This window comes from Eulemur rufifrons, chromosome 27 (assembly GCF_041146395.1).
Source record: "Eulemur rufifrons isolate Redbay chromosome 27, OSU_ERuf_1, whole genome shotgun sequence".
NCBI lineage: Eukaryota > Metazoa > Chordata > Mammalia > Primates > Lemuridae > Eulemur > Eulemur rufifrons.
In genome coordinates, this window is record NC_091009.1 from 12012245 (window position 1) to 12156423 (window position 144179).

The following is a 144179-nucleotide window of genomic DNA, read 5'->3' on the forward strand; positions in this document are numbered from 1 at the left end:
CAGATATTCAGAGCTTTATGTGGCAGTGAATAACAGACAATTTTTCAGCAACAGAAAAGCCTAAGTATATACACAATATTTAAGTGATCCTGAAAATATCAATCACATAATTTCATTGGTCAAATTCTAGGTTAATGTACCCATATTCGTGGGTAAATATCTTTTCTTATTTTTTTTCCTTCTTCCTTTCTTTTTCCTCTCTCCCCACCCCACCCCCTTTTTTGGGGGGAACATCTTAAAAGTAACTGATGGTTTGCCTTCTGACCATTTGCCTCCTCAAGGATATCTACAGTTCACATCTATTAATAATTTTATATAACATTGATGGTGAGTACATATGGAGCTTGTTTTTCCATTCTTGTGATACTTCACTTAGTAGAATGGGCTTCAGCTCTATCCAGGTGCTAGACCCCCATTGTTTTTCGTGGCTGAGTAGTACTCCATGGTATACATATACCACATTTCACTAATCCACTCATGTATTGATGAGCACTTGGATTGTTTCCACATCTTTGCAATTGTGAATTGTGCTGCTATAAACATTCTAGTGCAGATGTCTTTTTTATAGAATGTCTTTTTTTCTTTTGGGTAGATACCCACTAATGGGATTGCTGGATCAAATGGTAGTTCCACTTTTAGCTCTTTGAGGTATCTCCATATTGCTTTCCATAGAGGTTATACTAGTTTGCAGTCCCACCAGCAGTGTATGAGTGTTCCTATCTCTCCGCAGCCACATCAACATTTGCTGTTTGCGGACTTTTTGATAAAAGCCATTTTCACTGGAGTTAAGTGATATCTCATTGTGGTTTTGATTTGCATTTTCCTGATGATTAGAGATGTTGAGCATTTTTTCATATGTTTATCAGTCGTTAGTCTGTCTTCTTTTGAAAAGTTTCTGTTCATGTCTTTTGCCCACTTTTTAATGGGCTTGTTTGATTTTTTTCTTGCTGATTTTCCTGAGTTCTATATAGATTCTAGTTATCAGTCTTTTATCAGATGGGTAACATGAGAATATTTTCTTCCATTCTGTAGGTTGTCTGTTTGCTCTCGTGATAGTTTCCTTCAGTGTGCAGAAGCTTTTTAATTTGATCAGGTCCCATTTGTTTATTTTTATTGTTGCTGGTATTAACTGAGCAACACTTATGTGCACATATAATAGTAACTTCCATCGGGTGTGGGGCAGGTGGAGGGGGAGGAGAGGATGGGTATATTCACCCCTAACTGGTGCAGTTCATACCTTTGGGGGATGGACATGCTTGTAGCTCTGACTTGGGCGGGACAAAGGCAATATATGTAACCAAAACATTTGTACCCTGTAATATTCTAAAATTAAAAAAAAATATGTAACATTGAACTAAACTCTTTTCATGCAGTGAGTCTAATAAAATACTTGAATTTTTTTTTTCAGCTGTGATTCCATACTGATTAGTATCCTGACCAGAACTTGTTCATAGTTTTAGGGCCATCTCTCCAAGCAGTTGGTGGTCCCTGAGATCACTTCATAAGAAACAGTATAACTGATGTTTATTAATGAACTTGTCAACGTTTACTAAGGAGAATGCTTCATGTATATAGATGTTTCTCCAACTTCCTCCATAACACAGAGGATCATAAAGTTATGAGTTTGCTCAGAAAATGTCCACATTACAGCACTGCAAAATCTACTAAGACATTCAGATGTGGCCATCAGTCCCCTTATCATTATTCCAAAATGAAGCCCCTTACCAAAAACTTGGTATTTTTGAATGGGCCTATTAATTTTGACTTTACACCAATATACTTCCTCAGTCATAAGTTTCTCCTTTTTCCAGAAAAAGTTGATCACTGACTGTCATGAAAAGTATATCTTGAGAAATTTGTTAATCTCAAAATTTATTAGAACCACTATAACACGTTTCTCACACATATGTAGAAATATCTATCAAATATATAATCTTAAACCTGAAGATTTTGTGAAGCATGATACTTCTTCCCATTCCAGTACAAAAATATTATGAAACAGAACAAAAGACTTGTGCTATAATAAAAGTATGCATTTTAAAATTTATTCTTATTAGACTATAAAAACACTGGAAAAGATTTTTATTCTTAATTTTTAATATTATGGGCATGGAAGAGCCAAAAGTAATCAGAATGCCTGCTGCATTTTCACAAAGACAAATCTTGGCTGTTTTCAACCTGTTAACTGCTCTGTTAGAATTCACATACTCTCCAAAGCATTTTTTTTTCCCTAGTATAAGCCGGTTTCCTGACTTGCCCTGACCTATATTTCACTGGTTTGAATTTTGTTTTTAAAATCTCAAGAGAAGCTGCTTCTGCAATCGCCTTATTATTAGATGCAGACTCTGCTGCTGAGTTCACATTATGTTATAAAGAAAAATGTGTTTTCTAAAATCCTTGAACATCTAGCATTACTAATGATAAAGGTCAGTTCTGTGGGCATGATACGGTTCTTCGACACCTATTACTTCACAGAAATATTTATATAGGCTTCTTTTCCTCCCAAATCACACTTCCTTGCAGTGTGATATATGTTTTATACATATCTTAACTTGTTTACCACCTTTCAACTTATACTAAATTTGTATTGATCACTTGCTAAGCAATTTCGTTTATTGGCCGGAAGAATCAGTGAAAGTATTTTATTAATTGCTTTTCTTGTTTATGCTTGTAGTAGAAGATAACTTTGCTTTTATAATATATTTTAGCCACAGGTAATTTTGATATTCTGCTATTTATTTTTTACAGCCTCATTTGGTCATGACTAGTATTATTTTATTTTATTTTTTAATGTTATCAAAACATCCACATCCCATAATTAAAATGCTTGAGGTCACCTTATTACCCTCAGATTTTTGTCATATCCCAAAGAGGGCATTTTACTAAGTGAAATCAGCCAGTCATAAAAGGACAAATACTGTGTGATTCCACTTACGTGAGGTACTTATAGTCAAACTCATAAAAACAGAAGTAAAATGGTGGTTTCCAGGAATCAGGGCAAGAGGCAATGAGAGTTGTTGTTCGATGGGTACAGAATTTCAGTTGTGCAAGACAAAAAGAGGCAGATGGATGGTGGTAAATGGTGGCACAGAAATGTGAATATACTTAATGCCACTAAGTTGTATAGTTAAAAATGGTTAGGATGGTAAAGTTTGTGTTATTACAATTAAAAACAAAAGAAATAAATTATAAAGCCATGAAAAAAAGGATGAATTTTAAATGCATATTGGTACGTGAAAGAAGCCAGTTAGATATTCTGTGACTCTAACTATAGGACATTCTAGAAAATATAAAGTATGGAGATGGTGAAAAGATCTGTGGTTGCCAGGAGATTGGGGGAGGGGAAGATAGTTAAAATAATTGAAGTACAGGAGATATTTTAGGGCAGGGAAATTATTTTGTATTATTTTTAATATACCATAGGAATTTCTGTCCACTGGGAAGATGTCCCTTCACCGCTATTTTTAGGGCTTCCCCTCAGTGGGGCTGTAATGATGTGACTGTCCCCTTCTAGCTAATGCCAGCTTCCTATGAATATGCATTCATAAATCAGGTCTGAGTTTTTTTTCTTCTTTAATTAGTCATAAGAAACTCCCCCTGTGCCCAAAGGGATGGGCTGAGGAAGAACCAGCAAAGCAGAGGGAACCCATCCAACAGGAGTCTGAGCCACCTAAGAGTGCTGTTTACTCCTTTCTTCTCATACTCCTCAGTCCAGTCTTTTACATACCATTTCCATTTTACAGCAGAATGCTGCTATGCACATTCAATTTTATGGTTGGGCAGACCAGAAAATACTCTGTTCATAATGGGCAATTGGGGGTGCATAGTCACTTTGTGTTCCAGTAGCAAACCAAGAGCTGCTTTTCCACGAGCAAAATTTATGGTCAGAATAGAATTTGGCCTCCCTGCAAATCTCTAGGAGTCTGGGTTATTATCCTAATATTGAAGTTGCTACATAGCATCTACCTCAGATGCTTGGAATTTCCAGGCGATACTGCCCAAATACAAGAGTAGCATATATTGCAGCCTATATCTCACTCAGACCCATTTGTTGCTCTGTGACATATAAAAGTCAGCAGCCTTATAGAATATCCAGAAAATAGGATAGAGTCATAAGACAAAGTGGCCCTATGGAATATCTAGAAAACAGGCTAGAGTCATATGGCAAAGCAGCCTGTCAAATATTGTACCTCTTTGTGTGTGTGTGTGTCTGTGTGAGAGAGAGAGAGAGAGAGAGAGAGATTAATAATCAAATGACATCAAATTATCTACCATTTTTGGAAGGACATTTCAACATGCTGAAGATCACTGGACCCTTAGAAACTTCACAATTGTGCCACGGTCCTGGATTTTCATAGAGATTATATCTCAGTTTCTTGCATACAAATCTTACTAAAGCATCCAGAATGTTTGCTCTTTCCCATTCATCACTCACAATTGAAATAATAACATAAATGTAATGAACCAACATGATGTTCTGTTGAATACAGAGATGAGCAAGACAGCACTTAACTGTATTAAGAAAGTGAGCCAAAAACTGACATAACATGAGGGCAAGACAATAAAGAAGACTTGTATCTGCTTGCTTAAGGTAAAACGCTTCTGCTTTTTTTTTTTTTTTGTAATAGATATGGAGTAAAGTCAAAGCAGTTTAAGATGCATATATCAGGCATCAAGGCCAATGTTGACTGGCTCTAGAAAAGATATCACATTTAGAATCACAAATATTGACATTACCACCTGATTAGGCCGTTTTAACATAAAATTATTCTCCATGACTTTATGCATAGGCCAAACAGGTAAAATAATGGCTACATAATTGGAAAAACCAGCCCTGCATAATTTTATCAATCCCTTCCCAGACGTATTTATTTTGGCAATAGCAGAGACAGCTCAAGGAACACCCACTTAACAATCTGTGTTTTAATAGTTCCTCACTTAATAAATAAGGGAAAGAATGTGAATATTTTTGCTAAGTTCATCTTTTGCTAAGTATACTAAGTACATCTTTTCCCAATGAACATTCTGGACCTGGAGAACAGATAGAGACTTGGAACTTAGACTTAGAACAATTAAGCCTCCAGTTATACTGACAGACCATATTTGTATTTTTCGTCTTCAGGTATCAGCAACAATTCAGAGCCAGTGTCTAATAATACCTAGAAGTTCTGCGTATTCTTTCTCCTAGTGCACAACTGCCCTGGTAAATGGCTTCAAATCATCACAAGGAATGTTTGTGGGGCAATTCCTGGTTTATGTCTGTAGCCACATTCCAGAAGACCTCAACCTCCCTTTCTCTTTCCCCCTTCTGACAAAATAAGCAACATCCATACAATGTGACTAAACAGAAAATGAGAATTATAGTATCTTGACCAATAAAAATATAAAGAACCAACATAAGGCAATGAAAATTTATAACATGTCATCCCAATTTAAATAATTATCTTAACAAGCATTTGTAGATATGAATTAAAAACATTTCCAATTAGAAATTCAAAATTTCAAAACAGATATGAATTTTAAAAATTATATATGAAATAAGAGCTGACGCAAATGAAAAAAATGAAGAAAAAAATTCAAAATTATCATAGAAATGAAGTCTTCATTACCACATGCCCACAAAAAAAATAGATTTGTGTAAAAGTATAAAGTGAGGCTTAAATACATAAATGAAAACAGTCAAGAGAACAAAAATGAAAAAAAGAAATACATTTAAAAATGATTAATGAAGCACTATTCACAATAGCAAAGATATAGAATCAACCTAAGTGTCAATCAGTAAGTGGATAAAGAAAATGTGGTCTATAAACCATGGACTACTATTCAGCCATACGAAAAAAATAAAATCCTGTCATTTGCAGCAACGTGGATGGAACTGGAGATCATTATGTTAAGTGTAATAAGCCAGACACAGAAACACAAATATCACATTTTCTCTCTCATATGCGGGGAGTGAAAAAAATTGATCTCATGGAGGGAGAGAGCAGAATGGTGGTTACCAGAGTCTGGGAAGGTGTGTGGGGGAGGGGGGCGTGTGGAATGGAGAGAGGTAGGTCAGTGGATGCAAATATATAGTTATAATAGATAGAATAAGTTCTAGTGTTTGATAGCACAGTAGGGTTATTGTAGTTAACGAATATATATTTTATATTTCAAAACAGCTAGGAGAGAATACTTGAAATACTCCCAACACACACACAAAAATGATATTAATAAATGTTCAAGGTGATGAAAATTCTAAATACTCTGACATTTCACATTCTATGCATGTATCAAAATATCACATGTGCTCCGTAAATATGCACAAATATTATGCATGAATTTTAAACATTATCAATGAGAAAATGATCAATAAAGAAGCTAAGTAAAGAAATCCAATATAGATATCACTGGAGTCCCCAAATAAGAAAAACAAAGCAATAGATATCGTCTTATTTTACAATGCAATCCCAGATAGCTTTCTGGAAATAAAAGGAAGCCTGATCTATTAAAAGTTTTTAATATTTTAAAACTTTCAAATCATGTGTATGTTTTACATTTTTAAAAATAAACCTACATAAAAAGAATTTTAAAAATGATAAAATTGAATACAAACAAAAAATAAAAACTAATTGTACACCAAAATAAGAAAATAAGAGCACAGAAAGAGCTTAAATCAAGTAGGTTATGAACAAATATTTTGAAGCATTCTAAGGACAAACAGAACTGCAGAAAAAAATGTCTTGAAATTTGTAGGTTTGGTGGTGGTTGTAGCTCTATAACAATTTTTAAATCATTTTGTGGGTATAGTAGGAAAAAGCAAATAAACATATATGTTGTTTTAAAGCAGCTTTCTCACTGTTAAGAAAAAGACACAAATATGGAGTAGGGTAGGTGAGGAAGAAAGCTATATTATTGAATTTGAATTGAAGATATCAGTATAAAATCATATTCAATAGTAGTAATAACAGTAATTATCAAAATAATAATAATTTGTTAGACTTATTCATGAAAAGGACACAGAAGCAATGCTACCTAAGCAGCAATGAGCATACAGAGGACTCAGAACTTGATTTCTAAAGACCATTAGCAACTAAGTGGAAGTCAGACTCCTTGTAAAACTGACTGGGCCACTGTCCACAAAGTTACCTGAAAGTAGTATTAATATTTATTTTATCATTAAGGATGGACAGTGATATTGAATTCACTGGATCATCAGATTTGGGCATAAATAGCGTGTTGGATATTTTCAACTGGTGATCAGAATTCATTTCTATGTATATTTATTCTCCCTTTGTATTGCAAGCACTGGAACCATGAGTAATCCATTTTGAATTCCCGTTGTGATAAGGTTTTTCATGTGTGTGGTCTGGACTGAGTTTTGAAAAGCAGAAGAGAGGCCGGGACCATTTTTTTCTCTTGTGGCAGTTGAAGCACAGGCTTTAGCAAAGGTAAACTTGCCAGGAGACTGCTGGGCTCTGCATCCTGTGACTCTTCACTTGATTGAAGACTCTAGAGTAGCTGCCATGTTGGGTACCACTGACAACTTCCGGAGCTCTGACTGCAGCTTCAGTACGACGTGAACACCTGATTGTGCCTACACGCCCTCACCCCAGTCTTTTTCCAAAATTTATAAATACCACTTGCCTTTATTAAATCCCTTTCTGCTTAAAAAAACTAGAGCGATTTATCCTAGTGTATCCAGTGTATCCTACACTGAACCCTAACTGATATAATTTACTATTATTTTTATTCTTTGCAGAATACAACAAAACATGCAGCTCTTAATAGAATTTGGACTTCTGAAAACTCTTCTCTGACCTATTCTCTCAAGTCAGGATGAGTTATTATGAGTTTATGTCCTCTAAAGAAAGAATCATAGCTTATATTCATATAAACATTAGTTATCACAATAAAAAATACCCACTAAAATCTTTCAAAGATCATGCTCATATGAGAAGGTAGTTTTAAAAATATTTAATGGTCTGGAAACACTAAATTCTACATAACTTCTCTTGCAAACAGCACCGCTGTCTTCACATGACTCCATTTTCCTCCAGCTGCTACAACAGAACCACTTCTACTGAGCTACTACTACAACCTCTGCTGCTGCCCCCAGATACCTTGCCCTCTAATGTTACTGAACTTCTGCAGTGTCTTGAATGCACCCTCTTCTTTTAGATCCATACTCACAAGTGCCTTACATATGTTTACTTACTGATCTTTGAGCAATCAGGTCCTCTTCACCTTTGTAAACCTAGCATGCAAGACAGTGCATACAAGAATAATTCTGTAGATGTTTGACTCTTTAATTAGTTAATGATTTAATGTTTCCTGGAATGCCCTTTAGTTTGTTTTTTTTTTTTTTTTTTTTTTTCTGTTGGCCAACTCCTATTTGTTCTCCAAGACTCAGTCTAGATAGCATGTTTTTAGGATTCTTCCTCAGCATTTGCCAGCTATAGATTGTCTGTTTCCATATTCTCTGTCTTTACTTCTGTGAAACCAGTTAACACTTGTTTTCCTGTGTAACTCTCGATGTCCTTAAGTTATCAATATGGTCATGATAGCGGTCAAAGAATACTATTTATTTCTCCTAATTCACTGTGGAGAAAATCTCATTTTGTTAAAAAGTGGTCATGAATTGACCATTTGGGTGATGGCTACTCTTGGTTTGGGCTCCAGTGACAGAATACTAAAGACTGGGTGGCTTAACCAACATTTATTTCTCACAGTTATGGAGGCTGGCAAGTCCAAGATCAAGCTGCTATAGATCTGGTATCTAGTGAGGACATTCTTCCTGGTTTGTAGATGGCCATTTTTCATTATGTCCTCACCTGGCAGAGAAAGGAAAAGCTCTGGTGCCTTCATCCTTATGAGGACACAAATCCTATCATGGGGGCTCTACTCTCATGATCTAATCTAACCCAAATTACCTCCCAAAGGCCTCAAGTACCATCACACTGGAGATTAGAATTTCAACCTATAAATTTTGGGAAAACACAAACATTCAGTACATGGCAGGTAGGTATGGGTCCATTTCTCTGTTTTCATTTGTTGAAATTTTCCATAATAAAATTATTAGAATTCACCACTAATAATTCCAGGAGTCCTTAGGTGGTATTCTGTAGTCTAGCCCCCTGTGCTACTATTGTATTTGCTGTTTGTTCTCCAAATTGCCTCTTATTTCAGCTCATGTTCTAAATGCAACTAAGTTACTCATGCTTGTCTAAGGGAAGGCCATTGTTGACTCATGTGGATATGCATCCTAAGGCTGTTGATTTTTGGTGTCCTAGTGTTGGAGGTGATTATGACTGATCTGAGGACTAGGGGCCATCCTCTAAAGGATCCTTGTACAACCTCCTGCTCTAAAGTCATTGGCACTAGTAATTGATTCCTAATGCAATATATGTCCAATTGACATTTTAGCCAAATAGCTTTCCTTTGAGTTTTACTTATGCTCATATTGTAGTCACCTCCCAAAGGACACCTCAGGTCTCCCCTATAGAACACATGACATGATGGAGCCTAATGTATGGGATTATCTGAGAGAGAAGTGCCAACCATATTGAGAATAATGCCATTTTCTCCTCTTTGACATTAACCTACTTCCTTTAAATCAAATCTTGTGCTATTCTGACTTGTTCTCCTCCTATAACGTCAGTCCTCTTATTGGAAAATCATTTCTTTTAATTTCCACTTCTTCATTGACTAAAATTACACTTAACACCATTCCAAACACTATTTATGTTATTTAAAAACTCTGTTATATAATATTTAAAGATAAGTAACATGTTTATGTTCATAGTGCATCATAATGTAAAAGACCATTATTCTGGCTAGTACATGTATAAACAGTATTTAGTTAGACTTTATTACAAATCATCTGGAAAAGCCTATAGGGAAGGACTTGGATAATTACCATAAATTACATTTCCTAAGCTAGGCTTTTGCTAGGTTTAAACTAATCACTCATTGATAGCTTGTACCTTTGGAAGGATCACTAACTTATTCAAACCACAAAGGCACTATTTACTGTTTTTATTACTCCCTAAAGCTAAACAAGCAATAAAAAATCAACAAACAAAGGCTCTATTTTCTACTCATCTGGTATAAATGATATTACTTTTCATTCTTTGCTGTTACCTCAGGCAAATATAGAATCCAAACATCATAATACTTAGTTTGTTTTTTATTTTTGAATTTTTGAAATACATTTTTAATTTTGTCTTGTTCAAACTGTCCAATGTAACTCAACATTTGTGCCCAAGTTTAGAGAACTTTGGAAAGGGATTTTTTTTTAAATAAATGAAAAAAATTTAAGCTTTATTGAGGTATAATAGATATACAAAATATTGCACATATTTAATGTCTACATTTTGATGAGTTTGGACATATTCATATACCTGTAATATCATCATCACAACTAACGTGTTGAATATATCCATCTTCTTCAAAAATAAGCACACTGTCTAGAGGATGGACATGCTTGAAACTCTGACTCAGGTGGAGCAAAGGCAATATATGTAACCTAAACATTTGTACCCCTGTAAAATGCTGAAATAAAAAATACATATAATGGTAAATAAAAATAAAAATAAAAAACAAAATATACTGCAAAGCTATAGTGACCACATCAGCATGGTACTGGCATAAAGATAGACAGACCAATATAATACAATAAAGAGCCCAGAAATAAATCACATATTTACAGTCAACTGATTTTTGACAAAGGCAACAGCAACATATATTGCAGAAAGGATATCCTCTTTATCTTCAGTAAATGGTGCTCAAGAAACTGGATACGCATGTGCATAAGAATGAAACTAGACCCCTGTCACCACATACAAAAGTCAACTACAAATGAATTAAAAACATAAACATAAAACCAAAAATATAAAAATACTAGAAGAAAACATGCAAAACTTTTCAGGATGTTAGTCTAGGAAAAAATTTTATGGCTAAGACCTCAAAAGCACAGACAACAAAAACAAAGATAAATGAATAGGATTATATTAAACTGAAGTTTCTGAACAGCAAAGGAAACAATCAACAGAATGAAAAGACAACTTTCATGAAGGTTGAGAATGGGAGAAAATATTTCCAAATTATTAATCAGACAAGGGATATTTGTATATATTCAGAATATACAAAGAACTCAACATCAAGAAAACCCCAAATAATCCATTTAAAAAGTGGGCAAAGGAACTGAATAGACATTTCTGAAAAGAAGACATAAAAATGGTTAATAGGTATATTAAAAAATGTTGAACATTACTAATCATCAGTGAAATTAAAACCACAATGAGATACCACTCCAGTTAAAATGGTTAGTGTCAAAAAGAAAAAAAAATAACAAATGATGGCAAAGACATAGACAAAAAGGAACTCTCATATGCTGTTCCTTTGAATGTAAATTAGTACAGCCATTATGGGAAACAATATGAAAGTTTCTCAGAAAACTGAAACTAGAACTACCATATGATCCATCAATTCCACTACTATTTATCCAAAGGAAAGGAAATCAGTATATCAATACAAGGGCTACCTTCACCCTTGTATTTATTGCAACACTGTTTAAAATAGCTAAGATATGAAATTAACCTAAGTGCCTATCAACAGATTAATACATAAAGAAAATGTGGTATAAATACACACTGGAATACTGTTCAGCCATAAAGCATAATAAAATTCTGACATTTGCAGCAATATCGATGAGCCTGAAGGACATTATGTCAAGTGAAGTAAGTCAGGGACATTAAGATAAATACTTCATCTTCTCACTTATGTGTGGGAGCTAAAAAAAAAAAAAAAAAGGGTTTGAGCTCATGGAAGTAAAGAGTAGAATTGTGGGTAGCAGAGCCTGGGAAGATGGGGAGAGGTTGGTTAACAGTACAAAATTACAGCTAGATAGCAAGACTGAGTTCTGTGTTCAAAAGCTCTGTAGAGTGATTATGGTTAACTAAAACTGAAAATTTAATGTATATTTTCAAGAACCTAAAAGAGAGAATTTTGAAGGTTCACAACACAAAGGAATGATAAATGGTTGGGGTGAGGAATATACTAATTACCTTAATTTGATCATTATACATTGTATATACTTATCAATATATCACTCTATATTACATAAATATGTCCAATCATTACATGTCAACTAAAAATGAAAGAAAAAAATGAAAAAATACATGAATATACTGTTTCTTGTTTGTAGAAATAATCGGCAGACCATGTAATATAACAAGACAGCCACAGAAGAATTAATTAGGGTAAAATTGATTAAGAAGAAGAGGATAGGCCGGGCGCGGTGGCTCACGCCTGTAATCCTAGCACTCTGGGAGGCCGAGGTGGGCGGATCGTTTGAGCTCAGGAGTTCGAGACCAGCCTGAGCAAGAGCAAGACCCCACCTGTACCAAAAATAGAAAGAAATTATATGGACAGCTAAAAATATATATAGAAAAAATTAGCCAGGCATGGTGGTGCATGCCTGTAGTCCCAGCTACTCGGGAGACTGAGGCAGTAGGATCGCTTGAGCCCAGGAGTTTGAGGTTGCTGTGAGCTAGGCTGACGCCACAGCACTCACTCTAGCCTGGGCAACAGAGTGAGACTCTGTCTCAAAAAAAAAAAAAAAAAAAAAAAAAAAAAAAAAAAAAAGGAAGAAGAGGATAAAAGTCTATTTGTGATGATTCAGGTTTCAATTAAACTCAAGGGAAAAAAAGAAGGAAAAAATACATTCTTTGGATCCATTATTGTCTTAACATAATTATATAGACTTGTCTACTGAATGCTCAGCAAATTAGAGCAGTGTTGTTGTTTAGTTGGTTTTTTTGGTGTGTGTACTTGTTCTTTTTTCTTCTTTAATAATAGAACAGTAAATCCTAACTATTAACATGACCTTGGGGGTTTGCTGACTTCAGGCAACAACCTTTCGTGAAAGATGTCCTCACCGTAACTGTCATGAAATGCTACTGTTAGTATCTCCTATCCAAGCCAGCTGTTGACACAATACTGAGTTTTCAGGTATATTAAATATGTAAAACACACCTGAGATCCAAGGGAAAATGATATTGCAAAGGTAATTGTGCTGTACAAATTGTACCACTATGTCAAGTGTATATATTTATTTTATAGCTGTTGGCATGTTTCTTAGACCTTTTAAATTTGATAGCTATTTACACACTGGAACAGTTTAGGGATATTGAGTGTTTTTATATTTAAAAGTCCCCAAACATTTGCATCATAAACATTGTGCAATACTATGGTTATAACCGTAAAATTAATTTGATAATTAAATAGTCAAGTTTAGTATAGTAATGTCAAGCACAAATTATAAATGTTCTCATTAGCCTTCTAAATTGGTACTTCATTAAGTGGCATGAAAAATCTTGGCAAACTAACATTGCAATGTAAAGCCAAGAGGAACTTCTGACCTTTCCCTCTAAACAGTTCTGATGTGTCTATGTCAACATCCCCCTTTTAAACATACAAGTGTTTCAAAGGAAAAAGGATGTTAAGAAAATTTGGGAGAAATAATTAGAGAACTACTGAAGTAGAGCAATTAGGTTTGCAGCTGCCGAGCATTTACAACCAGATTTTATTTTTCTCAGTAACTGTGTTTCTCAGATTGAAAAAAAGAATATTTGTCAGAAGAATATGTTTGAATTTATATAGCCAATGTTTGGCACTTGACGTTTTAAGTGTGAGTCTATTTTCCTTTTCATTGTTAAATATCTTGAACATGCCAGAGATGCTTGCTGCCTTTTACTATATCACCCTCGACTAGAGACTCCTTTCCCATCTCCCAGAAATAAAAGCAAAAATTCAAAGCAGAAGAAAAGAGAGAGGTAGAATACTCCAAGGAGTTCTAGAAAGACAGAAAAGAAAAAAATCAAGGTAGGACTTTATCAGAGAAAAAATTTATTAAACTTTTATAGAACTGAAAAACAGTTGCCAAATTGAATACCTAGCATGCTAAATGGAAATAGATCTATATATTGTAAATTTTCTGAACAATAGGTGTAAAGAGGAGAGTCCACAAGTTTATGGAGAGAGATTAAATAAAAACACTGAGGATGTGTTCCACCTGAATTAGAACACAAACCAAGAAAGAGCATATGGACTAGAGAAAGAGGAGAGCCATAAAAAGGATATCACAGTGGATTTCCCAGGAAGAAGGAAAAAGTGGGGTCCAACACTGACAGATGCATATCAGTGATACACAGGGTAATGGACCTGGGTTACACTGCTGTGACTCAAGAAACAGATCTGATGAGGACTATTCTCACCAGGGTCCGAATTGTCATTGTATGTCCCAGCTTTTTAACCTGAGAACAAAATGCCATAGGAAGCTTGGCTTGAATTCATATCTTCACTTGGCTTATCTAGACCTCATGTTAATGAAGTTCCTCCTCTCTTCTTCATATCCTGTTGCTTGGGTCAGGTGATGATTCTCAATTCTCCCACACAGAAGTCTGCTTTGACTTATATTTAAGAGCAAGGGTAGGCCATTGGAGCTAAGAAGCAGAAACTCCATGTTACTTCTGGGATGTAGGTACCTGGCCCATATTGTAGGCCTGTCAGATGTCCCAATTTCGCTGAGCCTTGTTTGTCAGGACCTTTTCATGCCCTTACTCACTGACTCCTGCAGAAGGCGTTCTCTTGCACTCTCAAAGGAGATGAAGTCAGACTATCATTCAGAGGCTCTGTTCAGCTTACCTTCTCTTGGACCCTTCTTTTAATGGTTGTGATATTATTATTCCTTTCTTCACCTAGGGTTATCTTTGCTATGCATTTTTCAAAATTAGCCATTGTATTATTAAGGATAGGTACATAGTTAGAAACAATACAAAGAAAAGAAGGAGAGAGATGGGGATATGATTAGACAAGCATGCACAGGAGCTCCTGAGACACAGGCAATGATCTGTGTCTTACACTGAGTAGGTGCGATGCTAAGAGGATTACTACTTTTGCTGCTACTATTAATTTGTATACTGCACAGTGACAGTGTGATACATTGCAAAAACAACACCAGCAACAGCAATAAATATGAAAGAAAAATGAAAGAAAAAGAAGGCAAGGAAGGAAATAATAGCAGCATGGACATTATTGTTCACTCCTTTTCTTTAGATAAAATATGCATTCACTCTGTATTATTTACAAATAGTATCTTGATTGTACTCTGCCGCTTCTTTTCTCTATAAATCTTAATATTTCATTGACCTAACATCCTTCCAGCCTTTTGGAAATTTTGCCCTGCTATATTTTAGCTCTGTTATTGAAATTTATATCAACCTGACTGAATGTAGAGTAAAGGCATCTTTTAACATTTCAGTGGAGAACATACTGTATAATTTGGCTTACAGTTTTATGTTTTCAAGGATGTAAATATATGAAGGAGGGTTTACTAAACTAGAGTCTCCATATACATGAATTTAAAATACCTACACGTTTAATTTTAAAATATGTTTAATAGAGTCTTTTACACTTGTTTCTGAGACATGAAGAGAGAGAAACCTAGGCAGAGTCAGACGTACCACTATCTATAATGAATGTCTAGAACTTATCTGTTTTATATAATTTATTTATATTAAAAGTAGTTAAAACCTATATGGTATAACTTAAGTTTTGTCTGTAACATTAAACCATTCCTCTTAAATGTTCTTAAAAATATATCAGTGACTTAATCAGATTAAATATTTTTAATTTTTAAGTGCAAATGTCCATTGAAATAAATCATTAGCAATTCAGTATGAATTTGTACAGTTTATGTTCCTTCTAACATGAGATTAGCAATATTGTGGCTAATCTCACTATCATTATTGTCTAATATTAACTGACACCCAAAATATGCCACATATTGTGCCTAGCTTTTGATCCATATTCTAATTAATCCCACAATAAACTTAAAAAGGTAGAAATTTTTATTTTGTCTTTCAGAGAAAACATGGAGTCACAGAGACATTGTGTTACCTGCTCAAATCTTAAGAACAAGCCAGTAGCAGAACAAGGATTTCTAATTAGATCTGGTTGATTTTAAAGCCAACACTCCTACCAGGGGAAGCAGAGGAAGCAGGAAGAAACGATTTTGTGCATGGCATGGTCAAAATAATGAGCCATAATGAGGAGTTCAGATAGCATCAGAGTTCTGTGCCTGGAAAAATTGGCATACACACACAAAAATTCTTGAGAAGTAGAGAAGATAGAAAAGCAATTTCAAAAAATTGTGCAAGTAGACTTTTGATTTCTGGTTCTACACGTAAGGAGCTTAGATATTGCCACTCTGCCCTAACAACAAGTAGAAGATGAAGAGACTAACACATTGACAAATCTTCTTGGATTCATAAGAGAGACCAGAACACAGGGCAATCCTCTGCCCTCAAGATTGGAGAGATGGACAGATGAGTAGAGGGAGTCATGGCTTCTGAAAACAAAGACTTACAAGCAGAAACTCTCATAGAAACTAGTTCTAAGATAGGAAAACATGAACCGTAATAGACAACTTTCTGGAGGCTCAGAGTGAACAAGTCTGAGGGTTTCAAACTGCAGGGGAACCAAGTTATGGGGGGAAGGAACTTTTATGAGTTTTACCTCCAGGAATTCAAAGAGGTTTTCAAACTAAGCAGAATAAAAGAAATAATAAAAATTAGAGCAAAAATCAATAAAATTAAAAATAGGAAATCAATTGAGGACATAATAAAAGATAGTTCCTTGAAAAGATCAATCAAATCAATAAGTCTCTTGTTAGGCTAACTAAGAAAGAAAGAGAAAGGACTTAAATTAGCAATTTAAGAGAGCATCACTACATGACTAATAAGAGAAATGAAAGAGAGAATATCATTATAGATCCCATGGACATTAAAAGGTAATATAGGAATGCTACGAACAGCTTTGGGCCCACAGATTTGATAAGCTAGATAAAATAGACCAATTTCTTCAAAGATAAACTCTGCTAAAACTTACTCAAGAAGAAATAGACAATCTGAGTAGGCCTATATCTATTAAATAAATTGAATCAATAATTTATAACATTATAAAATAGACAGCACCAGTTACAGATGGGTTTACTGGTAAATTCTACCAAACATTTAAAAAATAAATTACACCGATTCTCTACAATCACTTTCAAAAGATAGAAGCATAGGGAATACTTCCTAACCTATTCTATGAGGCCAGCATTACCCTAGTAACAGAGCAAAGACACTACAGAAATTGAAACTATAGAACAATACCTGTCATGAACATATGTGCAAAAATCGTCAAAAACATATTAGTAAATCAAACCCAATAATGTATTAAAATAATTACGTACCACAACAAAGTTCATACAAGTACAGAAATACATCATTTTCCCCAGGTATGCAAGTCTGGTTCAATATCCAATAATCAGTTAATGTAATCCATCACATGTACAGCTTAAAAGGGAAAATCACATGATCATATCAATAGATATAGAAATAGCATTTGAAAAAATCCAACATCGGGCCGGGAGCAGTGGCTCACGCCTGTAATCCTAGCACTCTGGGAGGCCGAGGTGGGCGGATCGTTTGAGCTCAGGAGTTCGAGACCAGCCTGAGCAAGAGCGAGACCCCACCTCTACTAAAAATAGAAAGAAATTATATGGACAGCTAAAAATATATATAGAAAAAATTAGCCGGGCATGGTGGTGCATGCCTGTAGTCCCAGCTACTTGGGAGGCTGAGACAGGAGGATCCCTTGAGCTCAGGAGTTTGAGGTTGCTGTGAGCTAGGCTGACGCCACGGCACTCACTCTAGCCTGGGCAACAGAGTGAGACTCTGTCTCAAAAAAAAAAAAAAAAAAAAAAAAAAAAAGAAAAAATCCAACATCGATTTATGATAAAAACTCTCAGAAAACTAGGAATAAAGGACAGCTTCTTCTTCTTCTTTTGATACAGAATATCTACCAATAAAAGCCTGTACCTACCAATACACTCGATGGTAACAAAGTGGAAACTGTCTCATTAAGATTGGGAATAAGGCAAGGATATCCCCGTCACCACTCCTTTTCAACATTGTACTACAAGTTCTAGATAATTAAATAAGATAAAAAAGGAAATAAAAAGTATTCAAACTATGAATTAAGAAATAAAACTGTCTTTGTTCATGGATGACATAATCATCAATGCAGAAAACCTGAAATAATTAATAAAAACTAAGTGATTACAGCAAGGTTGCGGGATGCAAGGTTAATATGCAAAAGTCAATCACTTACCTACAGGCTAGCAATGAATGACTGGAATTTGGAATTAAAAACACAGTACCATTTTTACATTGGCATTCCTCCAAACTGAAATATTTAGATATAAATCTAACAAAATATGTATACTATCTATATAAGGAAAATGACAAAACTCTGATGAAAGAAATCAAAGAACTAAATAAATGGAGAGAGAATCCATGCTCATGGATAAGAAGATTCAATATTTTCAATGTATCAATTCTTCCTTATTTGATCTATAGGTTCAATGCAATCTCCAATCAGAATCCCAGAAAGTCATTTTGTGCATATCAACAAACTGATTCTAAAGTTTATTTGGAGAGTCAAAAGATCCAGAGTAGCCAAAATAACAGTGAAAAAGAAGAAAAAAGTTGAGGATAGACACTACCTTATTTTAAGACTTACCATAAAGCTGCAGTAATCAAAACAGTGCTGTACTAGCAAAAGATAGACAAATAGATCACCAGGACAGAATACAGAGCCCAGAAATACACCCACATAGATGTAGTCCCTGATCTTTGACAAAGTAATAAAGGTAATACAATGAAGAAAAGATAATCTTGTAAACAAATGGTGCTAGAATAACTGGACATCCACATGCAAAGAAGAAAAAGAAAGAATCTAGATACCGACCTTACATCCTTCACAGAAGTTAACTCCAAATTGATCATAGACTTAAATTGAAAACACAAATCATTAAAATTCCTAGAAGATAACATAGGAAAAAGTCTAGATGATCTTGGGTATCAGGGTGACTTTTTAGGTACAACATAAAACTCATAATCTGTGAAAGAAATAATTAGTAAACTAGACTTCATTAAAATCAAAACTTCTTCCCTGTGAAAGACAACAGGGTGAGGAAACAAGCCACAGAGTGGGAGAAATATTTGCAGAAGACACATGTGATAAAGGACTGTTATCCAAAATATACAACAAATTCTTAAAACTTAACAATAAGAAAATGATTAAAAATGGGACAAAGACCTTAATATACCACACCAAGAAGTTATATAGATGGCACATAAGCATATGAAAAGATGTTCCTCATCTTATGTCATCAGGAAAATGCAAATTAAAACAACGATGAGATACCACTACACACCTATTAAAATGGCCAAAATCCAGAACACTGACAACACCAAATGCTCGCGAGGGTACAGAGCAGCAGGAACTCTCATTCATTGCTGGTGGGAATATAAAATGGTACCGAAGCTTTGGATGACAGTTTGGCAATTTCTTACAAAACTGAACATACTCTGATCATATGATCCAGTAAGTACACTCTTGGTATTTAATCAAAGAAGTTGAAAACTTACATCTACACAAAAACCTGCACACAAATGTTTATGGCAGATTTATTCATAACTGCCAAAACTTAGAAGCAACCAAGATATCCATCAGTAGGTGGGTGGATAAATAAACTGTGGTACATCCAGAAGATGCATTATTATTTAGTGCTAAAAAGAAGTGAGCTATCAAGCCATGAAAAGACATGGAGGAACTTAAATACATATTACTAAGTGAAAGAAGCCAATCTGAAAAGGCTACAAACTGTGTGATTCCAACTCCATGACATTCTTAAAAAGGCAAAACTATGCAGACAGTGAAAAGATCAGGGGTTGCCAGGGGTTTGGTAGGGGGGAGAGAAGAATAGGAAGAGCATAGAGGATTTTCAGGGCTGTGAAAATACTTTGTATGATATTCTAATGGTGGATACATGCAATTATGCATTTGCCCCACCCCATAGAACGTACGATACCAAGAGTGAACCCTAATGTAAATTACGGACTTTGGGTGATAATGTGTCACAGTAGGTTCATCAATTGTAACTAATGTACCACTCTGGTGGGGGCTGATGATCATGGGGGAAGCTATGCATGTGTGGGGAAAGGGAGAATGTGGGAAATCTCTGTACTTTCAAATTTATCATGAACCTAAAACTGCTGTAAAAATACAAAGTCTTTAATAATATACAACTTTGCATACAATCATCTGTAGTTATGAAAATTACAAGGTGTTTTAATAATATTTTCCCAAATACTAATTAATTTTGAGCAATCGTCCTTTAAACCCAGACTCTTCCTGGCATAGCTCTGTTTTGATAATGTAGACTTCACACCTCTCATTTTATAACCGCAGATATGCTTTCAACTGTTCTGCCCACCCACCCTCATCTAAGCTCAAATAAAATGGAATATATCTAATCACTTAAATAAGGTAAATATTTGATGTAAACCACAGTCTCTATTGGTTGCCCAATTCTGTGCCCATTCAAGGATGTGTGTCCTATCAAATGCCCTATTATGATCAAACTTTAGTCACTCTATTTTTTCCTCTCACTGACAATTGAATTACATAGTTTTGATCTCAGATTTGACTCTGTTTGCTTTGTGTCACCATTTACCTTTCAACTTTGCTGTTTTCCACTGCTTCTTCTTTGTATTTCTAGCTGCAGTTGGTTCAAATCTCTACAGGGATTTCAGTTGAGTCATTTGGGGTTTATACTTCCACACCTTTCTCAGCAAGTTCAGTGCTGCTAGATCTCTTGAAAGCTTTTCTAAGCCTTGTTTTTAGTTCAGTAACATTTCTGCCCATTGACTAGTCCCTATGTCAGTGACAGATGTGCGGAGCACATTAGCTCTAGGCCTATCTCTGTATGATAAAATACCTCCTTTTTTTGGACAGGGCAACACAATGTCTAGAAAGAAAAAATAAGTCTGAAAGCAAAAGTTGACATGTGCTTTCATGTTGAACTATCCTTAAGTTCCTTAAAACAGTTCTCTATAATAACACAAAATTCCCTCTATCCGGGGTGAAACAGACTACAAAGGAGGGTTATGCAGTCACTTTTCACAAAAGGCTTTGTTTGTGAAAAAGTGTGATCTTTCAGCTTAGTCTCTTCTTCATGAATATCCAGGAAATTTGAGTCATAGCACCACACATTTGTGATCCTGGGATAAATGCATATGAGTCTAAAATAATCAGTTGCAAAATATAGAGCCCTCTAATATAAATTATTGGAGCAACTTCTTTAACAACTCTCTAACTCTGGGAGTCATCATGATAAAATGGTGATAGTAACAGATCTGAATTCAGAGTGTTGCTGTAGCAAATAATTGAGATAATTTATGTAAAGCAGTTACCACACTGCCTGCAATTTTGTAAGTTTTCTGTAAGTTACATCATTAACTTTTAATATTATGTTCACATGTGCAAATACTTATCTGAGTTAGTTTAAATAACAAAAAAATGATATGTTCACATGTGCAAATACTTATCTGAATTAGTTTAAATAGCAAAAAAAAAATGTACATTTTTATGTGTTCAAAGAGTGATGACAATGGGGACTAACCTAGGAAAATATTTTTTAAGTGATAGGTTTGAGGCAATACTGCAAAGAATCAAAAAATTATATGTATGTTGTCTTTGCTGGGAGGTTAAGTGGGATGGAATAATGGTGGGCTTCCTTCGTCAAGCAGATTCAAATCTTGGTTTTGCCGCTTCTTAACCTTGTGAATTTGGATGATACGTTTAATCTCCTCGAGGCTCACATTGCTATTTTGTGACATTCTTTCCACCAAGGATTTTATTGAAGATTAAATCAGAATGTACATACAAGGAATTTAACAAATACAAGATACCAATATATGTTATTTCCCCACTTTTGTCCTTGACCCTTTCTAATTCATTCCTTTTTTTCTCTTTAACTGTTTTAATAGTTAGAGCTAAGCTAGATGCCTCTTTTTAGGTAACTTACAATTTCTAACCTGCCTGGTTTTATTCATTTTTTTTTTAATCCAAAATGATCTTTTGGGGCCTAAGTTTTAGGAGAAGAGGAATGATTTCTAAATGAGTAAAATAAAAAATATGCATGTTTAGTCAGATGGGTTACTCTTTGTTATATATTTAATTTTTTTTTTAATTAACACATTGTAGTTGTACATATGAATGGGATACAGATCAAATCAGGGTAGTTAGTGAATCCATCATCTTATGCGTTTATCATTTCCTTATGGTGAGAACATTCAACAGTGTCTCTTGTAGCTACTTTGTAATATATTAATACAATAACTTTTAACCATAGGCACGCAATTGTGCAATGGAACAGCAGATCTTATTTCTCCTGTATATTTGTAAGTTTGTAACTCTTAACCAACCTCTTGCCATTATCCCTCCACTCACCCCTCCCCAGTATCTGGTAACCACCATTCTACTCTCTGCTTCTATGGGATCAACAGGTTTTTCTCTTCTCTTCTCTTCCCTTCCCTTCCCTTCCCTTCCCTTCCCTTCCCTTCTCTTCTCTTCTCTCTCTTCTTCTCTTCTCTTCTCTTCTCCTCTCTTCTCCTCTCCTCTTCTTTCCTTTTCTTTTCTTTTCTTTTTTGATTCCACATATGAGTGAGATCATGTAGTGTTTGTCTTTCTGTACCTGACTTATTTCACTTAACATCATGTCCTCCAGGTTCAATCATGTTGTCACAAATTACAGAATTTCATTCTTTTTTATATCTGAATAGTCCCCATGTGTATATACACATGACATTTTATGCATCCATTCATCTGTTGTTGGACACTTAGGTTGATTCCATATTTGGGCTATCGTGCATAGTGCTGTAATAAACATGGGGGTGCCAATATCTCTTCAACATGCTGACTTCAGTTTCTTTAGATATATACCCAATAGTGTGATCACTAGATCAGACAGTATTTCTATTTTTAAATTTTTAAGGAAGTGCCATATTGTTTTCCATATGTACTAGTTTATAATCCTAACAACAGTGTGTAAGTGTTCCCTTTTCACCATATCCACACCAACACTTGTTTCCTTTTATTATTTTGATAGTAACCATTCTAACTGGAATGAAGTGATATCTCATTACGGTTTTGATTTGCATTTTCTTCATGATTAGTAATGTTGAACTTTTTTCACATGTATGGGGGGTTTTTGCGTGTTTTCTTATAAGAAATGTCAATTTAGATCTTTTGATCATTTTAAATCAGATTATTTGGGGTTTTGCTGTTGAGTTGTTTGAGTTTCTTATACTGATATATTCTAGATATTACCCCTGGTCATATGTATAGTTTGCCAATATTTTCTCCCATTCTGTATGTTATCTCTTTACTCTGTTGATTATTTTATTTTCTGTGCAGAATTTTTTAGCTCCGTGTAATCTCATTTGTCTATTTCTGTTTTTGTTGCCTATGCTTTTGAAATCTTATTTTAAAAATCCTTGCCAAGTCTAATGTTGCAAAGCATTCCCCCTAGGTTTTCTGTCAGTAGTTTCACAGTTTGGGTTTTACATTTAAATCTTTACTATATAATATATTGAGGTGATTTTTGTATATGGTGAGAGATAAGAGTCTAGCCTCATTCTTCTTCACAAGGATATTAAATTTTTCTAGCACCATTTGTTGACACAACCATCTTTTTCTCAGTGTGTGTTCTTGGTACCTTTGTCAAGAATCAGTTGGCTATAGGTGCATGAATTTATTTCTGGGCTTTCTATTTAGTTCCATATGTCCATATGTCTGTTTTTATGCCAGCAACATGCTTTTTTGGTTATTATAACTTTACAGTATATTTTGAAATAAGAAAATGTGATGCTTCTCACTTTGTTCATTTTGCCCAGGATTGCTTTGGCTACTCAGAATCTTTTGTAGTTCCATATGAATTTTAAGGTTGTTATTTCTATTTCTGTGAAGAATGCCATTGGCATTTTGAAAGGGATTGCATTAAATTTATAGATCACTTTGTCATTTTAACAATGTGAATTCTTCCTGTTCATGAACACAGGATATCTTTCTATTTATTACGTCCTCTTCAATTTCTTTTATCAATGTTTTATTGTTTTCAGTATAGAGATCTATTTCTTTTCTGATGTAAGCATTTATTGAAATGAATTTCCTTCTTAGAATTTCTTTTGCCGTGGCCCATAGGTTTTGGTATTATATGATTCTATTATCATTTGTCTCAGGGAATTTTTTAATTTCCCTTTTAATTTATTCATCAATTCAATTCATCATCCAGAAGCATGTTGTTTAATTTCCATGTATTTGTAGAGTTTCTTAAGTTTTTCTTGTTGTTGATTTCTAGTTTTATACTATTATGGTCAGAAAATCCATTTGATATGATTTCTATCTTCTTTAATTTGTTAAAACTTGTTTTGTAGCCTAAAATATCATGCAGTGTTTCATGTGAATTTTAGAAGAATATGTATTCTGTATCTGTTGGATGGAATATTCTGTAAATGTGTCTTAGGGCCATTTGATCTACAGTGCAGTTTAAATCCAATGTCTCCCTCTTATTTTCTGTCTAGATAAACTGTCCATTGATGAAAATGGGGTGTTGTGGTCCCCTACTATTATTTTATTGCACTATCTCTCCTTGTAGAACTAATAATATTTATTTTATATGTCTGGGTGCTGCAGTGTTGAATGCATAGATATTTACAATTGTTATATCCTCTTGTTGAATTGATTCCTTCTTTGTCACATTTACAGTTGTTTTTTTTTTTTTTGTTTGTTTTTTACTTAAAGTCTATTTTATCTAACTACTCCTACTCACTTTCGTCTCTATCTGCATAAAATGTTTCCATCCCTTCAATTCAGCCTATGTTTTTCAATAGCAATTAAATGAGTTTCTTTTAGGCAGTGTATAGTTGGTTCTCATTCTTTTAAAATCTATGTACCTACTCTGTATCATTTAATTTAACCAATTGATATTCAAAGTGATTATTGACAGGTAAGAACTTACTCCTTCTCATTTTGTTAATTGTTTTGTGTGTGTTTATAGATCCTTTGTTCCTTTCTTTATCTCTTATTGTTTACTTCTGTGGATTGGTGCTTTTCTGTGGTAGTAAGCTTTGTTTACTCTCTCTTTCTCATTTGTGTATTTGCTCTAATTTCTTCCTCTGTGGTTACTATGTAGATAACATAATGAGTCTTGCAATTATCATAGACTATCTTAAGCTAATAACAACTTAACTTTGGTCACATAAAAATGCTCTAGACCTTTTCCTTCCTCCACATTTATATTTTGTCACCTTAATTTACATCTTTATATATTGTGTGTTATTTAGCTACTAATTATAGCTGTTTTGGGTTTTGAACATTTTGACTTTAAATTTCCATACTGCAGGACTGAAGGGCTTTATAGCACCATTACATCACTTGAGTATTCTAAGTTTGATTATGAATTTACCTCTACTGGTGAGTTTTATACTTTTACATATTATCATGATGGTAATCACTGTCCTTTTCTTTGCAGTTGTAGTACTTCTTTATGCATTTCTTGTAAAGCCAGTGTAGTGGTGACGAATTCCCTCAGCTTTTGCTTGTCTGGCAAGGTCTTTATTTCTCCTTCATTTCTGGAGGATAACTCTGTTGGATATAGTATTATTGGATGGCAGCCTTCTTTTTTATTCCCTAGAACTTTGGATATGTTATCCCATTCTTTCCTGATCTGTAAGGTTTCTGATGAGAAATTTGCTGATAGTCTAACGGAGATTGCCTTATATATAACTTGACACTATTCTCTAGCAGCTTTTAAAATTCTCTCTTTATCTTTCACTTGTCAATAGGTCTGCCTGTTCCCCAGTGGAGTGGGATGCCAGATAGATTTGGGCACCAGAATCTTGCTTATTACATCAGGCCTAGGCTCCAGGCAGCTGAAGTAGTGATTCTGCAGGGACCCATGTTAACACTGTGTATTGATGGAAGGGCCTCAGTGATACAGAGGTCCAGAGAGTACTGGCCCCAAGGGCAAGACACACTTTAGCCAGTGGGTCTGGTTTTAAGATGATGCTGTGCTTTAGCAGCTTAGGTCATAGAGGTGGGGGTGCAAAGGAGGTTCCTAGTTTGAGGCCATGCATCTGTGTGAAATTCTGGAAACTCTTCAAATTTGATTTTGGTCTTGTAAGAACCAGGGACACTTCTGTAGTAAGGCATCTGTAGCAACAATGGGGACTGTTGTGGGTCTGTAGCTTACTATTTTCCTATAAGAAGAGGATGTCCCTGACTCCAAGCTTATTCCAGCAGGGGAGACCATGGCAAAGGCAAAATGCCTCCCTCCCCTCTCTATGGCATCACTCCTTTTGTGCTCTCTGGTATAATTCCTGTCACTGTAGTTGAAATATTGTTGTATATTCATTATTTTGGCCCTTTTTGGGGGAGAACCAAGTGCCCATCAACTCTAGTTGGCCATCTTGCTTATGTCTCTCCTAGATGGATTACTCTTAATTTCTAGAAAGATAATGACCAAATAATATATCAAATGTCTATTCTACTCAAATGTGAGAATCTAAGAATAAATTGACAACACCTTTATTGATGTTTCATTATCAAAACTATTCTTAGCAAACCTGGAGGCAAATTTTCTATGTTTGAATCGTGGTTTTAGCTGTTAACAGAAGTGTAACTTTGGGCAAATTACTTAACTGCTCTGTGTTTATTTTCCTCATCTGTAAAATGGGGGTAAAAATAAAATCTACCTATCTACCTGTTTTGGTTTTGTAAAGATCAAAAAAAGTTAAATTTGCAGTGTGTTTCAAATAGTGCATGGCACAGCCTTACAAAAATACTATGTAAGTTTTGGCAGAATTATTAAAAAATGACTTCTTCACAATTATCTCATTGAAAAAATATGCTATAGTATTCTGTAACCATTGAAATATCAAAACTGTGTTTATATAAATAATAATAGAGACATTCTGAGGATATCGTGATACTATATTGAGCTAAATTACCAGTCTTATGCTGGTACATAACAGAGTAATCAGAATGACTAGTTTTCCCCATCTCTGCATAAACCTTTATTATATGGCTATTGGAATTAGTAGGAGTCAGAAAAGTTCTCAGAACCACATTGACACTTTATATGGACGTAGGCTGAAACATAAACCTTAAATCTGAAATCAGTGCAGTCAAATCTATGAAAATAAATCAAGTAAGTATGATGGTCTACATTTGCTGTGTGGCTAATTGGCATCCAGTTTGATTCCTCATACTTTCTCAGTTGGTTGACTTGGCATTTTGTAGTGGCTTTAGTATAAACACTTAAGAAGTGAATATAATACTTATCTACCTCACTATTCAGACTGATGACTGTGGTTTGACAACCTAAGATGAAATATCTATTCCGAGTGGAAATAGTTATTACTATCAGATGTGTTTTCAAAGATGAAAACAATGTAAAATTTTAGGGCCATAAACTACTTTCAATCACTACTGTTTTCATGTGTATGTTTATGTTTCAAAGGTCTCTTGATCACAAATAAGATTTTTTTGAAAATATCAAGGCCATTTGTGTTCTCTTTATTTGGACTACTTCTGAAGCTTTAGATGCAGTGTTTATCAAAATTGTTTTTCTCATAAAGGTGAGGAGGACATTTCTAGACTACTAGCTACATATTTGGAAATGGTCTGTCAGATAGTCAAGCATATAAATAAGAACGGGAAGCAGCTGGAACAGAATTGAATTCCTCCGGATAATTGGCTAATGTGTCACCCAGGAGAAGCAAGCACCTGTCTAAAATAATGTTGACTGATGAGATAGGGTCTGTCTTCCCATATATACCACATATTTTCACAGGAAAAAAAAATTCAGTGTCCAGAGACATTTTAAATTTCATGACTATGTACTTTAAAATCAAATGGGACAGTTTCTTGAAACCTTAGTAAAAGGAGTCAAGATGTCAAACTATTTTTGTAATCAATCTCAAACTCATGATTTGGAAACTGCATGTTCCAGTAAGTACAACGGAATATAAATAAACAGTTCAGTAGAAAGGTCTCAATTAAATATATTTATGAAATTTATGCCTTTCAGCTAATTACATAGCACTGTTCAGGTTAAGCAGCAGGAAAACATCCCACTGGTTTATGTAGGATGTCTCTTTACATAAAGGGAAATAATGAATATATTAAGAAAGTGATTTGGAAAGTGATAAAAAAAAATTTAAATTAGAATTATCTATACAATGGCCTTATTTGACATTTGTAATTATAAAACCAAACACAAAGTTAAATATAATCATGGAATCAATTTTTTATTCTGGTATATTGGTAAAAATACTCATTTGCTCTCTCTCAGATATCAAGATATATAGTACATTTTAGATACTTCATGTAAGTAGAATCATGCAGTATTTGTCCATTTGTGAATGACTTATTTCACTTAGCATAATGTTCTCCAAGTACACCCATGTTGCCACAAATGTCAGAATTTCCTTTTTTTTAAGGCTGAATAATATTCCATTATATAAATATAACACACTGTCTCTGTCCACTCAATTGTTGATAGACATTTGAGATTTTTTATATATCAAATTTATTGTGAATAATGTTACAAGAAATATGGGAGTTCAGGTATCTCTTTCAGATCCTGATTTCAATTCCTTTGCCTGTATACACAGAAGTGGGATTGTTGGATTCTATGGTAGTTCTATTTTTGATTTTTTGAGGAATCTCCATATTCTTTTCCATAATGGCGTCACCATTTTATATTCCTACCAACAGTGTGCAAGGATTCCAATTTTTCCACATCCTCATCAACACTTGTTATCTATTATTATATTTTAAAGCGAATTTTTAATTTATTTTATTTTTGTATATGAAATATCTCAAACATACCAAAAATAACAGAAAACAGTTTAACAAACACTCTTGTCATTACCACTCAGCATTTAAATAGATTTTTGAAGGGTAATCAAGAATTTTAATCAGTTTTTATAGCATTGCTATTTATAGGGAAATATGTATATATTTTTCATATTTTTATTTTGTTTTTTAACATTTGACGTATTTAATATAATTTCCTCCATAATGCAGAACAATGAGATACATCAGTAGGGGAAAATAACATACAAAAAAAGAAAAAAAAAAACACCATGTAGCACATTTGGCTCCCCAGAAATCACCCACACTTCTCAAATTGGAAATATATGTTTAGGGCATTTTTGCCAGAAATAATTTATCTTTTTCCATGTTCACATGTTCAAAGAAATCTTTCTCTTTTTTTCCCTCTACTTTAGAGACCAACTCCTACTTATGACATCTACTGCTGGTTTAGCCTGTGTTCTTTTCTTTTTTTAGTAAATTCATCCACATTTATTTTTTTAATTTCAAAATATTACAGGGGTGCAAATGTTTTTGGTTACATGGACCACTTTTGTAATGCTTGAGTGAGGGTTATAAGTGTGCCCATGTACTACAATATTGTATTGTACCCTCAAAAATTTATCAAGAAGATAGATGATCTTATATATGCTTATTATAAATTAAGCAAAAAGCCACAAGGAGACTTTAAGAAGTGATGAATATGTCTATTAACTTAATAATGGTTAGTTAACTAACCATTAACTTAGTAATGGTTTCACAAGTGTATGTATGTGTCCAAATTCATCAAATTTTATACAAGAAATATGTGCAGTTTCTTGGTATACAAATTATACTTCAATAAAGCCATTTAAAAAAAATAAATGTAGTACAGGAAAAGACAAATTATTACCTAATTAATAATCCCTAGTTGAAGGAACTTATCGCAGTTGAGAAAATCTATTACAATATTTAAAAAGTATTCATTTCTACTTGCCCTTAGAATAACACATAACTAAAACTAAACTTAGTATTAATTTCTGTTAGTCTTAGATGCTAATTTATAAGCCACACTGATTATGAAATTTAAAGGAAGAAGAAAAATAACTAGAGCTATTACATGGTACTAAGAAAAATATACTAAGAACAAAAAGTTTTGGATATAAGTCCAAAATTATGATATATGAGCAAGAAATGCTGCTTTAACAAATTTTTATGACTTCTGAAGATATGGGATATTGGTCATAATAGTAAATCAGAAACTTTCATTTATTTATTCAGTAATAATTATTGAGAACCTAAATTATTCATTGTAATTAAATCTTAACCGGATGAAGAAGTAAGCACACAAATAATGAAATAGAATTCTGGAGTGTGCCAAGCATTATAATAGTCACTATATATTTTGTCTAACCATTTAAAAATGCTTCCAGGTAAGGGTTAGAACTCCAATTCACTTATTAAAAAAAATGTTTTTCTAAATCTGTAAAAAATGATGTTAGTACTTTGATGGGGATTGCATTAATTCTGTAGATCACGTTAGATAGTATGGACATTTTAACAATGTTGATTCTACCTATCCATGAGCAAGGTAGACTTTTTCATCTGTTTGCATCTTAAACAATTTCTTTCCTTAATGTTTTGTAGTTCTCTCTGTATGTGTCTCTCACCTCTTTCATTAAATATATACCTAGATATTTGATTTTCTTTGAGGCTATTGTAAAAGGTACTGCATTTTTCATTTGAGTTTTGGCTTGACTGTTATTGGTGTATAAGAACACTACTGTTTTGTGTGTATTAATTTTGTATACTGAGACTTTACTGAATTCATTTATCAATTCCAGGAGTCTCATGGTTGAATCCTTGGGGTTTTCTAGATATAATATCATATCAGCAAAGAGTGAGAGTTTGATCTCTTCTGCCCCCATTTGGGCACACTTAATTCTCCTCTGTTGTCTAATTGCTCTCGCAAGTGTGGGGAGCGGTCTAGGCCTCCTAGTGTATCCGCCCAGGACATGCATAGTCAGGCCCTCCACCTATCCCTGTGGGACACGCTTGTGGGACACACCTATCCGGGGCTATAAAAGCAGCTTGCATTTCCTGTTCGAGGTCTCTCGCCATGTAACTGTTGTAGATGCCTCATTAAACTACTGTTGGAAGAACTCCAACTGGCCGTGTCGTACTTGCTGGCAACTGCGGCGCGACAGCAAGGACTTCCAGCACTATGTTGAAAAGAAGTGGGGATAGTGGGCATCATTGTCTGGTTCCAGATCTAAATGGGAATGGTTTCAATTTTTCCCCATTCAGAATGATATTAGCTGTGGGTTTATCATATATGGCTTTGATAATTTGAAGGTATGTCCCCTCTTTGCCTATTTTGCTAAGAGTTTTTATCAAAAATTGTGCTGGACTTTATTAAATGTTTTTTTGCATCAATTGAGAGAATCATATGGTCTTTGTTCTTGCTTTTATTCATGAGGTGAATTGTGTTTATAGATATGTGTATGTTGAACCAGCCTTACATTTCTGGTATAAAGTCTACCTGGTCATGGTGAATTATTTTTTGATATGCTGTTAGATTCGATTTGCTAAAAATTTTTTGAGGATTTTTGCATCAATATTCATGAAGGATATTGGTCTGCAGTTTTCTTTTTTTCTTGTGTCCTTTCCTGGTTTTGGTATCAAGGTGATGTTGGATTTGTAGAATGAGTTAGGGAGGATACCATCTTCCTCAATGTTGTGGAATAATTTCTGTAGTATAGGTATGAGTTCTCTTTGAATGTTTGGTAGAACTCGGAAGTGTAGCCATTTGGTCTGGGACTTTTCCTTCTATGCTTTGTATGGAATCAGAGAAGACCTTGTATAGCCAAAGCAATCTTAAGAAAAATAACAAACTGGGAAGTATCAGTCTACCAGATTTCAAGCTGTACTACAAGGCTATAGTAACTAAAACAGCATGGTACTGGTACAAGAATAGAGACATAGACCTTTGGAACAGGACTGAGAATCCAGAGGTGAAACCATCTGCATATTTTCATCTAATCTTTGACAAAGCAGACAAAAATATACACTGAGGAAAAGAATCCCTTTTCAATAAATGGTGCTGGGAACACTGGATAGCTACATGCAGAAGATTGAAACTGGATCCCCACCTCTCACCTCTTACAAAAATCAATTCTAGATGGATTACAGACTTAAACCTAAGGCATGAAACCTTAAGAATCCTAGAAGAAAATGTAGGGAAGACTCTTTCAGACATTGGCCTAGGCAAAGAATTTATGAACAAGATCCCCAAAGCAATCACAGAAGCAACAAAAATAAATAAATGAGACCTGATCAAATTAAAAAGCTTTTGTACAGCCAAGGAAACTGTCATTAGAGCAAATAGACAACCTACAAAATGGGAGAAAATATTTGCTCTCTACACATCGGATAAAGGGCTAATAATAAGAATCTATCTAGAACTCTAAAAAATCAAACAACCCCATCAATAAATGGGCAAAGGAAAAGAACAGAAACTTTTCAAAAGAAGGCAGAATAATGGCCAGCAAACATATAAAAAAAAATGCTCAACATCTCTAATCATTATGTAAATGCAAATCAAAACCACAATGAGATATCTCCTAATTCCAATAAGATGGGCTTGTATCAAAAAATCCCAAAGGAACAAATGCTGGTGAGGACGTGGAGAAATAGGAACACTCTTACACAGCTGGTGGGACTGCAAATTAGTGCAACCTCTGTGGAAATGAATTTGGAGATACCTCAAAGAGCTACAAGTAGAATTATCATTTGATCCAGCAATACCACTATTAGGCATCTAACCAAAGTAACAAAAGTCATTCTATAATAAAGACATCTGCACTCAAATGTTTATGGCAGCTCAATTCACTATAGCAAGGATGTGGAAACAAATTAAGTGCCCATCAATCCATGAGTGGATTAATAAAATAGGGTATATGTATATAATGGAACACTACTCAATTATAAGAAATGATGATGATCTAGCACCTCTTATGTTTTCCTGGATAGAGCTTGAGCTTATCTTCTGAAGTGAGGTGTCACAAGAATGGAAGAATAGGCACCGCATGTATTCACCATTAAACTGGCACTGACTGATCAACACTAAGTTGCTCACACAGTAGTAATATTCTTTGGAGGTAGGGGAGTTGGGGGTGGGTAAACTCACAACTAATGGACGTGGTGAGCATTGTAGGGGGGAAAGGGCACATCTCAAATAATGGTGGGGATGTGCCAAAGTCATAACATGTAACCAAAATGTTTGTACCCCCATAATTTCCTGAAATAAAAAAAAAATTAAGAGAAAGAAAAAACTTAAGATCAGAAAGACTCCTTAACTTGTTTAATACTTTAAATTCAAACCAAAATCAGTGTTGTTGCTAAGCTTGTTTTAGGAATAATAATGGAATATAGTTATAATTCAAGGGAAAATATTTTATCTAAGTTAAGTTTAACAAACCTATTTTCAGAATTGAGAGGTAAGAGAAATCATTTTTGTAGTTATCTATCCCTCTCTTCTGCGTTAATCATCATTTGAAAATACAGCTGTTCAGGATAGATCATCAGCCAAGATTTAACTATTAGCAATTAATTCCATGGGTCAAATTAAATGAATCTATCTTAGAATTCTTCTGAATTTAGAGAAATAGCTATAAGAGTTGTTGTTGCATTTTTGTACAGATTATTGTCACTTGTAAAATACCATGTTTCCTACAAATTCAATTTTTACTACTCATTAGCTATGGTTTATAGGCTCTATGTGGACTGGTCAATAAAGATTTTAATTTATGCAGGTTAGAATTATAGCCAAAGGGGTAGTTGGAGTTGGCACCATGCAGAACAGCTAAAACTCTGTGTCTTAGTCCATTTTTGTGTGTTTCTGCAACAGAATACCACAGACTGGGTAATTTTTAATGAAAAAAAAAATGTATTGGCTCACAGTTCAGGAGTCTGGGAAGTCTATGATTGAGGGGCTGGCATCTGGTGAGGTTCTTCTTGCTGAGTCATAATATGGTGGAATGCATCACATAGCAGAGAGATGAGAGAGAGCATGGGAGAGCACACCCACTCCCATAATTACAGCACTAGCCCATTCATAAAGGCTCTGCCCTCATGACATAAACACCTGTTAAAGGCCTCACCTCCAAATACCATTTCAATGGCAAATAAATGTCAACATGAGTTTTGGAGGGAACAAACATTCAAACCATAACACTCTGATAGCAAATCCTCAGTCTTTCTGGCCTCAAGAACCAGAGGACAGAGTGCATGCTAACCACAGCCACTGGAAAGTCTGAGGGGAGTCCCAGGAAAGAGAAGCCATGAGGGGAGAGCCCCAAATTTATGCATATAAAATTTGTGAAAATATTTGGTTGACCATAAAACCATGCATACATAATATAAATTCAAAGTAGGTGAGTTGAAGATAAAATATCTGATATTTGATTTGAACTGCCATCCAAGAGACAGGGTTTGATGTTTAAATCTAACCACATAACTGCTCACTAAACAAAAATCAAGACCGTTCAGGGGAATATAACAGAATTCTGGGCCTCCACAATAACACAGTAACCATGTTCCGGATATAATCCAGGAAAATATCACCCATTTTCAAGAAAAAAATACAATAAATGGAGACCATTTATTGAGATGAACTAGATGTTGTAATTAGCAATCGAGAATTTAAAACAGTTTTTTATAACTAAACTCAATGGAAATTATAATCATAATGAATAAAAAGATGGGGAATCTAAGCAAAAAGATAGAAAATATAAAAAGGAGTCAGGTGAAATTACTAGAACTGAAAATTGCAATCTCTGAAATAAAAATTTCATTGATTGTGTTTAACAGTAGAGTGGAGGTGATAGGGAAAAGAGTAAGTAAATTTCTAGCTAGATCAATAGATATAGTCTAGTAAAGAGATTATTTCTTTTCTTTTTTTTTTTTTTCAGGTCAATTCTTGCAGCATAACAATTTCACTAGCTTGGATCCTTTTTGAGATAATAATATTAGGTTGATCATTCTCTCCACTAGTATGGTCCTTAATGTTACATTAGGACAAGAGGTTTAAAACTGTGTTAAACAAATTAAAAACAACAGCAACAAATTTATCCACCCTCTATACTTTGGTAAGTATGATTAGTTACACATGCTAACATTTTAACAACCTTAGTATCTATCAATTTTATTACAAAGCAAATCTTTGGTTCCAAATTAGATGATAATGTTGATGTTAAATGTTATTTTGATGGTCTTTTTCAGATTATAGTACGGTCATTATTGATCCAAGTTCCTATTTGTCTATTATGCTTGGAGCTTAGGTGACTCAGTTTCTGTTTCTCATCAAATTCCTCAAAGACTTACTTATAAAGCAAAAATGACAACTTTTAAAATTTGTAATGAAATATACTAAACTTAGATGGATGGTAATTTATTTTATGCTATTTTGTTGTCTAGTATGAAGATATCTTAAGAAAATAAATGAAAATCAGAAGTTTTATGAGCAGAATCAGGGTAAAAATGTGGTCTTAGATTTTCATGAAGCAAGCATAGCCTAATAAAATTCCTGTCTTCAAAAGAATATCACAATATTACTTTTTGAAATAAATTTATCATATATTGGCCTTTGCTTCTTTACCACAGTAATCTGTCCAATTTATTTAATATTTACATTGGACGACTGATATAAAAGTTATCTGAAGGCTTCCATTTTTCTTTGTACTTTCAAGTGCAAATAGAGATTCAAAAGAATATCAAATTGAGTATAAAAGAATCAGGATCAATACTTTAGGATCACCACATTCTCTCCCCCATAAAGCACAGAAATCCTAACAGGTAAATTCCTGCCCTCAATTCTTTGTCTTCTGGATTCAGTAACAGTCAGTGACATCTGATTTACAAGCTGCACTTGATTTCTAAAATCTCTTTTTTTTTTTCAATCCTTCAAAAGCCTCGGTTAATTTTGTGGCAGTGTAGCCGCTTGTAATAAGTATGTATGCTTTCATCTGTGTTGTTTCCCTTATTTCACCTGTTCTCTGAATCGCTTTATAATAATAAAAGATCCTATCATCCTTTTAATGTTCAACTTAAAGACTCAGGCTTGTAATGGCTATTCCTGGAGTCCTACAGAATTAAAAATACTTTTATCTCTACAGCTTTAAAAGAACATTTTCTTCTGATAGAACCAAGAGAGCAGCAAAACCTAAAAACACTTTTATCTTGCTTAATTTTTGTAGAGCTTTATTCTACAAGACAGGCTAATTATCTGCTTCCCTTTATTTTTGACCAAATGAAAACAAAGAATAGAGATTACCCATTTGAAGAGCAGTAATTTCACATCACATTTTAGCTCAGAGTAACCCTAATGAATTCTTGTTATTGAATTGATTGATGATCAATTTTTTGAGTCAGAGAAGCAGTTCAAAAAGAGTTCTTCTACTTTCAATTACTTCCCTAAATCTCCATAGTGATCATTTAGGCTTTCTTTTTTTCCCCTTTCTCCTAGGAAGAAATTTAGTCTTTTTACACAAAAATAATGGCCTGCTTTATCCTAATAAAAGACACTTGCATTTTGGAGGCATGGGTATGATAATGATGGGGACTGAATTAAATATGCACTACCCGTGTAAATAGCCAACATTTCTGCTATATTCTCCTAATACTAGAAGATGGGAATTCACAAAGTCTAGATTTTTCATGGGTCTGACAAAGTGAACTTCAGCAGTAGGATACTAGAAAAGCTCTAACCGTGGTGGAGCTTCATACGTCATGAGTATTTTAAAATTAATAACGTAGTTTTATCTCAGTGTGAGGCCAGTGTTAATAACTAGTCCTATTCAAGGGAAGCTTCAAGAATGCTATAATTGAAAGTTGCCCAATTGTGCATGAACTAACCTAACTTTCCAGTAGCACAATTCATCTTAGTATTTCACTTAAATAACAAACTCTCAGTAAAGCAGCAAGCATCTTTACTTTATGTATTATCAACTCTGATGCCCTGAATGTGTTTCTGCTTTTGGAAATGATGGTACATGCAAATAGCATTCTGACAGATACTGATTACAAAATCAGGTAGGCAGAAAAATTCATTTATGGTTAAAACAACAGCAAATGTTACAATTCTCGATCTTCAGCAAAACAATAATCATTTTATCTACAGCTAAGTTACCCATTGTTACGGCTTCCTTTATTACAAGGTAATTTTTTATGGTTCTTTTGATTGATTTTTTTTTTTTACCAGAGCAATGTTTTTTCAGCTATCCTCATTTATGTCTATTTTCTGATTATTGAGATCTTATCTGTTAAACTAGTTATATCAGAACAGCAAGTTCACTTAAAAATGAGAAATACAACTTCCATAATTACACATTGTATATGAATGATACTCAAACCCCTGGCTGTGATCCATAGGGGTCTGTATTACAAAAATTTCTTTTGACTTTTGAGTGATAACCCAGAGGAAAAAACAATAAAACTGAGATTTTTTTCCATTGTTTCTCACAGTGGGATATAGCCTTGTATCTGCCTCTCTTCCATCTACTTGGCAGAACTTAAATCTAGACCCTAGCATCATTTAGGCACAACTTGCAAATTTCCATTAAGTGGAAGTTAACAAATGTCTACATTAATAACATCCTTTAATGTCTCTCCTTAAATTATTTTAGATTATCCTGGACCTATTATTTGTCTGACAAATTTAGATTTATTATATGTGCATGTCCAGATTTTATAATTTAACATATTTTTTAACTCCATGGGGCTAGGTCAACTCAAGCATACAGGCTATTGTTCAACATTGTCACATGGATGTTCTTGAGCAGTAATTTCTTATTAGCTATTCAAATGAAATGTGCAGGCTGGAGTCTTGGCATGACTGTGCTGGTGCCCATCTGTCATAATTATTTTGCCCATTTGCATTGTGATATGCCAAGACGAACTAGAGACAGAAGCCAGCCAAGGTCTGAATGAGGGATCTAGCCTTCAGGCCATACAACTAAACTAATTTTCCCCTGGAAAATGTTTCTTACAATGAACAAACCAGTGAGAGCTTATTTTTTAAGGATTTTCCTAATACTTGTCTTTTGTAAGTAAAAATTGTAAGTAATAAAATTTTGCTTGGATTTTTACTTCGGTGAGGTTCATAGCACATACCCAGACTTACTACTTGTGTTTTTAAGTCCTAGATTGTAATGTACAAGAATTTTTTTGTAACGTCTGATACATTAGAAATTGTTACAGCTTAGTAGGTTAGTACTTAGAGATATCCAGTTTAATAAGAGAATGAGTCAAGTCTTAAAGAACTATTAATTCTGGGAGTCCATATAAAAAAGATAAAGGATCCATACTAAGGTGAGAAGGTGATGGGAAGAGTAAAAGCATTAAAGTTCAGGGGTAGAACCAAATTAGGGGCCAAAAGGTGAATTCAGGCGCCTCATTTCAGAGCAGGGGGATAACAAGCTAAGAATAATCTAGGTGAATTTTTTCACTATGTATTCTCATTTTGGGATCTTCAAGGCATAAGGTTAAATAGTTTTACACTAGTACTCCCATCAGGGTAAGTAGTTATCAATCAAATTGATTCAAACTTTATAAAATTCCAGAAACAATGTTGTTTCAGGTACTGATGATTAAACTAATTTAACAACTGAATAATCTGGAGAACAATCCTCCTCCTTTCAGCATTTTGTCCCATTAACTTGATACAATCTACATAGTAAACTAATTGCTGAAGATGTATAGAGTAAAAAAGATGAAACATCCACTACTTTTCCCCAGTTTTAGTACTTAATTCATGTGGCTTTAAACTGTGAAAAAAGCTTCCAGAAAGTGAATACAGATTAACAAAAATTTAGCAGGCAACATGTTTTGCCTTTAGGATTCACAATAATCATTTCACAAAGAAAAACTATGTCCTTACTGATATTGCCACCATTTCCCATCCCTAAGTATGTGTTGAAACACTAAAAACTCTCCCTGAATTTACACAAAACTAATACCAGGATTGGTTATTCTCAGTTAGGAATATAAACCTAGAGATAGAATAAAGGCTTTTTCTCTAGTGACTTCTTCCCCTTAAATGCAGTGGCAGGCTCTAATTTCTTCTGCATATAGTGCTAAAGCAAGTGATTTCAATACAGGGTCCCAAAGGCTCTGTGGGCAGAACTGAATCTCAATAAGTTTGATTTCCTCTGTAGTCATGTATTGCATCCTATACATTTAAAAACATTATTATTAAAAAGGGTGCATAGCGTTTATGAGACTGACAAAAAGGTCTAAGACACATAAAAGGTTAAGAAGACACATTCTGGAATCCCCAGGCTTAAATCCCACCAAATGGCATTTAAGAAATGTACTTGATGCTGAAGCAATATGAATACCAAACAAAACAAACAGCGAAGTAGCAATTGATTATATTCTTCAGTCTGTTTTGTTGGCATCAACAGATACAGATCATTAATAACCGCCATAGACTAAGTGCTTCTTTGTTAAATCCGGGGCCCGTAATTGAATTCATTTCACAACACACTGAAAGCAAAGCAAGAAAGTGCCATCTAGTCTTCAGGGTCACCATTAGGACCATGTCACAAATAATCTCACTGAATATCTGAATTGCTTGTGGAAAAGACCCTAAAATAAATTAATTGATCATTTTTAGGTACTTGTCACAGCCAAGTTTGAGTAGGGAAAATTAATGATTCATGTCGTAGAGACAAATTGTAAGAAAGTTTCATTGCATAATTTATGTGAATGGTGTTCACAATTCTGTGCCCTGTGCTTTATAGTTTCAAGATCTTTCATCTTTTATTTTATTGCTACTTAAAATTCCATTCCAAGAAACATTAGGCCACCATTTTAGGAAATATAGACTCTGTTTATGATTTGGTTTCTCGACTGCAATGCATACTTTCACACCTTTAAAACTATACCATTCAACTTCGCTTCCTGAAGGTTTGAATTTATGTTTATCTTCCATTAAAGGCAATGGCTTCAATTTATAAGAAATCTAATGGAGATTCCTTTTTGCTTTTTATAACAAAAAAGATTCAGCTTTACTGTGTAAGTTTTGAATCCCTACAAGCCTTCACCAAGGCCCACAACCTTACATAAAAGTGATATGTGTAGTCTTTTCTGTGTTAACACAAATCTAAATAAGCTTCACTATAATCATCAGGGATGAAGTAGTTTTATTACCAAAAGCTCTATAGTGCATTAGTCAATTAGTTATCTTTCTGATGGTTAGTACCTCTTCAGTGTGCCATTTGTCATGGCATTTATCCAATATGGTACTTTATATGGATAATAACGAAAGGAAATAAAACTACACTTCTAAACTCTCCTTGGAGGTAATTACATTGTCAAATTTATAGGTAATGAGAAAATTTTCTAAGCTTTTAAAACATTGTGACAGGGATTATGGAGTTTGTTTGTTTATTTGTGTTTCTGTTGGCTAGCTGTCTCAACAAACATTATTTTTACAAGTGAGGTTTCACACAATCAACAAATCACAAAGACAATCCTGAGGATGTGTTTGGAAGCATAAAAATTTTTAAAAGCCAGTGTAAAATGATTGATTGCTGAACTTGGAAAAATAAAATATTCTGCCGACTAGGCTTAAAATAAATATATGTCTAATATTACAGGACATAATATGCAACTGAAGTTAGTAGTCAGTAAAGCTTCCTATTATATGAAGTCAGAAACCTGTGAAAATTTCTTTATTTCCATAAATTAACCTCAAAAATATATGACTACTTTGTAAGTACTTGGAGTCTATACTGGTATGACTATCCTTCCCTCAAGAATTTGGAAGTAAGGAAAAATGTGTTGTACACCAAACGTTACAATATGGAAACAGAACAAAATGAATCAGATTATGATAAATCACTTTATGGGGCACAGTTGCATATAGGGTTCACATGACTATAAAAAAATGTCCATTTTTTCCAGTTTCCCAGGCCAACGAGCTTGCAGTCATCACTTCTTTCTTGCCTATATTTGATTTGTGTTTTATCTCCAATCCTACAGCAAACCCTACAGCCCTACCAAGAAAATCCATAACCACCTCTACTGCCTCCATTCTTTTCCAAAAGAATGAATTTCTCCTGCTAGAATTATAGCAATAACCTCTGACTGGTCTTCCTGCCTCTGCCTAGAGTCTTTTCAGTCTATTATCAAAACAATAGCCAAAGTGATGCTGTTAAAATGTTTGTTAGATCACATTGTTTTTCTCACCCTCAGCCTCTAAAGTCTTCCAAGTCACTCAGAAAAAAGGCCAACGTCTTTAGAATGACTGAAATGGCCCAGCAAGACCTCCCGCCCTCCACACCCCGCTTATGCCCCATCTCATCAGTCTTCCTCTCATCTTCTGCTACTGGTCTCCTTGCTCACTCTACTCCGGTCCCACTGGTCATTTTGCTCTTCATGAAATTCAAAAGGCCAAGTTCTGTCTCAGAATGTTGTAATTGCCATTCCCTTGGCTTCGAGCATTTTGCTCCTTGTAGATTCTTGCCATGCCAAATGCCTCCTTCTGAGCAGGGGCTTCCCTGACGACCCCGTTCTAAATGGTATCACGAGGTCAAGTACCCCTCTTGACCTCTTTTTCCCAACACTCCACTCATGTTCTTCATTTATTTGCCTCTATAACACTTCCCTTCTACCCTCTCCTGTATTTTACCTATTTGATTATCTGTTTATCCTTGTTAGAAAGGTCTTTTAGAATATAAATAAATATTAATTTTTTTTGTTCACTGCAGTATTCCAGCACCCAGACAGTGTCTGGCATGGGGTGGAAGTTCAAAAATTATTTGCTGAATGAATAATTAGATAAAAGAATAAATGGATCATTAGAGGGAGATCCATAAAGGAACAGATATACAAATCCCTTGAAGATACAATACAACTTCCATACCAAGACAAGCCAAAATTTGGCAAATTCACATATATTAAGAGAGAATATATGAGGGAGAAGATAGATAGGAAACAGCAACATGAAGGCATGAGGAATCTCTGACAAAATTTTCCAGTGTCCTCTGCCTTAGGAGAGAAGCCTTTGCCAAGGACTTCAAGGATTCCTTCAGGTGGGATGGTGAACTACTCATGTCAGGCTACCTTAGCTTAATCTTAATGCCATTAACATTAAATTCTTCTAATGACCCTCGTTCTGTTCCCATTTTCACCAATCCACCTGCATAGGGTCTGCTCACATGGTGACAATGATCACATGAACAGCACTTATGATTCAGATGTCACTTTCTATGTAATAAATACTATGAGAGAACACACTTATCATAGGGCTTCTGAAGAATAAATTTATGAAATTAATAGGCACAATTCTTCTTTTTATTTGTTTTTCATCCAGCAAAAATTATGTTGTGAGGTGACCAACCATCCCAGTTTGCCCAAGACTGGGGAAGATCTCCAGATGAGGACCTTCCATGCTAAAACTAGGAAAATATCAGGAAGACCAGGACGAGCTTGTCACACCAGCTACTACATGGCAGACACTGTGAAAAGTGCTAGGAATTTAAAAATATACATGTATTACATATCCCCTCCTTTGGATATTTGATAAATCTGTTACTCTTCTGCACTTACTAATAAGACATTAATTTTTATTTCCCACCAATGAAGTTTAATGAATGTTTACATGTAATATTTACTCTAAGTAAGCATTTTGGAGCAAGTAATTTTGCTCCAAATGAAAAACAAAAAATGAGAGACTAATTGGGGATATAAGCATATTAAAAGATGTGGTAAGTTTAATTTGATATGACAAGAATTTATTGAGCATATATTATTTGTTGGACTTGACTTGGGGCACTAGAAAGACATATGATGTATTTTAAAACATGGGCAGAGCTTAGGGGTCTCCAAATGACTTTTTAGCTACAGTTTAATTTTTGTCCTTTTACCAGGACATCTCCCATCAAAACAGATTATCAAGGAAGGAAAATGCTTTACCCATTGAATATGTAACTCTTACCTTTCATGCCTTTTGGGAGCTAGATGAAATCAGCCATTATGTTTTTCTTATACCCGATTAAAGGTCTAATTCTTCTAATTTTAGATGCAATAGCAAACCTCTAATTGACTGTATCCATTTATTTTAGAAAGAAAGAGAGAACTATATTTTTATTATAAGATTGAAGAGTTAAGTGACCTACAGAGAGACAATCTAACACTATGGAAACCAACTCACACTCTGCAGTCCCAGCCAAACTTCAGAAACTCAGGATCTTTGCCTGTGTGTAGGTTACTTTAGTCTCTGCTGCAGGCAATTTAAGAAGCTCTATTACTACCATGGGCTCTGACTAGCCTTTGATAAAAATCATCTTTGTTCAGCTGCATTAGTTTTCCATTATCTTTTGGTGAGGCATGAGAGCCAAAATCTAAACAAAAAAGAAAGACAGTCACACATCTTTATGTATCCCAGCATTTAAAAACTTGAAAATACCTTCCTCAGCAACAAACCTATAACAGCAGGCTTCAGGTAGAAATTGCAGTTTTTCTTTAGATCTAGAGAGAAAGATGCTTAGGCATACTTCTGTTAGAAATTCTGCATGCTACACATCATCAGAGACAACATGGTGAGAAGCATCTTCAAAGCTAATCCACTAGTAGCTATTTTACAATTATTACCTTAAGTTATTCTTCAGTTCTTTCCCCAAATGCTGTATGCTCGACTGCAACCATCAATGTTTCTCAAGCTTCCATGGAGAAAGTTTCAGTCAGCAAATTTAGGGGCTAGTCACAACAGTAATGACAGTGTGTTAAACAGCTTAATTTGAATCCCCGGTTGAAAATGGGGCAGAGAGATAGGAAGATAGAAAGCACTTTCAGAAGGACTAAGGAATTTAAATAACTTGCTCAGACAAGTCCCCTCAAACAAACAAACAGACAAACACAAAACTGTCCGGAGTGGAACTTTCGTCATTGCTCCACTGATCAGTTTTAAACTGGAAGTCTTCTAGACATCCTAAAGTTCCTTAAGCTTTAGACATCCTAAAGTTCCTTTAACTTTAGACATCCTAAAGTTCCTTAAGCTTAATATATCAAAAACAGAACGCATTCATCCCTCAATAATCTTTTTTCTTTTTCCTATATTCCCCCTTTATTCTAATTAATGGAGCTACAAGTCATTTATACCAGGAATCAGTTACTACCAATTCTTCTGTCTTCCTCTGTATAATAACTTAGCAGGCAGCTTGGCTAGTCAGTCCATAAAGATTGGGGAGACTGTCCATTAAGAGCAAGTTTAAGTTTGCTTTTATTTCACTTTATCTACTAAACAAACAATAAACAGTATAAATGTTATATACAAGTTTAAGGACTCAAGTAAGTAGACTCAACTGCACGATGGCCTTCTTAATTCCTCCCAGATTTGTGCCAAAAAGTAATGGTCAATGTAGGCTCCACAGAGTTAAAAAAAAAAAAAAAAGGAAAAGAAAAGAAAGAAATTCATGGATTAGAAAATCCCATATTTGAAAGTTTTCTGTATTCCATAGCATTTGGCTAGTGGAGGAACCATGAGGGCACTCAAGGGTTTACCACATTACCCTATAAATAAGTGTGCTGCATCCCAGTTACATACTTCTGGGATATTTTTCCAACTGCATCATCAGATCTACTGAGGTTTCAACCCCACAGATGGGTCTAGAACACACTCACCACACCAGTGCTTTTGGGTCTACTTTTTAAAGAGCTATGACATCATTGCGTCTGACCCATTTTCACTGCCACTGCTTTAGTACAACCTCTGATCATCTCTTCTTTTCCAGCTTCATCCCACTCCATCCATCATCTGCAGTTCTGCTACTTATCTTTCTAAAATGTCAACATTCGTGTCACTTTCTGCTTCAAAACACTTTATGATTCCTTGCTGAAAAAGTCCAGCCTCCTAACTGTGGTTCTGAAGGCCTTTCACATCCTGGCTTCTAATTTATTTCTCTGACATTATGTCTATCACTGTCCTACTCATAATCTCCTTTCCAGAAAATGCCCACTACTGCTGTTCTGTGGCTGTGCCAGGCTGCTTCACTCCTTCTTTCCTTTGTACGTGTCATCCTTACCACATGCCTTAGTTATTCAGCAATCATGTCCGTGAAGCCTACTTTATGGGGAGTGCTGGGCTAGGCGCTAAGGATCCAAAGTCGATAAGATGTGGTCTCGTTTGAGAAAAGTTTACAACTTGGAGGAAATTCAAACACATACAACAACAGTTATTCTACAATGTGAAAAATTTTAATTTTTAATAAGGCCATATATAAATTGCTATCAGAGCCCACAAGAATATCCACTAACGAAAACAGAGGTGAAAAACACTGAAGACCTCCTGATAGTTTTAAGTTTTATAGAACTAGAGATCATTCTCCTAAGTGAAGTATCACAAGAATGGAAAAACAAACACCACATGTACTCACTATTAAAATGGAACTAACCAGTCAGCACTAGATGGAAGTAAAACTCAATGGAAGTCAAACAGGTGGGGTGGGGGAGGAGAGAATGGGTAAAATCACACCTATGGGTACAACGTACACTATCTGAGTGATGGGCACACTATACTTTGATTCAAGCTGTACAAAAGCAATCATGTAACCACAATGTTTGTACCCCTGTAATATTCTGAACTTAAAAAAAGTTTGTCCCCCAAAAATAAGTAAATAAAACAATTTTTAAAAATTTAGAAAAGAATAACTAGAAGCCATTTATTAAATGGAGCTCTGATTTTCTATGCTCTTAGCTGAGGAGAAATTTTGAATTGGTTCAAATACAAATGGTGGGTGGTTTCCCATTTAGACGGTTGCCCATACTTCTAGGTTGATGGAAACTTCATTTTCCAGTTTCATGGGGGTTAGTGGGTGGACTGAACCTCTTAAATGAGGATTTTTCAGTTGAGATTTAGCAAAGCCTCAAATACAAGGGAAAAAAAATTCTGAAAAATGGATATTACAGGACAAACTTTTATGATGGCAAAATAGTCATTAAAGTTTCTCAGCTCTCATGACTGACAATCTGCAAGTACTGATTTGGTTACCATGTGGGGGACAATGATATGGATTCTAATGAAAGCCGGCAGTCTGTACTAAGTGCACACCTCTCCACTTGTCACCTCCAGGCATTGGACCATCACCTCTGGCATGTTCCAGCCTTTTCCAGCAATGTACCTTGTCAGATTTTTCTCCCAATTCCCCATCTGAGCAAAACCAAGAGAATCTACCTGAGTGTGATAATTTTTCTTTCGAAGTCAGCACACAATGATGAATGAATGGATGGAAGGGTGGATGGATGGATTGATGGATGTATGGATGGATGGACAGGTGACTGAATGGATTGGGGCATGCATAAACTACCATTTACAGGATAATGTCTGCTCTACTTTCTGCTATGATAGCCCTAATTTTCCCTGGGGTGATGGATAATTGACTCAATTCAGAAAGGAAATCAATGAAGAAAATTTATATAAACGTTTATTAAAACCTCCATGTTTTATACTCCTTTCTTTCCTGGTTTACTAGTAATAATAATTCCTATTACTCCTTTCAAGACTAATTTTAATAATCCCTTTTGTGTAAAGTCCTCCCTACCCCCAACTGATTTGATCATTTTATTCTCTATGTTAAAACCATATTTTGTATGTAGTCATCGTGGCAGTTATGGTACCATTATTTTTCACATGTCCTACTGCACTATGGGCACTTGGAGGGCTGTTGCTTGTATAACTATAGTTTCCCACGCTTTGATCATAATAGCACAGGACCATTTCAATAGCTTCACTGTTAGGAGATAAGAGCAGATCCTTGATACCTGAAAAAATCAGAAGCATGCTTTTATTGCTAAATGATTACCACCCTATCTTCTTAATCAGAGCATAGTGATCTTAATCTTGCCCGTCTGTTTGACTCATGGTCATTATTTAGAAATGTTGTTGCTGAGATGTTTTGAGGTCTACTGAAGTGTGGGGTTATGCTTTCTTGAATATTTTTACAATTATCCTGACACTTATTTCTCTTCTGTATTTGTCGTGAGTTATGGCTTTCTCTTCTTATTGTCAGTCTACCTGTTCTTAGGACATCTCCCATCCCAAAGTTCCTTCAAACTTGCTGCTTCCAAAGAATCCAGGCATCTAAAGTCATCAGAAGTAAGCCTACATGAATAGATTTTAGAGTAAAGCTAAGGGCACTTTCTGACAAGCAATTTACATGACATCAAGAGTTGCATTTTTGCTTCTCTAAGAATTGAAAATACTAAATATTCTTCAACCTCAAGTCTCCAAGTCTATTCTGAATGAGAAAAGTCCTTCAAATAAGTGAAGCCTGTAAGTGGATATTATGGACCTGAATGCTATAGAAATGCTATAAAAATAAAATGAATAAAAATAAAATAAAATAAAATAAAATCTTTAAAAAAAGAAAAATCAATAAGCACTAAAAATTAGCCCAAAAAGTTCCCACTGAAAAATCCTACTTAGAAAAATCATTAATTTTTGGAACTTGAAGCAACAGATATAATCCTTTCAAAGCCTTGAATCTTTTGACCCGAATTTAATTTGGATCTATAACAGTAACCTTGGCAGGGGAGAGAGAAAGAGAGAGAGGGAATGCACATGTTCTCAAGTGGCAAGTACACAGGTACACTCAGGCAAACCTGCTGCTTTGTTGAGATAGGAGTTAGTGAAAGGGAATAGTTATAGGAAAGGCTGAAGGCAAGTAGCGAGCAAGCCTAAAAATTTACCAGCATCCTTGCTGGAGCAAATAGTATAATTTTTCTTCAATTCATTAAATATTATTGGAAATTATCTTTTTATATCAGAGGAGACATTTGCTTCATGATCTGTTGAACAATTTCTATGAGACATTTAAGCTTATTAAGTTTTCTTAATTCCTATGAAATTAATTCAAACTTTAAGCAGCAAAATACTCAGATGTTTTTCCATAGATGGTTTCCAAAACAAAATGAAATGCCACTTTATTGTCTTGCAAACATTTCTAATTTTCGCCACTGCATATTACACATAAAAACCACAACATAGCATAATAAAAACTAGTTGTTGCTTGCAAAGTACTTTAAAAACATTAACAAATAATTTTTGTGCCTTATTTTGAATATATTGAATTTTCTTAATGGGAACTAATCTATAAGGAAATTTTGCTTCAGAAATAAAAAATAAATCCTGCTTTGTAAACTTCAGATATCACCATTTCTCATTACTACAATTAAGAACCAATGTGCATCTGGTAGTTTAACTGTAAATGATTCAAAATTTAAGCAGATATCAGATTTTTCAGGATTTAATGTCTCATCATTATAATTTTACAATTACTGTTCGTAATGAAGTAGAATTCCTGCAACAACCAAACGTATATATTGTCAACGATTATATTAGCAAATAAGAAAGTTGTCTAAATTTTGCTCTAACATCTAAAGAAATTAAAACAATCACCAATGAATGAAATTACCTTGCAATCACCAGTCACAATGAGAAAAAGCAGTTTTTTTATGTTATGATTATTATTTGAATATAATATTATACCAGTAAATGTTATTGAAAACTTTACAATGTTGTTTACTTGCCAATTCATGTTTTTACTGTTTCTTTACTCTGTGCTAATATAGATAAAATTTGTAATCTATTTGCTTCGCTTCTATATTCCATAAGGCATTTTTAAAATCTACAGCCTTGCTTTTCAAAGCATGATTCATAAATTAGAAGGATCAGCATAATCTGGAAGATTCTTAAGGATGCAGAATCTCAGGCCCACTGAATCAGAATCTGTTCTCTGACAAGATCTCCAGGTGATTCACAGGTACACTGAAGAAGCACCATCCTAGCATATAACTCCCCTTAGCTCTAGCATATAACTTCACGTGCATATTATTGGACTTTGTAATGTAAACATTCAATACTGAGCCTGAGAACTTTTACAACTAAATTTTTAAATTGAAAGAAAAATTATATTAAAATTAGTGTGTTAAGTTAAAAAGCTATGTTGATATTGGCAAATTTATAGGTCTATAAGTTTTTTTACAATAAATAATACATAAGTGACCAAGACAATTTTAAGGACAATGGGAAGCTTCTTATTCCAAATGCCATTTACAGCATTTGGCAAAGTCTTCATTTCTTCAACAGCGCCAGGGGCTGTGACTGTGGTCAAACACTAGTAAAACAAAGGCGTCCAAGATATAGTCACTGCCTTCAGGTACATTATGTTCTAGGGGGAGGTATGGATCAATAGCAGGTGCTTATAATAAATAAAAGTTATAATTACAACCTGCTAGAGTGTATGCAGTGAGAGTGATTACTCTGAAAAGAAATCATTTCTCCAATATTTCCGTCTACACTGTCAGGGAGAATTTAGATTATTATGTCAAGATTACAAAGAGAAAGAAACAATAGAAAGAAGGTTATTGTAATTGTAATTGTTATTGTAATTGTTGTTTCTTGTTTTGTCTTCTAACTAAACTGCAGAGAATAAAAACTGAAAAGTGGAGAGGGGAGCAGATCAGACGGTGCCACCATAATAGACTGAAGAGAGAACGGAGAGGGAAGTGGCCCCCATCTGCCTTTCAGCCTCCAGATGGGAAAGAGAGAGATGGGTGTGATGTGTAATCTCAGGGACACAGAGAAGAGGTCCAGATAGAGAGACAATAAAGAAAGGGGGGGCTAAGAGGCCGGGCGTGGTGTCTCACACCTGTAATCCTAAAACTCTGAGAGGCGGAGGCCAGAGGATCCATCGCTCGAGGTCAGGAATTTGAGACCAACCTGAGCAAGAGTGAGACCCTGTCTCTACTAAAAATAGAAAGAAATTAGCCAGGTAACTAAAAATAGAAAAAATTGACCAGGCATGGTGGTGCAGGCCTGTAGTCCCAGCTACTCGAAAGGCTGAGGCAGGAGGATGGCTTGAGCCCAGGAGTTTGAGGTTGCTGTGAGCTAGGCTTACGCCACGGCACTCTAGCCAGGGCAACAGAGCGAGACTCTGTCTCAAAAATAAATAACTAAATAAAATAAAGGAGGGTGGTCAGCAGAAGACACATGGAATGCCATTCACATGGGACACTTGGCAGCTGAGGGGAAACCCAGTCAAAACATGCACGACAGCTGAGAGGCTGATCTTCCAGGAGCCATTGGGAGGGACCGTTTTGTTAATCGTTACCTGCAAATGACCCTAATATGGCTGAACAGCATGTTGGTATTTTCCTTTTTAATGGCCCAATACCATCTTGCCACCACAAAACAGACAAATGCGCAAAGTGAAGAGGATGGATCACTTACCCAGAGAGGTAGACCACCAAAGTGGTGTGGAAAAGCCCCGGAACCTGGATTTTAGGTGGGATTGAACAATGTGTGTGTTTACTGTGGTAAGTGTACAGTAACTGGATTTTGTCCTCACTACAGCCGTGTAACATAGTCATTGTTATAATATTATTAGCCTCGTTTATTATAGAAATGAAGAAACCGATGCTGAGAAGGACGAAGTTGCTTGGTTGCTCAAGAATACATAGAATTCAAATACAGTAACTGGCAAACCCAAGATCTATCTGATTCTGTGACTGTGCTTTTAACTTCTATGGTATCGAAGTGAATCCTAAGGGACAGATACACATTATTATTGGGAAGTTATCATGCAGGTTTACCTCATTCTGTCCTAGGAAGAAAGAAAAAGCATCTTAGAAGAGGTGAATCTGTGCTAAGTCCTCAGAGTAAGGGGAGGGGCCACTAAGGCAAAGACAGGCATTCAGACAAAGGGACCAGCACACAGACATGCTCCGAGGTAAGAAGTAACCTGGACCACGGACTGGGAAGGCCCCTAGATGAGCATTCAGGGTTGCTGGAGCTCAGAACAGGTGGTGGTTGTGGGGGGTGTAGAGTAATCAATTGGGCTAGAGACATGAGAGGTAGGGACCTATATTCCCGCATGTTAAATAACATAAACTTTAAACGTTTCTGAATAGATCTGAACTGAAATTCTTTGATTCTATCTTTTGTGTAGTTATCTGTTCCTTTTTTTATATGTACAATATATTTGTTTATTTTTAAAATTCATTATAGACTTCAGAGTGTTTCCTTTCAGCATTATTTCTGTGAATATCAGATTCCTATATTTCTCTTTGTTTTAGTCTCTTTCGTTCACATTAAAGATTTCTTCTGATGTTGAGTGATGATGAAAGAAGTGCCAAAAGTAAAGTCCAGCTCTGTGTAAGCACAAGGTTTGTTCACTGACGGGCCCCACTCCCGGGCTGCTGGGTGCTTTAAAAGATACGTATGAATCAATCCCATCCCCAGACATTTTGACTCAATTGATTTGAAGGAAGACTCAAGCATCAGGATACTTAAAAATCCCCGCCTAGGAGATTCCAAAATGCAGGCAAGATTGAAAATGCCTGCTCTAAGGTGATTTTGGGGAGACCTTTGATATTATCTTGGGCTGGTTTTTATTCAATGAAGAAATCTTTAAAATATGCTTGGATTGGGTAGTGAGGAGAGGCAGGGGACAAGGGTACCAATAAGATAAACTGTCCACATCTGAGAAGGTGGGGGAAGGAGGAGGATGAGGGAGGACGGGGTTTTATCTTTATGTGAGTAAATTTTTATTGAGTCTCCTGCTTTTAATAGCAAGTCGCATTCCCACCCTCTAGTGGGCCAAGGGCCCCAAGTGCAGAAATCTTGCAAAGTTACTTCTCCAGAAGGTAAAATTCCAGGTTTCTGCCAGTAGGAAAGACAGAATCACTTGATTGTAGACTTTGGGGGGAGATCTGAAAAATTTAAAAACATATTGCGCGTCCCAATTTCAAGCTCAATGTGTACCCTTGCTTGCTCAGGTAACTGGTCATCCAAATTTCAGAGGCTTTTTGAAGTTTTTTACTTCACTAGAGGAAATTTGCTTATTTCTAAGTTCCCCCTGACCCGGACAACATAAAGTTAGATTTCTCATATCTGTTGAATCAGTCAACCGGCATCACCTGCTTGTCAGTTTCTAGAAGGTTGACTTCTTTTGTTAGCTCGTCATTCTGTTTCATTCTTTTGTCTCAGTGTGTTTGTGCCCTTTTGTTTCTTTATTTTGAATGTGTATAAGAGGAAATCTAGATGAATGCTTAATCATAAATCCCACTCCTAGTGGTTCTAAACTCAACCAGGGATGATTGATGAAGAATGTGAACCTAGAACTCATAAGATTGCATCAAAAACACCGAAGAAGACAGCAAATACTCTTGAGCAACATGGTTGATAGTTCATCTGTATTTAAGCCCAAGGAAAAGATGTTGAGGAGCTGCAGTTCCAGGGCTGTCAGGACGTGGAGTCATGTCCATGGTGCCGTGGCTATAGACAGAACTTCCAGTCTGACTAACAGTATTCTGTTTTAGAAATTGCTTATTGAAGATATTCTTTCATATGTCTTCCCCAGTTATTGGGGCTTGATATGTGTTAACCACTATGCCACGCACTTTACAGATATTCTCTTTTAAATTGCTTAATAATACTAATAGGCAGGAGAGATCATGCCCAACTTTAAGCTGAGAAAACTGAAATTCTGAGAGGACACATGAGGCGCCCAAGCTCACAGAGTTGAACTGGGTTTGGATGACACTGCTGTTTCCTGTGACCCCCAGGCCAGTGCTGTGGCACAACGCGAGCCCATCTCATGAGTCAGGAATGAAACTCGCAATTCAGTGTATTAATAGCTGTCTTTACCTCATCTGCAGCGTCACCCAGGACATGCAGAATGTTCTCATGGCATGGAAATCAGCTTGTGGAAATCAGGATTAGTATTATTTGCAGGTCCATTTGGCATACTGACCAGATCTACTGAAATATGACAGCCCTATAGAAACAGACTGCATCTAACCCAGATTCCTACAATTTCAACTTGTTTCTTTTTCTTTTATGCTCAGGAGAGAAGGAAAATATCTGCTAATCTTCTTTCTTTTAATAAAACTGCCACACTTTGGAAAAATTATAATTTATAGTGCCTCTTGCACAGTAGCAAAAAAAAAAAAAAAAATCTCACTATTCTCAGCATTGACCAGCCTTTTATTATTTATGTATTCATCCTTTATTGGATTTATACAGTACCTTTCCCCTGAAGAGCTCAAGGTTCTGTGAGAGAACTTTTAAGCAGAAAACATTATTTCAACATAATGAGCCTGACTCTGTCTCCTACAGAAAAAGCAGAATATCATAAACGTCGCCTGAAGAGGATCAGTAAACCTAAATAAGCCAACCCCAATTTATGAATGCAAAGTGCCCGGAGAGGGGTCTCATCACCACTGGGAATAGCAGCAGGACAAGGAGCCGAGTGAGAGGAGACAGTTTTCACTGACAGGTATCAAAGAGGAGCATCATCTTTTCTTATCCACGAAGCTCGTCTGTTGCAAAGTGTACTGGACAGCGTGCGGATGGGGAAGAAGACGAGGGAAGAAACAGGAGTGCACAGGAGAGTGAAGACTGCAGAAACAATGACTAAAGAAGGGAAGTTCTTTCTAAAGACAATTAACAGGCAAAAGAGGTAAGGGTGAAAGGTGAGTGACGTCCGTGACCTTTGATGGCCAACCAGGAAGCAGGGTATCATGGTAGATCCTGGCCTTGAAGCTAATCCTACCATTTTCCATGGTTTAAATGCAATCATCAATGAGCAGTGAAAGAAATTATCTTCTCTAGAATATATGTCTTCACACAAGCCTTTTGTCAAACACACTGTGGTTGTAAATAAATTATCTGGATCACATGGTTAGGCTACAGTCTCATAACTTGAAGAAAAACCCCTACTTGTGAAGAATTTCATTATTAACGTGTGTATGATCTGACTAGGAATTTGGGCAACTCCGACAGAAAAACATGAATTTTTCTTCATGTATCCTTTTAATGCTCAAGAGCATTGGAATCTATCTCATGGGATTCATATGCCCTAAGGAAACAGAAGACTTTATCAAAGTCAAGATCTTAGGCCCTTTGTTCCTGCCCCTCTGTTGCACCTGGTACAACTCAACACCGGTTCCCGCAGCATCTGGGTTAAGGGGAAGCACACCCAGATAAATTGCCCACATCAGCGGATACTGATAAAAATCAAAGAATTATATTGAGCCGATATAATTTCCCAACAAAAAAGTCTTGTTTAATAATCTCAGGGAAAATTCTAAAAATTTTGGAAGAAATATTTTATAAAGCTGGAATGGGGTTCTGGGATGAGACCACCAAGGAAACTCTTGAGTAATAACAAATAGTCACAAAATATCCTTCTGGGGAGAGTGGGTTTTTGTCCTGGAAGGACAAAGCTTTTGTTTTGTTGAGTATTGTTTCTAAAAATGATGTTAAAAAAGCAGAGAATTTCCTTTCCTACTCTTATTCTAACAGCATTTGACCTGCCCCTCTCCCCAAATAAATGTTAAACTAGCATCTTTAAAATGTCAGTTTGACAAAATGTCAAATTATTAACATTTCTCAGAACACCCGATTATTTGTATGACTGGGGCCACTAAATCTCTCGATCTGGCCTTGTTCCTAATTGACCATATGGGGATAAGAAATCAAAATGCAGAGTCATGATGACCTGGTTTTGCTTCAGGTCTTGCTACTTTGTCATGTTATGACTTTAGAAAGTTACCCAAATTCTTTAAGCCTCAGACTTAACATTAGGAAAATGGGACTAGTACTAGTATCTGCTTTGTAAAATTTTTTGTGGTGATTAAATGAAATAATGCATATACAGTGGTTGACATAATGTTTGATCACCTAGGAAGCTCTCAATGAACATTAGGTTTTGTCAGCAACATTATGTTATTAAAGATTCAGACTATTAACTCCCAGCCAATAAAGAGAAGAAATAACCACCCTTGACTTCTTATTTATCATTGCATGCCCTGTGCCTAAACTTTCTTTTAATTTTTAAGAGCTTTATTTTTCTTCTCAGCAGTTAATATTTTATTTTTCATGATTATAGCTCATTTATTATCTGACTCATATCCTAGAACATAAGCACCACGTGGACAGGTCTGTATTGTTCATCCCTATATTACTGGTATGAGCCAAGGAACATTGCAGATACCAATAAAAATCTGATGAAAAAGTGAACTATACTTGGCATATAGTGCATGTTAATAAATCTTTAAGTTGATATACAAGAATATAAACGAATATGTGGATCCAAAGAGTAATTGGGTACAAATCCATTTGTATGTGTGAGTGCTCGTTCTTCCATTGGGCCATTTCCTATACAGCAGGGAACATAGTGAGTGACAGCTGCTTTATTATTGATTGAAAACTGGTTAATGAGTTATGACTACTTAGCATAACAGAGAGGTGAATAAATTTGAAGAGGGCCAGGTTCATCAGCAGAGTGGTTTAACTGCTAGACAGCAGGATTTAGAATGAGAGGCTAAGGGAATTTGGGTTACTTAGCCTAGAGAAAAGTATGGGAGGATGTTATTATATTGCAGGCAAAGGCCAGCTGTTCTCCATTTTTAAAGACTAATCCATGTAATAAAATGCAGGAGGTGATGTGTTAAAGTGAATTCACGACGGGACTGAGGATTTTTTAAACATACATTTGTGTTATAGCATTGGGGAACTTTCAAATTTAAATTATATTAGAGAATTATGGTGTAAAAAAATCTCAATGGAAATAGCTATAATTAGGTATTTGGAAATACATATATGGGTTTAAATTAAATCTAACATTAGTGAAAATGCAAAATATATACACAAAGCTGAACACCTTCATTGTATGTGTAGCCCTCTCTTAACAACTGTACTATGCACTCATCACTTCCAAGATAATTGTTTAAATTCAGTAAAATTTTGTTTCAGAAATGATTTATCATAGGCTTTTCCCCAGGATATAAACTAATCTAGAACTTTATGAGTAAAAGAAATATACAGAATAATTAGTGCCATAAAGTTTGACATAATCTTGATTTGTTAATGAAAGCACTAACATTTGATGATTTGGAATAATCATTTTAACTTTCATCCCACTTTATGTAATCACTTTACAAAACATGTCAATTGTATCACATTATGAATACATTAAGACAAATTGCAACTTCAAAATTTATCATTTTATGAATCTCTTAATAAAGAATTATTTTGCAACTTAAAAATCACCTTTATATGGATAATTCTGAAGCCATATACTTAATGAATTTTTTAGAGTTGAATATACCTACACAGAAATATATATTCTTATTTTATTCAAAGGATTGAATGTTTGCTTTAGTGATTTTCTGCATAGGACTTTGTTTTCTCACTGGTGACTTAGAGTTTGCCTGTAGAATAGAATCATATTTTGATTGATCTTTTTTTAAAATAATTATTCCAATATACTTAGTGCTTTCTGGATATAAGCACTATATGTGTATTATTTCTATTTCTCACCACAGTCCTTAAAGTAAGCACTATTGACTACTTTCTAAGCACTATTATTTTTTAGATAAAGAAACTTGTCCAAGATAACACCACTAGTAGGCGGCATTACTGGCATTCTGTTCAGAGACATAGAACTCTAGAGGCCGGCGCGGTGGCTCACGCCTGTAATCCTAGCACTCTGGGAGGCCGAGGTGGGCGGATCCTTTGAGCTCAGGAGTTCGAGACCAGCCTGAGCAAGAGCGAGACCCCATCTCTACTAAAAATAGAAAGAAATTATATGGACAGCTAAAAATATATATAGAAAAAATTAGCCGGGCATGGTGGTGCATGCCTGTAGTCCCAGCTACTCGGGAGGCTGAGACAGGAGGATCGCTTGAGCTCAGGAGTGGAGTTTGAGGTTGCTGTGAGCTAGGCTGACGCCACGGCACTCACTCTAGCCTGGGCAACAGAGTGAGACTCTGTCTCAAAAAAAAAAAAAAAAAAAAAAAAAGAACTCTAGAATATATGCTACCGTTTTCAACTGTGTTTATGAAAAGCAGTTAACTACATTTAAGAATAACAATAATATGGGAAAATTTAAATAATATGTTCTATAAACCTAGCATTCAAATTTTGAACAAAATATTTACAGAACTTACATAGCATTGTGGTTAAGACCATGAGCTTTAGAATTAGATGGCTTAGGTTCAGTTATTGGCTCCAAGGTTTTGCAGTCTCTAAACTAGCTTCACTTTTCTCCTCTCTGAGATGGATTTGATAAGAGTAATCACTACTTCCTAAAGGTGTTAAAGTAAAATCCTGAATGTAAAATACCTACCACACTGCTAGTTATACAGTCGATGCTCAACAATTATTAGTGAATATGCTAAATTGCATGTCTTTTGCAAACATAGAAAGCCCAGTATTCATGATTATATAGCAAAGCAATGAAATTCTGAGTTTCAAACTAGCATGTAAAATATGCCTTTGTTGTATTATTTTACTATTTCCTTTTTTTTTTTTTTTTTTCATTCTCATACTTTCATTCCAGCTTTGTTTTTGGAATGGAAGATAGTAAAATTATTGTAGAATTCTGCATTTCTTTTACAAGTGTTTTAATGTGGTATGCTAAGTCTCTTGTGAGAGGTTGTGGTTTCATAATACATTTTCAGGAACCTATCTTTTAAATTAAGTTGTTTACATTTCAAATGCAATGTAGTAAAATGCAAGTATATTGCATGATTCCAAAACCTTGAGTTTCGTACCTTCAGATTCATTGAAAGAATGTGGTTTTTCTTCTTCTTATCTGCTGAGACTTAACAGATACATGAGCACCATCTTTTGGCAAAAATAAATCATGAATTTAAATTTTTAAATAGTTATCTCTCAGCTATCATCTTATATGTGGTCGTCCTAAAATGGACTCAAATGCAGATACAATTGAAACAGGTACATTGTCAATTTTTTCCAAGTGACTTTACCCTTGAATGAATTATCTGAGCAATTTACCTAATTTTTCCACCATAATTCTAAAAATAAATAGCAGATATATAGTTTAATAATATATTGTGTGGTTCCCGAGCCCTCTTACCTTTCTGTTCATGATGGGTGCCTATCCAAAAATGCCAGACTCGTGGAAGAGCAGTAAGTCCCTAAGAGCTGTGGCAGGTGTGCTCAGACCTTATTGCAAAATGACCCAGGATCCCTACAGTGTCGCCACATGATGCTCCACTAACCGCTGATGCTCCTTCACCCAGAACCATGCGGTTCTAAGGCTGGATCCGGGTCTCCGCCTTTCTCCACAAGTGCGGCCACTGCTACGCTGTCTGTCAGCCCTTGTTCTACTGTGGCTAACACCGTGAAGGCCATTACTGTTACTCTACTCCTGATGATTTAATCTTTTAAAAAATCAAAGCACCAAAATTTTAAAATCCTGAACTTATATTTAGTTAACTTCTAAGAAGACTGAGTTGAACAAAATTTAGTGAGGTCCCTGTTTCATGTCTCTGGAGAGGCAATAAAATGAGAAAAATATCTATTATACTCATGTATGCATGTGTTCACAGCAAATGAAATATGGTTGAAGACAATTTGTTCACTCCAAACAATTAAGAACTTTACAGTTATTATTTTTAAATGCTAAAAATGTATAGATACTAAATGTGTAAACCATAATTTCTAGTACTATAAAAATTTTCCATATCTTGAAATGTATGTTAATTTGTATTGGGAAGTGGAGATGTGTCAGATGCTAAATGTAACTTCTTTCTTTTGTTTGTTTGTGTTATCTTAATAATATGAAAAAAATTTGGAAAATTTATTTTTTTAGAGACAAGGTCTTGCTTGTCACCCATGCTGGAATATAGTGGCATGATCATACATCACTGTAACCCTAAACCCCTGAGCTCAAGCAATCCTCCCACCTCAGTCTCCCAAGTAGTTAGGACTATAGCCCAGCATTACCATGCTCAGCTAAGATTTTTTTTATTTTTTGTAGAGATGAGGTCTTGATATGTTTCCCAGGCTGGTCTCGAACTCTTGACTTCAAGTGATTCTCCCACATTAGTCTCCCCAAGCACTGGGATTACAGGTGTGAGCCACCACACCTGTCCTAAATTTTGGAAAATTTGTTGGGAAAATAAGACATAGTTTAACTTGTTCCTAAGAGCTTGTACTTAATATAGTAAAATGACTTATTAACAGAGCAGTACAGATTCAGATAAATAACAATCCATAATGGTTCAGCAGCATGCATTCATAAGTAAAATAACACGTGATTAAAGATATTTCCTATGATCTTGTGTTAGGTAAAGTACTCTGGCACAGCCCCGAGATGGAGATTTGTGGACAGCAAGTTTACTGGAGCACAGTCTTGGTACCAAAATCTGTGACTAAACAGAGGAAGCAAGATGAGGCAGAGGAAGAAACTGAATAGTGATGCAGATCACCAGAGGGCTAAGCCAGACCCCTGGGGAGCTCTGGAGCAGCAATGGCTCCTCGGAGAGGTCTCAGATTTAGACAAGAAACCTGGGCCTTTTTACGCCACATTGAGTAGTCATCAGATGTGGGCTGCCTCCAGGGAGAGGATGTAACTTTGTGCAAAACAGCTCATTTTGACCAAGTGCAATTCCCACGATCTATCAGTAGTCAATACTCCCAGCATCTGATGAATGAATGTTTCTAACTTAAAAGGTCAATCTGGGTGATGCATTCAACATTCACTGCAATGCTATAGTTAGATAAGGAAGCATTTCCCTTTGTATATGTTTTTAGTCTTAATTTTAGCCTTCCTCACTAATTTGACATCTACAGTCCATCCTTTAACCTGAAAAATCATCTAGTGCAGAAATTCTTAGACTTATAGTGAAGTCTACAATAAGAATGATAGACTCACAGACTCTTAGCTCACAGTAATTTACCAATTGCCTTGTCTTGAACAGAATGATCAGTTTTTAATAAAAGAATAAATTTCTAATGAAATAATAAACTCTGATGGCACTATTTTCAATGCCATTCTTTCAGTATCATCGTGCCCAAACACTGCGCCAAGGCACTCCAGGGCATAACAACAAACTCACTGGAGAATCATTTTCAATTGCTGGGAAAACAGAGCAAATGTCAGGCAGCAAATGAACTACTACCTCAATATAGTCCACAGTTTTAACATTAGAGCACAGTGTATTCCTTTTGATGCTACAGTGTCTTTGCAGAGCTGAGTTTTCCGTGGCTTCTGGATAAAAAGCTACTACCATAGAAAAAGTCAATGTGAGGTGAGAAATGAGCATGGCAAGATGCAATCCAATGCTAACATTCGACAAGTGTGTAATATCCAACAGAAGAACACATCCCATTAATAAGTAATTGTTATTTAAGAAATATATTTTTTTCATTGTAAGTGTAATTATTTTTTAAATGGCTACTGAGTTGTTAGTATATAAATATTTATTAACATCTATGGGTGCTGCGAAAAATTACTGAGTCACTAAAGGTGCCATGAGCCAAGAAAGTTTGGAAACCTGTTTCAGCATTTGATCACAGTTGGGAGGCACCATTCCAAATGGAAGAAGCTGAATGTGCAACAGCTCTGCAGTGAGAGAGTGTGACATATTTAAAAATCGGTGTCTCTCCAGTACAAAAGAACAGTAGTAATAGCCCTAGTGGACCAGAATTGTCTAGTACTAGACTAGTATCCGTGTAGTGGATCAGCACAAGGTGATGTAGCAGAGGTAGAGCAGGTCACCTCTGAAGCACATTACAGACCTAGCTACTGATTTGATATTACACCCTGAAGGCACTAACAGGGATTTTAATACAGGAAGGCACATGATCAGAGTTGTGTTCCAAAAAGGGAACTCTGGAAGTTACTATCCACAAATATATTTTATATAGAAATATACTTTATAAATATTGGAGACAATTTAATGATCCAGGAGAGACATAGTGAGGAGCTAAACCAATACAAGTTTAGAGTAAAAAAAGTCAGATATTATGTATGTTAGAAAGATTGACCATTATATGGAGATATAAAGAAAAGATATTCAAGAACCAAAAATGATATTCCAGAACACCTAACCCTTATATTGTTCAAGGGTCAACTGTACACAATAAAATTTATTTTAAAAAATCTACGCCCATATTTCATTTCCTTCATATACTGTTGGCTTGATGTTGGTCAGATGTAAGGTGACCAATTCATCCAGGTTTGGCTGGGATTTTTGTAGTTTTATTATTGAAAGTCTCCTGTCCCAGAAAATTGCTGTTTCAGACAAATTGGGATGGTTGGTCACCTTAGTCACATGACCACAGCAAACTACAAGAGAGGCTGGAACAGGTAGGTTTTAAGCTGCTAGACAATGAACCCAGATAAAAATAGAGGTTCTGTTACTAGGGAGGAAGGGAAAAACAGATACGCAATAGCATACAGGAATGCAATCGATATAGGTAAGCAACTAGCAATGTCTTGTGTCATGGCCAGTGATCAGGACTTGGGCACACCAATATGTAAGAGGTGAGTGGAGGAAGAGAAGGTTATTAAGGAGATTGAAAAAAGAATCATTTAAAACAGAGAAGAACAACACTAAGTGAGAGCAAATTTCAAGACGATGTCTTGGAACACATAATCTAATGCTTCAGATAAACCTGAAAAGTATCCCCTGTTAAGTTGTAGCTAAAAAGCAATACAGCCCCCGGTTTGGGGCAGATACCAAAATGAAGTTACCAAACTGCAAAGAGCACAGTAGAGGAGTTTCAGCGCCAATGGAAACAAACCTCATTTCCAGAAGTTCTGTTTGATTTTTCTTTAATATTTCCAATACATGAATGGATTAATAAAATGTGATGGATGTGTACCATGGAGTTCTACTCAGCAACAAAAAACGATGATGATCTGGCACCTCCTGTGTTATCCTGTATAGAGCTGAAGCCCATTCTACTAAATAAAGTATTACCAGAATGGAAAAAGAAGCGCCACATGTACTCACCATCAAATTAGTATTAACTGATTGACACTTACGTGTACATATAGCAGTAACATTCATTGGGTGTCGGGCAGGTGGGAGGGGGAGGTGGGGATGGGTATATTCACACCTAATGGGTGCAGTGCACACCATCTGGGGGATGGACACGCTTGAAGCTCTGACTCGGGTGGGGCAAAGGCAATATATGTAACCTAGACATTTATGCCCCCATAATGTGCTGAAATAAAAAAACAAAGAAACAAACCTCACTTACATAGAAACTTTACCACCATCAACGATGAACTTCATGACAATGCCGAGAACAGATGTGTTTCATAGTTTTCCAACACTAGTGTTTTAATACTCTCTGAGAACACACATTTTCTTTGCCTTGAAAACTTGCTTTCCTTTAACAGAGAGCTTCCTGTAATTATAATTTAGGCACTCTGTCTTGGCTGCAGTTTTCTTCCTGGCATCCTCACAAAGTAGTTTATCTGTCCCTGCGGTAGGCACTGCCCACTGTCAACATCTGTTCAGTGAAAAAGAAAGATTCAAGGGCTTAAATCTCAAGTTCTTATGTTTATGATCAGAGATGCCTGGCATGATGCAAAGAGCCAGAAATTACAGTTTTTGATGTCAAATGAAACATAACTTCATTGTAAAACCAGGAATCTCACCTCCTACTTTTTCTAGCTTGCTCACTCAATGACTTTACCAAACAAGTGTTTGTCTTGTCAGGACTTTGAGTCCATAGACCATCCCTCTGCGTGTTCCTTATATACCAGCTTCCACTGCCTTCGTTTCTCTTCCTGTCCAGCCTAGATTTCATGGCCCACCACAACTACACTTGTTTTCAGGATGCTATTTCCCGTAACCTCCTTCTCCTGGAAAATCAGCAGAACGAACCAGAGCCCTGCTAAAGAAACTCACATCAAACTCCTTGTCCATTCTCTTGCCTGTCCTGTGCAAAAACCTACTCTATTCTCAAAATTCAGACCACTTCCTTCAGTCCCCTTTGTTTTAATCTCAGCGGGTGATCTCACCTTCAACCTCACAGATCAAAGAGAAGCCACCAGATAGAAACCACTCAACCCTGCACTGCTACAAGCCCTCCTGTTATTAGGGAAGGACACGGCTCTCCTACCTCCCAGATGTGCGTGCGACCTTATCTTAATTGGCCTTCTTTCTCGTGATATTGCCCACTGCCCTTTCTTGAACCCCCTATTATTTTTTCCTTTTTTAATTGGCATTTTCCCTGCACATGAGAGGACAAAAATAGCTCTAATTTTTTTAAAATCCATTCTTGATTAACTTTTTCTTACCTTTTCTTTACAATCAAATAACTTTATGCTTTTTATGCGCTCTAGCTCTGTTTTTACTGCTCCCAATCGTTTTGCATCTTGTTCCAGTCTGGATTCTGCTGCTATCAGCCATCACTTTGCTGTAGCCAATCTTTTTCATTAATCTTTTAGTATTTGATTTTACCTGTAAATTGGAAATGATCAAAGAAATTACCTAATAGAGTTGTTTTGATGGGTAAATTGGAGAAAAGATACTTAGTAGAGTGTATGACACAAAATATGTTTACAAAATATTGGTTTGTGGTGTGATTATTTTACCCCTCCCCTTGATGGAAGACAATTCTCCAGGGATTCCTCACGTTTTTGCACATTATGAGAGCTGACACTAATAGCTTTTGGTTTTGGAATATCTTTTCAAGGAATTTGTACAAGGAATATAGAGACATCTTCAAGAGGGAGGGCTATGATTAATATTTACTGTCCATATAATGAACATAATGTCTCCCTTCCGGGAAAATTTGGGCAACTTTGCTTGCAGGCAATTTTAAAAGATTCGCGTCTCCTAGACTAGAGATTCAGAGCTTTAATGCAAACTCACTGCGTGTGCAGCACTCAACTAGTCCATTCTCTTCTGCTCCGGTACAGCTTGAGCCTGCTCAGCCACAAATGATACAGTCCTTTGGCTCTCACTCTATAGTCTCATGTCTTCCGTCAGCATCCTGGAACTTAGAGGACTAACTTGTTAACGTGAATAGATAAAATCTCAGACTCTTCACAGTTTTTGACACACTCCAGCTTTGGAAACTTGAGACAGCATCTTCCTGAGACCCTCTACTCTCAGCCTTCATCATGCTGCTATCTTGATACCTACTTATTTTGCTTCTTACCCCTAAAGTAATCGCGCCTGCAATGTGGGTGTTTCTCAGAGCTTTGTCTCTCTTTATCTTTCCACCTTAATTTGCCTACACTGCTCTGAAACACTCTTGTTTCCCTCCATTGCTTAAGGTAACGTCTCTATGTTGATTTCTCTAAATCTATATCCATAGCCCAGATCTTTCTCCCAGCCACCAAAATATATATGTAAGTGATTGCTAGACTCAATCACTTGCAAATCTCAGAGGTGCCTAAAACCCAGCGTATTGAAAACGGAGTTCACCATCGTCTCTTGAAAACTTACTCCTGATTTAGTGTCTTATGTTTCAGTCATGGAGCTACATCCCCATCCCCTGTTGCCCAGGCCACAGTATGGGTGCCACCCCTTTCATGCACCCCACTGTCATTTATGCCTCCTAAGTAGGTTCTGAGTAGAATCATTTTTTACTATCTGTACCGATGTTACCATAAACCAAACTATTGTTATAGCTTCTAAATTGTCTCCTTTTATACCTTCCTCTTATAATCCATTCATCACATAGAAACACAGCAATCATTTTAAAAATTAAATCTTGTTTAAAATATTTTCAATGGCCCCTCACTGGCTTGATGTCAAAGTCCAATCTCTTCAAATCGGCTTACGAATCCCAGAACTCTGCTCATTGCTTCTGCATGTTCTTTCAACATTCTACTCCTCAGTCCTATTGAACCTCTCTAAGCTCTATAAATGTACAAAGCTCTCTCTTCCCCCAGGCCATTGTTCATGCTGTCTTTTCCTAGTATTGTCAGGTGCCCAGTATTTAACTGGACAATCTATTTTTACATCATCCTACTCAATAAAATAAAATAATTTGAAAATGGCTATATAATGTTTGGTCCTTATTACTAAACAACAACTTTAATGTGCAACTATCTACACTGATAATGAACCTAAATAGATACACTTTATGACTACTACGTAAACATTAGTCAAAGTTGGCTGCCATAATACTTCCCCAAATGAGTTTCCTCAGTCTAAGGGGAAGAGCAGGAGCTAGTCTTCAGGGCAGACGATTATGTTCTGGAAACATTCAGTGCGATGAGCTCTGTTGGTCAAACAGATATATTTAATGTTTGGACTCAAAGTACTTTAGGGGTCCAATGGCAAATATATGGGTACTAAGTAGGTTAGATAAAAGATACAGAGGGGTCTTTGCTTCTCAGTATGATAAAGTAGCTGCTACCAGACTAATTTAAAACAAAACAAAAGACCAAAAGACGTGTTTGAAGACATCAGAGAATAGCAAAAGGCAGCCAAAATTTCAGAGAAAAGGGAAATTTATAGCGGTGAATGAGAACTTCACAGATTTTATCTTCAAAAGCATTTGGTACTTTGAAATATTAGTCATAGTGACATACCAGAAAAACACTTGCCTACAATTTGGAAGCATCTCACTGGCCTGAGGGAAAAAAAATAAGGACTGTAATGTGGACAGATTTTGAGAATTCAAGATACCAGAGAAAAAGAGAACCATAAATAAGTGAAATCAACAATCTGTGTGAAAGTGCCCCTAGCAACCTGTGCCAATTCCTAAATTTCACACATGTAAAGACAATTGCTAAGAAATCAAGCAGAAAACAACTTTAAGAGGCTACAGAAATATCAGCAATTTCCCAATACTGGATATAAAGTTCAAGATCCTCTAATGAAGAGGGGCCATGGCAGACACCCTAGATTTTCAGTTAAGAGCCTTGCAGGGCTAAGCCTTAAGAATAAGGCAAACTCAAAAGGGACTTGACTTGACTAAAAGTGATCTGACTGCTTTCTATTTGCCTGACAAAAAATCAAATTCTCTCCAGAGAAGGAAAGTGTTACCTGGTCATTCTAAAATTGTCAACACACCATGTCCATTAGTCAATGGAAAACTTAACCCAGGCCGGGCGTGGTGGCTCACGCCTGTAATCCTAGCACTCTGGGAGGCCAAGGCGGGTGGATCGCTCAAGGTCAGGAGTTCGCGACCAGCCTGAGCAAGAGCGAGACCCCGTCTCTACTAAAAAAATAGAAAAAAATTATATGGACAACTAAAAATATATATATAGAAAAATTAGCCGGGCATAGTGGCGCATGCTTGTAGTCCCAGCTACTCGGGAGGCTGAGGCAGGAGGATCGCTTGAGCCCAGGAGTTTGAGGTTGCTGTGAGCTAGGCTGACGCCACGGCACTCACTCTAGCCTGGGCAACAAAGTGAGACTCTGTCTCAAAAAAAAAAAAAAAGAAAACTTAACCAAGCATACCAAGAAGCAGGCTAAATGACCACAAATTATTAACCAAAAAATAAACAGAAAACACACATAGACCCACAGGTAATCTAGATATTAAAGTTACAAATAAACTTTAAAATAACTATGTAATATATTTAAATAAACAGACCTTAAGATAACTATTTAATATGTTCAGGAAAATATGGAAAAATTGGAGCAGTTCACTATGGAACTAGAATCCATAAGAAAAATGATCAAATGAGAAAAGCACACAGCTGAAAAAAACAATAAATAAAATAGCAGAAAGGATACAAGACCAATAAATTGAATTAAAAAATTTAGTAGAAATAGATCAAAGTGCAGGGACAAGAAAGTAGAAAGATATAGGAAAGAGTTTAAGAGAATACAGGATGGGGTGAATAGGTCCAACATAGATATAATGGGAGTTCCATAAAAACAGAAGAGAATTAATTGGGCAGAAGCAATATTCAAAGAGACCTTGTCTGAAAAAAATTTATAAAACTGATAAAACACATCTAGCTTCAGTTTTAAGAAGTTACATGTACCTCATATAGGATGATAACAAGGAAACCACACTTTTCAAAAAAAGGAGGCAAAAAGTTTGAACCAACTCTTTAAAAGAAGGGTACCCAATTGCCAGTAAGTACTTCAACATGGCCAAAAAGGGCCAGCATGGTTTGCCCAAGTCTACCTCTCAGATCTTATTTCCTACCACTCTCTACTTCAACCATGAGCCTACTTTCCATTCTTGAGATAAATCAGAGCCCGTTCCCACCCTAAGCTCTGTTGACATGCTTCTCCCCTTATTTGGATGATACTGTACCCTCATCTTCATGTGTCCGATTTCTTCACATACAGAGGCAGCTCCTGACTCCCCAGACTAATTAGCTTCCTTCCCCAGTCTCTCTGCATCACACCACACTATTTAATTTCTTCATAATTCTTTCACTGTTTAATACCAGCCACTTTGTTTACCTGTTTATGTCTTTACTGAGTGGCTCTCCCCAGAGCATCAAAACCCTTTTGAGCACATAATATCTGTCTTGTTCACCATTATGTCTTAGGGTCTAAAGATCTGTAGCCTGGCAGGTAGTACATGCTCAATGTTTGATGGTTAAACAAATGAAAAAAATGAATGGATATGTATGTCATACTAATCACTGAATTCATGAGCTAAGACACATAATTGCCTTTAGATATTTATTGTTAGAGGGACATCCTTAGAATGTTCTCCTCCTCTCTTCTATTTACCTGTACCTTTCAAAGTCAGGCTGTATTTTTATATCTATATAATGACTTTTGACTAATTCCACCATCGCTCATTTTTGTATTAATATTTTCTGAATTCAAACAGCTTTAGAGCTTCATCATATAATGTATCACTTTGTATTATATTCTAAATGTACTCAAAATTAGAAGTTCAATTATTTGCTTCTACATGAAGCTAAAAGCTCCTTGAAAGTAATTATTTTTATATCTGCTCTACAACGTAGCATTTTACTGAACTCTATTCAATGTCTTACAGATTAGCTGGTGATGAATTCAACATAATAGACTAAAAGTAAAAACATGGCAACAATTTATAAATTAAGAAGAATGGTGGTAACAGAAGAAAGCTTGGGGCTCTCTAACCATTTGGGACATATCACTGCCCAGTACTTGGCATTTTCTAATCTTTTTAAATATTCCAAAACCTATCAATCCTTTAAGGTTTTTTCAAATTCTTAATCCTTCTAAAATCTTCTGTGGCTGATCTAGTCCAGACTGATCGTCCCCCAACACTTTTTGTGTATCCATCTTAGTTCTTGATGTATTGAAAGTAAATAACTTTTCTGCAAATATGCATTGAATAAATGATTTTTTAAAAACTCACCAATGCAATTTAGTACTTAGGAGTAAGAAAATAATATACTCAGAATCTATTAGAAGACAAATATATTTCAAGCATTTCAAAGCGTAAAACATAAAATCCATAAATAATAGAGGAAAACAAAGGATGACATCTCCACGAAACTAAAATTGAAGCAAAATAAAAGAATATGGGATACAAAAAGGGCAGACAGACCATCACTTTGAAAACTGAATATAAAAACGAGTATTCGCTGTGGTTTAAAAGGAAAAGTGAATCATTTGTCAAAAGCAAAGATCATTTAACTTTTCCTCAACAACACTTGAAGGATTACAGAACAACATAACGCTCCTCAGATACAAAGGTGACAAAAGGCACTGAATAAAAAGAAAATGAAATGTGAAATACGAGAGAGTTCATAATATAGGGAAAAAGGTAAGCTAAAGAGAAAAAAAAAACAAGAAACTAAAGGCAAAAACAAATCATTTACTGAAGGGTGAGATAAAATATAAGGACAACTATATAAAGAAGAAAAAATATCCACATCTCTCAAGGGTGTAAAACATAAAAGCAAACTTACCTGAGGAAGAACAAAAACACAACTGTTTTCAATCTGGTGAGGAACTTAGGACAAAGGAACAAGATTCTTGAGATACACAGGGTAGATATGAGGAAGAAGTGAAGTATCTGAGATACCCAAAGAAGATGGCTACCCCAATTACCCTGATTTGATTAATTCACATTATATGCCTCTTTCAAAACACCATATGTACCTTATAAATATATACAACTAATGTGTACCCATAATGGTTAAAAATAAAGACTTGAAAATAGGTGATACACATAGGGAATAAATTATCTACTGACAAAAATACAGCACTTGTACTGCTCAAAATGAGAATGTAGTTACTATGAAGCACATAGCAAAGAAATATAATTCATAGAAAGTCCGGAAAGAGACCATAAGAGAAGTATCATGGACAAGGGAGGGACTTAAAGCTGCATTAAGAGTCCCAGAGAGGCTATAGGATGCACTGGATTGAAAGAATGTGCAGGTGACAGAGACAAGAACAGGTGGCCAAGGTAAAAACAAAACAAAACAATCATCTGAGAGCCAGAAGAAGCCAGAATAATGCTTCAGGGTTACAAGGAAAATGAGAAAGTGATGTAGCTGAAACAAAACGAATTTAAGAAAACCCATCTTGTGACATTTGGAGGGAATGGGAAGAGCTTAAGGATATGTTGAAATAACAAAGTCATACAGAATGCAAGTCCTTATTAGGTTACCATGGTGAAAAATCAAAATATCTTCAAAATTCAAACAGGAATGATGCCCCTCTGAAACTTAAAGATAAAATGACAAAGGGTGGACAGGAGGACAGGAAAAGGAAGGTTTTCCCAGTACAAATACCAAAAGCATAATGTGTTTAAATCTTGGATAGGGAAAAATAAACCCAGTCAAGAATCAAATGAAGAAAGTTGAATTAAATTAAATAAGCAAAAAATTTAAAAAGGGGGCAGGAGTAGTAAAGCTATGTCAACTTGAAAGTATTTTGTACATGTAAGTACTCTACAAAATAAACTTCAAATCTATAAAGAATAATAGATTATAGAAAAATGTAATTTGGACCATCTCAAGAAAAACAAAACTTTTCCTATTTCACATTATATATCCAATACACTGCTAAGTATTATAAATATTTAAATACAAAAAGTAAAATTAAAAGAAAATATAATGAATGTTTATCTGGTCTCAGGTACAGAACATTTTTTCTGGGCCCATATATAATAATAAATCCACAAACTGACTAAATAAAATAACTTGCACACCAAAAATCATCATGAAGAAATAGAAGAGGCAAATTTACAACAAACTAGGAAAACTGTTTACAACCTATACGGAAAAGGGTAACCAATTTTAATATAGAGGCATCTCTCCAAAATAAATTAAATAAAAATACTCTAATCAATGAGAACAGAAAATTTACAAAAGAATAAACACAAATAGCCTAGAATCCTTTAAAAAAGTTTAACTCCAATGTTATTTTGGGAAATATAAAGTTACAAAATGATATGATTGCCTATTATGCCATTAAGGAAAAGCTAAAAATAAAAACAAGAAAAATTCTGTAATATCAAGATCTCTTGTAAATGGGCACTTACATATACACCTGCGGGACATGTAAGTGGATGTATTGATATCTGGAAGACAATTTGGCAACACATATCATAGCCCAGCAATTCAATTCAAGATAGGAAGTTATCCTCAGTAAAAAACAACGAATGAGAAACAAAGGTTTTCTTCAATGAACCTAATTGCAGAATTGTAAAAGAAAAACACTAGAAAGTAATATTTAATAATCAAAGTTGATAAAACAAGTTACTCAAACACAAAGGAAAAAATATTGTCCAGATGTTAAAAATGAAGTGGGAAATATGTAATGACATATCATATAGTTTGCAATATGTCCCATGCTTGAAAATATAAACAGTGATCCTGCTAGGTAGTTGGTTATAAACAATTTTTATTTTATCTTATTTATATAGTTTTAAAATATTTAATCCAATAAATAAACAGTATTTTGGTGATATGACAATGTAAGAAAAAAATGCTACAGTAGAATATGATTTAATGTCATGGAAAAATAGGTTAGAAAATAGTATGTATAATATATATGAATGAAAAGAAACAAACTAGACACATACACACATACACGCATACACACTGCAGTTAACTCTAGGAAATTGTATTGCATGTCAGGCTATTTTAATGGGTGATTTTACCGAACTGTTCACAAGAAATAGATATCACTTTTGTATGGGATATTAAAATGTTATTGAACAAGAATCATTTTTTATTATTAAGGTTGAACAATTATGAAATTGATGTTTGCAGAAAATCAAGGCCCGTGAGCTGCAAAAGCTACATTTGTCCGTGTAGGATGGTGTGGATGAGGAAAGTTAAGCCAGTGACTGGAAAAATCATGAATAAACAAGCTGGTTGAATTTAGTTATGAAGAGAAACAACTGCCTAGGGAATGATTCAAGAAAAGTAAATACATAGAAAATGAAATGAGATCAAATTTGATTTCCCTGGGTCAGTGGTGATGAATATTCATCCCCAAAAAAAGAAAGAGAAGGGAGCCCATGCAGAACTGGACATGAAGATGGAACGTCAAGGGTCCCAGTGGGGGTGAATAAGCGTAAACAGAAGGATTTAAAGTTGAGCAAAATGAAGAAGTTATGTGAACATTTTCAAAATGTGCTATTGAGCACTTACCTTTAGAAAAGCATTGCCTTAAGTGTTACAGGTACACAAGAAAGAGATAGATAAACTCTGTCCCTAGGAACTAATAATCTAGAAGAAACAAGAAATTATAAATATAAATAAAATGTTTGCATACATATTAGACAATATTGGTTTAATATCAAGTAAGTAGCATTGACCATGAGACATAAAGCAGTTCAGAGCAGGGCAAAGAGTGAAGGCCTGGGGTTATCCACAGAGCTTTTACAGAGAAAGTGGGTCTTTTTAATATATTTTGGATAGTAGGAAATGAGAACGGTCACGTGACAATGCACTTAGGATGAGTTTACAATGACATCACTGTCCCTCTTCCCTCGAGGAATAAATGCCAGCTAACGTCAATGCACGTGAGCAAAGTGAGAGCACAACTTTGAGTCCACACGCTGCCTGTTTATGTGTGGAGCAAGAGGAAAGCGCTATTTCTTCATGCATCAAGCACTGTTGGACTACGCAGAATCCTCCCCAGTCTGTCAGCCTAGGACTCCACCTCCCCTTGTCCTTTGTTAAAGAGCTAACAGGACAAGCAAATGACTGAGAGTGTGTGTGACGTCAAACATACATCAAGCCATGGTGGGCAGCAAGGACACTCTGCCTCTGGCAGTTTCAGAGATAGAAGTTGACTTTCTGGGAAGAACGAGAAGAAAGGTATGCATCTCTGGAGAAGCCAACGTTTAAAAAAAAAAAATGAATAAATGGAACTTAAAGTGCACCAGGAGAGAATTTGATCTATTTGTGCACCTAAAGCAGTAAGGCAGCCAAGGAAGAGAGGAAACAGCTAGAAATCAGAGAATGGTCCCAAAGTGTATGAAAAGGTCCATTCTTGTCATAACTACAGCAAATGTTCTGGTGTCCATGTGCTCATGTGACACAGGAATGAATAAGAAATGCATTGTCCTTAGAAAAATTGATATCTTAGGATCTTCATCGACAAGGGGACCCATCCTAACAGATGGAAGGAAATGTTTATAAACAAGGCTAAGGCGCCATGTTTGTTGGGATAAATTGTGACTAAAGAAACAGGAATGTCACGGGGAAAAAAGAGAGGAGGAGAAAAAGGAAGGAAAGGAGAGAAAAAGGAAAGAAAGAAGGAAGGAAGGGATGAGAGAGGAAAGGATGGAAAGAAGGAAGGAAGGAAGGTGGGAAGTTAGGTACAGAGGAAGCGAGAGGGAGGAGGGTGGGAGAGTGAGGGAGAGGGAGGGAGGAAGAAACCATCAGGAAAAAGTCAGTGGCCCTCAGAAAAAGGAAAGAAGCAGTAATACTTCTGGGACCCATGAGGAATAAAGATTGTACTGGGGCCAAGTCCTCACCACATAAATTTCTCAAAACTTACAATGTCTTACAAGGCTCTCCTTCGTCTGAACCCCATCGTCTCTCTAACCTCATCTCCTAACACTCTCCACCTCACTAAATGCACTCTAGCCATAAGAGTGTCCTCTAAGTTCGCTAAGCACACCAAGTCATATTTCCAGGGTAGGGCATTTGAACTCCTATTCCTGTCACCTGAGAAAGTCTTCATTCAGATACTGACATAGCCAACTCTCTCACTCCTCAGCTGTCAGCTTCCTATGGAGGCCTTCCCTGGACCCCTGATCAAATTACAGTGTCTCTCCCCATCCGACACACACATCCTATTACTCACACCCACACTTTTCTTATCACTGTTCCTTGCTGAGTTGTTTCTCCCATAAACATTTACTATTCTCAACACTGTAAACTGCATTTTGCTTATTATTTTTTCACTCCCTGTCTAAGACAGAAGATTTACAAAGGCAGGAATTTTTGTTCACTTCTGTATTATCAGGCCTGGAAGATTGCCTGGCACATAGTATGTACTTAATAAATATTTGGAGAATGAATATTAAAGACATGAACAATGTACTAATTTAGTCTTCAAGTAGAAAAAGACTAAAGGTTTCATGCTCTGAAGAACAAAGGATAATTAAGCAGTGGAAAAGAATGAAGATAATTTAGGTGTTTAGTTGGTTTTGTCAGCTCAAAACCAAATAAACAGAAAAAAGCTGATGCGGGAGCAAGGTTCCATAAAGACTTAATATTTAAGAAGAAAAATAATTCCCCTTGCAGCACTATAGGGGAAAAGAACAATTGTTCAGAGATACTTTCTGTACTGGGGAGAGAAGTTGCAACGTTCCCAGGTATAATGATGATGAACTGAAGCACATTGGTAGAAGACCTGCCTGAGACACAGAAAAGTTAATGAACATAATTTATATTTCATAATTGCACAGTTATCCACAAGGCATATCATGGAGAATAAAAAGTAAACGTTTTGGTTATTGAAGGAAAAACTGTAAGCAAGACTCTGAGCAGACCAAACAAATAGGCTCAACATAGGGGAGATTCTATGTCACTACAGCATTGCTATGTCACACTGATGGAAGGACAGACTGAATTAGGGAATGTTGAAGGCCAGGTCATCACTGAACCCAGGGAGGGAAGACAACTCAGCTCTACCAAAGAGGGGCACTTCAAGAAAAAGTCACAAGAGCTAGTTTGTGATGAGCCATCACTATAAAATTTATGTAAATTATAGACATGTAAAGCTCTGTTTTTTGTGTTCTGATAGACAAAATATTGTAAAAGAAATTTGCCCATTTCTCCAAAAGCTTAGAGATGAGTTATACTGTCATAGTCATGAGCACGTTAACTATGTCGTCTTCATTCTAATACGCATAGGCCTTAGTTCTAGGCCTTGCTTTTAGCAAACTTTGAACAAGCATTTCCTAATGCAATAATGAATACAAACGAAATGCAAATGATGACCCCAGATTCTGTTTCAGAAGAATGTCACATTACACATTTCTGTTGGAATGGTAGAGTTTATGAGAAACACTTGCAAGACCAAAGAGTAAAATCCACATAATATGCATTAGATAGAAAGTCAGATATACCTAAACTAGGAGAAATCGAAACGTTCTTGTTTGTCGAAAGCAAGAGAAGCAACTTGCTGTCCTAAAGCAAGCGCTATTGATAGGTGCTTGCTACGAGAAAAGATAACACAGCCTGGCTGCACGCGAGGTAAAAAGGTGTACTAGGGGCAAATAAAACGGCGATGATAGAAGAACAGAAGGTGAAGGTATCATGCATCTGTGCTGGAAAGAGAAATAAGAGCCATATGCACCTGTGGCACATTGGGGAAAAATACAACAGACTCGGGCACAGAGGCAGAAAGATGACTCACCGGGGACGGCTTATAAAGATCCTGCGTTTCCCTGGAAGGAAATACAAAGCATCTGGATCACACTGGGAACAGGTGAAGCATATGGGGGGGAAAGGTGTATCTGGAATCCACCAGATACACCTGGGGAGGGGCGGGGAGGGGGCGGAGGGTGAGGTGGAGGAACAGAGGCCTCTGATAAGTGCTATGAGCAAGGATAGTGCTCGTGGGAACATTGAAAGAAGAGTAAATATTCCGGAGTTTTGCTAGAGAACAGTGAAGTACTTTGTGCTCCTTGACAGAAATGTAAACACGTTTAGGAAATTTACAAATGAAGCTTGGAAGAATATGTCAAAAATGAAAATAATGATTATAATGAGAAGGAAATCTGATAGACGCTGTGCGTGGGTGATGGATGTGTCACAGGAATTCTATTCCAGCTGAGTGTTTTGAGCACCTATATGGAAAGATGAGAAAAATAACCAGAGGAACATGGTTAAAGAAAGAGAGAGAAAGAAATAAAGAAAGAAAGGAAGGAAGGAGATGGAAAAAAAGAAAGAAAAGAAAAATGCTTACTAAGGGGAAGAGAAGAAAAACACAAAATAAAACTCTGGAATACATTGGAAGAATGTTTAAAACATCTGGAGGACTTTGGCAGATAACTATCTAAAAGTACTTCCAGTGCCTGGGTTGAAATGCAATACCCATGAGATTTACTAAGGGAGAAAAAACGAGCTATGAGAGAGAACAGATGGCACCTCCCAATTGAATATGAATATTATTCAGTTCTTCCAGGACATGGTAACCCAGATTCTACTTTTTAAAAAGATGACATTTAAGGATTTCAAATGGGAGAAAATGTAAAATTTATTTCAGTGCATCAGTGCATGCAGGTATAAGTTTCACCAGGAAACTAGTTTTATGAAATATTTCTGGGTTGACACACTACTTACCCTCACAGAGTACTTAGGTATATCTGAAAAACAGAACCAATTACTTACCTAAAATGTTAACACAATCACTTAATATAAAATAACACTGATTCAACTTTGGAGACATAAATATAACAAATCATGCTCATCCCATGTCATCAAAATTTTGACTCTGTGGACCAATGCTTGCATGAGGTGACCACGTGAGCATTCACTTCATGAGCTACCCCATGCTGTGAATTGCAGCTACTGTGATTCCAAGATCCACCACTTGCTGCCCTGGATTGTTCCTGGCTGCCCCTGAGGAATGTGGGCCCATATTTCTTACATAAAAAATACCGTGTTAAGTTACAAAATTGAAAGGGAGTGGCCTGAAGAAGCAGAAAGTTGAAGAGATTCTGAATGCAGAATAGAACTCTGCATTTCCAGTGCAAAGAACAAATGAGGCTGACATGGAGGAGTGGACCACTCTTCCCCCAGGATTCCTGCCTTGGGTGGTAGCTGAGCCCCAGGACCAGCAATCACCCCATCATCCTCTGCTCTCTTCTCTTGCTCAGGTCCATGTTTGTTCAGGGACAAGTCTTTTCTTTTTCATCACCCTCTATATCTCTCCCCTAGACAATAGCCTCACAACTGACCTTGTTGACCTTCGTCTTGCTACCCTTGAAACTCATTCTTCACAATGACGGAATCTTGTTCTATCTGAGCAACATTTCCCTTGCTTATTTGCCTGTCGTGGTTTCTTCTTACTTATAAAGTCTACGCTCTCCACTCAGAATGGCAGGCAAGATGTTTAGTGACCTCCACTTACCTGCCTTTCTACTGTCATCTTTTGCGGTTCACTCACATCTGCCTGCAGCATTGAATTACTACCAAGCCTCCACAGACCTTGTTTTGCCATAATTCAATACTTTGTACATGCCATCCCATCTGTAAGGAATATCTTCCTTCCTTGTCTATTGATAACCTACTATTGGCCTTAACAGAACTGCTCAGAGTCACCTGCCTCTAGGAAGTATTCCTTTATATCTTCAGAGTTAATAATTCTCTTCCCTGTCCACTGATATACTCCTATTACTCTGCATATTACACTGGAATTTAATTATTAGTTTAAACATACGCTTCCTCTTCTAGATTGTGATTTTCTTGAGGACAAAGACTATTCATTATGAATCTTTCTTGTCTCAACATTTAGTAAAACACTATGCATAGTCAGATCATGGTACTTGTTTTTGGGTCTATATGGCACAGATTCATTGTACAAAAGCAATCTGGGAGAAATGGGGATATACTAAAAATACAAAGAAAGAAAAATAATATAGAAAATAGTGGTGACAAAAGAAAAAATATATTATAGACATTAATATGTCTAGAGATATAAATAGCAATAAATACCTAATAGTACAATAATTACCTATTAAATCTGAATAATTAGATTACTCAAATTGTGTCAAAAGTTGTGATTCTCTTATGTTTTAATGAGAAAAAAATCTAAAAATTATGCCTAGAAATCACAAAGACTGTGTATGAAAAAATTATAACCTATGCAGATTTACCTTTAGTAAAATATATTAATAGTATCTCTGTGTTATAGAAAAGAAACAGTGATATACTGGCAAAATAACAAAGAATAAAAAAGTGGCTACTGGCTGTTGGAATGGGAGAATATAATGCATTCTGCCTGATGTGTCAAATAAAAAAGGAGTTTTATAAGGTAGCAGAAGAAATGAAATACTTAGAAACTCTTAACCACTCAAGGGTAAGTAAAATAGCCTCAAGTTACAAGGAGGAATCCAAACCGTAGACATAAGTGTGAAATATGGAGCTGATGAATAATAAATAGAAGTGATGATAAATCTTATGTAACATAAAAGAAATGACAATTCATCTGTTGGGCAGGAGGAAAAAACTATGCAGCTTGGGAGAAATAGAAGAAAAAGTAATGGCCTCATACAATGAGAACAGAAAATAATCTTCTGAACTGTAATAGATTTAATAGAGAATCCTCTGCTGAGAGATGAAGGGAAGAATTTGTCTGTGGGGCCCAAACACTAGATACCAGCTATCCTGTAGAATGGCCTTATAGGGGGAAGGGCGCTCCCCTGGGGACCCAAATGAAGGTCAGCCACAGAAAGGACTGACCACCTATAGTGAAAGAAAAGACACCAGATGTGGGAACAAAAAGTAGAGGCAAAGTTTTGTACATCATTCAAAAAACAGGAACACAGGGTATTGGTAAAACTGTTGGAAAGTAGGCAAGGCATATAGTATGTAGAACAAAGAAGACATCTGGCTTATAAAGGAAAACACTTTGATCTTTAGATATACAGTGTGAGAAATCCAGTGATAAAGGCATGGGAAAATCTGATGCACCAAACATATAAAAGGAAGAAAGAAAATATCACTCTTCTAAAACATTCACTGGGAAGGAGGAAAGAAACCTTTCAGGCTTAGGTAATGCAAGTTTTTTCTGAGGAGGGAGTGAAACTTTTAGAAAATAGTTCTGAGAGCATGTAGGAGAGAGAAGAATGTAAGTAAATTAAGGAATAATAGTATAAAGGGCAAATTACTATGAAATATAACAAGGTAAGATAGGAAACACTTTGTGTATATAGAAAGAGATCTATGGAGACTTACCTAAATATAAGAATTCTTCAAATAATGTTTCTTTAGCAGAGGTGGGGAGTAAGAGGCAATGATGGCAAACAAAGGCATCATAGACAGAGAAACAGAAAGAAAGAGGAAGTCCTCCCTCTTTCCCCAGAAGTGATTACTGGGAAAAAAGAAACGTGTCATATTTGAATAAAGAGTGAACATTGACATATTGGATTGGAAATTCTATTTTTTTTAAATTTGAGAGTGTGGATAAAAATAACTTTATGATTTTCTATTATTAATATTTAAGATTGATCATAAAAGCCATATATCTGTTACAGTTCTCATTTAGTGGCTGGGAAAAAAAATTCCTGCTGGATAAAATTTAAATGAACAGTGAGAGATCAAAATAAAATTGCCTTTTAAGTATAGCCCAAAAGTTGTGTACATTAAATATACCAGTTAAATATATCTGTTATTGACATGAGTGTGTATGTACATCAAATGTGTAACCTCACCTGCTCTATGAAAAGGCCAACAGATGAAACTAAACAGAAGATGATGTGCTTTAACTTTTAGGCACTTGTGATCTAACTGAGAATCAAATAAAGCAATGTAAGAAAACTCAGACATTCTTGTGATAATTATTATCAAATAGTTCAAAATAAGAGTAAAATAGAGGGATCTAGGGCAAAATTTCTAGAGTAGTTGGAAAGATTTTACAAGGAAAGAAAGTTCAGTTAGCTGAGCCTGGAAGAAAAGTACTACTAATCATGTGGGGAAAAAAGAAGCAGGATTATGGATTCTGAGTATGGAAACACTAAAAATAAATCACAAAACAGGTAAGGGTTAAACTCCAGGCAATGGTAAGAGAAAAATAAAATAACATAAACTAATTTTAAAAGTACATCCCAGAACTATAGTAGAGATACCTGAGGTAGTGAGGCATAGCTGCTGATTCAATTCCGTTCTCCCCCTCTAAAGTGATAGAGGTTAGATTGGGAAAACTGCAAAGTCAAGACTATATTTCCCAGATCTCCTTGCTCATAGGTGTGGTTATGCAGTAGAAGGTGAAGTTTGATACTTCTACCTTGAGGCTTTTAAAAAATAAATGTGCCTATTCTATATTGTCTTTTGCCTTTTGTCTTCAGCTGATTGGAAGTAAATGATGCCAAGACCCTAGGGGATGGAGGATCTGAAAACAGAAGGAAACTGAATCCCTGAATCACCGTGTCGAAGAAAACTGGTAGCCAAAGTGGGAAATCCATCATGGACTGGCATGGTGTAAAGCTTAAAATTAAGACTCAATATCATGTGCTGTTTTGACATCTGGTAAGTTGGGAGAACTCAAATGGCCTAACTACTAGTTTGCCTTCCTACTCTGCTTCTGTGGACAAGTTTCCCTTGCTAAACAACCCCCCTTATCAGAGGGGCCAGGCACAGTTCCTGCTTATCCCTGAGTGGTGGATTTCAGTTTCCTACCTGCCTGCAGAATTATTCAGACACACCAACCACATCCCCTCCTGGGAATCAGAGACCATCCTGCCCTCTGGATGCTACGAAGCTTGCCTCCGTAGGCCCTGTTATTCACTCTGTGACTGAGTACAACACCCATCTGGGCCTGTGTAGCATATGGCGGCCTCCTCCCCCAGGGCTTTGAGTATATGTGACTAGTAAACAGCTGTTAATCTCATTCACCCAATGCCAGGTGTTGTGTGTTTGGCCATCCTCATAACCTAGGGCAGGAATCCTTTCCTCACCAGTGGGGTAAATAGGAGGCAATTAAAACATCTACCTAGGGACAAACAAATGGAAACAAATAAACAAAGGACTTGACCTTCTATCAGATCAAGTGTGTCAGAATCTCTGAGATGTCAGGACTGGGGATCAATATATCTTAAAATGTCCCCCTAATGATTCTGATGTGCAACCAGACTTGAGAACTATTAAAGGAAGGAACATGCCATACCATCTTACCCTAGCCATCCTGGATCATCCAAACATGAACAAACCTTAAGAATGATGGAGCAAGAAGACAGAATTGTGGGTCACTGAAATCTTGCTGGTCCCTCAAACCAGCTTCCTTTTCTTTTTGTTTCAGAGTCAGGGTTTCACTCTGTCACCTAAGTTGGAATGCAATGGCCCAATTATAGCTCACTGTAACCTCAAACTCCTGGGATCAAGTGATTCTCCTACCTCAGCCTCCCAAGTATGTGAGACTACAGATGTTCCCCACCTCCCCACACCCCAGCTAATTTTTTTTTGTGTGTAGAGATGAGGTCTCACTATGTTTCCCAAGCAGTTCTGGAACTCCTGGCTTCTAGCAGTCCTCCTGCCTCAGTCTCCCAAAATGCTGGGATTACAGGCATGAGCCACCACACCCACCCTAGCTGACTTTTATACAAGATCTAAAATGTCTGTCATCTTTTTTTTATTTCAAAGTATTATGGAGGTACAAATCTTTTTGGTTACATGGATCACTTTTATAATGCTGAAATCATGATTATAAGTGTGCCTATCACCCAAATAGTGTTCATTGTACCTGTTAGGTAGGTTTTCACCTATCTTGTCCTCCCTCTCTCCCCTGCTTGATTTCCATTGAGTTATACTTCCCTCTATGCACATGTGAGCTCATCAATTAGTTCTAATCTAATAATGAGTACGTGTGGTATTTGCTTTGCCATTCTTTAGATACTTCACTTAGGATAATGGTCGCCATTTCCACCTAGATTGTTGCAAAAGTCATTATGTCATCCTTTTCCATGGCTGAATAGTATTCCATGGTATACATATACCACATTTAATTAATCCACTCATGCATTGGTGGGCACTTGTGTTGATTCCACATCTTTGCAAGTGTGAATTGTGCTGCAATAAACAGTTGAGTACAGGTGTCTTTTTGATAAAATGACTTCTTTTTCTTTGGGTAAATATCCCACAGTGGGATTACTGGATCAAATGGAAGGTCGACTTTCCTCAAAGAACTAAAATGTCTGTCATCTTTTAACATGGTATATATTAGGTCTCTCTCACAGCAGCCAAACATATATCTTAAGTAAAACATAGATTTTGGTCCTTATTCCATCACTGTTCACTGATTGGGTATTTTACAGAGGAATTTCTTAACTCTTTCCCATGAACTATTTATTCCAGCTTTAGAAATAGGTACTGAATAGATACTTTAAGGACAAAGATTCTAGAGCAAACGCCAAGCACTAAGACGACCAAAATTCAATGCAAGCTATTCATTTTTAACTTGTTTCAACTCCACGACAACAATCTCAACGAATGATAGTGTTTACCTTTTACAAACAAGGAAATTGAGTCACAGTGTGGTTAACAGATGTCGCTAAGGTCTTGTGTCTAGTAAATCATGAAGCTGGGACACCAATACAAACATTTTAGCTTCAGAGTCTTTGCTTTCATCTATTCTACTACACTGAGTATGATTTAAATTAATATTAATTTATAAAAGCACATATTAGCATGTTTATCACATCTTAGGCATTAAAATGATCTTTCCTCCTTCTCCCTCTCCTAATCTTTACTGAATAAACCCACTTACACATACATATACACATATGGCCACCCACACACCCATAGACCCCTTTTTGTTTTCCTTCCCGTCATGAGATCACTTATAGTAAAACAGCAGTTTTCCAGAAAATGATACTGAGGCTAAGAGTCAAAAGGCAATGAGGGAAAATTCCTTTGGCATGGTTGGGAACAAAAAATCTCTACCTAATGTTAAAAGGAGATGCCCCATTCCCTCCACCAACCGTTCAGTACCCTACCCAAAAATAAAACGCAAAATTTGTATCAACTGTCTCAATACAAAATTCAGCATGCAAGAATGAAAGGAAACCTTACTGATGATATTTATAACAGTAAAAGAACACGTGATTGACAAACAAAAGTTAAAAAAATAACATCCACAATAAAAACACTAAGCCCTGAAAAAATTGAAATGTGGCTGCCCCAAGGACATAAAAATGTCACAGATGGAATTTATGTCAAAAAGAAATGTCCCTCCCTAAACACATTAAAGGGAAAGACTGTCACATACCAGACACATAGACAGGAAGAGATGTCCTGGAGGGGTAGAGAGACGAGGCTATGCCTGGAGCACATGGTAATAAAAGATGAGAAACCGGAACACAAAGGAGTGTTAGGACTGACCCACGTATCACAAGGATGACACACTTGAGATTCTGTCTGTGAAAAGATGACTTATCAGAGAAGTTAGTAGGTAAAATATGCAATGTTTTACTATTACAGAGACAAATGTTGTCTTGTGAATAGCTCTTCTGAGCCAACTTACCATCGCCTTTTGTTCCTTTCATGCTGGGGGGGTGGAGCACAGGAATAGCAAGGAAGCCTCCTGAGATCTCCCAGTCTTACCAGTATTTCCCTCGTTTCTACTAAATGCATTTAATAATTCATCAAAATGTGTTTTCCAAATCTCTGAAGAATAGCAGCATAATATTTATTACAAGAAGCAAAAAGCAAAGCCAGACATATGAAAGTATCCAAGCAAATTCAGAAACATACAAAGGAATTTTCTAAGAAGTGGTAATTTCCTAAGAAGTGATAATGTAAAATTTCTGCCATCTTGACTTTAAGATATTATTGAGCTGTCTACTTGTTCATCTATATTATGCATATAATGCCCACTTCAAGTAAAATTTATCTTTATAATTCTATTTTGAGAAGGCATCTGGGCTCAGATCTACTGTAAAGGGAAAAAAAACGTCAGTGGAATACCACACTAATTACGATTCCAAGGTACCTTAGAACCTTCTAAAATCTAAACTCTAATTATTTTTGAAAATTATTTTATTTCTCTGAAAAATAATAGATGTCTGTCTCATAAATTGCTTGAACAGAATTTTTTTTGAGACATTCTGTCACCCTATGTAGAGTGCAGTGGCATCATCATAGCTCACTGCAACCTCAAACTCCTGGCCTCAAGCAATCCTCTTGCCTCAGCCTCTCCAGTAGCTAGAACTACAGGTGTGTCCCATTATGTCCAGCTGATTTCTATTTTTAGTAAAGACGGGGTCTCACTCTTGCTCAGGCTGGTCTCGAACTCCTGGCCTCAAGCAATCCTCTTGCCTCAGCCTCTCCAGTAGCTAGAACTACAGGTGTGTCCCATTATGTCCAGCTGATTTCTATTTTTAGTAAAGACGGGGTCTCACTCTTGCTCAGGCTGGTCTCAAACTCCTGGCCTCAAGCAATCCTCCCTCCGCGGTATCCCAGACTGCTAAGATTACAGGTGTGAGCCACTGAGCCCGGCCCAAAAAAAATTTTAAATAAACCTAATTTCTCTAGAAAGCTGGAGAGAAATTGCAACTGATGTTGTGAGTTTTTTAAAGCAGCACCTGTGCACTACATGTGATAAGAAGCCATTATTCGAAAGCTATCTCCACAAAACGACTTAAGAAGCATCATGCTGAGGTGCTCTATGACGCCAAACCAAAGGGGTTTGAGTCCTGACTCTGCCTCTCAGTAGCTGTGTAATTGCAGGCAAACTGTTTAACCTTTTTGGCATCTCAGTTTTATCTTCTGTAACATCAAGATAGTAATAGTACATACGTGATAGGGGTTTCTAAAGGATTAAATGAATTAAAATCTGTATTACTATTATTTAATATTATCATATGATCTATCATGAAAATGTCCTTAGCTATTGCCTGGGTATAGCACAACTATGAATAAATCGGACAATTATTCTTTAAAAAATCAAAATGTCAAGATATTGTGTTTTTCATATTAAATTACCAAAGCCTAAATATAACAATAAAAATACTTAATGCTGCTAAAGGAATGGTTGAATAGGCATCTTCTCACACTGCTGGTACATGGATAAATTGGTAGAGCCACCTTAGATCTTAATAGATTATTTTGCCTCGTTTCCATGGAGAAATATGGGAGAAAATACACCAAAATGAAAGCAGTGGTTACTGCCATGTAGCATACACTATGTAAGCATTATTTTGCTCATACAAGAAAGACTAGGATATGATCCTAATGAAAATACTTATAGTACAAGGTAGAAATTTGTATAATGGCTATTATAAGAGACATAAATAAAATGCTCTGAAGATTTAGAGTTAGAAAAATTGCTTTCAAGTGGAAGTAACTGCATCAAATTTCAGGTGATCACGGTATTTGTGCAAGATGGAATTTACACTGTCAGAGAACGAACGTAGGAAAACACTTGATAATAAGAGAAAAAGATCAGATACAGGACAGGACTGGGCATAATTAGGAAATAGCAAGCCATCCAGTTTAGCTACAAAGTGATACAAACGGACATTCTTTGTGATGTACCCAGCCATCACTGGAAAATCACATTCATGTAGTTATGTTACACTCGGACAATTGTAAAAAAAAAAAAAAAGAAAAGAAAAGAAAAACTAAAAACTTCAGGCAAAACAGTGTATAACTCATTTTTTAGTAAGGCTTTAAAATCATAAGATTTCAAATAAGAATCTCAATTTCTGGGACATGAAGCCTGAATATTGGCCAGAAGTTGCTGCTTCCCCTTTTAGAGTGGATGTGCTTGGCCAAGGTCACCGCCACGCAAAGCATTCACAGGTGCGCCTGCCTCCAGTACCGGCTCTATTTACCCTTCCTGTAGGTCGGAGTTTGCAGTTAACAGTAGGACATTAGAAGCCTGATGAATGGGGAAGCTAAAATGTACTTCAAGGCTATTCTGTCTCTGTAAGTTTTTAAAAAAGATGTGATTTATTTATTCAGTAATTTATACTAGAATAGATCACACCCAAAGGGAATGCTACATTTTCACAATTGTGTGTGTTGCCTGGCATGGAGGGTGGGAAGGTTACTAATTTATTTAAACTTTTTTTTTTCAGTTTGCCCCCTTACATCAAGACCAACTCAAATGTTTTTATTTCTCTCCTCTCTTCTCCATTCAAATACCTTTTGTTTTTTCCTTTCCTACTTTTAAACAACGCTAGAAAGAAGCATGGCCAGTTCTTCCTTGTGGACACCTCTTCAGAAGAGTATAAAACTCTTTTCAATCATTAATTAATATTCACTGCATTAACTTAGCCTTTTTCTTAGTACATGATGCTAATACTCTCTGACATGTTTCAGATTAGTACATTTCTTAATGTTCTTTAATGCCTTTGATTCCTTTATGATCTTGAGCTCCACTTTTATTTATTTATTTATTTATTTTTCATTTTCAACCACTATGTTCTCTACGTCTCTGGAGAAAGTGGATCAAGGAAAGGTTTCCCCTGAGATCTTTTTAGTTTATTTACAAGAATGTAATTTTTTTCTATGTAAAAATGATTGTGAGACCTAAGAGCTGTTAGATGCATCTCCCTGAAAACAAGAGTCTCTGATCCACAATGATGCTAATACGAACGTTGATGGAATGTTCCAGGGAGTCCAGCCCTTTCCTTAGTATTAAGGACACATGAACACACTGACTCTTCACGAGAATTTAAGCTTCACCATGCAGAGGGGATGTCCTATTTCTGCCTCCACACTGCACGGAGGAGGAGGTGAGTACAGGACATGAAATAATGTCCCCAGACAACACAGCTAGTCGGGATTCAAGCCAAGCTTCAGAGCCAGGCAAGCCGGCTCCAGCTCCCTGCCTGTGCCCACCGAGCCATCCTATCGCCCACCTGTCCCAGCCCCAGCCACACACGCTGCCCAGCATATGGGACACAGTCCGTGAGCTCTCACTGACCTCAGTGCAATGTAATTATAATGTGCTAAGCTAAATATAGGGATCAGATAGGAAAAGTAGGAATTGTAAATGTGTAGCTATCATTTTGAGTGGCAGAGAACAGAATTAAAATGTTATATGACATCCTTATCTGTGGCTTTCTTTGTGGTATTTGCTCATTCTATCATTTTCTACACTCAGACATGCCCCTTAACAATGAAGATGAAAGCTACAAGAAAATCCTATATAACAAATCCATTTACTCCACCACATAGTTTATACTTTTACAATCTTGAAAATATAAAGAAGTATTGAAAATAATATAATAGATATCCATATTTACATCATCCCAAATTGACTATTACCAACATGTTTTCTTTATCCTCCTTTCTTGGCAAAATGAATAAAACCACGAAGATAGTGTCGCAGTGCCCTTTAGAAAACGCAATTCTTTTTTCTTGGCGTGATCTCGTTTTCTCTGATCCAAGATGCTGGTTCACGGCCAAGAGTGAATCCCTTTCCAGCCAAAGATGAATCTTTCCTCGTAGTTCACTCCTCTCCCTGAGTATCACGTAAAAAGACACGGTGCCTCTGAAACTCTTCTTGCAATTGTCTTGCTAAGGTCAGCTAAAATAGCTGAATTGTCTTTCAACACATTGGTTTAGAATGGTTTCAGTGTTTCCCATTATCCATGAGGATAACTTAATAATAATCTGTTTTTAACATGGCAAATACTCCATCTGAAATATTATTTATACACTAGTACCTGTAAAGTCACATTATTGAAGACCTTGAAACTTTCTCTGGTTTTTCTCACAAAATATTTTTAGATTTCAAGATAGTTTCCAGAGAAAGTCTCCACATAGTCTGAGAAGCAGTAAGTGTTCTCTAAGCCTCATCTCAGTCATCAAAATCCTTTAATCACATGAGCCGAACTGGCACATCTGTGAGGAGCTGAGCTTCGTGCTTTCATCTCTCCTTTTATATATTCTACTTTTGGGGAAAAATGTTTAAAATATATAACCTTCATGCTTCCATCCCCAGCCCCATTTTTGGTTTCCAAAAGAGTGAACTAAATATCCTATTCTCACCTTGCTCTCCTGCAGTGAGCTTTCAAAACTCACTCTGCAAACTACAAGTGTCTAATGACTTCTTCACTTAGAGGAATAGTGTATTTTCTCTTTGCTGATGTGTGTGGGTAAGTGATGATGCATATTTAAGTCATATAGACCAGGTCCCTAGAAGGACTTCCAAATTCTTGGGCTGCCTGGTTGTGCAAGGGCAAACATCAATGCATATAAAATTACAAAATACTACATAAATACTCGTTTTTATATTTTATATGAAAATTATCTTTTAATTAATTATATCACTTTTCAGTCTTTTCAGTGTCTAAATCATCACTATTTATATCACAATAATCACAGATCTGTATATGCAAGCAAGCACATAATTTAGAGTTATAAGTAAAAATAAATAAAGTCTGTGATAAGTACTACTTTGTAGTAGTAAATACTATTCCTATGTATAAAACATTACTGTTAATATCACAGTATGCAAACATGCATACACATACATCAGGAGGTGGAGTTATAGGTGAAAATACATAAAAGCAATCATTATTACTATGGTGCTCCTTACACAAGAATATGACTACTGAGTTTGGGAAAATGAAATGAGATTAAACAGTTAAAAATACATCTACAAATATGAAATAAAGATATTCCTAATGTACTTGAATGCACCCCATGTCATACCAGTACATGTTTTTGCAATCACCTATGTTCATCAGATTGCATCTAGCTAGTAAAGAAGCCTTTTGTCATTATTTACCTGTAAACCTGAAATTGGATGAAATTGTCTCCTTTAAGACAAAGGCCTAGTTCAGGTATGTTTTGACACAGAAAGCCCCAAGCCAAGTTTTGTACTTGATTCCCTTGGAGGTCAGGCAATGTCATCTCTGCCCTACTGACTCAGTAAAGTTTTCTGAAAGTTTTTGTGTTACTCTTCCTAACACCCAAAAGTACAATCTCACCACTCAAGAGTAGCTTCCATTGCCATCCACTGCAAAACTACTGCTGGCAGTCTTTAACACCTTCTCGAGGAAGAGCAGTTTGCACGGCTGATAATATAATTTGCTCCTAAATTTTCCCACGTTCTAGGACAGTCAAGGACCTATACACTGTTGGAGTGTCCAGTCTCATAACCAATAAGTATCCTTCCAATGTCACACTCACCATATGTCTGAGTTGCAACTTCCTCCACATTGGTTGGAACTCACATCCCTATTATCTCTGCCACTGTTGCTACTGACACAACTTCCCTCTGCTCTCGTTACTGGGAGTTTGAAATTCTCTGTTTCATGATGGTCCCCACAGGAAATTACAGCTCGGCTAGAAGTCAAGGGCCTTGATTCTGGGGTCACTGACTTGCCAAGCAATATGGAAAAAGACGACAGGATTTCTTGGAACTCTCTGGTCTTCACAACATTACCCTCAGGTTGACAACTTCCTGCACTGGGGAACACAGCGCTCTTGGAGAGATTCCACTGGCTGTCCCTCACCCAGAACCAATACGCCCATGCAGAAAGTACACTGCACTCTGAGTATAGCTAGGAGTCTGCTCTAACCAGGATGCCTATAGTCTTCAAGGGACTGTCTGTCTTCTGAGGTTACAAATCTAGCCTTAAAGTCTCTGGTCATCTTCACAAAAACCTAAGGTCATATACACAATGAGCAATGCTGTCTAGCTCGGACTTCTGTGACCATGGGCTGAAAAGCCTGTTCACCCCATAGTGCTCATAACACATCCTCATTAAATTCCGTGGGTCTGGGTTACTCACATTCATCAAATTCTTAGAGACTATATCTTCCATTAGCGGTGAGTCAAACCATATTTTTCACTCAATTATGTTTCCTAATGGGTAAACTCCACAGTCCTTTATCTATCTTTCTGCTCACGAGCCCTTTCTAATTTATCTCCATTTTTTCTGATACTGAAATTCCTGCACTAAGTTTAGTGGCCCATACAAAACATCTTTAGAGCCCTATTAAAGGATACTCACTATATGCAACTATAAAATATTATTGCCAGTTTTTTGTGTGTTTTGTCTATCATTCTGAAGGTACACTCAAATTTTTGTGCTCCTTAGTGTTTTCTGCCTCAGGATATAGACTCCCCCCCCACACACACACACACATAATGTAGTGTTCTGTTTTTCTATGTTTAAATTTCTGTTGTTCCTCCCTCTTTTAAATTTGCTCTCCTCTAAAACCAACTGTGCTATTCTCTAATCTTATTGGTAATTCTACTCCTTTCAAATCTCCCTGAATAAGCAAAAATAACATTAAAAAATGGAAAATGTAATTTGCATGAAAAAATAGAGACCAATCAGGTAATGACTCACCTTAAATAATATTATGCTAGTTAATTTGTAAGACTATCCTACCTTATATTGTCCTTCTTAGTAGATACATTAACCTGACATATTAAAAAAAGAGAATTCATGTGCTATAATGTCTTATCAAATATTCTGTCAACCAACCCCAATAATGTACATACTAATTGGTATGTTTCAGATATACACTACAAGTTCTTTTGAGAGAAAAGAAAGAAAAAGAAAGAGATAAAAGGGGATATGAATATAAAGGAGTCAGGATTTTAAAAACATGTTATATTATGCACAATTCCCTGGGTTTATTTTCCTGAGACTGTCAGCCAGTCTCAGAAAGTTAGTTTTTTGTTTGTTTTGTTTTGTTTTTGAGACAGGGTCTCATTTCTGTTGCCCAGGCTAGAGGACAGTGGCATCATCATAGCTCCCTGAAATCTCAAACTCCTGGGTTCAAGCAATCCTCAGCCTCTTGAGCTGGGACTGCAGGCGTGTGCCACCACACCCAGCTAATTTTTCTATTTTTTGTAGAGATAGGGTCTTGCTTTTGCTCAGGCTGGTCTTGAACTCCTGGCCTCAATCAATCCTCCGGCCTCGGCCTGCCAAAGTGCTAGGATTACAGGCACGAGCCACCGTGCCCAGCCTAGAAAGTTATCTGCTATTACATTTTTACATGTGAGTTGCCAAAGCATCAGGGTTTTCCCTAAAGAAAGTGTCTAATATTTGAATATGTTTCCTACTACTCCATGACTAACAGTTCCATCCCTGAAGGGCCTAGAACGTTCCAGGTTATCTTTGAATATGTAACCTCAATCGGTTGTGAAAATGAAGTGCAAAAAAATAAAGACTAGAAAGATATGAAAACAAATCAAATCCCAGAGGAGAATAACACCTTGGATCAGCCTACCTGTGATGTGAAATCCTGGTCTAGTTCATGGTGATATTGTAGCAGATAGAGTTAATATTCAGGCCTTGCTGGTGTTTTGTTTATTGTTGTAAGACTTAAATTTTACTCAAATATTTTAAAATTAGGAAATTAATTGATGAGCATCCAAAAAAGTAAAAGTTTATGTAAAGGAGATCTTAGATGACAGCAGAAACAGAAGAGAGTAAATGATCTGTAAAAAAGAAAGAGTGATTGTTACCAAAGAAGTGGATTTTTGTGTTCATGTTTTTCCTGAGAGTTCTGGAGATGTTCCCAGTAACAGAAATGGAACTGGGTAGGTATTCTGTTTCCTTAGTTAATTTTCAATGTCAAAGAATGAAGTTATTTTATTTCTTGCAGCTTGAATGTAATCCTAACACCTTTGGTTTTTTTTTTTTTTTGTATACCACCTAAAATTAACCAAAAATGAAATGGCTTTATATTTTCACATTAGTAAATAAAAAAAAAATTATAATAGATTAACTGCATCCAAAGCTCTAAAGTGTTGCACAACTAGAAATGGGCTGGTGTGCCCTTTCTTCTAAAGTCTGCGCCCAAATCCTCTGTTCTGTTTGCATCTACAGCTTTTGTCTTTGGTATGAGTCAAGTTGAAGAAAGAACCTGAATTTAAATGATCAAAATTAGCACAAATTCATCGGCCAGGACTGTTCCAAGAAGGGTATGGTCTCTGAAACCAGGTCTGCAAAGCTGGGCCATCCAGTGAAGCCTCCCTCTCTTTAAAGAGATAGATGGAGATATATAAAGACTACAGTTAAACAAAACTATATTGTACTCGAGAGATGGACACCCTAAAAACTCTGACTCGATCACTATACATTATGTACATGTAACAACATTTCACGTAGACCCCATAAATTTGTATTTTAAAAATAAAAATAAAGAGGTAGAAATACAAAGAGATGGAGTAGAGATTGGGGAGAGAAAATAAAAGGGGGCAGGAGAGGGAGCGGGAAATCAAGGAAATAAAAATAACATAAGCACTCATAGTGCCAATTTGAGTAAGGGCATCACCAAACGTGACCCCATCACTTCTCTCCAACTCTCCAGGCTGGGGTCCAGGGCGGCCACCCCTGTTGCCTGAGCCAAGATATTATAAGAATATTCTTTGCTACTTTATTGGAGAATCTTGGTTTCTCTAATAGCAGCTTACATTCCTCCAGTAAGCTCTATTTTCTACAGCATACAATTCAAATCTTAAAAATCCACTCACTACTTGACTTTGCCGTATCATTCTAGCCTCCAGTCCATCACGCTGAGCTGCACTGAATGACCACTTGTATTTCTCTGTATACACCAAGATCTTCGCTCATCTGCACCTTTACTTTGGCATCACAGCGAAGAGGTCCTGCTTCCTTTGCCTGGAAATTGCCTCCACCTCTGTGTCCTTCTAAACTGCTTCTAGCTTCACCTTCCATTCAACTTGCACTTCTTTCAAGTTTTTTCTAATCTCTTTGTCTGAAGAGGTAACTATTTATTTTTTTCCTCTATCCTCCTAAACCATGTAGTGTATATGATTTGATTTTGTGTTTTCATTACCTTTAAGTGTTTGTTTATTTCCTAGAGAATATGCATTTTGAGGTCCATGATAAAAGGACCTGGTATGTAATGTGTAAGGAATTATTGCTGCGTGTACAAATAGAGGAATACATTTTAAAGAATCTTACTTAATTACTCAAAATTAAAGGAAGTTATACATTAAGTTAATAAAAATATATAGAACACTTATCTGTTCACGATTCTAGCCTGGTCATATGACAAATTGTAAGAAAGGGCAACTTTCATAGCACTGATTCTCTTTAAAATTTCTTCAGCTTTTTCATAAGTAAATTTTATATTCTCCCAGCTGCCTGGAATTCTCTAAATTTATCCAGGCTCCTACCTAGCCATCTCCCAAAAAGTCCTATTTTCTAGAACTAGGTCTTCCGTAAAACTCAAAAACCCAAAACAATTATCTTAGAATTCACATAGAAAATCGGTGTCAGCCTGTTTCCTAGGGCTAAGGAGAAAAACTGGCGATTTGACTAGAAGGAAGGGAAGAAAGAGCTCCAGTGTCTTTGGCCAAAAGTACTCCGGGGTCCTTAATAACGAGAAGAAAATAATGGTTCCCTGCCTGCCTTCTGCCAGAGACAACAGCACAAAGCAAGGAAGACAAACCTTCTCTCCATTTATAGCAATATGTTATTTTTAATGTTAATTGACTTCTTTTCATTTCAAATATGCCAGAGTTGCATTTTACTCTGATTACATTTGAACAAAAATTTTCCAGTTGGATGAATACACGCAAACTGATGCCCTGGATGTTGTAACTTCCTAGCAATGAATATATAGAAAAAAATTTTCTTCCCTTCAAAATTTACAGTACAGAGGCCCGTGTTTCATTTTGAGTGAAAGCTCGATTTATTCTAAGGTGCAAATAGAGCACATGCTGACTTCTCTCCAAACTTGTAGCCAGTAGAAAGTAAGTAGTGACTCTTCTGTGAATATTCTTCCAAATTCTCCGTAGATCATTGAAGGTCAAAGTAAAGTTAATTTAGAAAATTCTTGCCTGACATTGCAGTTATACTTCAGAAAAGAGTAAAAATAGTGTGAGGTTTACCCCTAAAAAATGTACGCAGGCTCCTCAACTTATGATAGGATTATGTCCCAATAAACTCATCATTAACTGAAAACACTGTAAGTTGAAAAATTCATTTAGTACAGGTAGACCCAACCTACTGAATCTCATAGTTTAGCCTAGCCTGCCTTAAATGTGCTCAGAACATGACATTAGTGTACAATTGGACAAAATTATCTAACACAAAACCTATTTTATAATAAAATGTTCAGTATCTTATGTAATTTATTGACGTTCTACTGAATGCAAATCATTTTCACATCATCATAAATTCAAAAAATTGCAAGTTAAACCATCATAAGTTGGGGACTGTCTGCAATTCTTTACTCTTTTTTCTTCTCTGAATATAAAGTGATGGATCTTGACTCTGGATGGCCTGTTAAGAACATGGGGAATGGAGTCGGATAAGAACTACGTTCCAAATCCAAGTTCAATAACTTCAAGCTGTGAGACTTTGGAGCTCTGTTTCTTCATTCATAATATGGGGGTTCTAATAGTACATTCTGAATTAGTCTTCTGGACAAAAAGTAGAAAAGCAATGAGACCATCACTCCTACCTTAACTGGGAGAATAAGCTGGATACACCACAACATCATAGTTTTATAAAGAAACCATTCAAGAGCTGGCAATGCAAAAAAAAAAAAATCTAAATGAACTAAATTCCACAAAGTGATGGACCTTTCCTAGGAAAGAGCAGAGGTGTTTTCATACCAGGCAGAGTGACAAAAGGAAATGATTATAGACAGTCAAACTTCTAACAATGTTTAATAGCTTCATATAGGCTACTTCAACAAGCATCCCCTGGCACAGAGCAAGTCTGCTCGCCAACTCTTTCCTTAGGCCTTCACCGAGTATACAGAGATAACGTGCCAAAGGTGGAGGGCAGACCATGAGAGCTGAAAGAGATCCCCTCCTCAGGGGTAATGGGTCTTCTTTGATTGCAGGGCGTACCTGTGCTAGCAAAATCTGATAATGATATGAGAAAGACACAGAAGCATAGTTTAATAGAGCTCATGGACATAGAAGTAAGACCTTTAAGAAAATTAGCAAATGCAATCTGTAACATGTAAGAAAGATAAACTTCAAATGGAGTTTATCTCACAAATGCAAAACTTGTTTTAACATGTGAAAATAGTCAATTGTAGGTCATGATGTTAACAGAATAAAGGAGATAAATCACATAAATATCACAAGGACAAGGCACGCATTAAAAATTAATAAGCATACATTCAAGATTTTTTTTTAATCTCTCAGAAAAATTACAGTAGAAGGGAACTTCTTCAATATATTTAAGGTCATCTATGAAAAATTTATAGGTAACATTATAATTAGCAGTTAAACATTAGAACGCATTTTTCCTAAGATCAGGAACAAGACAAGGATGTTTATCATTATACTTCTATTAAACATTGTATGGCAGGTCCTAGAAGTACAATAAGGAAAGAAAAAAAATAAAGACAATTAGATTAGAAAAGAAGTAAAACTCTTTACTCAAAAATGACATGATTGTGTGCAGAAGAAAACTCTATGGAATTGGAATTTACAAAACAAACAAAAAGCCCCTCTAGGAACTAATATGTGAATTTAGCAAAGTCATAAGATACAAGATCAATACAAAAATAATTATATTTCTGTATGTTAGAAACAATTAGAAAATAAAATCTAATAATATATGTAATTTATAATAACATTTAAAAAGCCTCTACCATGAAAAGTAGGAAAAAATGCTGAGAGAAATTGAGTAAGACATAAATAGATAGATATTCACTGTTTATGTACTGGAGAGCACCATATAGTTAAGATAGTTATTCTTTTCCAAAGTTATCTGTACCTTTAACACAATCCCAATTCAAATATCAACATGATTTTTGGGGGAAATTAACAGGCCAATTATAAAACTTATATGAAAATTCAAAGGATCTGAAACCATTAAAACATTTTTTCAAAATAATAACAAAGTTGGAGAACTAACACTGCTTCCTGATGTTACTGCAACAGTATAATAATCAAGTGTTGTTATAGGGATGAACAGATATAAACCAATGGAACAGAACAGAAAGTCTATAAAGAGAGCCAAACATATAAATTCAGTTGATATGTGAGAAAGACAGAAAAACAGTTCAATAGGGAAAGTAAAATTTTGACAAATCGTGCTGGAATAAATAGATATCCTAATGTGAAAAAAAAAGAAAGTTGGCCCTACCTCATTCAACACACAAAAAGCAATTCAATATAGACCATGAACCAACCTAAAGATAAATAGCAGAACCATAAAGCTTCTTAAAGAATACTTAGGAGGATATTTTTACAAACTCGGAGTTGAAAAAGAATTTTTTTTTTTTTTTTTTTTTTGGCCGGGCGCGGTGGCTCACGCCTGTAATCCTAGCACTCTGGGAGGCCGAGGTGGGCGGATCCTTTGAGCTCAGGAGTTCAAGACCAGCCTGAGCAAGAGTGAGACCCCACCTCTACTAAAAATAGAAAGAAATTATATGGACAGCTAAAAATATATATAGAAAAAATTAGCCGGGCATGGTGGCGCATGCCTGTAGTCCCAGCTACTCGGGAGGCTGAGACAGGAGGATCCCTTGAGCTCAGGAGTTTGAGGTTGCTGTGAGCTAGGCTGACGCCACGGCACTCACTCTAGCCTGGGCAACAGAGTGAGACTCTGTCTCAAAAAAAAAAAAAAAAAAAAAGAAAAAGAATTTTTTTAAACAAGATTGCAGAAGCACTGACCATAAAAGAAAAAAAAAAAGACAAATTGGACTTTATTAAATTTTAAATTTTTTTCATCAAAAGGTACTATTAAGAAAATGAACAGGCCAGCCACATATTAGAAAAAAAAATTGCAGTACATATCTGACAAATCATATATATGTAGAATACATAAAAATCTCTTCTAAATAAACAAAAAATAAAAACTAGAAAAAAAACTAAAGTCTTAAACATACTTACTTCACAAAAGAAGATAAGCAGACCTCCACCAGACCCTAAAAATTTGCTCAACATCAGTCATCACCAGGGAAATAAAAACTAAAACCTCAAGAAGAGACCATTTTATGCCCAAAGAATGGACCAAATGAAATAGATTGACAACATCAAATTTAATGAGGATATAGAACAACCAGAACTCTGACATATTGCTGCCTGCGGAAATCTGAAATGGAGAAATGTCATCTTCTTACGAGGTTGAACATACAACTGCTGTATGACCCAGAAATTCCAATCCCAGATATTCACTGGAGAGAAGTGAAAATATATATCCCCCAAAATCCTTGTACAGAATTGTTCAAAGAAGCCTTATTCATAATTGTCAAAAGTGGAAATAGCCCAAATGTTCATCACTAGGAGACTGAATAGATTCTGATCTATTAATACAATGGAATACTACCCATCAATTAAAAGAAACAAACCACTGATAACACATTACAACATGGAAAATGTCAAAAGTATTATGTCCAGCGAAAGAAGCCTGACACAAAAGAGCATAAAATCCATGGTTATAATTATATGAAGACCAAGAACATCTAAGGTAATAGAAATTGGAAATGGTTCCTCTGGGGTTGGGAGGAGTGCAAACTGACTGCAAAGAGCACAGGGTGACTATCCGGGGAAAGGAACACATTCTATCTCTTGTTTTGGGTGATGGTCATACAGAAATATGCAATTGTCAGAACATTTCAAACTAAGTATTTAAGATTATTACATATAATAATACCCGAATTTAAAAAGATAATGTATGTTAATATATGTAAAGAAAATTGTACATATTTCATTGATTGTTATATACGGTTGATATAAAATTCTTAATGCAGTTCTAGAGACATATAAACACAGTTTATTTTGCCTTTAAGTCAGAGTTTAGTGCAATGGCTAACAAAACTAATAACCAAAATATTTTATTATGATGTTACCTTAGAAATGGTGTCTTATGCCAAGAAATGTGTTGTTGTATGTAATGAAAAAACTAAAACACTGAACAGAAAGAGAGAGGTCATGGCTTCAGCCCCTGTTGAACTGATAGATAACCACCTACATTCTCTAGCACAAGTCATTGGATCTCTTGCCAAAAGGATGTCATCACCCCCACCTTGTCCACAACTTCTTGTGGAGTGGAAATGAGAGTTCTCAGTTAAGTGAAAATGCTGTGAAAATTTCGAAGACCTAGAAAAATGTTTGGAATCATTCCAACTAACAACCACCAAATGTGATGTCAGTGATTTTGTTTTTCACACAGAACTACTTGTCAGAGTTCTGAAGAAGTAGGATTTAAAGCATTGCATTTCAAAGATACAAGTGAGCTTGCAATCCAACCTGACATGCTTTGTCTGGGCATGAACATCTTCAATTTGCTCCTGGAATCAGTGCAAGGCAAGCTACAGAGAGAAACAAATGCTGCCAGCCGGCCTCCTGAACGCACAAGGAAATTCAATCTCGACCAGAGAAGCTGGTGGAGTAAAGAGGCCCATCAGGATTTCCGATTGTTTAGGATGCAGCCTCTCCATTGAGGACAGCTGGGGAAATTGCATATTTTCTGTGAACTCGCCCAGTTCCATTTTATCACCTTCCTCATCCTCAGCGAGTACTCAACCCTGCCATGCTCAGCTTTTACAGTTTAGGCCACTGATTTGCACAAATGCACAGTACTAATTGAATTTCCTCACTTTATTTTCTTTCATAAATTGAGAAAAAGTAAGTCTTTGTGTATTTTAAATATTAAAACAATTTATTGAAATCTATCTGAAGACTTTATGCAACTATTATTTGATTTAATGCTATTCTAAAGTATATAAAGCTGTGATGTCTTCTTAGAAAAAGAATGATGCTAAGAAAAGGTATTGGAGACATCACAACATTCTTTTCTGTAACATAGCTTCCCACCCAGAATAATATGGCCAAAAAAATAATCTCTGTAAAACAATTTTTGTGAAAAAGTAAGTTAGGGAAACGTTTTCTTTAATCCTCCTGTTCATCAGCAAGAAATATACACATATGAGAGACTGGGACAGGTCCTCTGACAAAGGACTTTGGCTAATTTGAGCATGGAGTCATTTATTTAAATATAACACTCATTAATATCGTACCCGGGGAAATGCTAAGTTAGCATTTCACATGGATCTAGATTTGTGATACTTCATGCAACTCTGTGAATAATAATCCTGAAGTTTCTATTTAAAGAGGCAACTTGGAAGTTGGGCTCAAAGTCCCATCACAAATTTCACTATTCATTTTTCAGAAACAACTAATTCATCATTTTATTCTAACTTCCCTGGAGTTTACTTCCCAGTGAACAAAGGAAAAAGGACAGAGAAAGAATAGATACAGAGGGGAAACAGTGATAGCTCTCATGTCGGACTGAGAGGTGTCTGGGCTTTAGTGAGCTGTATCTTCAAGAATGAAGTGAAGGTTGTGTTTAGAGACAGAAAGTAGCTTCCTGCATCTGAACATTCACCAGTCTTGGAGACAGGAAATACGGTTTTTCTCCAAGTTTTGTGTGACCTTGAGCGAGAAGTTTTACCTTTTTCATCCTAGATTCCCATATGCAAGATACAGTTGATTATATCTGCCCTAGCAATCTAGGTCTGCAGTGGGGATAAGATCCAAGGGAAGGATGCATTGAAATGTGCTTTGAAAAATGCAAAACACTGTCAAATGTGAAGTATGATTAAGGTATAAATTTCCAAGGCAGCGTAGCTGGGCACCTTGTAGAGAGGGTCAGAGACCAGGAATGACTGGCAATTTTCCCAGTCAGTACATAATTGCTACTCCCTTTCCAGTATGGGCTTGCTCTTAACCCTTTGAAAGGGTGGCAGAGATGATCGGTTTAGACGCTGCCATGGTGGCCAGCAACTGAAAAGCGCACTGTTTTACTTCTCTTCAGGCTTAAACAATCGGAGAATTGTCCCTGACCTTCCAGGATTGCCTAGAAGTTCTATAGAAAGAAATGTAAGTGAATCCTCAAATTCTTTGTCTGAAGCCTCTCTGTTTTTTGTCTGGCTTCAGTACTGCCCTAACCCCTTTCCTCTCCGGAAGTATCACCTTCACACAACAGGAGCCTCCACTGAAAGTTTCTGTGCAGTGGAAGAATTAAACTGATTTACATCATGGCAGACAAATTCAAATGTTATATGCAGACACTGTAGGTTCAGAAATTTACCTGAAAATATCCGCCTCCTTAGAAAATTCTCATGGGCTCCTTCTCTCTGGGTAACCATAAAACCTCACTCTTTTCTACTTGTTCTATTCTCTTTCTAAAGGGTCCCCCAGAGATTAAATAAATAATTTGTATTTTCACATTAATGAGACTTACAACCTGCTTAATCTATAATTTAAAATAAATAAAGGTTACAGGCAGTAAAAAAGTGAAGTTTAAGTATTAACTTGATTTTTCTCTCTGGGGAGAGAGTAACAACGGAGTGGGAGCCCAAAGGCACGTATTATTGCCTCTGCCTTCTGAGGCTTGTGGGGGAGCTAAGAGAATGAAGCTCCTAAGAGCTAAAATCTGAAAAGAAATAAGCTTTTGTTCATAGAAACATCTTCATTTGGAGGGAGTAAACTTAGGTCTTTACTATGACTTCAATGAAATAAAGGACTGTATCTCTTTGTGTAATAAGATGAGAAAGACATCCTATTTTGTAAAGCTGGATGAAGGGTACATGTCTTCATTTTATTATTCATATACGTATATGTACATATGCATAGATATTTGTTTCATTAAAATATTATTTAAAAGTAAGCCAAATCAGTTTCCCTGAGCATAGAGAAAGCTGAAAGCAAAAAAAAAAAAAAAAAAAAATTATTTTAGTAAATCCTACATAGTTCTATTATTAACTTGTAAATATTGTTAAGAGTAGAGAAAGAAAAATAGCTGCAGAAAGCAATTTTCTCGGTGGGACTCTCGTTTTTTTATGCAGAAAGGAGCCTCTCGGGAAAGCTCCGTGCGTTGGTGGACCCCAGTCTCCATTAAGGAGTGGAAATGGGCCTGAGTTCCACTACAGAACTCTTAAGAAACTGTGACCTTGAGAAGGCATTTTTCTGAAATTTTTAAAGCACAGATTATCATATTTTTAAACTGGGAGGAATCTCTAAGTCTTATTTTACAGGTAAAGAAACTGAAGACCAGTTGATTAAGGAACTTGGCCAGCAACATTGATGTTCTTATTGAGAAGCCTGAGGTAGAACCCAGGTGCCAAGATTTCTGTGGTCTGTCCACTAAATAGGCTTGACTGGAAGCACCTGCCCCATCTACCGAACAGGGTTTTGTGGGGTAAAATGTGAGTGAAATGTAAAGGCACCTACAGGATTATCATTTCTTAGCTTGCATTGAAGCGAGTTGTTACTTCCTACCTAAGATTTAATTGTGTTGTGGATCTACTTGTGTCTTGATCTGGCTGTTTTTCCCCTTTCTATTTTAGGAATCAAATCACTGCTAACACCTGTTTCAGAGCTGGAGCAAGTTGGTCACATTTCTCTGGTCAACAGTGACATCTGGTGGACACTTAAAAAATTTCTACATTTGTTTAGTAATTGAAAGTTCCAGGATCACAAGGAGCCTCCAAGAAGCATCACACAGGAAGCACATTTTAGACATTAGAGAGACTCAGTCCCTACCATGGTATGGGAAATCAGGAAAAAAGAAAGAGGATATCAAAAAAGCTTCAGTAATGATCAAGAGAGCTTCCAAATATCTAGAAACCACCCAAGGAAGTAATGTTTTAGAGATTTGGGGTCATCTCCTTGGTAACTCACTGCTTTCTAAGATAGTATGTTTCACCTATGGAATAAATAAATGAAAAGTATATTTTCTCCTTTTCATTTCCTTCCCTTTTACTACTATTGAAGCATATGGCTAGAGAAGGGACAATACACACACACACAGAAACACACAAACACACATAGTCTACCCTTCATATTCATGGGTTTTACATCTGTGGATCCAACCAGCTGCAGATCAAAAATACTTGGGGAAAAAATTGTGTTTCTATTTAACACGTACAAACTCTCTTCTTGTCATTATTCCCTAAACAATACAATGTAACAATTATTTACATACGATTTACATTGTATTATATAACTAATCTATAGATGACTTAAAGTATATGGGAGAATGTACATAGGTTATATGCAAATACTATGCCATTTTATATCAGGGACTTGGGCATCCTTGGATTTTCATAATGCCAGAAGGTCTTGGAACCAACCCCCATGGATACCAAGGGATAACTGTATACATTTATGTATATTACATCCTACTGATTCTGCTTCTCTGGAGAACTCTAATACATAAACCCACAGAGACTGGGTACAACTCAGGATAAAGTACGTATATATGTTAGGGGAAGAAGCTTCATTGATAACAAAGTTCCGTTACTCCTGGTGGTATGGAAACGCTAAATAAAAAATCAGTTGTGCAAAAATAATTTCTTTTTGTACATTTAAGTTTATACTCTGAGGGGCAAACCTGCTGCGCTGGTCAGGAAGGAGAGTCACAGGGTAAGTGTGCTTTTATGCCGAGATTTGTGAATCCAGGTCCAACAGTCAAGCGCGTGTTATTTTTGCTCTTCTTTCAGAACACTGGCTTGTCAGATTCATCAGCAGTATTGTTTCCAGAAACTGGGTTTAAATGTCATTTCTCATTAAGCGAATGTACAATGCAAAACTGACACATAAATATATAATACTTGAACCAAAAATTATACGCTTAAATGCATGTCAAGGTGACTATAATATTACTTTTTAAATTTTTTTTAAAATGTTATTGTTGTAAGTACAGTTAACATGAGATCTGCCCTCTTAATAACTTTTTAAGCGTCCAATACGGTAGTGTTGACTACATGCACAGCGCTGAACAGCAGAGCTCTAGAACCTACGCATCATGTTTAACTGAACCTTTGAGCCCTTTGACTAGCGACCTGATTTTTCCCTTCTTCCTAGCCCCCGGCAGCCACCATTCAGCTCTTTGACTGCATGATTTTTGACTACTTTAGATAACTCATATAAGTGGAACCATGGAGCATTTGTCTTTCTGTGACTGGCTTATTTCACGCAGCATAATGTCCTTAGGGCTCATCCATATTGTTTCATATCACAGAATTTTCCTCTCTTTTATGGTTGAATACTATGCCTTTGTGTTTATATACTACACTTTCTTTATCCATTGATCTATCAACAGACAGGTTGTTGATAGGTTGTTTCCACATCTTGGCCTTGTAAATAATGCTTCAGTTAACATTGAAAAGTCCTACAATCTCTTCAACATCCTGATTATAATTCTTTGGGATAAATACCTAAAAGTGGGATTGCTAGATCGTAGTTTCAATTTTTTGAGGAAGCTTCATACTATTTTCCATAGTGGCTCCACCATTTTCTATTCCCACCAACAATGTACAAGCATTCTGATTTCCCCACATCCTCACCAACTCTGGTTGTCTTTTTTTTTTTTTTTTTTTTTTTATAACAGCCATTCTCTCAGGTGTGAGGTGATATCTGAGTGTGTTTTTGATTTGTGAGTGAGGTTGAACATCTTTCCATATATGCGTTCGCTATCTGTGTGTCTTCTTTGGGGAAATATCAATTTAAGTCTTTAGTCCATTTTTAATTGGGTTTTGGGTTTTTGTTTTGTTTTGTTTTGTTTTTGGTGTTTAGTCATGGGAGTTTCTTATATACTTTAGAAATTAACCCCTTATCAGATATATGGCTTGCAAAGATTTTCTCCCATTCTGCAGGTTGCCTTTTCACTCTGTTAATTATTTCCTTTGGTATGCAAAAACTTTTTAGTTTGATGTAAACCCTCCTATCTATTTTCATCTCAAAATACGTACCTTTAGAGTATAATGTTACCGGATATAGAAGGTCTGCATTTTTATTGTGAAAGACAAACTAGTCGTGAGAAGTAGATTATTACTTCTATGTGAAAATTCTCATTTTAAAGTGGCTTTATTTTTCCCCAATGGCTGTCAACTCATATTAGTACAAATACTACCTTGACAATTTGTAATTCTTCTTCTCTGATTTGTTTTTAAATTTGATCTTCTAAATCTTCTTGCCATCTTACAGTTTGATTTGTTGTTACTATTTTTTTCCTAATTAATTTTTGACACAGCTCAGGAAATTTTTTTCTGCAGGAAGATGTTTTTAGTCTTAAAAAACCCTTTCACTGATAATTCAAAGACATTCACCCTTCCGGTATGTTTAATTTCTATCTAGATCTTGGATTTGTCATAGAAGAGCTTTTATTAGCTTTTAAAGCAGAAAATACCTATAGCAGCAAGGATAGCCCATGAGAGATATACTGTCATTTTGATATAATGCATCTATTTATTGCATCTATCTGGGAATAAACTAATGAATAGATTTGGCCTGTGGAATGTTTCAACAGTGAGTTGCCTATAGAAACAGGCCAATAGCAATACTTGAGCTATTGTGACAAAAGTCACAACCTGGACTGCCTAGGAGTGGTTAAAAGGGTCTCAGGGATCTCTCTGCCAGGAATAACATAATATGCTTGAACACTTCAGAAATATTGGATGATACTCTTTTGAAATATTTTATTAGAGAAAACTTTAGCCATTTTTCTTTTTAATCTACTGAGAAGGATGACAAGATATTATATCATCCCTGGGGTTGAATAACAGTAAAATTTTTAAACCATTTTCATGTGCTTTCTACTTCATGCCCATCCATCCTGGTATCCAGAAATCTTTAAAGTGTGTTCCTCAGCTTGTGAAAAGAGAATGACCTCAGCTAAAAAGAAACAAAAACATTTACCTCCATATATATCTATAAAAATGTTAAGTTAGTTCTGACCTCCATATAAAATAAGAGCTTGATAATCAGATAGGCAGTAGGTTCTGGATTTCTTGAAAGTTTTAATGGCTATTTGTTTCAGGTTTTCAAAAAACATTTTGAGTCAGATTTTTAGTTATTTTTGAGCTTATTTAATTTCCTGGAGGTCTAGAAGATATCAAATCCATCACTGGATCTGGCACACAAGCCAATAAATTCCTGTTCCAGCCTGTCCCCATCTGAGGGTCAAAACAGTTCTCTTCAGGTCTCTCCCCCAACCCAGAGTGGCTTGAAAGTTACGTCTTAGTGCTAGAGTCTGATTTGTGGATACCCTCTCTGAACAATGCAAATAGCCTTCCCTCGACACCCAAAGCAAAAGTGATGACCAAATCACACAGTTTCAAATATAACCAGGGTTTTGCTGTGCTTTAACAAAAAGTGTGCATTAGTGAAGATGCCATGCCAATGTAGTGGGATCCACACACAGGTGTCTGTGTCCCAATCGTGTCTGGTGAGTCCTGTATTTTTTTTTTTTCCTCATTGGTCATGTGCAGCCATATCAGCCTTTTTTTTTTTTTTTTTTTTTTTTGGTTTTGATTTTGTTTTTCCATCACCCTTGAGTGAAGGCAAAGAAGAATATTTGCCAAGGCCGGGTCTCTGTAGACATTTGCTGAATTTTTAATGGCAACTATTTTAGCTACACAATTGTTCAACAAAAGCCTTCTAAAACTATTGCTATTAAAGACTCACTCAAATTATTAACCAAGGACTACCTTCATCTAGAGAATAGATTTAAAAAATGAAGAAAGACAAGCTTTAATTGAAAAAAAAAAAAAAACTCATTAGGTAGCACGCCAGCACAAAAACAAAAACAAAACAAAACAAAAAAACCTCTGCCTTTTCATTCCAAGGAGGGGATGGGGAGATTACAACCTAGTCAGCCTATTTCGCCAATGAAATAGCTGAGACATTGAAGAGGGAAAAAATTTGTTTAAAAGAATTCACATTTAGGCCGGGCGCGGTGGCTCACGCCTGTAATCCTAGCACTCTGGGAGGCCGAGGCGGGCGGATCGCTGGAGCTCAGGAGTTCGAGACCAGCCTGAGCAAGAGCGAGACCCCGTCTCTACTAAAAATAGAAAGAAATTATCTGGCCAACTAAAAAAATATATATAGAAAAAATTAGCCGGGCATGGTGGCACATGCCTGTAGTCCCAGCTACTCGGGAGGCTGAGACAGGAGGATCGCTTAAGCCCAGGAGTTTGAGGTTGCTGTGAGCTAGGCTGACACCACGGCACTCACTCTAGCCCGGGCAACAGAGCGAGACTCTGTCTCAAAAAAAATAAATAAATAAAAGAATTCACATTTAGAAAGTCTCACACATGTCTTCAAGTCCCTTCCCATTATTCTTGTTCTTACCTCGTCTTCCATCCTATTCCTTCATTCTAAGGCAAGCCTGGTGGGGGCTAATCTGGATCAGAAGAATTCTCATTCATCTCTAGCGTCAGGCAGAGGAGGACTCATTCGTGTCAGAGGGCACAGGGCAGAGCTTTGGGCAGTTGCTTCCCTGATCTGGTCTTTGCAACTGATCCTCCACTGAGAAGGCAAGTTCTGAGTTGGACATAGGACAAGAATCCTGGAGGAGGGTTTCAGGGAGGAGAGCATCTTCTGACTGAGAACTGAGTTCAGGTCCCACGATGGATGTTCAGGCACTGGCTTTTCATTCTTGAAATAAATACAGTACAGCCAGGTCAACTTAGTAAAGGTGAACTTCAGAAACACCAAGATGCTCGCATTGAATGAACTTGCTGTAATTTTCTAGATGTTCCTGCAAACTTGAAAGTAGATCTGTGTGTCTAGTGCATTTTTGGTCATCTTTTTATCAATAGAAATAACTATTAAATGTGTTATGTAGATTCAAAACAGTGACTTTGGGACCCATGCTAAAACAAAAAATTAAACAATTTAAATTAATTTAGCCTCATTACATGGTGAGCACTGTTCAGGGAGCTGAGAAGGATGCAAAGACATGTGAATGGACAGCTGTCCTTCAGAATATTAAAATTCCTGAGGAAATGAGCAAGAAATTCCAAAATGGGTAAATTGTATAACTTCACAATATTACTGAAGCAGATCTTAGAGGATTCTGGAGGCAGCTGGAGTCTCTCACTAACTTGCCCCATTAACCTGCTTATGGCTGTGAAACCAGACTCAGGCTTAGTGCAGCAGAACCAGCCCGAATGTACAGGGTCAGTATTTACAGGCAGTGATTTTATTGGCACAGCTGAGCCTTCCTGCCATGAGGAAGCCATGGGAAAGACTGGATCCTTGCACCAGAGTAAGTAAAAGTTGTGGGATCCTGGAAATTTGGAAAGAGAATCCCTATAGTATTAAATAATATAGTATTAAATGCTATGTTACTTAATTATAATTAAAATTTTATTCTAATTTTAACTATAAAGGGAATAAAGTCTTATTCTATACTGAGAAAAAGTTGAGAAAAGGAACGTACAAGGTGATATTTTAACATGTGTCAGAGTTGGTTGCAGAACAATTTGGAACATGATACAATAGCAGTAACTATTATGTATGTAAGGTTTGGCTAAAGGGGCCTGCCTTCCAGATATTTTGCATACATACATGTGCTTGATCTTCATGACAATACTATCAATATAAAAAAACAAAACAAAATGCCACAGAAGAGAATGTAAGATCTGTTTGTTGACTGTTTGTCTTTCCCATGTGACTGCCCCAGCCCTGATAGCTGTCCTACTTACTGCAGATGAAAAGGTCAAAAGGAAAATCAGGAATTAAGGAGGCTAAATGCATGAGCAGAAATTCATTGCCTTGAAATAGATTAAGCATATTTCCTCCCATGACTGGCACGGAAGCATCACCTTTAATTAGGAAGAACAGCATTGCGCTCAGCTGAGAAAAGGTAGCCCTGTATTTATACTTCCTCTTCTCCCTCAGCTGTATAATTTAAGTTTGGAGATTTATTCAAAGGTTGGTCTTTGTCATATCCAGGGTTTTGTTTAACTTAAAAGGGTAAATAATCAGATGTTGACAGAAATGAGCAATGCTCCCTTCAAAAATCTAATCTTTCTGGCCTTTGTTAAAGAAGCATCAGGGGAAATTGATGACCATAAAGATTTATATTTATTAATGTAAGGGGATTTTTTTCTAACTCTGGAATGATAATAGTTATTTGAGTTATGGCTGAATAATGAGGACTACTGAATCAGGGAGTCCCCTTGTAGTTAACACTTATTAATTATTTTTATAATTAAAAATAGATTCCTCAACTCACTCTGTTTTTCATGTTTGAAGAATATCTATCAGAATAAAACTTTTCAGGTACCCAATATAAGAAAATTATTTGTAAAGAATAATTGAGAAAAGGGGAAGTCCCATCAAGCAAACATTATCACATTCATCCCATATATATAGAAATATTCGTTTTATATATAGAGAATTTTTTATTCTAATAATATGAAACATAGTGATAAACTTATTTGTGCACTTAGAATGGTTTTAGCTATTTACATAAGTTGTATGTGCTTACAGAAAAAAATGCCAATGCAAAATAGTATGAAGTAAAAATAGCCCTGCATGTCACCTCCCAGTGATAACCAAGCTCAATATCTCAGTAGCTAACTTTGAGATATTTCCTCAGGCATACATTAAGAAACAGATCTTGCTCACACAAACACCCACAGAATTTACATACTGTTATACTATTGTGAAAATAATCAACGACCACCCAAATGAGAACAAATAGAGGCTATTTATTCAGAGTTCGCTATTACAAGCGACTCAGCTACCATCACTTGCATTGGACAGAGACTTTGTAGTGGGAAAACAGTTTTAGGTATGCGTTGATTGAAGATTATTGGCGTGGGGAAGATGGAGGAGGGCTAACTAGAAGCCGGGCATATTGTGTGATTGGTTAGTGGAACATACTGACTTTCTCTGGATGGTTTTAAGCTAGAAGCAGAGGCTAAAGAAAGAAAGAAATAATCTGGTAGTCATTAACCAAGCTGTCATTGTTCCAAACTATTTGCTGCAAAAGTCTGTCTTCCTAGGCTGGTTGCTCATAAGTTGTGGGTCAGAATTCTATTGTCATATATCGTCTAGCCATTGTCCATTTGTATTATATATCCAGGCTCTTACTATTCATGATTTCGATATAACTTGGATTTTTTCCCTTTAATAAGAGGTTCAATTAATAGTTATTATAACATTATTTTTAATGGATAAATATTATATCATTTTATATATGTGCTATACTCTCATTCTGTCTTATGGATGTGCTAAATGTAATATTAATCCCCTTTTTAATGTAATTTGGAACATTTCACATCTGAATTTTAGCAACGATAAAATGAGCTTCCTTGGGGACAGTTATTTTTGCACATATCCACTTACACTTTAAAAATAAATTTCCAGAGTAGAATTTCATGGTTAAATACACGTATTGAAAATGACTACAGAATGCTAAATTGTTCTTCTATTGAAACACTTAACTCTCAAAGTGAATGGAAGTGACATATTATTAATATAGTCATTTTTAAACATTGCTAATCCTACAGTTAGCAAACTTTTATTTACTTATGAGGGTGAACATCTTTTCATATACTTACTGACCATTTGTATTTTTTATTTTCTTAATTGTCAGCCCATGTCTTTTGCCCATATTTTATTGTATAATGTTTCCTTTTGATTTATGAGTTCTTTATTTTTATGTTGAAAAATTTTTCAAGCACATTACTTAATTTTTAAATGGTGTTGTGCTTTATTTTTGCTATATGAAGTCGTTACTTCTAATGGTATTTGCAAAGTTACTAAGATTTTATACCCACATAGTAAAGGTTATGGCCAGATGGCGCTGTTGTCTTTAGAGATGAGAACCATCAGCTCCAAAGAGCTGACCTCTACCTTTTTTGTCATGATTAGAAAGAAAGAGAGAGAGAGAAAAGGAAAGAAAGAAGAGAAAGAAAGAAAGAAAGAGAGAGAGAGGGAGAGAGAAAGGAAGGAAGGAGAGAAAGAAAGAAAGTAAATTAATTTTCCAAATTACTGCATAAGAGCTAACCAAATAGTTTTTCTTTTATTTTAATAGTAAGTATCCTAATAATCAGGCAATGCTCTATCACCTATCTTCACAAATTATACATCCTTCTATACACTCAACTCCTGGAATTTTCTCAGTTTCATTTATAATCTTTAACATACAAGTATGTAAGGCAGATAAGTCCTAACTCCTCAGGCTTTCTTCTCCACTCTTGCTGAGAAGAACTTAATTAGCTATGTGACTTCTGCAAGGATAGGCAGTTGAATAGTCTTCTGTTAAAGAGCTCTCGGTGACCAGAACTAGAGGTTCTTCCTCTCATAGGGAGGTCTCCAACAGAGCTTCTGAGTGTCCTTATTTTTTTTTTTTTCACAATGGCCTCACTCTAAAAAACTCTCTTCACTCTAGTGACTACTTCCTATATGTCTCAGCAGTTCTCCATATTGATCGTAAATTGGAATTATCTATGAAGTGCATAAAAATTTTCCTGATCTCCTCATTCCAAATCAGAAATTCTGGTTTCATCGGTCTGAGGTGGGACCCCAGCAGCAGTATTTTTTAGAAAGCTCTCCAGGTGATTCAAATGACTTAAGGATCCTATCTTATGTTAATTCATTTTTCCTTTACCACTTATCAATAATCTATATATATTATACAATTTTATTTACCATAATAGAATGTCAATTATAAAATTATTCCAGCACGAATTAGCTTGTTAACTGTCTACTTTTTAAAATAGTTTATCATCTTTTTAAGTAATTTTAGATTTAAAAAATGAGAGAACTTATAATGAATGAGCAAGCAGTCTTTCTTCAATATTCAAATCAGATCGCCAGACCTGATTAACACAACACTCACAGTCTCAGAGATTCAGAAAGATTCACAGCTGTTATATCTAAAAAGGATCCTAAAGATTATTTAATTATACTTTCTTATTTATATAATACATACATAATATAGAAAACTTTTTCATTTATATAAAATGGATATACATATAAATATATATAAATAAATAAATCACAGAAAAATCAAGTGATTGTCACCATGCTATCCAGCCATTAAGTGTTGGATTTAGTCCTACGGCCTCAATGTGTACTTATATTAGTTTTAAATGTACCATAAGAAATTACTCTAAAATTTAGCAACCAAAATACACACACACACACACAATATGCATGTATAATCTCACACAGTTTCTTTGGGTCGTGAATTTAAGAGTGTCATAGCTAGTTATTTCTGGCTCACTGCATTTCATGGGTTGCAATCAAGATACTGATCAGGGTTACGGTCAATGGAAGGCCTGTCTGGGCTGGAGGATCTGCCTCCAAGATGGCTGTCTCGCATGGCTGCTGTTAGGATGTCTCAGTTTCTTACATCTCTCTCCACGTAGGAGGGAGATACATAAATGCCTGAAGACCACAAAGTAAGAATCCACTGGAGATCACCTTAGAAGCTGCCTACCAAGAGCATCTTGGCACTTTATCAATGCATAATAGCTCATAAGTAAATCATAAATTGCATGCCTTTGGCAGTTCTTTACAATTCAGTTAGGTTTTTACCACAAATAAAATGACAGTTCTTGTCTTATTATCACCTGACATTTTATGGTATTATTTGACAATGTGTCATCTAGTAACAAGTTGAGAAAATAGAGCTTTAAAAAATGTTCTCATAATTTGTGATGCTTTAATAAAATCTACATTGATCTCATTTGACATTTTTGGCATTCACCTTAAAAAGACACACTTTTTTTTTTTTAGTGATCTAAGAAATTTTATTTCTCTGTCTTAAAAGCATTGAAAATGTTAATCTCCTCCGACAAACTATGTAATCTTTTCTGTGCACAATAAGTATTAATACTTTTTTCTCTCAGTGATCATGGTGTATGATCTACATTAGCCCACTGCCTCCATCCTAAGGAATAATCAGTTCACATATCTAAGACTGTCAGGAATTTCAACAATGGAGCAAGATATGTATTAGCAATGTTTTTTTTTTCTTTTTCCTTTAACATTAGAGAGAATGTAGACATTTTTAAATATTAGCTAGAAAAATAATATAGCACTGTTAAAAGAAGTTAACTTTTATTTTTCAAAAAAAGCAGTGACACTTAAAATCAGTCCTTAAACAATGTATAATTTCAAGACAGGTGAAATTTATATTTATTGATAGAATGATTCATTTCCCATATTCTCTGACACTAACACTAGTGTGTCTAAAAAATAAATTTAAGGAATTATACTATGTGAACATCTTATTCCCTATATAATCATTAATACTTTATTGAAACAGGACATTAACAACTACTCTTGCAATTTTTAAGGTATATTAAACTACTCAAGTCATTATGAGCTAACGGTAATAGGCAGTGACGTTATTACTTACAAAGTAAGCCAGAAGTAAGGAATCTCCTGTCCTTGAGCCAAAATCCATCCTCTTATGAGTTTAATATAGTTAATTATGAAAACACTAGGGGACAATATTGTCACATGATGCTAAAATAAAATATAGCTTTAAATGGCTTCAAGGGCAAACTCCTGAAAGACTCCAGAGCAGGTATGTCATTATCAGAAAAAGTGGTACAGACATGTCTTTGTGAGGTGTGTCTCAATGCATTTTTACCTGGGTTTCTGAGTCTCTATTAGTGGGATACTTTTAATTATTTATTAATAGCCTACTTCATTCCAACAAGTGCCTAAAGTAGGGGAGTCCTTTTATATTCATATGTATGGTTTGTGTACATGTGTGTGGAGGAATATCTGTCCATTTGCACGTCTTCAGTGGATATGCCTCTACTCTTCTTTGTCTACATTTCTCTATGTCTGTGTCTTTCTGAGTTAAACAATTTATTTTTATTCATCAATAAACTTGTACTTGATCTCATTCCAAAGAGGATTCAAAGCAGCTCTATTACCCTATGTTCACAGTTTTCTCTATATCCTGTGTGTTTCCACCTCTGCATCTCTGCCTTTACATTTTCCCTTCTTTTTCCTGTCTCATTTCAGAACACCAAAAAGGCTACACTTAATCATTGGATTTTTTTTTATTCTTTTCATTAAAAACGTTGTCTCATTATTCATCATAGATGAGCTTCCATATAGTCATATCATTAGTTCTGCCATCTGTTTCCAAAAATCTGACTATCCTTTTAGTGACTTCAGGGTACGTTAGCACCCCACTGAGTCTCAAATATATTAGAACTAAGCTTTGCAGAAGTGTGCTTCTTAAACTTCAGATCACAGCCTCTGTTCCCAAGCTATTTGAAGATCTACCGCTGAAGTTGTAATAAGTCTATTCCTAAAGCGAACCTGTCAAAGGTAGTGGTGGTTTATGAGTCATGCCCCTGCACATTTCCATTTAATGAGTACAGGAAAAAAATGGGCAGTCATCACAAGTCCTGGCTGTTTTTTTTTTTTTTTTTTTTGCTTTTCTTAAAGCTCGTACCTGAAGTTACTGCTATTTGAGGTGATAATTGAATCCAGGAATTAAAGATTAATTTTAAGGTCTTATTCAACCCTGAGATCTAAATATCCTATAAATATTGAAATGTAAACTAAATTTTCCCATAGTACTTTTTTAAAAAATTTAGATGAGATAGACTGTTCAAAATTCACTTCTGTGTGCTATGGAAATAATATCTTTGACAGCACATAGAGAAAAAGTGGCTAATTTTGTTAAAGACATCTTGGGCTTCAGTCTCCCACTCCTACTAAATTTTGTTTATGGGTAACATTAGGTGGCAAATTAAAGATAGCAGTAAATATTTTGGCATTTCTTTCATGGAGAAGTAAGTTCTAAATTTCCTCTCCTTTAGTCTGACTTGGCCTTAGTGACTAACTTAACCAACAGAATGCAGTGGAAGTGCAAAAATGAGATTTTTAAGGCTAAAATATAAATAGTCTTTCAGTTTCCTCCTGGCTTTTTTGAAACATTCTCCCTGAAAGTGTTGAGCCACCATGTAAGAAGTTAGACTGTCCTGAGGTCACTATGCTGAAGATGCCATGTGAAGGTGCTCTGGAAAACCATCCCAGCTGAGCCCTGCTTTCCAGCTTTCCTATCAAAGTACCAGATATGTAAATAAGCCATATTGTGCCCTTCAGTCTAGCCCATCTGCCAGGTGAATACTAATAAGTGATCTCCATGAATTGATGACATAGAATAGAAGACAGATAGAAGGATATGAACCCCACTATATGCACCTAATATAATTTATACTTATTAATTTTTTCAACATCAACTTCTATAAAAAAAACTTCTTGCTTCTACTGGCACATTGGAGAGCTATATTTAACCTAACAATCTCTCTACTACTGTACTCTTTCATGATCAAAACTTGTTACTTTGGCCCTATATATTAACTGTGTTCCTTCTGTTCATCAAATAAAAAATTCTGTATTTTGGAAGCAATTTCTGAAGAAAATTTACTGTCCTGAGTTTCGTAGAGAGTAGACAATAAATACTTGTTTATTGATTGACTGAACCTTTAACATGATGATCTTTTTTAGTAAATCCTTATTTTCCTGTGTCTGTGTTTCAGGAACAGAACAAAATGATTGTTGTGGTAATTGAGAGCAGAAAAGTTCTGCTCTGCCATGATTCACTACCAGCATTTACTCTCTGTTACTGAAACACTGGATAATTTCAAGAAAGCGATTCCCCAGAGGTTACTTTTCAAACATGGTACATAATTTTTTTTTAAATTTCAAAGTTTTAAGAGGGTACAAATGTTTTTGGTTACATGGATTGGTTTTGTAAGGCTTGAATCATGGCTATAAGTTAATTTTTTTTTTTTTATAACTAACAACAGGAGGAAAAATAGCTACAGCCACATCAGAGAATGCTCCACATGGTGAATCTCTTTACAGCTAATAAACAGTAATGGAAAATATATGCATTTCTACAAGAATTTACATATTTTGTTATGGAAAAAATCACTTCCCCTTCAAGGCCTGAGGATGCCCAGGCCACACTAACAGACCTCTCCAGGGGGCACCATACTCAGTTCCTATTTCATGGAGTTGTGCTCCAGAGAGAGACATTCACATAAATATTTAATGGTATTCCTTGAACTGTGCAAACCAGCAGCGTTTCCTCCTCCAGATTCCTTCTCCCCATTTGTCCCACCTCAGCCTACTCTCTTCTACTTACTCCTTCTTATAACCTTTTGATATGAGCTAATAGCTCTCCACTTGTGCTCAAAAGATTACTTTCACTCTATTTTGGCAGGCCCCCACTGTTTTGGAGTAGATTGAGATAGTTCTCTTATCAGAAGCACTGATAGGAAAAACTAAGAAAATATTCTTGGAAATGTACTTTTCAGTGTAAAACATTCCAGCTAGCATTTACATAGTGCAGGGTGAGGCAAGGGGAATTCTGGAGCTGCTTGCTTTGAGAATAATTTTAGCTAATTGAAGTTGAGCTGGGTGAGCCACAATGTCCTTTTATCCTCTCTGAAGCTTGGCCCCCAACTAGAAATATTTACTCAAAAGTTAAGAATATGAAGACATTTTTTCCCTAGAACAAAAGAAATAACGAAAGCAACATTTCCCATTTTGTCAGCATCATCCAAATGCCACCAGAACTGATGTCATTGAATTTACCTGCACTTCTTGGCTGCTTTTCTATCTCAGATTTGCGGTAAGCAAGAAAGACAAGTCATCAGGGACCCTAGTTATTATCCAGCTAATAAGTTAGAGGACTCCATCCCTAGCACTGCTGATGTTTGGCTCCTAATGCACCTTAATCCCAGTTGTATGATGCCAAAATAAAATGCTAGGAACAACTAGATCTGTTTCAAAACTGTAAACATCTCACTAACGGCAACGAGGTGACTATTGGAGATCTCAAAGTCACAGGACTCCGAACCCTACTTGTAGGAGTAGGTAGGTAGATGGGAGGTAAGATCGCGTGCACACGCACACACACATTGTGTTAGTTCTAAAGTGGAGTCACCCTGTGAAGACACACTGGCCACATTATTGAAGAGTTAGTTCTTTTCCTTTCATCACAAGTCATAGCTCAACGTTGGGCGAAGTTTCCTTTCTCCATTGTCCTGTCTCCACCTAACATAATGACTCATCTCATGAAACACAAGCACTTTGGGTGCAGCTTTGCTGTGTTGACCACATCTCCAAGGGGAGTAAGCCCATACATTTAGAGTGTCAATTCACCCTACCATCTCTCATCGGGAGTAGTTTTGCTTACTTAGGAATATGACAGACAGGAAAAATAAATGTGCCTGCTAATTTCTGTCGCTGTAAATAACTTAAACCACAGCCTCCCTTTGCAGATATTCAACGGTAGACACTGGTGAGAACATACATGGTCAGGTTTCCCAAAATAGTCTTTTTCTAGGCCCACTACTCCAAGTCCCTGTGCACAGCGGCCCTCCCTCTCTCTCCATAGACCAGCTCCTAGGATAAACACCTGAGTTTCTGGTATTTCATCTCCTTCTTTGACTAGTCTCTCCCCAGGTTTTATCCTCATACTGTTTTTGTTCTCAAACAACTACTATCTCATCTTCCTTTTACAACTGATTGCTAATGCTTCATTAAAACCAGCATCAGAATCATTAATGTTTCTAGGTTTCTCTAGGTCTTGGGGAAGTTTACATTTCCTGAGGGGAAGATTTTAATGCCTTCAAGAGAATGAAGAGGCAGAATTAGTCTACTATGGGAAAGAAAGAAAGACAAACAAAACAACTAATTTTTCCTTGTAAGTCGAACGAAGGTCTTAACAACTGTACTTCCGAATGTGGCGTATGTCAGAGGTCCAACCTTCACTCAGGTCTGGTTAGAATTATTTTTGTTTTTCCCTTTGTTACTAGACAGAGTGCAAGTTACTAAACAAAGGGCCCCTCTAAAATTTATACATTGAAGTCGTAACCCCCAGTACTAAAGAATGTGACTGTATTTGGATATAGGACTTTTAAAGAGATAATTAAGTTAAAATTTAGTTGTTAGGGTGGGCCCTGATCCAGTCTGATTGATGTTCTGATAAGAAGAGGTTAGGACACAAGAGAGACTCCAGAGATGCCCTTGTGCACAGAGCAAAGGCCATGTGAGGAAACAGCAAAACTTGGCTGACATCTGCCAGCCAAGAAGAGAGATCTCAGAAGAAACCAACCCTGCTGACACCTTAATCTCAAAGTTCCAGCCACTAGAACTGTGAGAAAGTAAGTTTCTATTGTTTAAGCCACCCTGTCTTGGGTATTTTGCTATAGTAGTCCTAGCAGACTAATACAGGGCCTAAGAAAGAGAAAATACACATATAAATATCTAATATGAAAAACAACCAGAAAACTTTCTTCCTCTAGAAACTACAACCAGGTCTTAATAAGTCATAAATTTAACATTGCTCTTTCCCGATAGTTAAAATATTCTCTTTCTTTTCCTTGAAGGACCATGTAAATACACATTCTTTATCCCAAACTCACTGCAGAAGCTTTCTCTAGGAAAGAAAGTTGAGCAATTCTCATTCAACTTTCTGCCCTGTTAACTTAATAAAATCTTAGGAAAGCTTTTCAGAATTGACTGGAAGTTTTCAGGTAACAAGATTTAATTATGTAAAATAGATGCTAAAGGTTAAACTTGAATTCTGGAATACTTACAGTTAATCTCCCTGGGAATAATTGAAACTTAGCTTTGTACAGAATCTCCATTGGAGCAAATTTTAAAAGTTTTATAAAGTTTAGATAGATCCTAAAAGTCTCTTGTATTTTCACAATTCCATATCTCTTAGCGATTGTTATTTTATTTAGTCTTTTAAATCAACTTTCATAATGTTCATTTGTCTATTACTGTTTGCCCTGTAACAATTTGTGCATATTTTTCTTTGGTGAATATTTAAATCAAAAAAGAAAATATCACTTTACAACTGCTCTAACATGCCAGCTTATTCTTAGAAAAACTTAAATGTGTGTCCTGTTAACTTCTCCAGTTAACTTCATTTCCTCTAGTATAACCCAACCTCTACCAAAAATGAGCATGCAGTTGTCAAACCCATATCTGTTGAGGGGACAGGGACACTAAAATGTCCTTGGGATTGTGAGATGCCATTACTTTTTTGGTTTTAGCAGAACAAATAGTAAAATTTGAATAATTTCATATAACTCACCTCAGAGCTAGGTTTTAAATTGGGTCATTATTAATTTATCCATTAGTCAGTAAAGTACATGATTAATTTAAGTTTATATAGGCTTTGATATAAAAGCCCAATGTGAAAATAAGATATGATTATTTCCCTCATAATACATGCAACGCAATAATTGTATCTGGAATTTTCTTCATATCCCTTGAGAATTTTACTCTTGTAACTAAATATCTTCTAATCTAAACATTTCCAGATATTAAATTCAGGATTAAGAGAAAGGAAGAGTATGGGAGAAAAGAAGGACCTTGTGCCTCAACTGTGTCACCAAAGAGTGTGTGTCAGGCAGGAAACTCACAACCAGTAAAAACTGACCCTCTCTAGCCTATAGTTGACGTGGTTGGCCCTAATATTTCTTTCCTTGAACAGGGGAATCCCATGCTCAATGCTACAATTAGGTGATATCGACATATCCAGTAAACCAAGGTGAGAGTTGAAAAGTCCACTTGGCAATTGAGTGCTTATGGGGAATGATGTGTAGACCTGGTCACCTGTGGGGTGTCTTCTGGCGTGAAAGATGCCAGGGAGGCTTCAGTTCCTGCTGACCTGGCAGTGTCTGCCGTTTCCTTTCAGAGAATCATTACTCTAGGCATTAGTCTGGTATGCAGGAGGCTGGTGTTAAAATCATATATTAAGCACTATCGATCATTATCACTTCACCATCTACTAGTTGTAATTTTTTAGATGGAAGCAAAAAGGTAACAGAAAAGCTACAGTTGTTGCAAAGCCTGGGGGGGAAGGGATCCCATGACAGGCAGCAATCGTGGGGACAGCTGGAGAGGACAGGCTGCCTGCTGTTAGGGTCCCAGGATGGAAACGACACTGTACAAGAAGAGGTGAGAAGACAGAAGTCAGTATTTGCCAAGAGTAGGCACCAGTCATAAAGTTTACAATCAAATAATTAATCTGCTCTTTCTGATATCATCTACAAATCTGCTTTCCTTGTATTACCGAATGCATTATTATTCCATTTCCTGAATTTGATGGCAAACTTGGCAATTGTGAAGTTTCTACAGCCTTCTTCATGAGAATACCCCCATCTTTTATGAGCTTCTAACGTCATGTAGTTATTCCTTATCTAATAGCTAGGCTCAAAGCATCATTTCATTTCTCATTATTGTACTCTTTTTTCTCTGTGAAATGCCTTCTCTCCTGCCTTGATATTTAGGGCTTCAAATAATTGTAGATAGTCATACTCTCAATCAGCCTAAAGTAACCGCGCAGCTCTGATCCAACATCTTTCAATAGTTGAGTGTAAATCGCCTTCTTTGTCCATTAATTTTGAATGAATTTAGAAAACTACAAACACACGTATGACACAAAAATGAAAGAAATAGTCTAACATACCCAGTTGGCCACACATCTGTCTTTCCGTTTTAATCTCTCAGCTTCCGGTAAAGCTAGAAAGGAATTTATAGCCAAGAGGTGGTTTTAATTCCTCCAAACCATGAACTAAGACTTTATTTTCATGAGTCAACTCTTTAAAGACTTGTAGGTATTGACATAGTAGTAAAGTGGTCCCTCTTTGAAATATTATATATGTCGTCTTCCCAAGCCTCACACAGAGCTCTACTTGCCAACAGGGCAGCTGCAGTGTCAAAGTGACACCATCCCACTCACCTTGGTCACAGCTGGGTCTCCCGTAGAAACTGTCAAAGTAGCAAGTTGTCAACATAGTTGTAGAAGCTCCCTGCTGCTACCATGTGTCTTTCTGTTCTAGTTTTTTAGCACAACGACAGTGTCAGCAATTCACACCATGCCTGAGATAATAAACTTTCCATCATTCTTCTTTTTCTTATTTTCTGTCATCAGTATGACAAAAACCTGACAGTCTAATATACGAATCCTAGGTTAACCCATTAACTGCCACATGAGTTGTATGTAACCTATGCTACTTTTGAGCCTGGGGCTTCGTGAAGCAACACCTAGGCAAAATCCTGCAGTTGGGTCATTAAAATCTTACTGGTTGATGTTCTTATTGTTACAACTAATATGGACAATTTAATTCTAAAAAAGTGGATTAAATAAATAGAAGTCAATAAATTTCATTTTTCTATTTATCTTTACCTTTAAATTATACTTAAGCCTGACAAGTCAAGAAAAACACTTCGATATTTTTCAAGTTTCACATTACTTTTGACATTACTAATTTTCAAGTTTTTATATTACTTTTTATTTAAAAAGCACAGAAAACAATAAAAATAACATTTTTCATTAAATTAGAAAGGATCATTTTGTTTTTGAAGTTTTTATCCTGTTTTCATAATAAAACACTGTGGTCCCAAGGAAAGCAAATTATGCTAGTGTAGCAATGTGTTAAACCTATTTGAAAGATAAAAATGGCTACCGCTTAGGCTCTATTGGCTATTACAATTATATATGATTAATTAAGGCCTTCAAAGGAGATTGTGAGGAATGTCCCATCCCACAGAGATTTAACCTGGAACTAGACCAAGAGGGAAATCAGTGAATAGTGGCACCCAATAGCTATGGCCCTGCCACTGCAGGTTGCAAGAAAATGGCTACGTGACTCGAATGTTAGTGTTAGCTTTTGTCTCCTATTTTCTTAGAGAATATATTAAATATGCATCAATTGAACTAATAGCCACCAAATTCATGACTTCTTTGCCTGGAAACAGCAGCATAACTACAGTACTGGCCCCTTATCCACAGGAGATATGTTCCAAGCCACCAGTGGATGCCTGAACCTTTGATGGTACCAAACCCTGTTTATACTGTTTTTTCCTATACATATGATAAAGTTTAATTTATAAATTAGTCAAAATAAGAGGTTAAAAATAATAATAGTAATAAAACAGAACAATTATAACAATATGCCAGCATCACTGCTCTGGCACTTTGGGGCCATTATTAAGTAAAATAAGGGTTACTTGAACACAAGCACTGCGATACCAGGACAGTCAATCTGATAACTGAGACAGCGAGTAAGTCACTCATGGGCAGGTAGCATATAAAGCCTGAATATGCTGGACAAGGGGAAGAGTCATGTCCCGGGTGGGACAGAGTGTGACGGCAGGAGATTTTTGTCATGCTACTCCAAATGGCATACAATTTAAAATTTATGAATTGTTTAGTTCTGGAATTTTCCATTCAATATTTTCAGAGCGTAGTTGACAGACGGTAACTGAAACTACAGAAAGTAAAACTGCGGATAAAGGGGGACTACTGTAGGATTATAACATTTAATTAAGTTGACTAAAATGGACTTTAGAAATTATTGCATGATGTTTTGAAATATCTATACATGGTGGAATGGCTAAATCAAACTAATTAATACATGCATTACCTTACATACTTATTTACTTTGGTGAGAACACTTAAAATCTACTCTCTTAGCAATTTTAAAGTATACAATACATTGTTATTAACTATAGTTACTATGTTGTACGATAGATCTCTTGAATTTATTCCTCCTAACTGAAATTTTGTACCCTTTGACCAACACCTCCCCACCTCACTGCCCCTCCACACCCCCAGGCTCTGGTAAACCCTTCTACTGTTCGGTTGTTTTAGATTCCACATACAATTGAGATCATGTGATATTTGTCTTTCTGCAACACTTGGCATATTGTCCTCTGGGTTCATCCATGTTGTTGCAAATGACAGAATTTGCTTCTTTTTAAGACTAAGTAGTATTCCATTCTGCATATATACCCCATTTCCTTTATCCTCATTTCACATTCTGGAATTAGAAAATTGAAACTAAGAAAGAATTTCCTGATGCTAAATCATGAACTCATGCCAGAGATAGGGACAAAAACACGACAGGTTATTTCCCTCTGCTATAACTCATACTTTATTTTGTTTCTTAACTGAGTCATATTCCCTTACACATGGGAAACTTTCTATTATAGCACCATAAAACTGTAAAACTTCCATGTTGTTGAGTTTTCTTTTTCTTCTTTTTGTTTTGCCATAAAGGAGAGCAAAAAAAATATGCAGAAACATATTTTCAAAATACCTGCCTAGGCTCATTGGAAAAGAAGGGAAAGATGTGTTACTATGAAGAGTAACTTTGTCTTCCAAAGAAATGTCTCAAGTTTGAGAGTTTGGCAGGTTTTGTGGGTATGGATGAAGAGATTATATAGGTAGCACTTTGGCTCCTTCCAGTTGTGGGAATTCCTGATAGACACAAACAGTTTAAGACAGAGAAGGAAGTTGCAGGTACCATTGTTTGGAAAATTACCAAATGTGCCATAGTCATTTGCAAAACCATTGCAGTAGATCTTATGATAATTAACCACATTTGCTTCTCCCACAGATTATTATATACAGAAGAGGAAGCAATTAAAATCCCTCTCTGCTATAAAACAAGTTCAAGAGAATTGTGCATGAAATTTCCTATTTAACACTCAAGTGGCAAATTGAGCTTTGATCTCAAACTAGAACCTGGCAGAAGAGGAGTCGTTTCTTTTACTATTACTTGTTTTTGTATATCATTACTTTTTAATTTTAAACATTTTCAGACTTTAAAAATAATCAAAAGATCAATTCAATAAGGTATACAAGGGTCAAAAATGTCCACTCTCCAATATTCTATTCATTCTGTAATTGATCTCAAAATTTAGAGACTCTTAAAAAAACTGCCTCCTTAGAGTGTGTACATACTGACAGTGAAAATCAACAACACATTTTTCTTCAAGGGCTTACACTAGCACAAAGACATGTTGAAGCTTAAGTGGAACAACATGAACTGGATATACGCAAAATCCAAACAGCCATAACACTAATTTTTAACATTTTGAGAACAAAAAATCCTTCATTCAGACTGGAATTAACCAGTTTCGCAAGCTGATAGCCAAATTGCTTTTCCCTCAGATGCTACACAGCTGAGGGAGGATTGAGGTTTTAAGAGTGTGCATCAAGCATAAACAATATAGCAAAAGCCGACTGTTTTCTTTCTTTCCCAAATGAATGGCTCTTTTTAAATGGATGTTGAAAGTCACCTCAAGCTGTCATATAATTTTCGTGGTCTTCTCACTGTTAAGCAATCAGTGGAAATCCCTGTTTTTCTGAGAATCCCACAATCTGATGTTACTGGCAGAATTTTCTTAGGAATGGCATTTCCTATATTGCCGGGAGTTAGCTACTCTCCCGGCAAAATAGGTCCCTAGGCAGGATCATCACAAAGGATTTGGAAATAATAGGAAATAAAGAAAGAAGTAATATAGACAGAGAAATGATTGAGATGGAGACAAAGTGCAGTTTAATGATGGGGGAGTTAGGGGTCCTCTCCAGCATTCCCGTGAACTGTGAGGCCACGAGTGAAGTCTCTCATCAGTATTTATTGTTACAGCAAATAATTGTCTTTTGTTAGAGAATTATACATACAGTTCATTTTTTGAGGTTTCCAGGGGAACCTTACCTAATCCTGTCTACAAGAGTAGACGGTTACACAATTTTTCTAAGATAAGCATGTTAAGCCCTAAGTTAGAGACAGACCTAGCTGAGCTTACAAATCAAAGATAAAATGTATAAAATGAGAACACTGGGTCCCTGTACTACTCTAATCGACTTCTTCTAAGCACAGAGACATGTAGTCAGGAGTGAAGCAGGAATAGCCTTGAAGTCTAGGATAGTTCCAGCTGCATGTTATCTGCTGGGCAGGCATTTTAATCAGCTTCTCCGCCAAGGACCCAAATCCAGCTTCTGCCTTGCAAAAAAGCTCAAGGCGATGGCCGGCGGCAAAAAAGAAATGTTGCTTTGCAAACGTCCTCTGACAATGTCTCCCTTGTTGCAAGCAGCTTCTATTCTGTGAACTAACATGTCCACAGACTCCTTCAAGGCAAACCTCTGCAAAACCCCTGAAACTTTTCACATCTCTTGGCCTATTTCCCAACATTATCTCTTCCATGAGACTTTTGATGGGGCCATGAAAAGTTAAACTTTGGCTTCCTGAAGTGAACTATATTTCTGATTATATCACCTCATGATTTCCAATCATATAAAATACTTTCTTTAGCCAGTCTAAGATATAAAGATTGACACATCTTCAAAACTAAACTTGTGTTCTCCATTTTGTACACCCAGAGACTTTTTGCTGTGTGAATTACACGTTATTTATTACTCCTGAAGTAGATCTGTTGACATCTAGCATTTTGACCCTAAGGATTTTGATCCTGATGATGTTTTTATTCTATCAGGCATTTGAAAACTTGCCTCCTGAATTTCTGACATCGTCTGTGTCTGAGTGTGTGTCTCTCTATGTGTCTCTTGATCACTTCACTGTTTTCTCTTTGTCTTTGCTCTTCTCTCAATTTCTCTCTCTCTTTTTCTCTTTCAGACTTTCACAGTATCATTTGCAATTTTCTCATGACAGAGCTGACCACAGTTATTTACAAAAAGGCATAATGAATATTCTTGGTAGAATTAGCATAATAGAACCAACATAGCTAAAACTACATAGGGTTAAATTTGTTGAACAAATTAACTTTTCATGGCAAAATATAGATATTCAATATTTAAATCAGAGAAAATAGGTTTGGTAGAAATGATGACCAGAAAAAAATTAAAATTATAATCTAAATACTGAAATGACTACATTAAATTGGTAAAATGAAACAATTTAATGGATTGGATCATTATAAAATATAAATGAAAAACTAATCAAAATGCAATAAATTTCAGTAAAACATAAAAGGTAGAAAATAATAGAAATGGTTAATCTGTGCTGTATAATTTAATTAATTCATTCCTTAAATTTCATATTTGTACTGCTTTTTGGCACTGCCACAATAAATGGAGTGTCTTAAACAATAGAAATGTATTGTCTCCCAGCCATAGTGGCCCACCTACCTGAAACTGGACTGCTCCCAGCAGTCCAAGATGCTGTTGCACTGTGCCTCTCTGGAGAGTGGGTCATTGCTAGGCTGCTCCTCATCCCCAGGCCCCAAGCCACAGTGATATCTTGCCATTCCTGGATCCTTGCTGATGTTGCACCAGCTTCAAAGGGCTTGAGCTACTGCCATGCCCCACCATCCCAGGGTCTAGTGTCACCACCGTGTGATACCTCCTGCCCTGTTGATTCTGGGCTCTGAATTGCAATGCTGCCCTGCTCACCAGGGCTTGAGCCTCTGGAGCACCCTTTTCCTCCAGAGCCATGCCAGCGCTGTGCTCTGCCCCCCAGGGTCAGAACCACAGCTACACCCCAGACCCCTGGGTGTGAGATACTGGGGTTTGCCTCAGAGCGTTAGACCCCAGTTTAGTGGGAGAACTACATCTACTCAGGCCTTTAACCTGTGCCTCCAGTCCCAGGTACTACTGTAGTTTTTTAAGACCTTGGGGCCAGGAACCTGGCTCTATAGATGCTTCAAGCCCCTGTTCCCTGGATCCCAGTTCCTCTGTGGCTTCCTCTGAGCCATGTCAGACCCACCACCAAGAGAGATCCCCGCAGCTAAGACTCCCCACTACGAGGAAGACAAGAACAGAAAGATCCCTAGAGCACTTGCCCTGATAAACTACACGGCCACCGTCACTGCCATAAACTTTTGCCATTGCAAAAGAGAGGCCAGTGCTTCCATCAGGGCCTTAAAAGGATTCACAGTCTAAATATAGTTAGAAATGATTCTCTTTATCATCGTATTTATCCTCCTGGGATGTTACTTCTGACATCCTGGTAGCTGATAATCAGCGGCAAAAATATAGTAAGTAATGAAAATATCATGATTCTTCCCCAGGAGATACTGATTTTATTTTAGAGATTAAAAAGAGAGGCTTTGACTTTTATATGTTTTTGATCATAACAGTTATAAGAACATAAATTTTAAGTAATATTTCTTTCATCATAATAATCAATATTGTCACTAAGTCAAATTTAATTGAACCAAAATTTCAGTAAATTTTATTACACCCATTTTTACATATATTTCCAAATTAGCATGATGCATGTTGCCAAGCGTTTTATTCTCTGTTAATAAAATGCACCTCATTTTCTAAAGGTTTGTATGTCTGTAACCTTAGGGATATGCAGAAATTGTAATAGGAGCACAAAGTTTTTATGTTTAAATCACAGGATTTTTAGATATCACTACATCATTTTCAATTATTTTTAAATATACAAAAAAATTCAGTAATTATATTTGAGTATTTGTTACTTTTGGTTGAGTGTAACGAGTCAAAAGAAAAATATTGAAGGGCAAAGTTATCATCCAGGATAATTAAATCAGCATCTCACTATAAAAAACAACATGAAACAAAATTTGAAATTAATGACCTAAGTCACACAAGCATATTGTTTTTAATAATTGAACAGGAAAACAAATATTCGCGATATTTCAAAGTGGCATTAGTAAAAGCTATAGAAAAGACAATATTTCCTTCTGCAGAACTCATTTAATTTTCTTTCCATCTTGCTGTGTCTAATATCTTCCATAATTGTTGAAGGCAAGCAATTTATACTGAGCAATGGAGCAACTTAAATGTTAGACTATAGGCTGATTCTCTCCTCCTAAACTTACAAATCTAAGAACAAAACAGACAAATGGTGCTATTTGGGTATGTGGGAACTAATCATTAGATAATGTACAGTATGCTTTATTATATTTTTTAAATTACATGTAAAAGTATTTTACAATTTTAGCTGATTCATCCATTATCCATTTTCAGTCTTCATCAATGCACCAGCCATGTTGCAGTGGCTTTCTTGTGCCTCCTAAGATTCTGTCGAGGTCCAATTCTAGTAGTGCTCATTCCTTGAATTGTTCCCACTGTTCTCTAGTCTAGTTACTCAAGCCTACCCTCCTTTGAATCTACAGGCTTTGCTGTCTATACCATTCATCTGTTAACCTTGTCAAATATTTATCCTATGGTAAAATCTTCACTCATGATCATGAGTACATGACCAAGTAAAGATGTTAAAGTACAAAGCCTCTTAGACTAGACATTTCAGTCTACAATCAGCCCATTGTTTAATAACCATGTGAGTTGGGCAAGTCACTAGATTTCTTTGACTTTCAATTCTCTAATTCATGAGAGAAGAGGACCATACTGAACTTCTCACCTTAAGATATGTGAAGGTTAAATGAGGCAGTAAAAAAGGTTTAAAATTGTAAAGTGCTGTGTTTTTTAAGGCATACTTACCTAATGTGGAGGTAATAACAGTTGGCATACATTAAACAGATGTTATGTTCCACACTAAATTCTTAATATTCCTTGTCTTATATAATCATTAGAAAACCCCATGGAATAAAGACCATTGTTATCTCTATTTTACAGATGAAAAATCTGAAGTATCTAGAAGTTAAACAATATATTCACAATCACATCATTAGGAAGTGATAGAACCAGGCTATGAACCCAGGCAGCCTGGCTCCTGAAGCCATTATGATATGCTGAATTCTGCTACATTAATTTTCATAAAGCTAAGTTTTAAAAAAAATGTCCTCCTGAGAAGGCAATTCCACTATCACACCACTGGAAAATCATCCCTTCCGAACCCATCTTAAAAATCATATATTCTGGAGTTGCCTAATAGAACCCAAACTGCACTTTCAGATTCTTTCCCTGGAGATGAAACACTTCAGGTGATTCTTACCTTCCCTAACCACTCCTTCCTGGTAATAATTATTAATTTGCTAACTGCAGATCATTCCCAGTATATAAATGCCTTACTATTGTGTTTTGATCAGATGTCATCAGGGCAATTTTCTTGCAAACCTTGTAAGCTAGGATCCTGTACTTTGCCACCACGGCATCTTCTGGATAACAGGTTTCTTTCCTTTACACTCAGGTCTAAAATCAATCAAATTCCATTCTACAGATTCTCCCTCTGTTTTCTTCCCACATCTGTCTCCTTAGGAATTAATTAAATTAGGCTTTCATATTCAGGTAAATCAATAAAACTGAACACTATGTTTATCATTCTAACTGACAATACTAATTCTTCTTAAAAGGATTATGAAAAACACAAACTTCAAGGATTTATTCCATGTGTATATATAAATACCAAACATAACTATAAGACAAAGGTAAGAAGCCATGTTCAAAATGAACTTAACCTTTACTAACTGCATGTCATCTGTTTATCTCTGCTATGCACATTTTTAGAGATTCTTAATATTATTAGTATTTGAGATTTCCATAAGCACTAAACATTTTCAAGGTAAATTTCTGAGCAAAGTAACATGGTCGGGTGGCTAAGAGATTGAGAACTTTGTTGAACATAATTTGAATTGATCAATGAAGCTCAAAGGGAAATACTGAGTTAACATTTGACTGAGAGATGACTAAGTGTTATATATATTTTCAGTATCTCATTTAAATTTTAGTGATGTCTACATCACTGTTATCATCATTGTACATTGAGAAGATTGGGTCTTAGAGAAGATAAAAAATATCCATTAGTAGAGCTAGGATTTGAGCCTGGTCTTGAGTCCATCAACTGGAGCTATAACTTTAATCACCAAACAGAAACTTTGACTTTACGCCCTACGTTACCCAAACTAGATAAATCACGCAGTTGTATTTTCCCATCATTTAGCTGAGAAATTCCTTTCCTGTTTGAATGCCATTCCAAATCAGGAATATACCCATATTTGTTGCTGATTTGCCATGGATATAGTAGCATCCCTTTATAAGGAAAAAAATAATAAATTGTTAGAGCTCCTTCAAAATATGTAAAGTTGCAATTATATTTAGAAGAATTAGCAGCATCTGACCTTAACCTGTTTCTCATTCTCAAAATCTCACTTTAAATATAATTATCTCTTTTCAGAGAAAAATAATCTCTGTGAAGAATGTTTAGGTTTTATGCATGCTGAAAATCAGCATCAGTCATGCGCTGCTACAATTCCCTGGTGAGGGCAATGTTCTCACTTCCCTTTCTCAGCTGGGAGTGGTGAGCACCCTTGATCAGAAATCGGATGTAGTTTTCAGTCTCCCTCTGCCAATACTGAGATGCTTGTCGGTGTTAACTTACACAGCTCCTCTCTGAGCCTGGGTTTCAAACCCGTAAAATAGGATTAAACATACATATCCTATCTTCTAAGAAGAGATTCAATGATAAAATAAAAATGTATCTGCAATGTTAGGTAGAAAAATAAATATATAGTAATTTACAAATATAAAGAAAGTTCCATCTTAGAACCAGAAGTGCAGAACTACAGCAGCATTCTTATAGATAATCTGCCCTTTCCACACTATCTCTGACAAGAAATGAATCAAGCTTATTTTAAGAAACATCAGGTCTTGTGTGCTTTTAGTATAATAGCTTTGAAGTCTTTTTTATATGCTATTGTTAAGTTGCTTTTCCAATTTTCAGTAATTTTCTCTTTGCTTTTACTTTTACTTTCTTATACTTTTAAAAGTATATGAACTTGCTTACAATTTAAAATATAAACTGTATGAAAGCAGGCACTATTTTCCTTTTTGTTTGCTGATGTATCTGCAGTAATTAGAGAAAAATCTGCCACATGATAGCTCAAAAATATTGTTGTATAAACTGAACAAATGTGAGACAATTTAGTGCTAGTTTCTGAAGGAATTGAAGTATGTGATATATATATACTACATGCTAGATACAGAGCTAAGTGGTTTATGGACACTACTTCATGTAAGTATCACAGAAATCCTAAGAGGAAGGTATCTTTTAGAAAATAATATACATTATCCCATATCATATAACTTCCAGAGTCACTTTTTGATGGCTGAAATCATAAATGATTATAATAGTTGCCATTTGTGAAGAATCCCAAACTTGAAATTTTTGATAATCTTTATGCTAAGCATACAAAGACAGCATTATTCTTACTATAAAGATGAGGAAATCAAGAAATAGAAAGTAAGAGCTCAGAGCCAATGACCATTAAATCTCCATCCTTCATTCCCTGGAGTCTCTCTGACAGTCTCTGATCCCTCAGGCCCTTGCGTCTCTTCTTCCATCTGCCATGCTGAGCTCTTCATTTGTCTCTATCCAAGCACACAGGAGGTCTGCAAACTGATAGGAATGTAGAATATTGAATATTTTCTCATGAAGAAATGGGTTTATCCAATATGTGAGAACACAAAGACAACTAAGATTATGATCTCTGGCATTCTAGTGGAATAAAAAGATCATTACAGAGTGTTCAGGACTCCCCCAAATATCAAAAACGTTACAAAATAAGATGGGTCTATGATCAAACAAATTTTAAAGATAATGAGAAAACAAGTTTATTTATTGCAAGACTTCTCAGAGCCTTTATTTACTAGGCAATAAATTCCTGTAATAGCTTACCTTAACCAGCTTTTCTCAAAATTTATTTCATCAAAGAGCCTCTTTTAAGAGTTGTTACCATTTAGGTAAGTATACCAATTTCAATCCTCTAGTGGATAATGCTATCCACTACTGCTGGATACCAATGTCTAGTGTACCTATTTGTAGTGATTTTTTAATAAAAAGATATTTTTCCCCATAAAACATATCAATAAAACATTGTGTGATGACACTTATGCCATGCCACTTCCCCGGTATTTTGATACCATAAGTCTAAACATCATTTCATATCTTTTAGATGTGTCTTGTGGGCAAAGTTTTCCTGAAAATAAGACTTAATGAAAAATAAACTCTTAGTTGACACCACAGGAAATAATTGTCTAATTAGGACCTAACTATAATATCTGTAAAAAGTATCTCCTTGTAAACACTTGTCTTGTTAATAAATTTCCTACTTAAAATTTGAATTAAATATATAAAAGTAAGATGTTCCTACTGAAAAATAATTTCCTAATGAGTCGCTAAGTCATAAAATCTATTTAGCAGAGTTATGATAGTTATTACTAATAAAATTGACCTCTCATTTAAATGTGGAGAAGCTGCAATGGGTCCAATACCAATTATATATTACCCCTAAATTACATATTGAAACTTGGTGGAATTATGCCAAGATATAATCAGTAGGAATCAACGAGATGGGCAATTTTCAGAGCTCAATTTAATTCAACATCTTTTTAACTGTATCTTCCAAGATTATAATTACATTTAACAATTGGTTTGATTGAGAAGAGAAAAAAAAAGTACACTGCTTCATTGATCACCATTTACATACTTGTTTGAATGGCTTTGCACATGATATAGTTTATAATAAGGCCAATAATAAGGAAAGCAAAAATAAAAATCTTTTTAAAATTTTAGTGGAAGTAATATAAAAAGCCAAAGGGCCCTCTTTCTATGTAGAATTCAATATCATAAAATAGATACATTTCTCCCTAGTTATTATAGCGATTAGTGCATTAGTTGACCAGAAAGAGAATAGGCTTTTGAGTAGAACAAGGGATTGAATTTCTGAATCTGTCCCTTACAATCTCTGTGAAATTAAGCAAGATGTTTAGCTAGTATTGCTTCTTTACATCTAAAACAAGAAATATGAGCTTGCTTTATAGAATTTTGGGGAGAATTAAAATATATATATGTGCCATATATATGTTTATACATGCCATATATTTATATACCTTATATATGTATACCATACATATGATATGCATGTGTGTATATATATATATGTGTACATGTGTGTGTATATCCTAGTGTTGGCAGACAGTTCTCCATGAGGCTGTCACACTTTTACATACCTTGTGATAGCTTTTGTTCTAGACTATCTTTTCAAGAATGTAGAGGAAAGAGCCTTGAAAAATAGTTATGGTATTTCCCTCTGGAACAGAGGCAGATTTTCTTTTCCCCCATGAGCATAATGAAGATATAGCCTTCCTTTGGGGCAAAGATTAGGTAGGTTTGATATCAGCTTCCTTATAACATTGGGGGTTCCTAAGTTTGTTGTTCCTCAATGTGATACAAACTGACTGTGTGTACATCATCCACCCAGACCTGTTCAACATCACCTCTTCCATGGAATTGGAGAGCAAGGGAGATCACGTGTGAACATGATACTCATGTTGCTTGCTGTACCAAGAGTAATAAACTCCTTTTTCTCTGACCCCAGAGTCTTACAGATTCTGCTTGCATCTATAGCCAACTGGGGTGAGTTAACTTGTTAGATTAAAAGAAGGGTAATATGTCAGCCTCTTCACAGTTCTTGGCACCTAGGCACTTAACACAGAAAGGTCTTATGTCATGTCATTTTGAATAATGTGATTATTTTTAAAAAAATACTGGCATGTAAAAAAAAAAGATATGAATAGTCTCACTTTATATTGTGAGACAAATTTTATATTGTCATCAGAGAAGCATTCTTTAAAATGCAACTGGCATGTACATGCTTAAGTATTGCCCAACTTCTTTTATTTCCTTCTTATGTTTTTTTTTTTTTTTTTAGTTTAAATCAACAGTGTTGGTAGGGACAACTACAGAGAAAACTCAAGTGTTTCGCTTAACCTGAGAACCAGGATTTTGGATCACTGCATATAATAAAGGAAAAAAACTGGAGGGTGACACCCAGTCATCACTCACTCCACTGATTAACCTGGCTAAAGATGCAAATCTGTCTTTAACCATTCTGGTGGAGGAAAATATAGTGTTTTGGGGGAAAGGGCAAGATGGCTGACTAGAGACATTGCTCGCTGGAGCATCCCAGAAGGAACAAAGTGTTTGTGAGAGAGGGAGGAATGTGCACAGCTTAGGTGTAGTTCAGAGGAATAAGTGCCAGAGCATGCTGGGGACTTCATGGAAGGAAGTTATAAAGCAGAACAGGAAAAATAAAAAGAAGAAAAGATATTGGTGAGGATCAAACCCAGAGAGGCTTGGAGCCCAGTAAAGGGTAAGGGGAGAATCCCACTTCTCTTTCCCACATACCTTTGGTAATTAGTGGGCTACTGAGTTGTTTGGAAGCTTTTCTACATTTACAAGCCCAAGCTGGCCTAGAGGAACCAGGGTCCCAGCTCTCTTCCATTCAGAATCTTTTCTTCCCCTGCCCCTCCACCACCCTCTGCAGCCAGGAGAGCAGATTGAGACTTTCAGGAGCAGCTGCCTCTCATCAGCTGCAGTGTCCTCCAGTCTGAGGTCTCCACAGAGAGTGGGCCCACACTTTCCCCCTTGAGGACCTGCAGTGGACCCAGGAGTGCCCAGTCTGGGAGTTCCCTGCCTGCCAGCACTTCCCAGAGGCACATGCCATTGGGTCAGACATGCCCTCGATTTCCTTCTCTTGCCTGATTGTTCTGGCTGGGACTTCCAGCACTATGTTGAATAGAAGTGGTGATAGAGGGTGACCTTGTTTGGTTCAAGTTCTAAGTGGGAATGCTTCCAATTTTTCCCCAGTTCAGTATGATGTTGGCTATGGGTTTGTCATAAATTGCTTTTATAATTTTGAGATGTGTTCCATCTATGTCTATTTTTTTGGGAGTTCTTATCATAAAAGGGTGTTGAATTTTGTCAAATGTTTACCCTGCATCTAAGGAGATGATCATATAGTCTTTGTTTTTGCTTCTATTTATGTGGTGAATCACATTTATAGATTTGAGTGTGTTGACCCATCCTTATATCCGTGGGATGAAGCCCACTTGGTTGTGGTGTATTATTTTTTTGATGAGCAGCTGAATTCAGTTTGCTTGAATTTTATTGAAAATTTTTGCATCTATATTCATAAGAGACATTGGTCTGTAGTTTTCTTTTTTTTTTGTTGTATCCTTTCCTGGCTTTGGAATACAGGTGATACTGGCTTCATAGAATGAATTGGTGAGAATTTCTTCCTTCCTTGATGTTGTGAAAAAATTTCTGCAATACGGGTACCAATTCTTTTTTGGAGGTCTGGTAAAATTTGGCTGTAAAACCATCTGGTCCAGGACTTTTTTGTTGGAAGATTTTTTATTGCTGTTTCAATTTCATTACTCAATATTGTTCTGCTCCATGTAACCAAAATATTTATACACCCTTAATATTTTGAAATTTTAAAAATATGGTGCTTTTTGTAGCCTTTTCTTTTAAGAGCATCTGGGCAATAATTGCCGCTTTAGAAAATATATATATACACAATAGTTGAAATATTTTAACTAAGTCCTTTCAGTAACGTATGCAATTGTGAATAGAACCCTTTATTTCAAAATCACATTATGTTAATCAATATCACCACTACCATTTTAAAATAAACATAAAGAAAAATATTTCACAAGTAATTCTCCTTTTTCTTTCCTTTTCTTCTGTTTAAAAGCAACAAATAGCAGAATCCCCCTCTTTATTTCTCCAGGAAATTGAAGAATCTATGTTTCATAGCCAAGAGTAGAGATCCACATCAAATGCAGCAATTCTTTCATTAAAGTATAAGCTATGCCTTTATTTTTTCCATTAAAGGATGCCTTTGGCATGAAATAGAACAGGATTTGGCTATGTCAAGGCAATGTATTAAAGGAGCAGCAATCACGCCCTGCTGCCTGTCACTGGCTACCTAAAATATAAAGATGCCTCTGCCTCTTTAAAACCTAAATTCCTACCTACTGCCCTTCCCCCTTAGCTTTAGAAATGTGATTACAAAACCAAAGATGAATGTGCATAATTTTAAAGATAGGTTTTTGAAGTTCGATGGGAAATGTAAGGCCTAAAATTTACTGTAATGACTATCTTAATGTTTTTTCAAATTAAAGCTGGGAGAGCTCAAAGATGAAACTTAAAAATAAAGGAATAAATTACAAAGATCAGTGCTGTGGGTCTTCTTTCCTAAGGTCTCTCAGATTAGTTTGCACAATAACATTTACGTGCATGTTCACTGTAGACCCTCTGTAAAAATAATCATTCAAATTTGATTTTACCTTTCTAAAAGAACTTATGCTTTTCTTAACTGGAGCAAAGAAGAAAAAAATGTGAGATAAGAGAACTGGCAAACCTATATTGAAAGAAAATTGCTTTGAAGAACAGAAACATAGCAAACAAGCTTGATTCAAAAACAATCTCTTCAAATGATTATCCCAAACAATCACAGTAATCTCATGTGTTCGCTTTGCCAGTATTTGGCTTAGAAATGGACATTTCTCATCAATCAAAATGAAACAGAATCTCCAGGAATGGATTCCTTGTACTTGAATAAACTAGTAAATAGACATTGAGAAAAGGTCTCTTTTTTGTGCTGAAAATCGTCATGTCTTCATGCAATGTTGGGCACTGCTGAAGCATCTTGACCTCATGAGGGAACCATGCAGAGAGCAAAATTCACAGAGGATTGCAAAGCAAAGAGATGGGAAAAATTGAGTCCTTAACTACTAAATCAACCAAACTGCCTGACCAAAGGCCTTTACATAATGTGATATATTTCTTTTTGTTTAAGCTGATTTGAGCCTTCCAGCTGAAAAATATTATAGCTGATATGCCACTCATGGCCTCCTTGATGTCTGGTTAAGCAGACTTGACAGTCCTACAGGATTTTTTTAAATAATGATATGAAGAAGATTGAGATTGAAGCTGATCAGATAATATTAAAGATTTATTTCAAATGAAATATCCTCTGGTTATCTTATAATTCTATGCATGTCACTATTTTTAATGAGTGGAATTATAATCAACACCATAATCAGATATCACTTAACTCCAGTGAGAATGGCTTTTATAAAAAAAAAAAAAAAAAAAAATCCCAAAACAATAAATGCTGGAGTGGATGTGGAAAGATAAGATATTCATACACTTCTGATGGGACTGTAAACTAGTACAACCTCTATGAAAAGTAGTATAGAGATACCTCAAAGAACTAAAAGTAGACCTAACATTTGATCCAGCAATCCCACGACTGAGTATTTAGCCAAAGGAAAAAAAAAAAAAAAAAGACATTTTATAAAAAAGACACTTGCACTTGAATGTTTATAGCAGCAAAATTCACAATCACTAAGATGTGGAAACCACCCAAGTGCCCATCAATACATGGACGGATTAATAAAATGTGGTGTATATATACCAGGGAGTATTATACAGCCATAAGAAATGGTGAACTAATACCTTTTGTAACAACCTGAATGGAACTGGAGACCATTCATTTAAGTGAAGTATCACAAGAATGGAAACAAACAAACAAAAAAACCCACATGTACTCACTACTAAATTGGAGCTAATTGATCAACACTCATGTGCACATATGGTAGTAAAATTCAATGGAAATCAAGCAGGTGGGAGGAGAGAAGAGGGAATGGGTAAATTCACACCTAATGGGTACAATGCACACTATCTGAGTGATGGACATACCTATAACTTTGACTCAAACTGTACAAAAGCAATTTTTGTAACCAAAATGTTTGTACCCCTGTAATATTCTGAAATTAAAAAAGAGGAAGAAACTATTGAATACACATTGTAATCTAGATATTTAATATGTACTCTCATTTAATTTTCACAATAACTTATAAGGTAGGTTTTATTGAGCCATTTTACCAATTAGGAATGAAGTTAAAAGAATTCAACCAATTTGCTCAGCATCAGATCTCTACGTAAGTGACAGAGGCAGGATTCAAAAGTGTTGGTCTTTTCCCAACACTTTTGCTTTTTCCAGTGTAAAATTCGAAGATATTACATCTTTATAGTATCTAGAAAGCTAGAAGCATAAATGAGAGGTAACATAGAGAATGGGGTAAACGAAAACTATTTAAATAAAATCCTTGAACCAATAGTTAGTGTTTTACATAATTGATTTTGCCTCCATAGGGTTTGACCTCAATCTGAACTCCTTGTGAAAATGGAATAATAAATTATTTTGCAATATTATGTGGCATTTTATACACCAATTTCAAGATAAAATGTTGTGGGTTTGGCGTAATAGTAATATTGTATGGCAATTCAAGGTAGATACTAAAATAATTCAAACTTAGTAAGTGATATTACCTCTCATTATTTAAGGGGCTGAGTAAGGCTGTGGGCATCTGATTTAATGCTTTTGATTCTGCATTGAGGTGGCAGAGTGGGCCAACAGACAACACATTGGTTTTGTCATTTGCTTTTCATCCCAGGACTGGAACTGTGGAGCCAGTATTTACTGATCTTTCCCATTAAATCATGAGGGAATAAACATATCCTGCCTCTGATAGTCATTTTGGCATAATGCCACCGCCATTCCTGGATGTGAGATACCAGCACTTCCTGGAGGAGATGAAAGAGTGGAGATTATCTCTGCCTCCTGCCAGATCTTTCCAATCCTTAGTCTACACCAAGGGCATAAAATGGAAGAGAAAAGTTCAGAACACAAAATAAAACTGGGGCAAAGAATTATAGTTTGGAAGAAAAAATAATTATAACAAATAAAATAAGATTTTCCGTGTCTCTTTTTATTATTACTATCGCCAACCTACAGAGGAAAATTAAATCTAAGTATTAGTAAGTTTGATGAGGATTCTCTGAAATATATTTTCTACATATTGTATGAGGCAATGATTTCTCTATCGAGCTGTAAAAAAGTAAAATTATTAAAATGTAAACCATTTCATCATGATTAATAAAAGTAAATTATTCTGTAATATAAAACTATAAGTAGAAAAGACTTAGTTTTTTTAAAATTGCAGTTAGAACTTGCATTTAGTTAGAATTCAAGAAAAAAATAATCATACATTATATCATTTTATTTAAAGAAAAGAAGAGATAGATGTTCTGTAGTGTATTTACCTAGATATTTGCTTTGCATTGTGGTGCCTGTTGCTAAGAGTGCCACTACATCATGCATTTTGACACTTGGTTATATGATGTCCCCTTTTATTAACCAAATGTTCAGTTTGTGTATGTCTTGTTTTTTCAGAAATTCTTTGAGTTATCTGATGGTAGTTAGTGGGCCATGTAACTAAAAAAAATTAAGAACAAAACTCCTAGACCTAGCGCAGCACTAAATCAACAATCCTACCACTCGTGCAGCACTCTACTAAATGTATTATTATAGTCATGAGTAAAGTTAATGCTAACCTATATTTTCTAGAATTCTAGGCAATAAGACAGCATAGTTGGCCAAAAAACAAAAAGAGTTAATTACAGATGTTTGCTCACACTTTCTTTGCAGTTACTTTAAAAAAAAAAATGCCTAATGCTAATAAACAGAAACAAGCATTATTAATTGATCAATCAGGGAGATATTGATTATCTATTACACTTTCAACATTGAGTGGACACTCAATTAATATTCCCCTGATTGACTGAGAATGTTTGATTTCTGTCCTCTGGAAACAGTAATTGACCTTTTTTCCTGTTTTCTTTAATTTTTTCTGATAAGAAAATACTGACATTTCAACTTAAAACATTGCTGAAATGTAGCACATGTATAAAATATGATAAAGTGTTAATGTTTATTTTTTTCATATTTTCAAATTGTAATTGAAACTAGTATGAGTGGCCTACCACTAGGGAGTTCATCTTTTAGATGTGTGAAATAGCTAATTGATGTAGAAACTATTCAGATAGGCTTTATCTTATCTATTTTGTGTGTTATGTGTGATGTAATAAGATCAAAGTTCAACTTTATTTGAATATTTATACCTAAATATTCAATTCTAAAAATTCAGTTCATGAATTCAGTTTAATGGCTAAAATAAGAGCTATTAGATGTGAAGTCACTGACATTTAAATTTGAGGGTTGGTAGCAGAATCTTCTTTGTCATGATTCAGAAAATCTTCTGCACTGTCCGTTTTAAAGTGCATTTTAACATTCCCAAATCACCATATTTCATATTAAAACTATTGACCCCGGCTATTGCAGTAGCTTGTAGTCCCAGCTTCTTAGGAGGCCAAGGTGGGAGGATTGCTTCCGCCCTGGAGTTCGGTCCAGACTGAGCAACACAGTGAGATTCCATCTTTAAAAAAAAAAGCAAACCAGTGACCCAGAGTTTATAATATTTACCTATGATAGAAGGTGGGGTATTCGTAAGAGTCTGTGATGTCTTAAAAGCACCTTGACTAAGGTACTAGCGACCTGATACACAGACCCCCCCAAAAAAAAGTTATTAAAGAAGAGGAAGAGAAAGGCATGTTACAAGCTGTACTGAGAGGAAGGTGAAAAGGTCATGGGAACTTCTTGGGGTCAGATATAGCACTTCCTGATGGTCAAGTTCTTAGTTCTCCGGCATTCACGGGGCCCAGGCAGCTGGGTGTCTGTTGGTAGACGCATCAATCACATTTTTTATAGAAATAGTCTTTAAGTATTCTCCAAGTAGTTTTCAAAATACTTTTTCCCCCTAAATTACAGCACTACACAAGCTAATAATTTTGATCTGGCCTCTCATTGTAGCCCCGGAAATTCTAAATGGGAAGAGCTTTGTCATTAATGTGAAAGTTTTAAGCACATAGGAAAGAGTCATGCAATTAAATGTAGTAAACCGGGAGCATGTATAAGGTTTTGTCAGTCTTTCCTAAAAAATCGGAATGTTTTTAGTACAAAATTGCTGGAGATAAGACTACTTTTATTATCATTATACCCCAATTTTAAAGATTGAAGAACAGTTTTACAACTTTGCCTATGTGCTCAAGTGCAATCTATGTATGGTGTGATTATAATCGTTTATTTGTTAAGTGCATTTCAAAGTAAGTTCTCATTTATTTATTTATTTTTTTAAGTTCTCGTTTAAAAGGATGTGTATCATAACTCAAATGTGTTAAGCTGCTAAGATTCTGTTCCATTTTGAAAAGATGCTAAATATAGTGAAAGTGCCCTCCCTTAGGGAAAAAAAAAAAAAAGAAATGCAAAGATTAACTATTAAATAGCCCAAACAAATTATTCATTTGTTCTTTATAAATTTGGAGGAACTATAATATGAGATCTATATGCTAACTTATACTTGTTATGAAGAACTGCCTCCCCATGGACATTTTATGCAAAGGTAGCATCTTGCTTAATACTTTGATTGACAAAATACTTAAAACAGTCATTTATAACCTACCTTGCCACTTAATTTTCTAAATAGAAACCCAGTAACTAAATAGCAATTTGATAACAAAAATAGTAGGAAAAAATCTTTTAAAACTTAAAATTTGAACAAAAAAATAATTCTGTGATCATAAATGTTTATGTATTTTATAATACGCCAACCAGTTCATTGTAAACAATTCTATTATAAGCAAAATGTCTAATGAAGTAAAATACAAGTTGCTATGTATCAACTTCCTCATTTATAAAATGGAGATATCGTCAATAGTATGCACCTCACAGGGCTGTTGTGAGGAAGAAACGAGTCAATGTAAGTAAAGCTCTTAGGACTGCAGTTAGCCCAGAATTGCTCAGTTGTTGCTAGTCCTATTGTTAGCTCAGTGATTTTCAGTGGGTGAGACAAGTCTCTCCTAGGCCTTCTCAGAATTGCTTGGGGAACCTCAAAGTGAAGTCATTTCCCCCTTGAAGGTCTCCAACAAGCTCTAAGTCTGTGTTCCCATCTCCCATCCTTCCTTCTAGACACACACACTGAATCAACTCTCCCCAAACCTCTTTACTGATGAAAATGTGTTGATTACCCCATGAGTATCATTGCAAACAAATTGTTCAGAACCCTGATTGAGATGCTAAACAGCCAGTTGTGGTCACTTGTAGGAGCATTAAAATAAAAGGAAGGATACTTTGTAAAAGCTGCAAAGAGGATGTGTTAGTTTCCTATTGCTTCTGTCACAAATTACTGCAAATTTTCTGGCTTAAAACAACACAAACTTATTATCTTACAGATGTGGGAATGTGAAGTCAGAAATGGGTATTACAGGGTTAAAATCAACAGGTCAGCAGGGCTGCATTTCTTCTAGAGCCTCTAGGGGAAGAATCCTTTTCCTTGTCTTTTCCAGCTTCTAGTGGTGGCTACATTCCTTGGCTCATGGCCCCTTCCTCCATTGTTGAAGCTGAACTGATCATACTACGCTGATCTCTGCTCTGTCCTCACATCTTCTCTGGCCCTTCTGCCGTCCTCTTTCAACTACAAGGACTCTTGTGATTACACTGGGCCTGTGATCTCTCCATCCACTGTGATCTCTCCATCTCAGGAGCCTTAATTTACTCACAGCTGCGAAGTCTCTTTTCCCATGTAAGATAATATATACTCACAGGTTCCAGGAATAGAACATGGATGTCTTTGGGGGCCCTTTTATTACACCTACCATTAAGAGTAGACTATTTGAATAGGCAACGAGTAGAATAATGTGCACCCTGGACTCCTGGGACAGAAATTCACACGAATTTCATGAAGCACTTAATAGAAATCACCAATAGTTTAAACAGTCATATCACACACAAAAGTAGCTAAAAGGAAATTAATAAGCAATTTTTAGCTCAAAATATCATAATAAAGAACTTATTTCAAAACTTTCTATAAGCCATGGTGGTAAAGTAAAACCAGTTCTACCATTCTCTAGTTGTGTGAACTTGGGTCATTTACTTAAAGCCTCATTGAGCTTTGCTTTTGCTCATCAAAAAGATGAGAAAAATGTCTAATAATATTATATATAGAAATAATATATAGAGATTGCTCACCTTATTGCCTGACATAGTCACCATAAAAACTGTTTAGAAATAATTCATTCAAAGTGATCTAAAATTGATTTTTAAATATTTTTGGTAGAACTTGTTATATATCAGGGAGCTATGCAGGTCAATGTTAAAATCATCTTTCTTATTGGGTTCCTATATTGTGCTCATGTTGGTTTTTGTTTCTATAATTGCAAGGCAGTGCTACAGGGTAAAGTGAGGCCAGAGTAGTTCCTGATAGTAATAGTCAGACTGTTAATAGCTAACAAGAAGCGAGGGCTTAAAATTATGCCAGACACTGTTCTAAATGCTTTACATGTTTCATCCCTTTTAATCCTCACGATGACCCTGTTAGCACATGGTTAGCAATTTGTCATGATCTTGGCAGGACTCTTCTCATACTAAGACTACTGACTCACTGGCATGTTACACCAAACTGATTTGGTAATCAAAGGAAAAAATTAGAGTGAAATGAAATGTGATACAACTTTAGAAAATGTCTGACATTACTTTGTCTGAAATGTGTGGCTGAGAGATTGTGAGTTGTGTAAATCCACTTGCCTGCGTAATCCACTATCCAGTCTAATTTATTTTCATAAACTGTTTAAAATTTTTGCAGGCAGACACCCCCAAACACAGGAAGACAACCTAATTTTAGCCTTCAAATCAAACATACGTGTTTAGAACAGGTCTTTGCAATCTCTCTCCCACTCGGCTCTGCTCTTTTAGTCAGAAGCTGCTTCTGTTTAGTGGAGAAAACCTCTCACGGCTTCCAGATTAGTCATTCTGCCTATGTGCTGCTTGTAGTGAATTGAGCAAAACAGAGACCAGAATTGGATGCTCTGATGTCTAAATAGATGAGAGGGGGGAAAAAACTCTCCAACGTAAATGCCACCAATAAGGATGAACCCAAACAGTGTCTAGCATGTCTTAGACCATTGACCAGAAATCCAGACCTTTACTGCATGTCAATGAACAAATCAAAGACAGAGAAACAAATGAAAATATGTACTTTCTCATCGGTGAGTGCTTAAACCAAAGAGAGCTAAGAGAGTATCAACATACATGGTTTTCTGAAAGCCAATTGTTATTCTCAATCATTGTAAATACAAAAACTATAAATAACCTATCAAAGGACACAGAAAACAGCCACAGGATTGTAAACTTTCTTTTTCATTAATCTGATAAAAAGGGCTTGAAGCATGGCGGTGCTTCCAGAACTATTGTTTAACAGGAGCTAAAATGAATCCACCCAAATTCTAAACAAAACGATTATCGAAAATAACTTTGAGTATCTCCTAAAGTTCAAAAGAAAAGATCAAGGCCAGGCGCGGTGGCTCATGCCTGTAATCCTAGCATTCTGGGAGGCTGAGGCGGGTGAATCGCTCTAGGTCAGGAGTTCGAGACCAGCCCGAGCAAGAGCGAGACCCCGTCTCTACTAAAAATAGAAAGAAATTATCTGGCCAACTAAAATATATATAGAAAAAATTAGCCGGGCATGGTGGCACATGCCTGTAGTCCCAGCTACTCGGGAGGCTGAGGCAGTAGGATCGCTTAAGCCCAGGAGTTTGAGGTTGCTGTGAGCTAGGCTGATGCCACGGCACTCACTCTAGCCTGGGCAACAAAGCGAGACTCTGTCTCAAAAAAAAAAAAAAGAAAGAAAGAAAGAAAAGAAAAGATCAAGAAGAGCAAGTGAAAATATTTTCTCCCTTAATATTTTCTACTTTATGTAAATTGCAAAAGAAAATTAGTTGTAAGAGCTGTCCAGGCTCTTACAACAATTATTACGAAGGCAAAATAAGTGATAGACTAGGATGTGCTTGTCATCGAATGACCAAACTGAATAAAAGTATTTAGTCCTAAGATTAGGACTCACTATATGAAACCACAACCACAAGGTCGGTTCCTTCTGGAAACAAGTGCATATTTACTGAATTCAAACTAAAAATTTTACGTGCATATATTCACCTGTTATAACTATGTATTGCCACTTGGCAGAGAGCATTTTCTAAGCAATGGGGCAACAGAACAAGTGTGATTTGATCAGCAAAAGAGTAGGGATGCTGGAAGGGAATGGGCAGTGTGGGAAGCACAGCCTGGCATGGGAGAGAGACTCTGAACATTGGCTCCCAGGAGGGAAGGTCCTCAGTTTAAATGTTTCAGTCATTTTCTCACCTTAATTATTTAACACAGCATTTAAGTAAGGACTCAGTAGGTTTTTATAGAAAGAATGATTGATGATGAGGAGGATGATAACAATTAACATTTGAATGCCTACAAGTTTCAGGCATTATTTGAAGAGTTTCACATTTTTAAAATTCTTTTGCTACTTCAAACTACCCTATGAGGTCAGTATTGAGGTATAGAGAAGTTTGATAGACAGAATTTGTCCAAGGTCATGCATCAAGAAAGTACTAGAGCAGGAATTCAAAAGGAGGCAGTTAGGCTCCGGTGCCCCAGTTAGGGAAAAGGGAGGCAGGAAGATGGAAAAGAAGGGAGGGGGAGGGGGAGGGGCAGGGGGAGAAGAAACATGCAAAGGAAAAAGAGAAAGGCAATAGAAGCTTTGCCGATTGTTTACCTATTTCCCCCAAAGTCCAGCATTGCGGCAATGATTCCTCACTCAAAAACCCATGGTTGGGAAGATGGTATTCAGAAAGGAAAGGAAGCCAATAAATAGAAAATGTCTAAGCGGGTGCCTCGCAAGCCAGAGCTGAACATTTCAGCAACTGACTGATACTTAACGCTCTCTTGGCGTTGATCTGGCTCAACACCTCCCCTCCTGCCTGGCCCATGGAAACAGAGGTAAGGAGATCCATGGAAACAGAGGTAAGGAGATCCGAGGCCCCCACATAGTAGCTCAGGGAATGGAAGTTCGTCCCATTTGCCTGACAATCTAGCATTCTATTTAAGCAAAAGCACTTATCTAGCTGGCAAGCTGTACAGCCCTGTTTTCTTGAAGGCAACATTTCATATTTTATGTTACCATGGAAAGTAGCTTAACTATTAGAATTTGACTCCATTTTTTCAAAGGCTTTTTGATAGATATTGCAGCCTACAATCATGCTGGGAAGTGATTCCAAATTAATTGTGCCATCCTTTGCCCCTTCATAATTTTACATATTTAATATAATTAGCTTAAATATCCTTTTCTACAATGGGAAACCATTTAGGTAGGCAGTATAGGGGCTTGCTTCTACAGTGTGATTTCAGAGTTGGAAATTCGATCTGACCCTCCCATCCACTTGCTTAAATCTGAAATCCCTTTAGCAGATGAAAAGCCTTTTGTGTTTCCGTGAGAGATACAGCATACCGTACATGTGCTCCTGAAAGACACAAACCATGCATTCAACATGATGCTAAGTTGTGAACAGCTAATATCAGCTTCTCTGGGGTTCACACATTTTGAGGATGATACACTAGGGCCAAAGAGTCCTGGGACTTGCAGGAGGAGGGTGGGCTGTGGGCAAGAGGGTAGAGAGGAAAAGAGCAAAATGGGAGGAGGTAGCTGCCGGTGTATGTATCTCACCTGTGTCCCAGTTTGTCTTAAACTAGATTTCCACCAAGATAAATCATACTATTTCTCATTCAGTCCATGAAAAAATATGCAAAGCATCTTGTATCAAAATGTACAAAGTATCTTATGTGGTTTGAATTATGACCCAGAATATCTAGATTTCGAACCTCGTTCTGCCATCAACCAGGTATGTGAGCTGGAGCAGTTTCCTCTTCCTGTACTCACTTCCTTCATCTGTAAAATAGGGGACTAGCAGCGTTTCACAGGCTTGCTAAGAAGATTAAAATAAGTAAATATGTAAAGCACCTAGAAAACTACCTTCCATATAGTAACTGCACCATAAATATTAGCTATTATTATTGTTGTTTTTAGTATCTTTATTTTGTACGTATAATTGATAAATAAAAGGAAGGGCTTTTCATAGGTAAAATTTTTTTTTTAGGTATTTCTTTTGGTCTCATTAAACCAAACAGTACTAGTGCTAATAGGCACAAAATAGTAAACTTTTATGATTGTTTTTCTTCAAATATTTGTTCCACTGACTGCCAAGGTTATGTCAACTACACTTAGAGGTTGTTTACTGATCAAAAAGATGCTAATCTAAGCTAATCTAATCACAGATTGCTCTGAAGCTAGAAAGTAAATAATTACTCTATGTCACTAAGCATCTTTAAAGTTATTTAATAGGATTTACAATATTGACACATGCATCATTAAAGAATAAAACTTTTGTCTTTTCTAGATAAGGTTATTTATAATGTCCTTGTATAATTTGGCTAATGTA